This window comes from Gymnodraco acuticeps, unplaced genomic scaffold, assembly GCF_902827175.1.
Source record: "Gymnodraco acuticeps unplaced genomic scaffold, fGymAcu1.1, whole genome shotgun sequence".
Lineage (NCBI taxonomy): Eukaryota > Metazoa > Chordata > Actinopteri > Perciformes > Bathydraconidae > Gymnodraco > Gymnodraco acuticeps.
The window spans coordinates 22501-124860 of NW_022992354.1; the positions used below are offsets into that span (position 1 = coordinate 22501).

A 102360-nucleotide genomic window follows, 5' to 3' on the forward strand; every position below is an offset into this window, starting at 1 on the left:
GTTACTTATGTCCGACCGTCCCACTTCAGTACCGGCCAGTCCGCCACTGTCATTAAGTGATCGGGGGCGTCACTCCCCAGCTTAACCAATCACTTCGCTCTATTCTCACAAGCCTATCACAGCGCTCCGCTAACCCTTTTAAATCTGCTCTCCCCTCTGACAGCTGTCATTTCAGGTGACTTGACGCAACCCTCCTCCCCCCTTTTCACCTCCTGTCCCTCTGAATCCAGGGTCAAGCTAAGCCATTCCCCTTCAGACCGACATCAACTATCCATTCACCACCACCAGGGTCAAGCTAAGCCACTCCCCTTCAGACCGACCCCAACTATCCGTTCATCACCACCAGGGTCAAGCTAAGCCCCTCCCCTTCAGACCGACCCCAACTATCCATTCACCACCACCAGGGTCAAGCTAAGCCACTCCCCTTCAGACCGACCCCAACTATCCGTTCATCACCACCAGGGTCAAGCTAAGCCCCTCCCCTTCAGACTGAACCCAACTATCCATTCACCACCACTAGGGTCTAGACCCCGGGGGGTTTCATCGGATCGGTTCTCCCCTCCCGAATGATACTCCTGCACAACGGGGCCTAATCGCCAAAACTCCATTACATTAATTTGTGTATTCCTGGCAATATATATGTATTCTTATCAAAACCGTCTCTCCTGATTGAAATAGTTTACACACAGTGCAGTTTATTTTAAAATGAAAGACCATTTATACCTTTAACATTGATTTATTGTAGGTACAATTATTATTTTATTTCACTATATCATCCAATGTTCATTGATAGGCAGGGTTGAGGCATTTAAAGAAAATGTTTTGTATATTAGTTTTAAAAAAGATCAAACTCAACATCTGCGTTGGGTCATTTAAGAAGACTGGTTGGAGAAAATGACACACAAATAAGTGTGAACTATTTCAAAAATAGTTATATTTATAGGGGAATATAGTGAAACAAGAAGCTAAACATGTGTCTAGTGTTATTTGACATTCTGATGTTTGAACATGTTAATATGTGAAACCAGAAATCTATTTTAAACACAACAATTGTGGGGAAAAAATTAAGTAAATTAATTTGTATAATATTTTAGGGAAACATCAAATTGAAGCCAAGTCTCTCTTACATCATAACTTGTATCTTTAATTTAAATTATGGAGGCGTGTGGCGCAGTGGGTTGTGCGTTGGTGTTCAGATCAGGGGGTCACAGGTTCAAACCCCACTGCAGTCAGCATGTCGTTGTGTCCCTGAAGACACTTCAACCGCTTTGGATAAAAGCGTCTAACAAGTGACATGTAATGTAATGTAAATTCAACAAATAAATGCTTACCGATATTCATTGCTATCGGGATGTTAGGAGCATTCCATGGAATATAACAAGTGTTTCTGAAGTGAATTACCTACCATACCTTTAAATGTCAGCTAAAAGAGCAGTGAAATGTAAAGATATTAACAGTACTTAATGTCAGCTGAGTAAACAAAAAAACATTAGCTAACAGACTAATTTCCACCACTCGTGGATTTTCTTGTGAAAAACTGGGTGACATACTGTCGCCCTTTAGTCCCTCTCTCTTGTCTTTCTCTCCTTTCTCTTCTCTTATGGCGCGTTTCCACTGCAGCGGGTAGCCCCGTTTAAGCGTCCTTAACCGTCCTCAAGCGGCCAGGCCGGTTTTTGGTGGCGTTTCCATATAGCCTAGTACCGGCTAGCGGGTACTTTTTCCCTCTTTTTCCGGCCTCATAAAATCGTGGTTCTATCATACCAGGGCCAGGGCTGAACTAGTGACGTCAACACTCTCGACTGCTGATTGGTCAGAGAGAATCGTCACAAGATTGCGCGCGAGTTCATCCCTAGCGTTGCATATATATCTAGAAGCAAGCTTGCAGCATTTTTATACACAGCATTTTGTAAACGGAGGAGCTACAAAAATGGCTACTTCTAAGAAAAGCACACCGTGGTCGACCGAGGAGGTGACGACGTTCCTACATCTCATTGGGGATGATCAAATCCAGCGGGAGCTCGACGGAACAACTCGAAATGTGAACAAAAACAAAGCCGATCGCCCCGCCTACACTGCGTTGCTACCCCAGGTCCTAAACTGTAATGGAAATGCTCCACGGCCTGGGCCGGCCAGCGAGGCAGCCCGAGGCCTGAGCGAGGACGCTTAGGGACGCTTAAACGGGGCTACCCCGCTGCAGTGGAAACGCGCCATTAGAGTCTGACTTTGTTGGTCGTTGAAACATGGTACAACACACGTATGTAGGCTAAGTACTAGCATCCCTCCTCACATGCTTTCACTCTCTGCAAGTGCCGGTGCTGCACCGCGTTTGGAGGCAGGACCAAACCATTACATGTAAATAGAAGGGGGTGTACAGAGGCTTTGGGTAATTAACTTTTGGAAGAAAATAAGTTAAATGAATCGTAAGTTTAGTGAGTAATTTATCAATATAACGTTCTATTAATGTTAATTATTGAGGATTGATGAAAGGTTACTTACATTTTTTTTCTTAATGTTCTAAACATTTTGGGGCCCCTGTCAGTCATGGGCCCTTAGAATCGTCCTAACTTTTCACCCCCTTACGGCGCCCCTGCACACACACACACACACACACACACACACGCACACACACACACTAGAAAGATGTAAAATATTATTTGAACAACAATGTGGAATGTAATGCAGCAATAACCATAACATATTCATTCAAATACCACAAACATGATATTAACCAGTATACAGATTATGCACGGCAGCAAATAACCAAAAATGATTAATAATGAATGTTTTATTTAAAGACCCCAAATGTGGACTTCCGTTCAGGGGTGTTGTCGATTAATCTTTTCATCAGTGGCTTTAATTTGTGGTTGCTTTACGCCAGTTACAAAAGCCTCCTACTGTAAATGAACTTGTCTTTCTGTCATTATGTCTTAAGCCCTTCTCTATAGGCGCGTTCACACACAAGTACTTTTCGCACAAAGGTTCCTGAGAACTCTTGAGTTCTCATGAACTAAGTACAGATCGCGTTCACACCGGAAATTAGTTCCTGGGGGTGGATTCGTGGATTAGGCAAATGAAGCCGCTGACGTCACTTCTTCTTCTTCTGCTTTGGGGTTACTGGCAGGCCGCAAACAACTTCACGGCGTATACTGACACCCGGAGTCCCCGGCCGGAAGTCCCCGGAGTTGGGGAAGGCTTCAGTAGAAGCTGCTGGGCCTTCCGAGTAAACGGCCAGAACGCCGACACCTCCTCATCTCCACCGCTCCCATGTTTTATTTTGTGTTGTCATAAGTTAGTCTCTCTGCGTTTCTGCGCTGGGCTAATGCTAATGCTAATAATGCAATGCGAGGATAATAAAATGGCGGCTTCACAAACGTTTTTGGGAGTTTGACGGGGCGTGGTTTGCATTCCGCCCAGCCAATCAGACACAGGAACCTTTTTCTCCCACGAAAGTCCCTGCTCTCTAGCAGGGACTGAAAAGGGGGTAAAAAAGGTTCTCTAGAACTAATTTAGTTCCTGGGACTTTTTGGTGTGAACGCAACTAAATCGTAGTTCTCAGGAACCTTTGTGGGAAAAGTACTTGGTGTGAACGCGCCTTATGGCTCTGCAGCAGGTGAAGCAAAGAACGGTGTCTTTCTCCGTGACATAATGCACCCATTTCCACCGGGTAAACCAGCTTTTCTGAAATGACCGCTCGAAGGTCTCTGTCCCAATTTTCCTGGCAGGAAAACGTATGTCTGGTCGACACGGCTCATCAAACCCCAAAATGTTAGGTGTCGGGTCGAGCTTGTCAACTGCACCACCTGGTGTGTGGCCATGGCTAGCGTTAGCCACAGCTGAACTGCCAGCTCCAGTTTCATCGGTGCTGCTGCTAGGAGGCTGGTGCTCGTTGGTGGTTGTAGACAAATGTCCTGCCCCTGCATCTTCTAATTCAATATTTTTAGCAGATTTAGCGTTTTTAGAGAGAAACAAAATCCGATATCCGTTTTTGCGCCATGTTAGTTACTTGTGTTGTTGTGTGTCACGTTAAAAGTAGCCGACTAAAAACTATCAACACACTTTTTTTCCACATCTTTTTTATTTTTCTTCCCTGAAGCAAAATAATGTATTATATACTTATAAATTATCATTTGAATTATAATATATAATATAATCTCAGGCACAATGAAATGAGATATATATATAATACAAATAAAATACATTTGCAGGCAGGGGTGCTCCGCTCCCCCTCCCTGCCGCTAGGGGGTGCTGCAGCGCCCTCAGCACCCCCCTTCCCGCGCCCCTGGATATGAGGAGCTGTGAGCTCTGAGTGCTAACAGCTAACGGCTGATGTTGGTTTTGTGTTTCACATTGAAGATGACGTCACGGCTCCGCCTACACTGCGTTACTATAGCTACTAGTAGTAGTAATGATACCGCTTTCGTCTCATTAGTATGCATAAAAAGCCCCCAATTATGCAAATGAGCTAAGTCCCGCCTCCCATTGTTCGCGATCCTTTGATGTGAGGGTGAGGGGTCATCACCCCCTAGGGGTGAAATGCCCCACTGTGTAGCGCCTTTGTTCGAGATCCTTTTGATGTGTGTTATGTGAAAAGCCTTTGTTGTCTAATTCTTTGATGTGTTGATTAAGTCTCTTTGAAGTTCTATTGTATGGCCCCCCTCAGAGCCCTTTTGTTGTCTAATCTAATTATGACGTCTAATCTAATTATGATGGCTAATCTAATTAGCCTTTGGTGTTTGCCCTTTGATGTGAGGTGTTATAACAGGCCGGCGTGACTTCACACTGGTGTGCTATAAACCTTTGATGTTAATCTAGGTGTCTCTTTGAAGTTATGTGTGAGACTGTCTACCCAGCCCCCCTCCCAGCCTCTCCCCCTGTTCTACCCCTTCCGGGGCTATGACGCAACAAATAGTGGGGGGTGGAATTAGGTAGAAATACGCTCAAACGAAATAACAAGACAGCAATTCCATTTACCCAGTCACCTTTTCAAAAAAGAAAAATGGCAAGAGACGCCTCGAATGGGGTTTAATCAGCCTGTGACAACTTACAGCCATCCGTCCGTAGCGTCAGTCAAGAAACGAATGCAGCAGCAGTGCGGGGGTCAGACGCCTACAGTCTGTGCAATGGATCTCGTGCCCTCTTTTGGTCATGCGCGCGTTCATGTGTGTTGGAGGAGGGGCTCTGTGAGGAAGTGGCAGATTTCCCCCCGGTTTGACTGCAAAAGACTCTCATTTTCTCCAAATGATCTAACCCTTACCTTTAAGAATAATTCACACACACACACACACACACACACACACACCCACACACACACACACACACACACACACACACACACACACACACACACACACACACACACACACACACACACACACACACACACACGCACGCACACGTTGGAGCCCCCCCTTGATGTGGGGGTTGAGATAAGCCTGGGGTGTAAATGCCTATGTTAATTAAGACACTCTCTGTGAGATGAGAAGAGAGGGATGAAGTTAGTTTTCAAAAAAGAAATAAGTTCAAATTAAATAAAAACAGCCATTAATTTTCACTCACCAAGACATCTAAAAACGTTATTGTCCTCTCTAGATTTGATTCAGGGTTTGTTTTAAATGATGTGTGCTGGCTAAGGATGTTTCTTTTCAAGTTTTTGTGAAACTGTTAACTACAAGAAGTATCTGTTTGCAAAGAGGTTATTTTCAAAAGATCTTATTTAGGTTTTAATAGTGATACCTAAGGATATTCTCTTTTAGTATATGGATTTGTGAACTAATGTGTAATTACTTTTATTAACTATAAGAAAAGTCTCGGAAAAAGACGGAAATAATAAAACAATTTAAAAACATGATCTTGTCTTTTTTTAATCATTATTTTACAGCACTGTAAGGAAACCCAATATGAGGTGGTAATATTAGAATGCTGCTGTATCCATAAAAGAGAAGTTTTCTTAAAAATGTGTTTCCTATTCCATTTCACTTCATGACGGCTCCAGGGTGCTGATCAGGACAAAAGAAAAGCTGTAAGAAGACGCGTAGCTAATTACCTGGATAAAAGGACTCATTGATTGGTCAGTTTTTTTGAGGGGTTGATAAGGCACTGTTATTTGGTATTTTATAAGGCGACAAGATCTCTACAGTTTGAAGAAACTAGAGGATGTATTATCCTACCATTCCAGCTCTGCGCTTTATTGACCTGGACGCCATCACAAAACAATGTGGTAAGTACTTATCTTATAATATCATGTAATTATTAAATGTTGTTTATATATATATATATATATATATATATATATATATTTATATATATATATGTGGATAGTATATTATTAGATACTTAACAAATATTATGTTTTTCTGTTTGCAGTAGAGATCCTGTGTGCTGAAAACCCTAATGTGTGGGGTCATAGGATTATTGAAATACTAGGTGAGTTTCTTTTTTACTTCTTTTTAACATGTTTTTAATTAGAAAAGTATAGCGTAATATGGTGTAGATTATAATCAAATCTTTCTGTGTGTCTCAGCTCAGGATACTCCGAGTCAGATAAGGCCACTATTAGTGGAAAGAATCTGCTTTGTACTTGGAGCCTACCTTAATTCACCCCCTGTGGAAAGTGAGTATATTTAAACTAATTGTATTTTATTTTGAAATCAAATGTGTTTTTTATGTGCAAAGTATCCCCGAATAACGTTTTTTTTATTACTCTTTTGTTAAAAAAGGTGGCGAAGTCTACAACACTGACAGAGGCTCTGTGTATCAAAACTTTCCCCCTGTGGAGTTCACACACAATCTACCCTTTGAGGTAATACAGACCCCCTGAGTACAGCCGTCGCCCTCCCCCGGGACACAGATAACCAGGCATACACCCCCCTTTTCAACGCCCCCCTGCAACCGCTGGAGTCTGAAACCTTCCTGCAAATTCCACCAGAACTGCAGGCCGATTTTGACACTTGCAGTGCCTATCTGGATGACTTTGAGTTACAACCAGACATGCTCATATCGAGTCAGACAGACTCAGCCCCTAGTCCTCAGGTCGAGGGTGAACCATCAGCACAGACTCTGCGTGAGATTCAGGCCGATATATCACTCCTCACAGATCCCCTCCTGACGAGATATCACCCGGTAAATGAGTTGTATGGTTATTTTTAGGGCTGTCAAACGATTAAACATGTTTAATCAGATTAATCACAGCTTAAAAATTAATTAATCATGATTAATCACCATTCGAACTATGTCCAAAATATGCCATTTATTTATGTATATTGTTGTGGGAATGGAAAGATAAATGAAAGAAGGCGGATATATCCATTTAACATACAGTATCTATGTTTATTATAACATTTTTCTGCGTGTCAAAATGAAAGACAACCCACACATCTATCAATCATCAAACCGTGGGGTCTTAATTCATTACGTGTTGATTTATATCAACGGGCAGGCCCGGACTGGCCATCGGGAGGACCGGGAGGTTTCCCGATGGCCTGGCCTGTTAAGTGGCCTGAGGATTTTTTTTTTTAAATGTATGTATTGTGAACGCAACGCTGCGCAAATGTGGGTCTGACTCTGCCTCACAGAGGGTGACTGGCTGTATACATGATGTGGCCTGCCGACATGGCCACTTTCATACAGATCATACTAATGCCCTCGATTGGTTTGTGTGTCATTCAAGCTCGGGAGGGTGTGTGTTAGTGTGGCGCGATAAAGCGTGCGCACCGGTTACGTGTATTGTTGTTAGCATCTGGTGCTAGCTAGCTGCGATAATGGATATAAGGAGCTTTTTCAACAACAAGGTGGAGGAGAGTCCTCTCCTGTCAGACTGAGAGACTGATAACTACAGCTCAGGTGAGGTAAAGGACTCTCTGAGTGTTTAGATAGTTAACTTAGTCTAAGTTATCTCTGTGGGTCTCGAAGGGTTTGGTCACCATTTATGTAAACACATATTTCCATTTGAGGGGGTAGTGATTGGTAAAATATGCATGAATAATACAAAAAAATTTTTAACTAGGTGAAAAAAGGTAAGATAAACTTGTTGAGAGCTAAAACTAGTATTTGCTGCTGCCTCAAAGAGGAGCAAGGGGAGAGACAGGTGAGGCTGGTTCAGGAGCACAGACACACTCACAACTATAAATGAACCAAAAACAAATAAATAAACAAGTTTCAATGTTTTTTCATATTGGATATGGTATGTTATTGGTTATGGCCATGATTTTATGATTATTTAAATGTATACAGTTCTGTTTCATATGGGTGTAGTCTCTTTATTTCCCCCTCAAAATGCACCAGATTGATGCATTTAAGTCCAACATTTAAAACAAATCTTACCGGGGGAGCATGCCCCCGGACCCCCCCTATAGGATTTGAGGTCCACCTCCACTTAAAATATGTTCACATAGGTTCCTAAATAGATTTGCACATTTTTAAAAATAGTAACCCATGTCCATATGTTTATTTTTGGGTAGTAGATTTAGAGGGCTATCACTATGGGCAGCAACGCTGTAAAAATTGACAAATAAAACTGGTAGTGGCCTGGCTGGGTGTATAATTCCCGGCCTGACTTATTGTCCCAGTCCGGCCCTGTCAACGGGGAAGTACTTCAGGAAAGTCGACAGAGGGGGGGGGCGGCGGCGGCTAGTGGAGTACTTCGTGACCACAGAGTGTGAACGTTGTGATCAGCTGTTTTAGCGCAGTTCTCCAGTGAAGGGGGGGAGTCTCCCTCCGCAGCCGGTTGGCGTAGTTTTGGCACAATTCCGTTGTACAGACCGACGTTAACAGCAGCCCTGTCTGTGCACACGGAGACCGACTCTGTCGTCCGGTGATCTAACCGCCTTCTGGAAAAGCTTCACAAGTACGTCGGTACGCAAATGCGATTTGTGACACAAGTGACGGTACGCATTTCAGAGAGATTACGCACATAACCTGCGTACCAGTTATGTGCACCCCTGTACTACAGCAAAAGTATTCTCCGTCGGGACTTCCTGCAACAACACCACGCCGTTATCAAAGATGTTCTATTGAGAAGACGATCACTACGTGACAAAAGTTTTCAAAACCGTGGCTGCTGAAATGAATCTTACTAACTGCTGTCTGTGCAATTTACTCCGCGCGAGTTGGCAGACTTTATTTTGCTTACTTTAACATCATTTTTCATGGTGGGGCTAAGCCATTTCTGGTGTAGCCTACCCCAGCCATACCCTGGCGCTGCCACTGGTGGCACGTACTGTATGGGGCGGGCCATTCTGCACATGCGTTAAATGCGTTAAATATTTTAACGCAATTAATTCAAAAAATTAATTACCGCCGTTAACGCGATAAGTTTGACAGCACTAGTTATTTTACAAGATGTTTGATAAATGAATAGTCGTTAAATGTATAACCATGTGTTTTTCAAATACTTATCCTTCTTTTTCTTTGTCTTTTTTCTGTATAGATCAGTCAAGCTATTACCAGGTGGACCCCCACTGCTGTTATTGCCAACTTTATGGACACACCCACTGAATAAGCTGGAGGGTCTCATGTAAATTGATGCCGATGTAACCGACCGGTATGTTTCTTCAGCTGTGACAAATGTATTTCTGATTTGGTTTCATAAACGGTCAAACATGGATGATTTAGCAGATGGAGAATTTTCTTTTCTTCAGTCTATAAACGACATAAATGAACTAAGCAGTGATGAGGAATTCGTGTATGGAGATATGTCATTTCCTCAGTGTTCGGGCAATATCATTGAGTTAAACGACGAAGAACCTCCCATCTCATCACAAACAAACTCAAGCCATCCCACAACCTTAGATAGCGCTTTGGAATGGGTATTAGAATGCTATCAAGACTCTGACACTTACCCTGGTCTAGGGCTTTTAAATCAGCTCGCAGACTGACTAACGTTCCGTCTACACTACAGGCGTCAAAAAATGCTTTCAACGCTTCGCCCATTCATTTGAATGGGGTGACGTAGGATATTTTCAAACTTCGCCGAACTGCATTGTGGGTAGCATGGCAAGGCGTTGCAAGCATCGCGAGCGTCTATCGGCGTCAAAAGTTGAACATTGTTCAACTTTTGAGGCTCGATGCTTGCTCGAAGCTGGCGTCAGCCAATCAAATCCCGTTTTTGCAATTCCCGCCAGTACAAGCGCTAGCCAATCAAACCGCGTGCAAGCTGGGAGAGCCAGACCGCAGTTCATTTCCTCATATTCCAAACGAGAAATTACGGTAGCAAATCACCCGGTTCTTTCCGACCAGAACTATTTACCGGGATACAAACCGGAGGAACCAGGCATGGAGGGAGGAGGCAGAGACAGTGGGTGAAACTGGTAGGTTTTCGCCTGTTTGGGGATTTTATATCCAGTTTACTTCGTTTTAACATTGCTATTGCTTTGTATGTCGGGGGCGGGAGATTCATGTGATTGGTTGTTGGTCGCGTTGCTCGCAAAAAATCGCCAAGCTTCAGACATGCCCAGCTTCAAGATTTGTCGATGCCTGTAGTGTAGACAGGCCGTAAGCCATCTGAATGGAGTAAATAGCATAGCTTCAACCATTGCGGAATCACCAGTTTCCATCGTGCAGAATGGTGGACACGTTAGTGACTCAGAATCACCAGTTTGCTCCATGCAAAGTGGTGGACATGTTGATCAGAATGACACCCCGAATGCTTCAGAATCCCTAACCAAAAAGTTTTCAAAACCAAAAAACGAGTGGGACGTTTTGTCGTGGATGGTTTTGCCGAAGTAGCCGGGGGCAAGATTGTCTGGGAATTTCTTGGTTGCTTCTATCATGGGTGTCCATCTTTCTACAAGGGCCATGAGAAAAACCCCTTGACAGGTGGCACATTTGAGCAGCTCCATGCTGCTAGTGAGGAAAAGCTGCATGAGCTACAGTCTGTTCACGGGGCCAAAGTGATCGTTATGCGTGAGCATACATGGGTTGAGATGAAAAAATCCAACCAAGATTTACAGGCTTTCCTCAGGGAATACAAAGCGCCAGAACCATTGACCCCCCGCGATGCTCTATACGGAGGGAGGACATGTGCTGTAAAGCTGAGGCACACGACAGCGGCAGATGAATTGGTTCATTATTGCGATTTCACTTCACTCTACCCTTTTGTAAACTGTACAGGCCTATATCCCCTTGGACACCCCCAGCTCATATTCCGAGATTTCAAAGACCCTCGCAGTTATTTTGGGTTAATCAGAGCCACAGTAGACCCTCCCAAGGGTCTTTACTTTCCTGTCCTGCCCTACCGAACTGCGGGGGGTAAGCTAGTGTTCACCCTATGCCGTACATGCGCTGAGCTTAACAACCAACAGGGGCCCTGCATGCACAGCAAAGAGGAAAGAGCATTAACAGGAGTTTGGGTGACCACAGAATTCACCAAAGCCCTGGACATGAGATACAAGATGACTCAGATCACAGAGGTGTGGCATTTTGAGAAGAAAAGTGACAGCATTTTTGTAGACTATATACACACATTTTTGAAGGGCAAACAAGAAGCATCAGGTTACCCTTCAGAGGCCACAGATCATGAGAGCAGACAAAAGTATGTGGCAGACTATCATGCTAAGCAGGGTATCTTGCTGGATGCATATAAAATCAAATCAAATCCAGCCAAAAGACAAGTGGCAAAACTATGTCTCAACAGTTTCTGGGGTAAATTTGCCCAGAGAAACAACCTGACTCAGACTAAGATTGTGACCAAAACAGAAGAATTTCTTAACCTCTTGTTTTCAGCTAAACATAAGGTTAAGTATTTCTCATTCCTCAACGACAGAACGGCTCTTGTTCAGTGGTGCTACGGTGAAAAATGCTATTCTCCTCCCAACAAGGTAGATAACATATTCGTTGCAGCATTTACCACTGCGTATGCCAGGCTGAAACTGTACAGTGAATTGGAGAAATTACAGCACAGAGTCTTCTACTACGACACAGACAGTATCATCTATGTGACGAGACCGGGTGAGACTGCCCATGGGGGTTTATCTGGGGGATCTGACAGACGAACTGGGGGGCGACACAATTGCAGAGTTTGTTTCAGCAGGCCCTAAAAGTTATGCCTATCAGACCAAAAATAAAAAAAAAGGTTGTGATGCGTGTGAAAGGCATTACACAAACGCACGAATGTTGTGAACGAGTGAACTTTGACAGTCTGACAGATCTGGTGGAAGGCTACGTTCAAAACACTGAGAGGGGGAGGTGTCTTCAGGCCCAGCAACACAACATTGTACGGAATAAAGAGGGTTTCGTTTTGAGAAATGTGTCATTCACCAAAAAGTTCCGAGTTGTGTTTGATAAGAGACGTCTGCTAGACGGAGGAAATACTTTGCCTTTTGGGTATTGAGACAAAATGTTTTCACCCCGTCAAATTGATTTTGAGCCCCGACTACGAGTTCCTTTTTCTTGTTTAGTCGTGGGCCCCAGCGGGTGCGGAAAAACTTTTTTTGTCAAGAATGTATTGCAAAATTGTATTCATGTAATGGATGTACAGCTTCAAAATATTGTGTGGATTTATACTTCTTTCCAGCCCATGTATGCTGAACTGCAGGAAAATAATAAAAATATAAAGTTCATCAAAGATTTGCCTGAATCATTTCAAGATGAATCTCTATTTCCTCCTGATCAAAGTCATTTGATTATATTGGACGATGTTATATTTCAGGCCTTGGAGCATCCTGAAGTAGTCAGACTTTTCACCCAATACCGTCATCACAGAAATATGAGTGTTATCATGCTTACCCAAAATGTTTTTCATCAGGGGAAAAACAGTCGTACCATTAGTTTGAATACTAATTACATGGTCTTGTTTAAAAACCCCAGAGACAGATTACAGATGAACATACTTGCTCAACAGATACACCCGGGTAATAAATCATTTTTCCTACAAAGTTTTGAAGACGCTACAACGGAACCTCAAGGTTATTTAATCGTAGACATGACCCCCAGCTGTCCAGACATCTACAGACTTAGATCGGGAGCACTACCTAATCAGTGGCCAGTTGTTTATGTACCAAAAACGAAAACTTGAAACAGTATGTCGGCCCGTTTAAAAAGAAACATGCCTCTGCTGAAGGCTTTGTGTAACGCAAAGGCATCGAGGCGCAAGGATATTCTCAAGAACTGCTCCACGGATTTTCTTCAATCACTCTGTGAGCTGTCTCTAAATCTTTTAAAGGGTAACATTCCACTATCAGGCGCTCAGTATAAGAAGCTCAAGAAACAAAAGAAAATGTTCAAACCCTTGGCCGATAAAAAGACCAACTTAAAAACTAAATTCACGGCCTTAAGAAAACAATCTGGAGGTTTTCTTTTGCCGCTGCTTGATGCTGTGATCCCCATTTTAGGACAACTTTTAGGAGGGCTCACTCGATCATGAGTCAAAAGATGTTTTTGTTATCACCTCACCAGTTTAATCAGCTCAATCAGACTGGTGTAACTAATCCCCATAGTAAGGAAACAATGAGACGCACTGCCGAAGATGTTCTGGATGAAAAAATGAGAGCAGTGTTAAACGAAACAGGATTAACCCCTTGTGAAAAAAATAAGAAAATACAATACCTTGCTACAGAGATATCTCACCTTACTCAAACAAGACGGGAATGAGGAACGACATATTACTTTAACTCTACCCGAAGACACAGGGTTAGTAAAAGGAGAAGAAAAGGATGGCACGTCCGATGATAAAATAAAGAACGAGGTACTTCATAACATTCCTACGCGCAGCCGTAAGAATGCTGAGTACATTATGAGTAAATTAATCACGAGTACAGCTGGATGGACACCAGCGGGGGAATTTGTAGAAAAGGGGACAGCTGTAAAAGGTTCACACATGTTAGATTTATTTAAACATTTATCCTGTTCGTATAAAACAAATGCCCGGGAACCTAAAGGCTGGCGGGGTTTTTTTAAATAGTCTGAATGAGCTCAACATTCCTTTATCAGCTTTTCAAAACCTGCACGCTCGTGAACAATATCGTATAATCAAAGAGGGCGAGCCAAATGGAGAAAATATACCCAAAAAAAGAAGAAGGAAGAGTAAATCATCTCCTACGACCCCCCGGTGGGGGGTGGCAGGGACCCCAGACACCGCAGAGAAGGGAGAACCTCAGAGTGCCCTGCTTAAGAAGAAAAGGATAAGGAAGGACAGAATATTAAGTCCTAGCTGGTTACATTTTACCCCTTAAAGTTGTATTATATATTTTATTTTCCTAATAAAGACAGAGTCACCTGAATTAATTTTGTCTTCAGACATTTTTTATTTCTACATTTTATAACAATCTTTAAACATTTGTAGAGAACAAACACTGTGGTTAAAATGAGTGTCTTTATGACGTCTCTCACACCATTGGTATTTTTTCACAAAATTCGTTAGAGCAGCATCATTTTTTACCACATCATCTTGATACAGAGATAACACATTTTCATAAGACAACCCCAACGCTCTTTTGCATAAATAAAAAACACACTGTTGACCACAGGCTGTAGACATAACATTCTGAAGTTGCCGGTTATGGTATAAAATAGTTTTACATTGTTTTTCTAGATAATGTAGGATGCTTTTCGGGTAATGACTAAAATCGGGGGGAAATCTAAAAGAATCAAAAAAAGTTCCAACCCCTTCCTCTTCCTCTAAAGTCACTGCTAGCCAGTGTTCTCCGGGCATGTGGGAGGGGTGGGTGTTTAAAATCATGTATACAGGGCATCTAAATAATTGTTTTACTCGGGGTAGCTGATCTGAGGCCCACACCCCACCGAAAGAGTCCCCCACCATGTGACGCAGGAGACTGGCCAATTGGTGGTTATTCATGTTTGTAGTCTTCTTAGCAATAATCTACCAACACTTGACGTTTTGAATTAATCTCCAGAATCGAATCAAAACAAGAATACACAATTAACGTGGTCGTTTGGGGTAATGGTACTCTGAACCTCATTTCCAGTCTTAAACTACCGCTTGTAATGGGAGACAGTGCGTCTGCATCTTCAGCAGCAGTTAGATTAAACACAAATAGTGAGTATCCTTGTTCGAAATCATCTCTGTCAATACTCAGAGGTAAGTCTTTCATGTGTCTCCCTGTAGCAGTGAACATGTTGTAAAACTCTCTGATTGACAACCCTCGGTTAAATTGAGGTTGGAATGCTTTGGCCGGTACTTGTCTGCCGTCCTGACATAGAGCCAGATATTCCATATCATTATGAAGGAAATTAAAAGGTGAAAGCTCTCTCCTTCCGGTGAAGGCTTCGTGATTTACCATACCCAATACTATGTATTTAGGCATATTACCCAGAAAGAGATTTTCTTGGTTGCATATTCTGGAATTCACAGGGATACTATAGGTTTTGATGTTTACCCGAGATAAAGGGTAGAGGGCATTACCTCTCATCAGAGCCGCAGCATGACCTAAACGCACGGCAGGTGAGATGGTGGCCTTCTTGATAAAAAGTGAAGCCCCCAGTATTTGTATACGGTATGTAGAGTCATTTGCACACATGAGCGTAAAGGCATCGTTAGATCTGGTGAGTTTGATTCTCACATCTACAGCGTTCAGGAGAAGCCTCTCGCTGAAAAATATATCTGTGTGTAGGGCCCCCATCAGATGAAGCTCTCTAGATTCTGCCGTGAATATAGCTCTCTTTACTAGACCCTTGTTTGGTCCATTGGCGATCACTACAGAGTCCATAGCACCCGCAGTGTCTTTATAAAATAAGCCGGCAGTGAACTGAGTTTTTAAAGTAGAATCAGAGTAATTCAATAGCGTTTCAATCATAGCTCTGTAAGGATGAGTCGAACTGGATTGAGAAATTAGCCTGTCCCCTAGAATAACGTCGCATTGACTAAAAATGGTATTCAGAGGATAATTAACCAGGGCCACAGGGGCATCAGCTACCAGATTAGTCCCATCGGCGTTGGTTATTTTGATCCTGAGATGCATCAAGGTGTCATTCATATCTAGGTATTTATCCCCGTCCCCGGGAATAACAAATTCAATGGGTCCGTCCTCCGTAATGGCAGACAATGGAAGGACCTCTGTGTAGTGTTTTTCATCGATAGATAGCTGCGTCATGGGGGCAGAAAATAAATCCAGCTCTGCCATGCTGCATTCAGCAGATTTGTGATGTAAAAGAGCCATATTTAACACTCTAAAATATATCTCTCCCCAATACGTTCCTTCTCCGAGGGTGTTTTTTCCCTAATGATTTTCTTTTGACTGAGTGCTTTCCTTTTTTAACACCTACCGGAACCCGTTTGCCTGGAGGTCTCTTCCTGGCCCTTCTTGCCAGAACCATCAGACCACCTGCTCATTCTTGAGATCCGGGGTCTGACTGGGGGCCAAATTTACGGACAGCCTTACTGATAACATCTGATGCAATATTTTTGGCAGCCGATTTCAGATGAGGTTTAGCTATGGCGAACCCTTTTCTCACCAGGGGTGCGACAAAACGAAATAATCTGGAAAATATAGAGCCAATGCCTCGCCCGTACATCACTGGGGCACCATAAAAACCCGGCAGGGATCCTCCCGCTTGATTTTCATAGTAACTCACAAAACGTTGGGGGTCGTGATGAATCATCGTTTTGTAAAAGATTGCCCTGCTTTTGAAGGTCTGAAATGAAGTTTCACTACACTCTTCCCGTAGGTGAACTTTACTGGTTTGTTCTGATCGTTATTTATCTCTATCTGTATATTCTCGATGTGTGTTTTTGTTACCGGTAAGTAATACGCAGGATTAAAATACTGAGTTACGGTATCGCCGAATGTTCCTCTTATATCTACAGTTCTCAAGAGAGGAGCAAAAGCGTCACCTACCCGCTGGTGACTGACCACATTACTATAGCAGTACAGATGAGTTGAGCCTGCATATATATATCCGCTGGGTAGACTGCTGATTTATCGTCAAATTTGAGCCACTGGTCTGGTTTTATTCCAACTATATAAGCGATGGGTTTTGGAAAGCGGAAACGATATTGGCCCCCTCCTAGAAATTAAATTTTCCTGTGAATTGGACTATAGTACAAAGTGACATCAGAGTCAATTTTTCTGAAGCAGGACTCTAGTTCCTCCATGAGCTGAGTTATGCTATGCTGTAACCAGCTCTAAACATATGAAGTTTTAACTTATTAGATATGTCGGGGAGTTTTGGTTCCTTTATCCATTCAAAGTAGGCTACTTCAAAAGGTATATTGTACCAGGTGTGCGGGTATGACATTTCTGTCATGGCGACTTGCCACGAACCATCCAAGTGTAAAGGCTGGGCCAGGTTCACCTGATAACTAGAGCTTGTATTGTTTTGAAATACATCAAGGCTGGCATTGGACGGCAGCGTAATGTAGAACCCTTCATTTATCTCCATGGCTGTAATGAAGGACTGAGCGTTGATTCTGTTTGCTTTTATACATCTTTGATTTCGCCTGCATCAACCTGCAGCTGTTGAATTTTTCGGGCCAATTATGCCAAGATACAAACATTTGTTTTTTCCCTCTCATCACCCGCCTTTTTAGAATTTTCTCGACTTGAAAAGCCTTGTCCTTGGATATCTTTACTTTTTGTAACTCTTTCTCATAAAAAGTCCCCTTGATCTCTTCTCCATCATAATCTTTGAGTTTGTAAACAGGTGGCTGTCGAGGTATGCCTTCAGACACCGTAAATAACTCGTCCGTATAACTCTGCTCATATTTTTTATCAAATACCCCTCTCAATTTGGATATCCTTACAAGCTCCCCCTCCTTAAAGTTCATTTTGGCAACAGCTTTTTTACAAAGGCTGGAAGGGTTATACAGGTTCCGGAACACTTGAGCCGCATTTTCACTTGCAATGTCACTTGCAATGGTGTCATCTTAATACTTCGGTGATAACTATTATTGTAACTTTCAATTAGTTCAGGTAAGACGTCTATATATCTGAGTGTTTTTAGCTGTAAAATACCTCCACATTTTAGTTTTCAGCGTACGGTTAAATCTCTCTACCACACATGCCTTCATATCACTGGCGGTTGCATAATGTGCTATACCTCATTTCTTCAATAAGTTTTGAAAAACTTTGTTAAAGAATTCTTTCCCCGCGTCTGTTTGTATCTTTCTAGGAATCTCACTGTGTGTTAAAATTGTATCAAAGGCTTGGGTAACCTCAATACCCGTCTTCTTCTTTAATGCTTGAGCATAGGCTTTTTTCGAAAATACATCTACGACTGTTAACAAATAATTAAAACCATCATTATATTCGGACAGCGACTGTATATCGCAGAGATCTGCTTGAAATTGCTGCAGCGGTCTGAGTACGAAAACTCTGTTTCTTACAAAATGCACCCGAGCCGGCTTATGTAAAGTATATGCATCCTGCTCAGATAAATATTCTCTGACTTTCTCTACATTTACTTGTTTACCCATTTCATTCTGTACAGCTCTATGGAGTTTATCCACACCTCCTAAACTCCCTGGATTAGAAGGAATGTAATACACCTTTTGCATGACACGTTTCTCAGACATATTCCCTGTTACAGCCCGATGAGGTAATGAGTACAACAGTTTTTCTTACAACGCATTTTATTGATATGTCACACATGTATAAAAAATAAACATTTTCTCTAAGCAGAGAATAATAAACATGATTTTTAGGAAGGACACACTAGATCAAGTAGCCTAAAATAAAAACAGATAAAATAAAAAAAATAAAAACTCTTCCTATTGCTGCCAAAAGGCCCAAGCTGCTCTTATAGTCTTCAGATGGGTCTCGTCGTTCTCCATAAGCTGTTCGTAAAGCTTCTTCATTTTAGCCTCAAAGAGTCCGGTGTTTCTGAGATTGTGCAGAATCGCCTCGGTAGCTCCAAAGACTCTCCTGTCCGACACATGAAGGTGGCCCTGGTGTAGAGCGACCCGAATGGCTGGAATGAAACGATCGGTCCACAGTCTCTTTACCACTTCATCATAGTTTCGATCCAGATAGTATTCTTCGGTCGGAAATAAACACTTGTGCCGCCTCTGACTTGGGTGATCGATTTGACATCCGTAACATTTTTCCTTTCTGTAAAGGTACACGACCCTGTCCAACAGATGAACTACAACTGCTTTTACCGTATTCAGGAATGACGATGTCCGAGCACGTTCTTTAGCATCAACCTCGGGAGCACAAGGAAAACATGGCGCATCAATGCCTACTGCTGTTGATCCCCCTGGAGACTTGGATGGAGTAGATGGAGGTTGATGCATATCCAGCCACCCCGTAATATCAATATCTGCCATATAGCTGTCGAGATCTGGTGTCCAGATTGTTGGAGAGGATGGAGGTCCTACAGGCGTTTTCTCCAGGCTGCAGCTCGCGGTGAGAGAGTTGTTTTCTCCCAGATCCATGGTTGCTGCTCACAAAAATGTCCTTGAGGTGTTCTCATTTTTAAATGATCTGGTGAGGAAAGGCAGGGCTTGTTATGTTGAGTGGTAGGCGGAGCCCTCTGTAAAAAGTGAGAGTCTTTTGCAGTCAAACCGGGGGGAAATCTGCCACTTCCTCACAGAGCCCCTCCTCCAACACACATGAACGCGCGCATTGCCAAAAGAGGGCACGAGACTGTAGGCGTCTGACCCCCGCACTGCTGCTGCATTCGTTTCTTGACTGATGCTACGGACGGATGGCTGTAAATTGTCACAGGCTGATTAAACCCCATTCGAGGCGTCTCTTGCCATTTTTCTTTTTTGAAAAGGTGACTGGGTAAATGGAATTGCTGTCTTGTTATTTCATTTGAGCGTATTTCTACCTAATTCCACCCCTCACTATTTGTTAGCGTCATAGCCCCGGAAGGGGTAGAAAAGGGAGGCTGGGAGGGGGGCTGGGTAGACAGTCTCACGCATAAAGAGACACCAAAAGAGACACCTAGATTAACATCAAAGGTTTATAGCACACCAGTGTGAAGTCACACCGGCCTGTTATAACACCTCACATCAAAGGGCAAACACCAAAGGCTAATTAGATTAGACATCATAATTAGATTAGACGTCATAATTAGATTAGACAACAAAAGGGCTCTGAGGGGGGCCATACAATAGAACTTCAAAGAGACTCAATCAACACATCAAAGAATTAGACAACAAAGGCGCTAGCCCGGGGGCTTTTCACATAACACACATCAAAAGGATTTCGAACAAAAGCGCTACACAGGGGGGCATTTCACCCCTAGGGGGTGATGACCCCTCACCCCCACATCAAAGGATGTCGATCAATGGGAGGCGGGACTTAGCTCATTTGCATAATTGGGGGCGTGTCCATCTGTCACTTTGTATGCATACTAATGAGACGAAAGCGGTATCATTACTACTACTTGTAGGTGTGTGTGTGTTGTACAGTGTGTAGGTGTGTGTGGTACAGTGCGTAGATGCGGTGGACAGACGGGTCTCAGTTGGTTTGGTGTCCTCTGCTTACTTTTAATAGGCCTACTTGTAACTGTTGGGCCGTAATTTCAATTCCCCATTTCAGCCACCAGAGAGAGAGGTGGGGGGGTATTTCAGTCTCTGATTGTGTTACGTTATTATGAGAGTGCTCTCATACTTGTTTGATTCTGAAATTGTATATATTTATACACATAAATGTGTGTGTATATGTCCGCATCTGTAGCCTGTTATTGTCTCATTATACCGCACTGTCAATGAATTAAAAGTAAATATATAAGTGGTCATGAACACATCTGTCCATCAGACAGAGGGCTGCTGTGCCTCCTGTCATCATTGATGGACGTCTCTTTAAAATGACCGCTCAGAGGAGAAGAGTTCTCATTTCTCTAACCGCCTGCTGCTTCCCCTCCTCTCTCCTCGGTTCCCCTCCTCAGACCTCCGCTCGCATCTCCTGTGGGCGGGACTAAGTATCGAGGATAGGAGTCGAGGAAAGGAGTCGAGGAGGGGAAATTAGAGTATTGAGAAACCTCTCCTGCCTTTAACAGCCGCCGACATAAATGGATGCGGTGCTTCCCTGAGCGTCAAATACCGCAGCCGATGGGAATACATTGCAATCAGTTGAAAGCTCTTTGCATCCGTTTATGAAGCTGAAGGAGCCTCGGTGCGTCACAACTGGACGCCATGGACCCTGACCAAGCGTCGCTCCTGGACGTTTAGGGAATGAGAGTGTGTTGGAGTGACAGCCCTCCCTCTGTCATGTTGCCTTCATGGATTTTAGGTAGCGCAAGAAATATAACTTTCTATACACAATACTCCCGTGATTGGTGGGAAACCAAACTGATACCAGCGTCAAAGTTCTGTTTAGCGAGCTGTTGAGCATCGTAGTTCAGAATCAGATCAGAATCAGAAAACCTTAATCAGTCCCACAGAGGGGGCATTTACGTTGTTACAGCAGAAAAGAGCCACATACAGCTTAATGTTACCTATGCTACTGTACATGCAAAAAAAAAGTATTAAAGTTAAAAAAAAAAGTAGTATGATAAAAAATATAATAAAATAAAAAGTTATACAATTTACAAAATACACATTCTGTAACAGTTCTAAGGATTTAGCAGCCAGGTATATATTGCAGAGTTTTTAACGGCATATATATATATATATATATATATATATATATACAGGGTTGGGTGAAGTGTTTTGCCCAAAATACCAAAATGCCTCATCAGCCATTTTCCCCCTAAAAATGAATTGTAATCAATACTTTTAGATGTAAATGATTTATTGTATGATTACTATGGGTCTCTAAAACAATCAGACTGTTACCACACTGTTAGCAGACTGTTAGCAGACTTTTAGCACTCTTTTCCCCACTGAAACAACTTCAAACCATCAGTGTCACTATTGTGGGGATGTAGGGATGTACCTGTGCCTGGTGTGGAGCCTCCCTGCACTTTAAATCAATTGATTTGCCTTTATTGATCGTATTTTCTGCTGTTAATGCACTGTGCTCATGTTGGGTGATGCGCTCCCTGGAGCCCTCCTGTGGGGAATCTTGGAACTGCACTTAAATCACTTTGTGCTTTTTAAGCCATTTCAATTAGTTTTTCTCACTTTTATGCTGCATGAACACGTATTTGAGCATCTATGCACACTTTCCTCCTATTTAAAACACTTTTCAGTGAGGTGCTGCAGCCTGCTTCTCTCCTGTTTCTCTGCCCCTATTTAAAACACTTTTCAGTGAGGTGCTGCAGCCTGCTTCTCTCCTGTTTCTCTGCCCCTATTTAAAACACTTTTCAGTGAGGTGCTGCAGCCTGCTTCTCTCCTGTTTCTCTGCCCCTATTTAAAACACTTTTCAGTGAGGTGCTGCAGCCTGCTTCTCTCCTGTTTCTCTGCCCCTATTTAAAACACTTTTCAGTGAGGTGCTGCAGCCTGCTTCTCTCCTGTTTCTCTGCCCCTATTTAAAACACTTTTCAGTGAGGTGCTGCAGCCTGCTTCTCTCCTGTTTCTCTGCCCCTATTTAAAACACTTTTCAGTGAGGTGCTGCAGCATGCTTCTCTCCTGTTTCTCTGCCCCTATTTAAAACACTTTTCAGTGAGGTGCTGCAGCCTGCTTCTCTCCTGTTTCTCTGCCCCTATTTAAAACACTTTTCCTCCTTCCACCTTGCTGGAGGTGAAATCTCTATTTCAGCCCTGATTTTGGCACATCTTGTAAATTAGTTAAATGTAGCTTTGTGTTTTTTATTTAAGTCGCTGTTCATTGTTTTTTATATAAAGCAGATTTAATGATATCCTATGGAGGCTGATGTGTGGATGTTGTGTCCTTTTGATGACTTTGTTGAGCTTGTTTTTAGCTGCATGTCTTTTTCTATCTCACTGAACAAAGTGATGTATGTGAACTGGTTCAGCTGGTGAGGCTGGTTATGAATCAAAGGGAGGAGCTGCAGACAGGTGAGGGAAGGTGAAAGTATGAAGTCAGACTGCCAGACGCCATTTTACAGCTCGACAGCAGGAGGAGAACAACAGGGTGAGTGTTAACACCAGGATCTGCTTTCCAACACATTTATTATTTACTGGATGTCAGAAAATAACTTGGTTAAAAATCTGCGTCCTAGAGTCCAATGAGACTTCTGCAAGTGTTGTGAACTTTTATTATTTCCTGTTTTCTGATTCATCAGAGTTACATAACATGTGACAGCCCAGCGCAGTCAACATGGAGAGCGGCCTGAAGTCTGACTGATTTCATTTAGTTTAACCGTGTGTGTGTGTGTGTGTGTGTGTGTGTGTGTGTGTGTGTGTGTGTGTGGTGTGTGTGTGTGTGTGTGTGTGAGTGAGTGTGTGTGCGTGTGAGAGTGAGTGTGTGTGTGTGTGTGTGTGTGTGTATGTGATCTCTCAGACTGGAGAAGATGAGTGGTTTCAAAGATGAGGAAGAGGACAAATCTTCAGTCTCTACCAGCTGTGCTCTGTGCATGCCCGGCGCCGTGGGAGGGCCAGGGAGGGCCAGGCCCTCCCATTTGACATTCCTGCCCTCCCTGAATAAACACGTTTTTTTATTATTTATACAAATTAAAAAATATATTTATTTTATTTTTTTAATTATAAATAAACTGTGAACTTTTATGCTACGATGTATGTGATGTCAGAACTAAAACAAAATCGCAGGCGCCAGGCTACGTCAAATAAATGCATGTGTCTGTTGTGATTTGTGATTCGTCCCCATTTAGACCAATCACAGCGTCACACTCTGCCGCCTATTCTGGATTTGTTTATTGTGCATTCTGTAGACTCCCATTTCTGTTTGAATTACAAAATGGAAATAGCGATGAAAGAACTGCAGCCGATGGTGCTGCTGGCGACCCTGCACCTGCCGTTGCAGCAGCACGCCTTAATGTCACAAGCTTGACCTCGGCAAACCCCGGGCTGAGTTAGCGATGATCTGGGGGTTAATAAACCCAAGCAGGTGAAGCTGGATCGTTATCCAGGGAGATTGTTTTCAGGAAAGAACCGCACTTTTGCCAGTCTGTTGAAGATTCGTTAAAAGCAGACGCAGCCTTGTGTCTTCATCTGATGCGGCTTTTACTGTCAAAGGTTTTTGCGACTGGAAACACGCATTACAGACTGATAAAGGACTGCTAAGGCATGCCGCATCAAAAGAACACATTTAATGTGAGAGTGTGTGGAGAGAGAGACAGATACGCGAGGAAACAAATAAGGAAATTAGAACTTTGGTGCAGATCAGCTGCACGGAGCCGTTATTACGTGTCAGCTGTCGTTGATATTATAGCTTTTTTAGCTGTCAACCAACTCCCTCTCAGAGGTGACTCGATTCACTCCACAGCATGTCCGAGTGCAGTGCATCGGAACATAAACCATGCCCAAGGCGGGCTAAACAGCTCATCGACTCCGTCTCTACTATTTCTCTCCGAGTGCAGCGATGAGGAAGCTGCCATCCTTAACCAGTGTGCCTTGCTCGTGATTTACCAGTGTCTGTGCTGCCACGCACACAATGTTTCAAAGTGGTTTCTACGTTGCCCTTTATATTTGTGTATGTTTGCGATAAGTGTGCGTCTTTGCGCAATGCCGTTGGCCTTGCTGTTTGATATATATTGTGCCGCAGGCACGTGACGGTTTTGTGGGCCCTCCCATGAAAATCATAGGCCCTCCCTTTAGATTTGTTCTGGCGCCGGGTCTGGCTCTGTGTCAGGACGTCCTGAAGGATCCAGTCTCTACCAGCTGTGCTCTGTGTCAGGACGTCCTGAAGGATCCAGTCTCTACCAGCTGTGCTCTGTGTCAGGACGTCCTGAAGGATCCAGTCTCTACCAGCTGTGCTCTGTGTCAGGTCGTCCTGAAGGATCCCGTCTCTACCAGCTGTGCTCTGTGTCAGGACGTCCTGAAGGATCCAGTCTCTACCAGCTGTGCTCTGTGTCAGGACGTCCTGAAGGATCCAGTCTCTACCAGCTGTGCTCTGTGTCAGGACGTCCTGAAGGATCCAGTCTCTACCAGCTGTGCTCTGTGTCAGGACGTCCTGAGGGATCCAGTCTCTACCAGCTGTGCTCTGTGTCAGGATGTCCTGAAGGATCCAGTCTCTACCAGCTGTGCTCTGTGTCAGGACGTCCTGAGGGATCCAGTCTCTACCAGCTGTGGACACTGGTTCTGCAGACAGTGCATCACCTGTAGCACCGAGATCATCATCATTCTGTCTTGTATTACTTAAAGTGGACCGATCATGCTATATTTGAACAATATATTGTAGGGCCATACCTATATAAATATAGTTTTTTTTTCAAAATACCAAAAAGATCCTGCATTTTAGCCATGCCTCATTTCGCTCTATTTGCTCTTTCCAGCGCTGTTTTTGCAGGGGCTGATTCTGTGAGCTGCAGCTGACCACGCCCCCCTGCAGGAGAGGGGAGCGTGCTCTGAGATCAGCTGCTGGGCTGCAGCGGGGAAAAGAGGGGGAGGAAAAGAGATCTCCGTCCTCCGTGTTTTATTCTTATAGAAGTAAGAAGAGAAGTAACGGGGCAGAAACCCTCCTTTTTACGCAGCGACACATATTCAGTTGCCAGTTACTTTGGCATTAGGGCATAGATATCTAGATATTTTCCAAGGTTTGACATCATGAAGTGTGCTACTTTTAAAGCAAGCAACGATGTTTTCAAATCTGTAATCAAAAAGCTCCTCAAAAACGCTATCGAAGAAGTTCCTACGTTAGTTCAAACAGTAACAACGGACTATTTTTCTTAGCGGATGCATGTCAATTTAAATCAATACATACAACTATTTTTTAAATCAATAAAATGATTTTCTAAATCCATAAAAGCATTTCACTTAATATTGGGAGTCATGTCGTTACTTTGTTGAGAATGTGGCCATGTGTAATAAGCGGGATAATGTGCACATTGCATAATGTGCCTTCATGCCGATCTAGATCCCTCCGCAAAAAAAAACAAAAAAAAAACGGCTCCCGTCGTTCACTTAAAAGAGCCGGCGGTCACGCGGTTACGTTAGAATGCTAACTTTTGGTGAATTTAGGAGAAATCTACAGACGCAAATAGACAAACTATAGTAAAATAAACACTTAAATGTGTATTTTGTACGTTTTCCTTCCAAAAGCCTGAAAGAAAACATGTTATAGAATCAAAATAGCACAAAATCTCAAAATTGACCAGTACTTGAAAAACTATGTTTTTGCCTTCCGTGTCTCGCCTTAAACTCTAAAGGTGAAAAATGTTTCATTTGGATTATAAACTATGGCAAAGGTGTGAGTCCGGGGGATGTTTGACAGTCCAGGCTAAATATTTACTCAATGCCTTTTCCTTTAATAGGGAACGAGCACTCACACATCATCCACTATATAAATTCCCTCATCCACAGAGATTCTGCACCTTAAACTATGACGGAGGAAGAGTTATACACGGTGTACAAGGGGGTCTACGTGGTCTCATCTATGCACACGCCAGAGAGTCTGAAATACTTTGAAGAGTTTGCTTTTCGCCCAGATGATATCATCATCATGACGTATCCCAAATCTGGTGAGTTGTAAGTGTTAGGTGTTGAATGTGTGCACCACTACTCAAGATACGTTTTTATTATTTGATTTGTAAAATAATTGTAAAATGAAAAGGAAGACATTTCCTGCTGCTTTGTATTTCTGTGAGAAGGCAGATGAGACAAGAGCAAGTGAAAATAATTCACAAGCACTGATATGTTTTGCCATTCGCACGATATGAGTCCTGGTGCAGCAGTTCACCAAAGAGAGTTTCACAGGCAGTTAGGGAAAAGGTTCTATAACAATCTAACAATTCCAAATGTTGTTGATCACTGCTAAAACATAGCTATTTTCCATCGTTCCTGTGACGTAGTGTCCAAAAGTATAGTTTAAATAGAATGCCTATAAAACCCTGCCTGCCGTCATTGTTTTGTTTTTGAACACCTTTGTTAAACACTAGACCCCATGTCTTTCAAAATATACTTCATTGATAATTGCAGTGTAGATATATGTAGCCTACTGGGTTTTCTGTTACTGTAAAAGATGGGCTTTAGCTATAGCTAGCTAATTTTTCAGATGGGTTGTCGTTAGGCAGTGTTCAAAGACATCCGGGGTCCTACAGCAGTACCATGATCTCTCTGTCCATGCTCGGAGGTCCGGTTGAGGACAATGACCCTACTACTGTATGCCAATGATCCAAGTATCAACAAGTTAGTTCCTCTGATTTGGACTTACTTAATGTTTTAAAGGTCACCTATCATGCTATTTTTAGGCAATAGCATAGGTCTCAGATATATACAAATATATAAAAAACATGTCTATGAAGTGTTTTGCTCAAAATACCAAACAGATCACCCATTCTAGCCATGCCTCACATCCCTCTATTTCACTTCCTGTTTGAAAAGTGCTGATTTTGGGGTATAAAGCTGGGCTCATGCGGGAGGATTATCTCTGAAACAGTATGGAGCTCAAAGGCTTTCTCTCTTGCCGGTTATACCACAAGGTGAGTTCCTTTTGATATCCAGCTTCTTCACACACATGCTCTCCAGTACAGGTTAGCTCTGAGTGTTAGCGATGCTAATGTAAACACCGACCATATTACGTCCAAAACAGTCGGCCATTGTTTCTGATAGCGACGTTTCTGATTGGGCCGTGGGTCCACATTTCAGATATTACGTCATATCGGACTCAAATCTGGATCAGCTCCGTTGTTCCCCGTTTTTAGAGATTTGGGTACGGAGGAAAAGAGAGAGGGTTTTATTTTCTGACGCTGCGTGAGTTCCCTGACACACCGGGGACACATGGTTATGTAGAAAAGACATCAACAAGTGCATTTTGCATGATAGGTCCCCTTTAAGTTGTTTCTAATGGTGTGTCCCTTCATGTATTAAATCTGCACAAACAATTAACAGATAGCTACAAAGCAATGTTTTTACTGGTGATTCAACATAATATCCAAACGACATAGTAACATTTCTTGTAAAATCATATGAAATAAGAAGTTAACTTGAGACAGAGTGGAGATTGACATTTGGCCAGAGATTTCAATAATAGTTGAACCATCTTTTGGATGGTGTGTTTGTGTATGAAGTATTACATTTGGCAAGCACACAAGATAAGAAAGAACCCTCCCTCCTGGTTGGCTATTGCCTGTGACTTTGGGAATGTTTTCATGGTATTAACAATTCACGAGTAATTAATTAGTGGTTATCTTATTCTGAAGGCCGCATTTAAGCACAAGCAAACGAGTATAGGGTGGGGTGAAAATGGGTATAATTTCACCTCACCCCAAGTTTTACAAGGGCTAATAAATACATATTTAAGAAAATATTTTTTTGTTTAGGTACACACTGGATGCAGGAGATTGTCCCTCTGATCATGAGTGGAGGAGATCCAGCACCTGTTGACACGATTGTTAACTGGAAACGTGTTCCCTGGCTTGAATTGCAGCAGACCGCCTCCCTCGAACTTGAACAGAGGCCCTCTCCACGACTGTTGACTACACACTTCCAGTACAACATGATGCCACCATCTTTCTTTGAAGTAAAGCCAAAGGTAAACCTATCAATTAAGGCGGATCAGATTCAATGTGATAAACGCATCACAGACAGTATGTGTGAAGGAAAGGGTCTGACGTCATGTCATCACGTCATGTTATCCCACGTGCTCCACTGAGATCCACGTGCTCCACTGAGATCCAACATCTAGTTTCAGGTGGCCTGTGGAACTGCCAGTCAGCTGTTCCTAAGGCTGACTTCATCTCTGGCTACGCCTCCCTGCAGTCTCTGGATTTCCTTGCTCTCACTGAGACCTGGATTACTCCATCCAACACATCCACCCCAGCAGCTCTCTCCACTGCATATTCCTTCTCCCATACACCCAGACCCACTGGCAGAGGGGGTGGCACTGGTCTCCTGCTCTCTCCCAAATGGAGCTTTTCCCTCTTCAAGCTACCTAACTTCACTCCTTCCACCTTTGAATTCCATGCCGTCACAGTAACCCATCCTATACAGTTAACCATTGTTGTTATCTACCGTCCACCAGGCGCCTTGGGGGACTTCTTGGAGGAATTAGATAATCTCCTCTCACTCATCCCTGAAACTGGCCCTCCCGCTGTACTTCTCGGAGACTTCAACCTCCAGACGGGGAAGATAGACGAACTAACATCTCTGTTAACCGCCTTTGCTTTCTCACTGTCTCCGTCCCCACCGACTCATAAAGCTGGCAATGTCCTTGATCTCATATTCTCAAGGAACTGCGCTACTTCTAACCTCTCTGTAAACCCGCTCCACACATCCGATCACTTCTTCATTTCATTCTCTCTATCCCTTTCCAAACATAACAAACTAATCTCTTCTCATCCTGCACTTGTCCGCCGTAACCTTCGCTCCCTCTCCCCCTCTAGCTTTGCCTCGTCGGTGCTCTCAGCCCTCCCTTCCTCTGACTCGTTCCAACTCCTGCCTTCAAACTCTGCTGCAGAAACTCTCCTCTCTACTCTCTCATCCACTCTGGACTCGCTCTGTCCTCTCACATCTCGGCAGGCTCGTCAGTCCCCTCCTGCTCCCTCGCTGAATGATGCACTGCGTGCTAATAGAACCGTCCTTAGGGCAGCAGAGCGGAAATGGTGGAAATCCAAACACCGTGACGACCTCCTAACCTATCAGGCTCTCCTCTCCTCTTTCTCTGCTTCGATCTCTCAGGCAAAAAGCACTTTCTTTCAAGATAAGATCCAATCTTCCTATTCCAATCCTAAAAAACTATTTGCCATCTTCTCCACCCTCTTGGACCCCCCCCCCAAAGCCCCTCCCCCCTCCTCCCTTCTGTCAAGCGACTTTGTTACCCACTTTGAAAAAAAGGTTGATGATATTCGCTCTTCTTTTTCTGACTCACCTTTACTCACCGCTGGGTCACCAGACCCTCCTTCCACCCACACACTTACCTCCTTTTCCCCTCTCTCTCCAAGTGAGGTTCTTACCCTCATTACTTCTGCCCGCCCTACCACCTGTCCTCTGGACCCTATCCCTTCAAATCTCCTTCAGACTATTGCTCCTGATATTCTACCGTTTCTCACCCATTTCATCAACACTTCTCTAACTTCTGGTCACTTTCCAAACAGTCTCAAGGAGGCAAGAGTAAACCCTCTCCTAAAGAAACCCACTCTCAACCCGTCTGATGTTATAAACTACAGGCCTGTCTCTCTCCTCCCGTTCCTGTCTAAATCACTTGAACGCGCTGTCTTTAAACAACTCTCCTGTTATCTCAATCAGAACAACCTTCTGGATCCGCACCAGTCTGGTTTCAAGGCAGGTCACTCCACAGAAACTGCTCTCATTGCTGTCACGGAGGAACTGCACACTGCCAAAACTGCATCCCTCTCCTCTGTCATCATCCTATTGGACCTGTCTTCTGCATTCAACACGGTGAATCATCAGATCCTCCTTCGCACTCTCCAAAAACTTGGAGTTTCAGGCTCTGCACTGTCCCTCCTCACCTCATACCTGAAAGACCGTACCTACAGGGTGACTTGGAGAGGGTCTGAGTCCGACCCTTGTTAATTAACTACGGGGGTCCCTCAGGGCTCTGTTCTTGGTCCCCTCCTCTTCTCCCTGTACACAAACTCGCTCGGATCAGTCATTAGCCCGCATGGTTCTTCTTACCACTGCTACGCTGATGATACCCAATTAATTCTGTCCTTTCCCCGCTCAGAGACCCAGGTCGTCGCACGCATCTCTGCTTGTCTAGCTGACATCTCTCAGTGGATTTCTGCTCATCACCTCAAGCTCAACCTTGACAAGACTGAGCTGCTCTTCCTCCCGGGAAAAGATTGTCCCACTCTTGACCTAACAATCAACATCGGCACCTCAGTTGTTTCCCCGACTCAGACTGCAAGGAATCTGGGTGTGACCTTAGATAACAACCTGTCCTTCACTGCAAACATCGCTGCTACAACCCGTTGCTGCAGATACACGCTTTACAACATCAGGAAGATACGTCCCCAGCTGACTCAGAAAGCGACTCAGGTTCTGGTTCAGGCTCTCGTCATCTCACGCCTAGACTACTGCAACTCCCTCCTGGCTGGTCTACCTGCATGTGCCATCCGACCTCTGCAGCTCATCCAGAATGCAGCGGCTCGTCTGGTCTTCAACCTTCCTAAATGTTCCCACACCACTCCGCTCCTCCGCTCCCTTCACTGGCTTCCGGTAACTGCTAGAATCCACTTCAAGACACTGGTACTTGCTTACCATGCTGCGAATGGATCTGGCCCTTCGTACATCCAGGACATGGTTAAACTGTACACCCCAGCGCGTGCACTACGCTCTGCATCAGCCAAACGACTCGTTGCGCCCTCGCTGCGAGGGGGACCCAAGTTCCCATCGGCGAAAACACGTGGGTTTGCTGTCCTGGCTCCAAGATGGTGGAATGAGCTCCCCATTGACATCAGGACGGCAGATAGCTTGCACATCTTCCGGCGCAAACTGAAAACTCATCTCTTTCGACTCCACTTCGAGCGTTAGAACTATTAACAAAGCACTTATATACTAATAAAGGACTGGCTTATCTAAAGCCAGTTGAGTAGCACTTGAAATGTTTGGCTCTATGAAACCTGATGTACTTATATGATTCTGTTTTCTTCAAGGTTGTGTCTTCCTGATCGAATGTACTTATTGTAAGTCGCTTTGGATAAAAGCGTCAGCTAAATGCAATGTAATGTAATGTAATGTAATCACTGCAGGTCATCTATGTGACGAGGAACCCCAAAGATGTGTTCACATCGTCTTTTCATCATCATGAGGCGGCTTCCTTCCTGGTGGACCCAGGCCCACAGACCCAGTTCCTCCACAAGTTCCTTGATGGAAAAGGTTTTTCTGATTGTTACAGCTATGTAATGTTTAGAATGCGTTCATAACACCATACATATCAGTGAGTGGGACGAAAACTCTTAAAAACCTTTTACCTGGTAACTTGATTTAAAGGGGACTTATCATGCACATTCTCAATTGTGTTTTGGGATTTTACTAGCCCATGATTACGAACTTTAATGTTCAAAAAACACATTCTTGTTCTTATAAATTCTCTGAAAATGCTTATTTGAAGCACCTGTCTTTTTAAAGCAACCCAAAATACCAGCAAGAGTCAAATAGAGAAGACGGTCCATTCTTATACATTGTGGGTCGCTAGCACACCATGGATACATGTGTATCTTGCAAAGCCACTTAGTGCTTTTTGCATTATGTTTAGCCTTTAACAAGGGAGATCTTGAAAGGTTCAGTAAACAAACTAAGTTATGATAACCTCTTATGAAAGGAATACTTGTGTCTCCTGTTCCTTCCAGTTCTGTTTGGCTCGTGGTTTGATCATATGAAGAGCTGGCTGAATGCTGCAGATGAAGAGCACATCATGCACATCTCCTATGAACAGATGATAATGGTGAGACTCAGGAACAATCCTCAAATCTGCCTCAAATCAATTTTCCAAATATTTCCCCAATAGTTCTGACCATGATTTAGCAATCATCTTCAAACTCCTCCTACTAAGATAGTGTATACTGGGAGAGCCGCTGCAGGACTATGAGCGTATCTTTGTTTCTCTTTAGGACCTGAAGGACTCTGTGGGCAACATGGCTCAGTTCCTGCAGAAACCTCTGGACCATGAAGCGATAGAGAAGATAGCCGACCGATGTTTGTTCAAGAACATGAAGAAGAACAACATGTCAAACCTCTCTACTGTTCCTCGTGAATTAATAGACCAGACAAAGTCTGAGTTTCTCAGGAAAGGTGAGTGTCATTAAATAATACATAGAATACAAAAGGTTTATTTGAATCTGGAGGAGCTATAACCGAGGACACACTGATGTATTTCCGTTGCGCAATACATCCTGAAATAATCTGTTCATGAAATACATAATGATGTTTATGGAGAGTTTGCTGGGCTTTATTTTCTCACTAATATTGTACTATCTAGTCATAGCATGTCTTTGGGGGTAGGGCATTCATTGGTGCTGAGTCATGTTTGGTGGATGGTATCAGGACCATCAGGGAATCCTCAGAAACTGACATACTGTTTTTCTAAATAGCAAGAACATATTTGTCTATTCAAAATAAGATAGAAAGGTATATTTCTCCAACTTAATAAGGATTTCCTTTTCTTCCCATGTTGTGTTTCAGGAATTGTTGGAGACTGGAAAAACCAGCTAACCCCGGCAGATGCAGCGTACTTTGACGCTGTTTACAAAGACAAGATGAAAGATGTCAAACATACATTTGCATGGGATTAAATGGGAACACTTTAACATTGCCTCCTGCAGCATACCATGGTTCTCAGAAATGAATAAGCCATTTCTTAATCACAACAAATTGTTTGGTTAATGAGGTTTGTGGCAGCAGAATTGGAGAAACACAAACAAACGTTCTTTAACTCCTCTTGATAGATTAAACTGTGTTATCGTTTTCATAGACAGACCATCAGAATCAAAGATGAGGTGTTTGAAGAACTAACTTCTTGATTTGTTCATATAACACGGCCTTAACAGAGTTGTTGTTGTGTGACCTGAGGTGTTCACCTTGGCTGGTTTGTGTTATGGCCAAAGCGATTATTGATGTACCATAAGTCATGTATTATTTCACTTTATGCATCACCAGGCTGCATGTTTGATATGAAACATTCAGCCTTCAGTTGAACTAGTAACAAATAAACCCAATGAGCCTCAGGTGACCTTACTTGCATATGTTACAGTACATGTTGACATTACATGTCATTTGTTAGACGCTTTTATCCAAAGCAACTCACTTATTACTGTGGACGAGCAACTTGGGACGAAGTGTCCCAGGGACACAACGACATGCTGACTGCAGTGGGACTCGAACTTGCTATCCTCTGATTTGAAGTTCAGCACACTACCCACTGAGCCATGTTAATACGTAACAATGCAAATGTGATATCAGACACAATCATACTAAAACCTTAAAGCAACATGAACCTGCTTGCCTTATTGTGAACGGATGAAGATCACAGTGATTAATAAAACATTTCCTTTCCAATAAAAAATGTCTGCATCAAATGTTGTAACAAAATCACAGAATGTTTTGCTCCTCCTTCATTTTACAATATTTGTATTTGTATTTTTCGAGTTTCATTTAATCTATTCATCTGCCCTGCTTTTACAAATCCTCTTCTTTGCCTTTACGTTTATTTTATATAAAGATGGTGAATAAGTCATATATTTGTGTTATTACATACAGTATTAATTAAGTAATTATTTACCTAATCTTGGGCTTCTGCATTGCATACATTTGTTTTTCTTGAGAGTGGAAAGTGTGAAAAACGTAAAGAACATGACACAATGACTGCGACTCAAATGCAGCGACTCAACAATAAAAGTACAAAAACAAAAGTGTTTACAAAATGTAGGAAAGAATGTGCAAAGGCAAATTGCAAATAATACAAGATTTAATTAACGTGGCTCTTGGTAGATGGTAAATAAAGTTCTTAGCTTGAAACACGCTGGCTTTCTTGACATGGCATGGAATGAGGCGAACTGGCACATGACAAAGGAGGAAGAGGGTCAGTTAAGCTTAGGAAGGTTCCTAACGGAGTGAAAGGACCCGGCAGAACCCATCAGGTTTCATAGAGCCAAAACATTTCAAGTGCTACTCAACTGGCTTTAGGTAAGCCAGTCCTTTATTAGTATATAAGTGCTCTGTTAGCAGTTCTTTGTTAGTAATTCTATCGCTCGAAGTGGAGTCGAAAGAGATGAGTTTTCAGTCTGCGCCAGTGATAAGATATCTAAATGATAAATCTGTTGTCTAACATTTTCCAAAGTTAAAATCTTACATGTGTCACTTGTGGTCACACATTGTCTTTCTAAGGGTAAGCCATTGTTCATTTGGATTAGACACTAGGACATTATGTAAACTGGACCTTTTTGGTGCACTTGGTTGCAAATTAATTTACCACACTTGAAACCTTTGTAAGTAGGATGTTGTTACAGTCCTCCAAATGCAAACCTAATTTATTTAAACTAAGTATGTGAAATGTTAGATAAAGTGTGTGATCGTCACAGAGAGATTTATTTTCTAGGAGATTTAAACATAGACAGGAATATCCTGCACTGTGCCTGTAGTGGCTATTTGTCAACAACAATAACACTTCAAAAGGCCACTGAGGCACCAGGTATAGTGGATCTTACGCAGATCATGAGTTGGTAATGAGTCCATTGTCCAGACAAGGCATCAACGTTTTTGTGGTATTTATTAGCTTCACCTTGGCAAGAACAATACAGCAAAAGGTGTTGAAATGTTTGCTGAACTCAGCCCTGATACTGGTAAAAAACCATAGACCTTCCCGGTGCCCACTGACTGCTGCTGTGCCCTGATTGACTTAAATAAACCCAGCTGTGTTCCCAAATTGACCCATCACCTTCAAAATAAAAGCATTTTAGCTGGAACACAACTTAACTTAAATAATATGGCTGTAAATCAATTAATTCTACAAAACAAAAAATAACAAATAAATACATTAAATAAATGTGAAAAATACTGAATAGCTTCCACAGCCGGTATGAAAGGGTCTGTGCCGGAAATATCAAACATTTAATAAAAGTGTATATACTTAAATAATATGGCTGTAAATTGATTAATTCTAGGGCCGGGACTTTAACGCGTTAATTAAGATTAATTAATTACACAAAAATGAAGGCGTTAAAAAAATTAACGCATTTTAATCGCACTTATTTTTGCACCGCGGAACGTTTCTCACTGGATGAGTTTCAGGCGTACCGATTATACTGGAGCACCAACTAACGTTCATGACTTCAGACAACAACAAACCACAGTGAACAACAGTGGGAAATGTTGTTTTAAAAAACGGACGGATGGAAGCGTCGATAAGAGCACGGTTGTGTGCAAATTATGCAAAAAGGAATTTGCATATCACCGCAGCACATCAAGCCTCAAGTATCACCTCAATGCAAAACATATAGCAGCTAGCGTGGAAGCTAGCGTGGACGTTAGCCTCTTTTATCGCGTTCACACCAAAAAGAGCCGGTACTAAAATTAGTTAATGAGAACCTTTTTACCCCCACGAAAGTCCCTGCTAGAGAGCAGAGAGCTGCTAGAGAGCAGGGACTTTCGTACGGCTCTCTTGTGAGAAAAGAGCTATATTTCTGATTGGCTGGGCGGATTGCAAACCACGCCCCGTAAAACTCCCAAAAAGATTTGTGAAGCCGCCATTTTATTATCCTCGCATTAGCATTATTAGCATTAGCCCAGCGCAGAAACGCAGAGAGACTAACTTATGGCAACACAAAATAAAACATGGGAGCGGTGGAGATGAGGAGGTGTCGGCGTTCTGGCGATTTACTCGGAAGGCTGCTGGGACTCCCAGCAGCTTCTACTGAAGCCAGTCCCCAACTCCGGGGACTTCCGGCCGGGGACTTTGGGCGGCAGTATACGCCGTGAAGTGATTTGCGGCCTGCCAGTAAACCCAAAGCAGAAGAAGAAGAAGTGACGTCAGCGGCTTCATTTGCCTAATCCTCCCCCAGGTTCAAAGAGTTCTCATGAACTAAGTTCTCATGAACCTTTGTGGGAAAAGTACTGCGGTGTGAATGCGCCTAATGGTATACTAAAATCCATGTGAAAAAAAAATTGCTTCTCACTGTTCTTAGGTCAAATATGTATATGCGATTAAAAATGCGATTAATTTCGATTAATTAATTACAAAGCCTTTAATTAGATTAATTTTTTTAATCGAGTCCCGGCCCTAATTAATTCTACAAAACAAAGAATAACAAATAAATACATTAAATACATGTGAAAAATACTGAATAGCTTCCACAGCCGGTATGAAAGGGTATGTGCCGGAAATATCAAACATTTAATAAAAGTGAACAAGACAATGAACAAGACTTAACGTATTAATAATGATTAATTATATGTATTCCATTTGGATGCACGATTTTTGACTTTGTTTAGAGCAGTGATCTTCTCTTCCTCTCTGCAGCAGAGAGCGAAACGATGTCAGACCGGACCTAACCCTAACATTCCTCCAGTCAGAAAAAAGTCTGAGTGAACTTTTTGGAGAAACATAAAAAATGGGTAAAAGTGAGGAAATGTATCCGAAAATAGTGCCTCATAATGCAGTTAGAGTCTCCTCAAACTCCCCTTACATTCCTCCAGAGACCAGTTCAAAAACTTAAAGTTTGGTAAGAACCAGGCTGGGGGGTCTCCAGGCAACAAATCTATCCGAGCCAGAGTGCACATGGAGCGGATGAATTTCTCCAGGACATCAGACAGCCGTTTTTTTTCTGAGTCTTCTCAAAAACCGGGTGTCCGATTTCGTGCAGACAGTAGTCTGAAATGGATGAATGCATTTTTTTGACGGAGAAGGGGAAGCTTGGTTTCCCCACTCCGTTGTAAGTTGCAACGGAGAAGTGGAAAAGTGTCCGGGGCTTAGGCCCGAAGCGCCAATAGGTTGAGCTTTTTAGAGCCCCTTCTTCGTTTTCTTCGACAATTTTTTAAAACTTCATTTTTGATTATTTTAAGATATAATTGACCGTTTTCTTTACTTTTTTCTTCTTTCCACAGGTGGGGGCCCATGGCAGGCCGCCTATGAGCTCCCAAATTCAGCAATGGAACCTCCAGGATTTGTGGGCTAAGCTCCATAAACTGACAAAATCACCCAGAAATGTCACTTTTATAGCACAAAAATATATAATACAAATACATTTAAATAGTAAAAGGTACAATTGTGCTCCGATTTACCCGGAATTTGATTTATATAGCCCCATGATTGTGAATACAAATAATTTTCATGGAAAAATGTTAAAACGCCTGATTAAAGCATATGCAGGACCCCAGTGAGCTCCAGACTATGTGCATTGTGTTGGAGAACCATATTAATGATAACATAAATCATTTAAATGCAAAAATAATGATTATAAATCGTTTTTAGTGGGACAAATGAAGCTTAGCGCAAGTTCAAGCAGGAAGACCAAGCTCTTCATTCATATTACACGTCACTTCTTCAACCTCTCCTCCCTCATTAAGTGATCGGGGGCGTCACTCCCCAGCTAACCAATCACTCCTCACTCCATTCTCACAAGCCTATCGTTGCACCCGCTAATCCCTTTATATCTGCTCTTCCCTCTTGTCAGATGTCATTCCAGGTGACAATACGCAAATGGTAGTACACTAATACTCCTCTTCCGTTAAACACTCAGGAATATATAACCTCAAGATGTCTAATTCAGACTTTTCCGACAACTAACCTTTTTCGAAGGATCTCGATCCTGGCTCCGACGTTCCTCCAGAAGTAGCTTCCAACTCCTCAAGCCACCGGCGCATGAGCGCCCGTCTGGCTTCCCGTGGAGGCTCACGTACGGCAGAGGCAGACTTCCTCTTCTCTCATCTACTGCAGCAGGGCATTTCTGCAGCCCCAGATCTCCCTCTCTCCCAGCTTCGGGAGCTCTCGGACCAAGTCTCTGGCGCGGTCCCCCAGCCCAAGCCAGCAGCTCCAGCCAGCTCTCCCGAGAGATCAGGCTCCTTGCTGCTAATCGAAGCTCGCCTCCAGTCCATGGAAAAGGGCCCTGCTGGAGCTTCAACCTCTTCCGCGAACAGGGCCGGGTCTTCTGCTTCGGTACCGCCAGGGTTTATGCCGGGTCAGGGTCTTTTACATCCACAAGCGGTAGCTCCCTCTCACTCCCTGGCTTCCGCCCTCCCACCTCCTCCTTCAGGCAGGATTTACATTCCCCAAGCCGCTAACATTTCCTCACGGCTTAGAGCGAAAATTCTCGAAGGGAAAGACATTAATCTCGTCAGCCTTATTTTGCCTTCCCCGGAGTGCGTCAAGTCCATTGCCACGGGAGGAAGCATCACTGCCGTCTTCAAGTCTTCAGACCCCCGGCTCCTCAAAGACCTCAGCATAGGGCAAAGAAGGATCGAATTAGATGCTTATCTTATGACCCAGCTAAAGTCCTTTACTGTAAGCACCAGCTGTGCTTCGCCAAATGTCTTGGCAGTCTTGTGATCCTGCACATGGATGATGTAGCCCTCAGCAGTGCCCCTTCTGTCCGCCTCTAATGGCGCATTTCCACTGCAGCGGGTAGCCCCGTTTAAGCGTCCTTAACCGTCCTCAAGCGGCCAGGCCAGTTTTTGGTGGCCTTTCCATATAGCCTAGTACCGGCTAGCGGGTACTTTTTCCCTCTTTCTCCGGCCCCATAAAATCGTGGTTCTATCAGACCAGGGCCAGGGCTGAACTAGTGACGTCAACACTCTCGACTGCTGATTGGTCAGAGAGAATCGTCACAAGATCGCGCGCAAGTTCATCCCTAGCGTCGCATATATATTTAGAAGAAAGCTTGCAGCATTTTTATAAACCGCATTTTGTAAACGGAGGAGCTACAAAAATGGCTACGTCTAATAAGAAAAGCACACCGTGGTCGACCGAGGAGGTGACGACGTTCCTACATCTCATTGGGGATGATAAAATCCAGCGGGAGCTTGACGGAACAACTCGAAATGGGAAGCCGATCGCCCCGCCTACACTGCGTTGCTACCCCAGGTCCTAAACTGTAATGGAAATGCGCCACGGCCTCGGACGGCCAGCGAGGCAGCCCGAGGCCTGAGCGAGGACGCTTAGGGACGCTTAAACGGGGCTACCCCGTTGCAGTGGAAATTCGCCATAAGACCTCAGTGTTGGTCATGTTTGCGTACACACCCGGACGGTGGCCATACAGGAAGCTCCAATGGAGGGTTAGATAGCCATATAGCAGGTACTGGGTGATTGAGATCGGATTGCAAGCCATCAGGTCAAGGAGATCAGGGATGCACTTCTCAGCGGCCACCATGGCGGCGAGAAGCTCTGCCTGGCTCGGCAGACGATCCAGCTTGTTCCTCTTCATCTTGAACTGGTGGACAGTGACAGACTTTTTCAAGTCGTTCATGTTGGCTTTCACCTCTCTGATGATGTGGGTCATATCAGACTGGGTGAGCCTGCACCCCCGGAGCTTTGACTCAGACAAGTACCTCAGGAAATGGTTCACATTCTTCAGGAACAACAGCGCTGTTGTGACTGCCCGGCCCGACATTACAATATACTCGCTCCAGCCACGGACCCTCTCCGTGTCTTTTAGGAACAGCCAATCTGACAGCCGGTTAACACCATGGGCCATGAATACGAGGAAGTTCTTTATCCGGCTGACATTGGACAGACAATTTTCTTTCCGTTTTACTGTCGGTGCGACACCCTCACAATGATGCCTGTATGTCTGAATGTACACCTCCATGCTTTGAGGCAATGTGATTTCACGCATGGTATTCCCCCGTCCCTTCCCAGTGGACCAGTGAGGAGAGGGCCAGTCCTTAGCCAGATTAGCTTTCAGCTTATTGTAGACGGACGTACGGGTCTTCTGGTATACAGGGGTATAACTACCAGAGGCTACTGGGGAGCGCATGAGAGTCTTGACCGGGGTTTTCAGAGGGGTCTCATTACAGGAGGCTGCTGGGGAGCGCATGAGAGTATTGACCGGGGTTTTCAGAGGGGTCTCATTACAGGAGGCTGCTGGGGAGCGCATGAGAGTCTTGACCGGGGTTTTCAGAGGGGTCTCATTACAGGAGGCTGCTGGGGAGCGCATGAGAGTCTTGACTGGGGTTTTCAGAGGGGTCTCATTACAGGAGGCTGCTGGGGACCGCATGAGAGTCTTGACCGGGGTCTTGAGAGGGGTCTCACTACCGGAGGCTACTGTGTTTATGCCGGAGGTACTTGAGATTGCCAGGCCCTTAAATCGTATACATTCTTCCTCTTCCTCAAGCACCCCAGCAGTGACACTCTGCTGCCTGGGTATTAGCCCCTTTTTCAGCCTGGAGCGCAGGGTCTTCACCTCATCAATGAGGGCATCCTTCTGAGCCCTCAATGCCACATTTTCCAGCATCACCTGCCTGCAGGCCTCTTCGTCACACTCAATATGTGGGGAGAAGGGTGGAGGGTGCACCGGGTATTCCTCCTCATTGTCTATATCCAATGATGTAGCCATTCCAATGATGGGATTAGTCTGTCTGAGGTCATGGAGCAATTGCAGGGCCACACTATGCTTCAGCCTTGCCAGGACCTGATGTGCTTCATCTCGGGATAACTCAGGGTGGCCATGAGTCACATGACGGTCCAGTTTCTTCCCAGCATACGAACACCCTGTGATGGGACAGGGTTTGTTCCGAACATTTATTCTGCCACTGGCCATTTTAAGAATGATGCCTCTTTCCTCCAAGTTCCGCACTGCATGTTTGTGCTTAAAGTGCTTGTTCAAAGCCAGATAGAAGAGTCTGCACACCGGGCATTCGGACAACATCCTTACTGAAACAGAGAATTGTATTTCAATTATTTTGTGTTTCTCCGTTTATATGCGTTAGCGTAACCGGTGATTGCAACAATGGGTTCGATGCTTCAATGCCTGGTACACGGACCAAAGGAGGACTTGGGTTACCACCTGGCTAACTGGTCCCACCTCCGCACCAACGCGGGCTGGTGATGGCAACATTGGGTCCGATGCATCAATTCATGGTGCCCCGACCATGAGAGGGTTTGGGGTGCCCCGGAACCAGGCAGTACCCCAGCAGGAAACACGTTTTATGGTCAAAGGAGGAAAGAGTGATAGAACAGGGGTAAAGCAAAGAAAGTGTCCGACAATAGTGACTTGTGAGGCGGCCATAAAGTATGTCATCTATCGGTCTTATCCTCGAGACAACATGGTAACGTGGGGACAACGGTACCTCCGGGCGCTCCATCCCGCTCCGGCATTCGCTGCAGTGGGGGGAGGAGGCATTGAACCCCTCACACCTGCCCCCGGAGGAGGCAGGGGAGTCAGGTACCCGGAGGGCGCACGGTGGACGGCCAGGGCGATGCCGCCACATCGCGCTGGAGTCAGAGTGCCCCGAAGTACCAGGCCGACACTCATATCCGAGGCTTCAATTAATGTTTCTCACCCAGCAAATGAGTCACAAACTGACCCGTAACCTGGCGTCAGTAGGGAGAACCGGGGGGCTGGGAAAGAAGATTGAGTTGAGGAGAGTTGATCCATACCGGGGGTAAAGCAAAGAAAGAGTCCGAAAATAGTGACTTGTAACCCGGGTAGAGAGTATGTCATCTCTCGGTCCTATCCTCCAGACAACATGGTAACGTGGGGACAACAGTACCTCCGGGCGCTCCATCCCGCTCCGGCATTCGCCGCAGCGGGGGGAGGAGGCATTGAACTCCTCACACCTGCTCCCGGAGGAAGCAGGGGAGTCAGGTACCCGGAGGGCGCACGGTGGACGGCCAGGGCGAGGCCGCCACACCGCGCTGGAGTCAGAGTTCCGAGTGTTCGAGCCGGGTCCCGATGAAACGCAGGACGGAGCACCCGGCAGGAGCCTCCAGCAGACCCCCCCGCGCGGTTCCCTCGTCCCTTGGTAGAGGCGGAGAGGTGGGTGTTTTTCATCTAATGGCGGACTGCCGGGGAGAACGCGCTGCTCGGGAGCCAGGCTCAGAGTGAGTGGCAGTGGGTGCCCGCGCACCTGCCTTTTACAGCGGGAGCACGAGCTGGTCTCGGGGAGGGAGAGAAGAGAGGAGCGGAGGCTGCCGAAACAGCCAGGGCCCTCCCCTCAAACACACCCCTCAATTTTGACAAGACAAACAGAAAGAAGAGTCCCCTTTCGACTCCCCTTGCATTTCTCCAGAGACCAGTTTGGACTTAAAGTTAAGAACCAGGCTGGGGGGGTCTCCAGGCATCAGATATATCCGAGACATAGTGCACTTAGAGAGGGTACTTTCCTCCAGGGTATCAGACAGCCGTTTTTGTTTATTGTGTGGTGGACTGGCTGTCAGCACATCATAAAGTATTATTAGAAGCAGTGTCAGCTAGAAAATGGTCTGTCAATCCTTTCCGTGTCCGGGCTGGGTGAGGTTGCCCGTATTGAGTCAAATTAAGCCGCAGGCTCCACTCCTGGTGGTGCGCTTCCGTCAATTCCCCCACGCAGCACACCCTCCCGGCCATCAGAGTCGAACCCGCAGTTCGGAGGAACCGACTGCCAGAGCACCGGCACGAGGCCGGCGGAGGCCCTCCGATGGTGGGTCGCGTTTTTCATTCGATCAGTGAGAAATCAAGAAAAAATATTTATTTTGGGAGAACCAGAGAAAAGGGGTGAAAATGGAGAAATGGTATCCCAAAATAGTGTCTCTTAAGGCGGGTAGAGTCCCCTGACAACTCTCCTTACATTCCTCCAGTGTCAGAAAAACTCTAAGTTATCTTTTGGGAGAACCAGAGGAAAGGGGTGAAAATGGAGAAATTGTATCCCAAAATAGTGTCTCATAATTCCCTGACAACTCCCCTTGAATTCCTCCAGAGACCAGTTCAAAAACATAAAGTTTGGTAAGAACCATGATTGGGGGTCCTCCAGGCAACAATTGTTTCCGAGCCAAAGCACTTATGTAGCGGACACATTCCTCCATGATGTGAAACAGCCGTTTTTGCTCTCAAAAACCGGGTTTCCGATTTCGTGCAGATGGTAGCTTGGAAAAGATGAATTCATTTTTTGGACGGAGGAAGGGAGGTCTCGATTCCCCTCTCCATTGTAAAGTGCAACGGGGGAGTGAAAAAGTGTCTGGGGCTTCCGCCCGAAGCGCCGAAGACTTGCGCTTTTTTGAGCCGTTGGCACTTAGCCGTTTTCTCGAGAATTTCGAAAATCATGAAATAGACCTATTTGTAGCCCCTCACATAGCCCCAAATGACGGACTAAGCAGCTCCAGCATCTCTCCCTGACATGTGCAAACAGGCTATGTCAGACTTCCATGAAATAGACCGGGAAAATCACCCATTTGTAACCCCTCACAGAGCCCCAAACGACGGACTAAGCAGCTCCAGCATATCTCCCTAACATGCGCACTTCCATAAAATCGCACACCGTGAGACCCCGGGCCCCCGGACTTAAGCACTCCCCCACGGACTAAACCCAGATGTTCACACCCTACAGAACCTCATGCCCCTGGTTATCTTAAAGGGGGGGGTGGATTGTGCGGTGCTTTACCATCCGCCCATCGGCATCCATATTCGGCCTTATTCACAGCACCACCCACCCTCCTGTGAAGGATGTTCTCATGGCCCTGGTAACACTTAAAGGTGATGGATTTGGTGGTGCTTTACCGTCCGCCCATAGGCATCCATATTCGGCCTTATTCACAGCACCACCCACCCTCCTGTGGAGGATGTTCTCATGGCCCTGGTAACACTTAAAGGGGATGGATTTTGTGGTGCTTTACTGTCCGCCCACCAGCATCCATATTCTGCCTTATTCACAGCACCACCCACCCTCCTGTGGAGAATGTTCTCATGGCCCTGGTAACACTTCAAGGTGATGGCTTTTGTGGTGCTTTACTGTCCGCCCACCAGCATCAATATTCGGCCTTATTCACAGCACCACCCATCTCTCCCTGACATGTGCAAACAGGCTATGTCAGACTTCCATGAAATACACTGGGAAAAGCACCCATTTGTAGCCCCTCACAGAGCCCCAAACGACGGACTGTAAGCAGGGTCTCACACTCAAAGGCACCTAGGCAGAGATCCAGGGTGATGCACATGGCTTTCTTACCCAGGAATAAGTGTGTGAAAGCTGGGTAAAAGTTATGTGAATACAGGGAGAGAGCAGCAGCAGGCTGTGACCCAGAGAGCTCCATCCAGCACCTCGCTCTCCCACACAGAGGACAGGCTGCTTCACAGCACTTTGCAAGCCAGGAAAAGTGATTGAATCCTGGGTATATATGTTTTAAATAGTCTGATACCTCCAGGGCGCATCACCACATTTTACAAGCCAGGGAAGGTGCCTGAATCCTGGGTAAACATTGTTTAATTGTTTACGTGTTTTTAAATGTGTGAAAACAGTGTTTTGTCACTTTCAAAACTCTCCCGTCATTGACCAGATAAATTGGGTCGATGTTGTATTCAATCTGACCGTTAATATTCCAGTGAGACGAAGTACGTACAATGACCGGAGTGATCCCATGTTAATTTTTCCCCAATACTGGAGCATTCCCTAACCCGGCATAAACCCTGGCGGTACCGAAGCAGAAGACCCGGCCCTGTTCGCGGAAGAGGTTGAAGCTCCAGCAGGGCCCTTTTCCATGGACTGGAGGCGAGCGTCGATTAGCAGCAAGGAGCTTGCCAGAGATTGCAGGGTGTTTGCTAAGCTAACGTCCGTGAGGGGCTGGTTTCCGGTGCTCCCGGGCTGGTCGGCGCTGGGGTGACCCTGGGAAGCGGTGGATTTTTTCGACGAGCGAGCTCGTGGAGGACTCGCCTTCCTTGTCCTTTTTCTCCCGCGCCCTCGCCCTGATCTCTCGGGAGAGCTGGCTGGAGCTGCTGGCTTGGGCTGGGGGACCGCGCCGGAGACTTGGTCCGAGAGCTCCCGAAGCTGGGAGAGAGAGAGACCTGGGGCTGCAGAAATGCCCTGCTGCAGTAGATGGGAGAAGAGGAAGTCTGCCTCTGCCGTACGTGAGCCTCCACGGGAAGCCAGACGGGCGCTCATGCGCCGGTGGCTTGAGGAGTTGGAAGCTACTTCTGGAGGTACATCGGAGCCAGGATAGAGATCCTTCGAAAAAGGTTCGAAAAAGTCTGAATTAGACATCTTGAGGTTATATATTCCTGAGTGTTTAACTGAAGAGGAGTATTAGTGTACTACCATTTGCGTATTGTCACCTGGAATGACAGCTGACAAGAGGGAAGAGCAGATATAAAGGGATTAGCGGGTGCAACGATAGCCTTGTGAGAATGGAGAGAGGAGTGATTGGTTAGCTGGGGAGTGACGCCCCGATCACTTAATGAGGGAGGAGAGGGTAAAGAAGTGACGTGTAATATGAATGAAGAGCTTGGTCTTCCTGCTTGAACTTGCGCTAAGCTTCATTTGTCCCCCTAAACATGATTTATAATCATTATTTTTGCATTTATATGATTTATGTTATCATTAATATGGTTCTCTAACACAATGCACATAGTCTGGAGCTCACTGGGGTCCTGCATGTGCTTTAATCAGGCGTTTTAACATGTTTTCCATGAAAATGATTTGTATTCACAATCATGGGGCCATATAAATCAAATTCCGGGTAAATCGGAGCACAATTGTACCTTTTACTATTTAAATGTATTTGTATTATATATTTTTGTGCTATAAAAGTGACATTTCTGGGTGACTTTGTCAGCTAATGGAGCTTAGCCCACAAATCCTGGAGGTTCCATTGCTGAATTTGGGAGCTCATAGGCGGCCTGCCATGGGCCCCCACCTGTGGAAAGAAGAAAAAAGTAAAGAAAACGGTCAATTATATCTTAAAATAATCAAAAATGAAGTTTTAAAAAATTGTCGAAGAAAACGAAGAAGGGGCTCTAAAAAGCTCAACCTATTGGCGCTTCGGGCCTAAGCCCCGGACACTTTTCCACTTCTCCGTTGCAACTTACAACGGAGTGGGGAAACCAAGCTTCCCCTTCTCCGTCAAAAAAATGCATTCATCCATTTCAGACTACTGTCTGCACGAAATCGGAAACCCGGTTTTTGAGAAGACTCAGAAAAAAAAACGGCTGTCTGATGTCCTGGAGAAATTCATCCGCTCCATGTGCACTCTGGCTCGGATAGATTTGTTGCCTGGAGACCCCCCAGCCTGGTTCTTACCAAACTTTAAGTTTTTGAACTGGTCTCTGGAGGAATGTAAGGGGAGTTTGAGGGGACTCTAACTGCATTATGAGGCACTATTTTCGGATACATTTCCTCACTTTTACCCATTTTTTATGGTTCTCCAAAAAGTTCACTCAGACTTTTTTCTGACTGGAGGAATGTTAGGGTTAGGTCCGGTCTGACATCGTTTAGCTCTCTGCTGCAGAGAGGAAGAGAAGATCACTGCACAAAGTCAAAAATCGTGCATCCAAATGGAATAAATATAATTAATCATTATTAATACGTTAAGTCTTGTTCATTGTCTTGTTCACTTTTATTAAATGTTTGATATTTCCGGCACAGACCCTTTCATACCGGCTGTGGAAGCTATTCAGTATTTTTCACATTTATTTAATGTATTTATTTGTTATTTTTTGTTTTGTAGAATTAATTGATTTACAGCCATATTATTTAAGTTAAGTTGAGTTCCAGCTAAAATGCTTTTATTTTGAAGGTGATGGGTCAATTTGGGCACACAGCTGGGTTTATTTAAGTCAATCAGGGCACAGCAGCAGTCAGTGGGCACCGGGAAGGTCTATGGTTTTTTACCAGTATCAGGGCTGAGTTCAGCAAACATTTCAACACCTTTTGCTGTATTGTTCTTGCCAAGGTGAAGCTAATAAATACCACAAAAACGTTGATGCCTTGTCTGGACAATGGACTCATTACCAACTCATGATCTGCGTAAGATCCACTATACCTGGTGCCTCAGTGGCCTTTTGAAGTGTTATTGTTGTTGACAAATAGCCACTACAGGCACAGTGCAGGATATTCCTGTCTATGTTTAAATCTCCTAGAAAATAAATCTCTCTGTGACGATCACACACTTTATCTAACATTTCACATACTTAGTTTAAATAAATTAGGTTTGCATTTGGAGGACTGTAACAACATCCTACTTACAAAGGTTTCAAGTGTGGTAAATTAATTTGCAACCAAGTGCACCAAAAAGGTCCAGTTTACATAATGTCCTAGTGTCTAATCCAAATGAACAATGGCTTATCCTTAGAAAGACAATGTGTGACCACAAGTGACACATGTAAGATTTTAACTTTGGAAAATGTTAGACAACAGATTTATCATTTAGATATCTTATCACCGGCGCAGACTGAAAACTCATCTCTTTCGACTCCACTTCGAGCGATAGAATTACTAACAAAGAACTGCTAACAGAGCACTTATATACTAATAAAGGACTGGCTTATCTAAAGCCAGTTGAGTAGCACTTGAAATGTTTTGGCTCTATGAAACCTGATGTACTTATATGATTCTGTTTTCTTCAAGGTTGTGTCTTCCTGGTCGAATGCACTTATTGTAAGTCGCTTTGGATAAAAGCGTCAGCTAAATGTAATGTAATGTAATTATCAGGCTGACACTTGGGTTCTGCCGGGTCCTTTCACTCCGTTAGGAACCTTCCTAAGCTTAACTGACCCTCTTCCTCCTTTGTCATGTGCCAGTTCGCCTCATTCCATGCCATGTCAAGAAAGCCAGCGTGTTTCAAGCTAAGAACTTTATTTACCATCTACCAAGAGCCACGTTAATTAAGTCTTGTATTATTTGCAATTTGCCTTTGCACATTCTTTCCTACATTTTGTAAACACTTTTGTTTTTGTACTTTTATTGTTGAGTCGCTGCATTTGAGTCGCAGTCATTGTGTCACGTTCTTTACGTTTTTCACACTTTCCACTCTCAAGAAAAACAAATGTATGCAATTCAGAAGCCCAAGATTAGGTAAATAATTATTTAATTAATACTGTATGTAATAACACAAATATATGACTTATTCACCATCTTTATATAAAATAAACGTAAAGGCAAAGAAGAGGATTTGTAAAAGCAGGGCAGATGAATAGATTAAATGAAACTCGAAAAATACAAATACAAATATTGTAAAATGAAGGAGGAGCAAAACATTCTGTGATTTTGTTACAACATTTGATGCAGACATTTTTTATTGGAAAGGAAATGTTTTATTAATCACTGTGATCTTCATCCGTTCACAATAAGGCAAGCAGGTTCATGTTGCTTTAAGGTTTTAGTATGATTGTGTCTGATATCACATTTGCATTGTTACGTATTAACATGGCTCAGTGGGTAGTGTGCTGAACTTCAAATCAGGGGATAGCAAGTTCGAGTCCCACTGCAGTCAGCATGTCTGTAACTTATGCAAGTAAGTTCACCTGAGGCTCATTGGGTTTATTTGTTACTAGTTCAACTGAAGGCTGAATGTTTCATATCAAACATGCAGCCTGGTGATGCATAAAGTGAAATAATACATGACTTATGGTACATCAATAATCGGTTTGGCCATAACACAAACCAGCCAAGGTGAACACCTCAGGTCACACAACAACAACTCTGTTAAGGCAGTGTTATATGAACAAATCAAGAAGCTAGTTCTTCAAACACATCATCTTTGATTCTGATGGTCTGTCTATGAAAACGATAACACAGTTTAATCTATCAAGAGGAGTTAAAGAACGTTTGTTTGTGTTTCTCCAATTCTGCTGCCACAAACCTCATTAACCAAACCATTTGTTGTGATTAAGAAATGGCTTATTCATTTCTGAGAACCATGGTATGCTGCAGGAGGCAATGTTAAAGTGTTCCCATTTAATCCCATGCAAATGTATGTTTGACATCTTTCATCTTGTCTTTGTAAACAGCGTCAAAGTACGCTGCATCTGCCGGGGTTAGCTGGTTTTTCCAGTCTCCAACAATTCCTGAAACACAACATGGGAAGAAAAGGAAATCCTTATTAAGTTGGAGAAATATACCTTTCTATCTTATTTTGAATAGACAAATATGTTCTTGCTATTTAGAAATATAGTATGTCAGTTTCTGAGGATTCCCTGATGGTCCTGATACCATCCACCAAACATGACTCAGCACCAATGAATGCCCTACCCCCAAAGACATGCTATGACTAGATAGTACAATATTAGTGAGAAAATAAAGCCCAGCAAACTCTCCATAAACATCATTATGTATTTCATGAACAGATTATTTCAGGATGTATTGCGCAACGGAAATACATCAGTGTGTCCTCGGTTATAGCTCCTCCAGATTCAAATAAACCTTTTGTATTCTATGTATTATTTAATGACACTCACCTTTCCTGAGAAACTCAGACTTTGTCTGGTCCATTAATTCACGAGGAACAGTAGAGAGGTTTGACATGTTGTTCTTCTTCATGTTCTTGAACAAACATCGGTCGGCTATCTTCTCTATCGCTTCATGGTCCAGAGGTTTCTGCAGGAACTGAGCCATGTTGCCCACAGAGTCCTTCAGGTCCTGCAGACAAACACAGATACGCTCATAGTCCTGCAGCGGCTCTCCCAGTATACACTATCTTAGTAGGAGGAGTTTGAAGATGATTGCTAAATCATGGTCAGAACTATTGGGGAAATATTTGGAAAATTGATTTGAGGCAGATTTGAGGATTGTTCCTGAGTCTCACCATTATCATCTGTTCATAGGAGATGTGCATGATGTGCTCTTCATCTGCAGCATTCAGCCAGCTCTTCACATGATCAAACCACGAGCCAAACAGAACTGGAAGGAACAGGAGACACAAGTATTCCTTTCATAAGAGGTTATCATAACTTAGTTTGTTTACTGAACCTTTCAAGATCTCCCTTGTTAAAGGCTACACATAATGCAAAAAGCACTAAATGGCTTTGCAAGATACACATGTATCCATGGTGTGCTAGCGACCCACAATGTATAAGAATGGACCGTCTTCTCTATTTGACTCTTGCTGGTATTTTGGGTTGCTTTAAAAAGACAGGTGCTTCAAATGAGCATTTTCAGAGAATTTATAAGAACAAGAATGTGTTTTTTGAACATTAAAGTTCGTAATCATGGGCTAGTAAAATCCCAAAACACAATTGAGAATGTGCATGATAAGTCCCCTTTAAATCATGTTACCAGGTAAAAGGTTTTTAAGAGTTTTCGTCCCACTCACTGATATGTATGGTGTTATGAACGCATTCTAAACATTACATAGCTGTAACAATCAGAAAAACCTTTTCCATCAAGGAACTTGTGGAGGAACTGGGTCTGTGGGCCTGGGTCCACCAGGAAGGAAGCCGCCTCATGATGATGAAAAGACGATGTGAACACATCTTTGGGGTTCCTCGTCACATAGATGACCTGCAGTGATGACATGACGTCAGACCCTTTCCTTCACACATACTGTCTGTGATGCGTTTATCACATTGAATCTGATCCGCCTTAGTTGATAGGTTTACCTTTGGCTTTACTTCAAAGAAAGATGGTGGCATCATGTTGTACTGGAAGTGTGTAGTCAACAGTCGTGGAGAGGGCCTCTGTTCAAGTTCGAGGGAGGCAGTCTGCTGCAATTCAAGCCAGGGAACACGTTTCCAGTTAACAATCGTGTCAACAGGTGCTGGATCTCCTCCACTCATGATCAGAGGGACAATCTCCTGCATCCAGTGTGTACCTAAACAAAAAGAAAACAATATTTTCTTAAATATGTATTTATTAGCCCTTGTAAAACTTGGGGTGAGGTGAAATTATACCCATTTTCACCCCACCCCATACTCGTTTGCTTGTGCTTAAATGCGGCCTTCAGAATAAGATAACCACTAATTAATTACTCGTGAATTGTTAATACCATGAAAACATTCCCAAAGTCACAGGCAATAGCCAACCAGGAGGGAGGGTTCTTTCTTATCTTGTGTGCTTGCCAAATGTAATACTTCATACACAAACACACCATCCAAAAGATGGTTCAACTATTATTGAAATCTCTGGCCAAATGTCAATCTCCACTCTGTCTCAAGTTAACTTCTTATTTCATATGATTTTACAAGAAATGTTACTATGTCGTTTGGATATTATGTTGAATCACCAGTAAAAACATTGCTTTGTAGCTATCTGTTAATTGTTTGTGCAGATTCAATACATGAAGGGACACACCATTAGAAACAACTTAAAGGGGACCTATCATGCAAAATGCACTTGTTGATGTCTTTTCTACATAACCATGTGTCCCCGGTGTGTCGGGGAACTCACGCAGCGTCAGAACATAAAACCCTCTCTCTTTTCCTCCGTGCCCAAATCTCTAAAAACGGGGGAACAACGGAGCTGATCCAGATTTGCGTCCGATATGACGTAATATCTGAAATGTGGACCCACGGCCCAATCAGAAACGTTGCTATCAGAAACAATGACCGACTGTTTTGGACGTAATATGGTCGGTGTTTACATTAGCATCGCTAACACTCAGAGCTAACCTGTACTGGAGAGCATGTGTGTGAAGAAGCTGGATATCAAAAGGAACTCACCTTGTGGTATAACCGGCAAGAGTGAAAGCCTTTGAGCTCCATACAGTTTCAGAGATAATCCTCCCGCATGAGCCCAGCTTTATACGCCAAAATCAGCACTTTTGAAACAGGAAGTGAAATAGAGGGATGTGAGGCATGGCTAGAATGGGTGATCTGTTTGGTATTTTGAGCAAAACACTTCATAGACATGTTTTTTATATATTTGTATATATCTGAGACCTATGCTATTGCCTAAAAATAGCATGATAGGTGACCTTTAAAACATTAAGTAAGTCCAAATCAGAGGAACTAACTTGTTGATACTTGGATCATTGGCATACAGTAGTAGGGTCATTGTCCTCAACCGGACCTCCGAGCATGGACAGAGAGATCATGGTACTGCTGTAGGACCCCGGATGTCTTTGAACACTGCCTAACGACAACCCAACGGACCCATCTGAAAAATTAGCTAGCTATAGCTAAAGCCCATCTTTTACAGTAACAGAAAACCCAGTAGGCTACATATATCTACACTGCAATTATCAATGAAGTATATTTTGAAAGACATGGGGTCTAGTGTTTAACAAAGGTGTTCAAAAACAAAACAATGACGGCAGGCAGGGTTTTATAGGCATTCTATTTAAACTATACTTTTGGACACTACGTCACAGGAACGATGGAAAATAGCTATGTTTTAGCAGTGATCAACAACATTTGGAATTGTTAGATTGTTATAGAACCTTTTCCCTAACTGCCTGTGAAACTCTCTTTGGTGAACTGCTGCACCAGGATTCATATCGTGCGAATGGCAAAACATATCAGTGCTTGTGAATTATTTTCACTTGCTCTTGTCTCATCTGGCTTCTCACAGAAATACAAAGCAGCAGGAAATGTCTTCCTTTTCATTTTACAATTATTTTACAAATCAAATAATAAAAACGTATCTTGAGTAGTGGTGCACACATTCAACACCTAACACTTACAACTCACCAGATTTGGGATACGTCACGATGATGATATCATCTGGGCGAAAAGCAAACTCTTCAAAGTATTTCAGACTCTCTGGCGTGTGCATAGATGAGACCACGTAGACCCCCTTGTACACCGTGTATAACTCTTCCTCCATCATAGTTTAAGGTGCAGAATCTCTGTGGATGAGGGAATGTATATAGTGGATGATGTGTGAGTGCTCGTCCCTATTAAAGGAAAAGGCATTGAGTAAATATTTAGCCTGTCAAACATCCCTGGGACTCACACCGTTGCCATAGTTTATAATCCAAATGAAAAAAATGTCACCTTTAGAGTTTAAGGCGAGACACGGCAGGCAAAAACATAGTTTTTCAAATACTGGTCAATTTTGAGATTTTGTGCTATTTTGATTCTATAACATGTTTTCTTTCAGGCTTTTGGAAGGAAAACGTACAAAATACAAATTTAAGTGTTTATTTTACTATAGTTTGTCTATTTGCGTCTGTAGATTTCTCCTAAATTCACCAAAAGTTAGCATTCTAACGTAACCGCGACCGCTGTGTGCACCATGTCGTAGTGATGTGTCGGTCGCAAACTTTTAAGTGAACGACGGGAGCCGGCTCGCGCCCGCGAACGAGCCGTTTTTTTTTTGTTTTTGCGGAGGGATCTAGATCGGCATGAAGGCACATTATGCAATGTGCACATTATCCCGCTTATTACACATGGCCACATTCTCAACAAAGTAACAACATGACTCCCAATATTAAGTGAAATGCTTTTATGGATTTAGAAAATGATTTTATTGATTTAAAAAATAGTTGTATTGATTTAAATTGACATGCATCCGCTAAGAAAAGTAGTCCGTTGTTACTGTTTGAACTAACGTAGCAACGGCAGGAACTGCTTCGATAGTGTTTTTGAGGAGCTTTTTGATTACAGATTTGAAAACATCGTTGCTTGCTTTAAAAGTAGCACAATTCATGATGTCAAACCTTGGAAAGTATCCAGATATCCCTGCCCTAATGCCAAAGGAACTGAATATGTGTCGCCGTTTCATGTCTATGTCTGGACCGCTGCGTAAAAAGGAGAGTTTCTGCCCCATTACTTCTCTTCTTACTTCTATAAGAATAAAACACGGAGGACGGAGATCTCTTTTCCTCCCCCTCTTTTCCCCGCTGCAGCCCAGCAGCTGATCTCAGTGCACGCTCCCCTCTCCTGCAGGGGGGCGTGGTCAGCTGCAGCTCACAGAATCAGCCCCCTGCAAAATCAGCGCTGGAAAGAGCAAATAGAGCGAAATGAGGCATGGCTAAAATGCAGGATCTTTTTGGTATTTTGAAAAAAAAACTATATCTATATAGGTATGGCCCTACAATGTATTGTTCAAATATAGCATGATAAGTCCACTTTAAGTAATACAAGACAGAATGATGATGATCTCGGTGCTACAGCTGCTCCGTGCATGCATGCAGTGACATGTAATATCCATGGATTAGAGACGGTTGGATGCTGCTGTTTTGAGCATTGCAATATATTTATGTTCACTATGTTATTTATTTATGATTATCCTTAGGCTCAGCAAAGATTTGATGTCAGCTGTTGCTGTCTTTTTTTCTATACTGTAGTTAATAGTTACTGAAATAGAGCCCTGCTGTTTTGTCAGGGCCTTTTCTTTAAATATAATTTTAAAATGTCGATACAGTAGCCCCTTTTTTTAAATGTCTATGCTTAAGTTGTTATAGGTGTTGCTATCTGCTTTGTGTAGTGTGGTTCTACAAGCAAGTCAGTGCATTAATTGGGTGGTATCAGAGAGTTACAAGGGTCTCTAAATGCAATGAAAACATTTGGCCACAATCATTTTTACTTTTGAATACTTCAGTACAAAGGATGTATTGAATATTTTAAGTGATATATGTGTACATATAAATCATTAGTCAAAACAGGGCTACATTTAATTAAAAGGTATAATATGTGGTAAACTGAAGAGCCGTTTGGGAGCCGAAAGAGCCGGCTCTTCTTGGTGAGCCGAGCCAAATGATCCGGCTCACCAAGAAGAGCCAGAATTCCCATCACAGAGATATCGTTGGAAAGCTGTGTGCACCAAGTCATCAGAGATATCGCTGGAAAGCTGTGTCTCTCCTGCACAATCTCATTGGATCCAAATATGGTCATTTCCTTTGTATCAGCAACCAATCGTGAAAGCACAAAGGTCTTAAACCAAGAAACGAAATCTCATTGGCTGGTGTCAATTTCTGACAACGTGATTCGTTCAGATGCGTCACGTGGTGTGCTAAAACACTTCCTGGTTAGCTTACAGCTGGAAATTGAAATCTCAAAATGGCAAAAGAAAGGCGAAAAAAAAGTTCACAGAGAAGACGACAACAATTGTCACTTGCACGAAGCAAGGTTAGACAAAAAACAAATGACCCCGAACATGAAATACCTTCACGGAGTGCGTCGATGCGCAAGCTGTCATCCAAAGAACAGGAGGGTTAAGCTAGCGCCTCACTGCAATCTTTAAAGGTCCTTTTCTCAAAATGAGTTTTTTCTCCTACTCTGAGTTCGAAATGTCAACTTCAGTAGCACGTAGATGCACCAAACCTTCCAGTTATATTCCTATCAATATTATGAAGGCTTTTACAGAAGGGTTTGTTCATATATCATTCATAGCCTGAATTATACAACATTGTATACCTAAAAACATGGCGAAAATTGATATTTTAGGGCTGTTGACAGTATTTTCTGAATTATGGAGTGATACAAAGAGATATCCAATATCGCTTCTGTGAAAACCTTAGATACTAATATGACTACAAAATTAAACAAGAATTTTGAACCTGGCTTTATCCAAAGTTCAGATTTCGATTCCTGAAATGTGTTAAAATATGCGCAAATTTAATGAGATAATGGATAATTTTTATATTTAAACATGCTATTTCAGAAAACTTGTAATACAAAAAACAATTGCCTTATTGCAAGTAATTAACCGGAGAAATTTCTAGCTGATACCTTTAAGTTAAAAAAATGTACCCTATTCACCTTAACATGAATATCCTACAGATTGTGAGAAGGTATCACACATCATTTATCAAATGTAAAAAATGTAAATGTCCTTAACATCAAATGCAACCTTACTCACTGCATCCCAATACCTTTGGAAACTTCTAGACCCCTCACTAGAATTTTAAATGTTATCAATAATATGTGTTCCCATTGTCCCAGTTATTTAGGGAAATATAAACCAGGCCATGCCCTTTGCAGCGTCTGCTGGGATACATTATTCTACCAAGGGCTGGACCTAAAGCAGAGACACTGGCAGGCTGCTGAAGAGCCTATCAGGGACAGGGATGACGGGCCATTTGGTGCTCAGTGTGATTCATTCAGCGCCATCAGAGACATCATCGGTGGCTACTGTATATCCCCGAAACACCAGCCCACAAAACAAACATGTAAAATAATTATGAAACATTAGAAGTTATGAATTTGATGAACAATAGTCTACTTTAGGGGGAAGAATTCAGCATTTTCTCGACCATTTATGACATTAGCTTGCATCGTAGTGCCCTTATATGGTCACACTGACATTGCCTCCTTTCCTGTTTGTGTGCAAGAATGTGCGGATAAAAAAGTATGTTGTTTGTTTAGAGATTATAAAATAACAATCACATAAACTGTTGTTCCTTCTCTACAAGGTGGCTGTAAGAGATCCAGCTACAATATACTGATGTTAAAACGTTGAATCTTGAATCCAGTGTGTGTGTGTGTGTGTTCACATATTCTGGTCGTTATATCTGATTTCTCCTGTGTTCCCTCAGACTGTGTCGGCGTTCGCTCCAATCTGTAACCCGGCTCAGAGTCCCTGGGGTCAGAAGGCTTTCTCTGGATACCTGGGTTCGGACAGAGACACCTGGCAGGTGAGAGGAAACACACCTGAGTGTCATCAGATTTATATTGATTCTACATATCTTTGTCGCAAGAATAGGTGTGAACAAAATATATGACTATTATCAGATGTTTTTCATCACCCTTAAAACATATTAATTTTTGTTGTGGTTGGATAAAAGTACCAGAACAAACAAATTAGATGAAAACGAAGATGGATTAAAGCTGCATTTTTGGTTAGACGAAAATATTTGATGTGAAGTTTGGAAATAATTATAATGATCTTATTTGGTCATCTATTTTAAAGAGCATTTTAAAAGCTAACTGGAGGTTTATAGTGTAGAAAAAGCACCTACTTTTCTGTTTCTTTAATATTTATTCTAATTATTTAAGTATTTATTGGAGCCTCCAGAGCTTTATGACGTTTGTATATTGACTATTGTAATATTTTAATAAATGTTCCTGTGTGTGTGTGTGTGTGTTCCATGTGTGTGTTCCTCTGTGTGTTTTTCTCTGTGTGTGTGTGTGTTCCTGTGTGTGTTCCTGTGTGTGACTGTGACTCTCTGTGTGTGTGTGTGTGTTCCATGTGTGTGTTCCTCTGTGTGTTTTTCTCTGTGTGTGTGTGTGTTCCTGTGTGTGTGACTGTGTGTGACTGTGACTCTCTGTGTGTGTGTGTGTGTGTGTGTTCCTGTGTGTTCCTGTGTGTGTGACTGTGACTCTCTGTGTGTGTGTGTGTGTGTGTGTGTGTGTGTGTGTGTATGACCGTGTGTGTGAGACTGTATGTGTGTGTGTGAGTGTTCCTGTGTGTGTGTGTGTGTGTGTGTGTGACTCTGTGTGTGTATGCCCGTGTGTGTGTGTGTTCCTGTGTGTGTGTGTGTGTTCCCGTGTGTTCCTGTGTGTGTGACTGTGACTCTCTGTGTGTGTGTGTGTGTGTGTGTGTGTGTGTGTGTGTGTGTGTGTGACCGTGTGTGTGAGACTGTATGTGTGTGTGTGAGTGTTCCTGTGTGTGTGTGTGTGTGTGTGTGTGTGACTCTGTGTGTGTATGCCCGTGTGTGTGTGTTCCTGTGTGTGTGTGTGTGTGTGTGTGTGTGTGTGTGTGTGTGTGTGTGTGTGTGTGTGTGTGTGTGTGTGTGTGTGTGTTAATTAAGAGGACTTTAGCCAGACATTTTTTAATAACAGGACAGGGTGTCCTGTTACAAATTCTAAAAGCGTAGTGCAGGTGGCCCTGCCTAAGTGTGAGTGTGGCAGATGTGCAATCTTACCTTAAAGCAGGAGAGGAGAGTGCAGATTTCTTTAAGTTACCCCAATCCAAAAAGGTAGAAGGATTTTATTTGAAGAAAATGGTACACACTTATATAGGGTTTTTACCTTCTCTCGTTACAATATGACAATCATACAAAAATATATCATGCTGTGGTAAATTACTAATATAAAACCTCAATTCACAGTTTTACATTTCTTACACTAAATTCTAACTTCAACTGCCCTCTTCAGTTGTGACATGAAAAGTCTAATCCGACAGAATCCAGAGGAATCTCTTCATAAATCGCCGGTGCTAAAAACACATTCAAGCCTAGAGTCCGACCACATTTAGAGGGATCTCCTGTTGTGTTCAAAATTCCAGAAAAGACAAACAACTTCTAAGTTTAACTATTTATTATAAGAGAGCAAAATATATGTTACTTGGCCAAGGACTCTGTCAGGTCACAGAAATCACAGGCAGCAAAGCTGTAACCACTATTTCCGGACCGAGCCTCGAACCTCGTGCGTCGATGCATTTTGTTACACAGGGCGTTGCCCGTACATTTATGATAGGTTGAGACTAGTTGGGGAGGGCCGTGGTTTAGACTTTGGCTCTCTCTCGTTGGTGCACAGACTTAGACAAAGTCTCTTGACAACACAACCTCCAATCAGCATTCGGCCGGCCTGTGAAAAGTCCCTCCCTACTCTATCCGCTCTGTCATTTGTTTTTGCGAAAGCTGCTTTGCAGACAGATCGTGGAATCCTCCATTTACTCTGATTCCCAGTAATGCTGGGGAGTTGAGCACACACACACGGCCAAGGCCAGAGCCTCAATAACTCATTGTCTCTACAGTGTGCACCTGGCTTTTGCAACATTTCTAATGCAGGCTAAAACTTTCTTCTGTGACTTTTCCCTTCGTTTCCTATCCAACCCATCAGAACCTGGGATTGGTGATTGTTTCTATTTATTCCAAAGTCATAGCAACATTTCATGAGCACAATAAGCAAATAATGTAATAATAAGAATCAGTCTTGTAATGTTATATAAAAATAGACTCCACATTTTCAAACTTTCATTCAACAATTCACCGATCAGTTTGAGAGATCTTACCAAGTTGAGAGAACCTACCAAGGAGAAACCCCGCCCTGGAGCTTTTCTCCCTCTTAGCCAGTGCTTTTATGCTGCACAAAGGAACAAAAGAAAGACATCTCCTTATACCCATATATGTGGGCAAAGGTCATGACCTCTGGTGTGTGGGACTGGACATGTCCTGACATATTCTCCTATGGTATGGCCTAAACACGTTTTGGGGCTTCAGTACTTTTCCATTGAGTCAGGCCAAAAAAAGTATAGGTAACACTTTATTTTGATAGTCCATAGTTAACACTCTACAAGTCATCAGTTGACATTCAACAACACTGTTTCAACAGACAAGTAACATGCATTTAACTAACTGCCAGTAGAATATAAGGTACATCTCAAGTGTTGATCTATAGATTTTACAACAACTGTCTGTTGACTGTCAACATGTTTTTTGCAACAGCTTATTAACCGATATTCAACCTTACTATCTGTAGATTGTGAGTTCTTGTGAAAAACCTTCTCAAGTGAATGCATTAGGCTTCTGTATTTATCTTATATATTAGTCAAATAAAACAGGAACAGGTGTTTCTAACTCAAACATTACATACATAATGAATAAATAAAGTTTGTGATCAGTTGTGCAAAACATTTCGCTTTATTCCCATGTCTGTTGCATATCATTAGTGGATGAATGTATGTGTTCTGTTGATAGGTTATAGACTTTCTACTGTTCTCAACTGTGTTTCACTTTGATTGGATAGTCCTAACACATGCCTACAAACGCTTAGTGGAGAACCTACTAAAAGTATACTAATAGTCATCTCTAGATGAGTTGACGATCAACAGATAGTCAACTAAACTCTAAAGTTTCTTATCTGTTGATCATCAACTCATGCTTAATGTAATCTTTAGTTGACATCTTGACTCTCAACAGATTATCAACAGATAGTCGACATGACCCTGTTGACTTTCAACTGACAGATTGATTTTGAGTAGTTTGTCAATTTTGAAGATGTTGACACAATATACAGATGGTAAGGTTGAATATTGGTTAATTGCTGTTGACATGCTACTAAATGTCAACTGATGACTTATAGAGTGTTAAATATGGACAATCAAAATAAAGTGTTACCAAAGTATATTATGCCCCTTGTAGCACTTTGAGATTACTTTTAGCAATGAAAGGTGCTTTACAAATAAAATGCATTATTCTTATTCTTATCATTAGGTTGGACACTCCAAGGGCCCCACCTATTCAGGAGCCATCGGATGCCCCCCAGAGTCTCTTCAAACCAACTGGAACCCCCGATGCCGAACTCAGTCGTCAGGTGGAAGAACTATGGCAGATAGGTGTCCTCCCCTTTCAGGAAGAGCAAGGCATCACCAGATCCAAGCGCCCCTCCAGTCCAGTGGACCCCCTTCCAGCAGCTCATTGACCGGGTCCTGCGTCCCACTCTCAGTATGCAGATATCCGGATGACTACATCGTTCAAAGTGAGATGGGGGGCAGAGTTGGGGCAGGTAAAGGCGGGGCTCGGAGCTAACCTGAAGAAGAGTGAGTTGGGGTATCTGGGGTCGATGGAGTCTCCTCTCTGGTGCCGGGATGGGTGGGAGGTGGTGGTAGGTAGCAGCAGGAGTATGTGCAACACATCTTTCTTCTCAAGAAAAGCTTTAAGTTCAATTGATTGTTTTTGTTCATTTCATATTGAGGAGAGCTAACAGGAAGTCTCTCATCAGCTGCAGCCTTCTTCTTTATTTTCCAAAATGCCTCCACGCTCCTCTTCACGTCTCAAACTCGCCCCGTGATGAAGAAACTGAGAACAAATAAAACCTGAGCTTGCAGATTTGTCTGGAACACCAGAAGCACGTGTTGAAACCTCAATAAATAAACTTCACACGGTACGACCTCTCACCTTTCTGTGTGTCTTCACTTCCTGTCACCTGAGAGGAGAGAGAGAGAGAATAATGATGATGATGAAACAAAGAGAAACAGCTCAAATGATGAAGAGAGAAAGAAGAGTGTTGTTTTCCTCTGAGGTCACGCTCCATTAAAGAGTTTCATATCTGGATGAATGGAGGATATGGTTTCAGTACTCACAGGTCTTCTGGATCGTGGCTCTGAACGGCTCATCATTGATCCTGTAGAGACGAACACAATCCAACAGTTTGAGATCCAGTTTAAAATAAGTGTTTGTTCTTTGAGTCAGCTTCAGAGTCCTGACCTCATGCTTTACATCCCATCATATCTCCTCTGCAAACACTACGACTGCCACAGCTCTCAGCTGCATGACAGGAAGTAACCAGTCATTGGTCTAGAACAGGGGGGTCCACACTTTTTCACCGAGGGCCACATACAGAGAAATATATAAAGCTCTGGGCCGCTCTCTAGAGGTATGCTGCCTCATAAGTTCAGTTATAAGTCAGAAAATCAAATGAAGGTAAAGGATGCTCGTTACTTGAAGATGCTTTAAGAAACAAAGAGCTCTCAGCTCTCCAGAGGGTTTACTTTAGTCTGTCAGCAGCTCATTCCTTAAAGCAGGAGCTTCAGATTGATTATAATTACAGGAAGTATGAAGGTTTATTTCACGCTTGTTATAAAAATAAGTTGTTGGGCTTTTTTCTTATCAAGTTAGATTTGTTAGGAAATGTTTTCAGCTTTAATTGACTGCATTTATTTTACAGGTGGGCTCATTAACACATGAATACTACTGTGTAATATATGTGTACATATATATTTAAGAAGTACAATAGATCCGGAAAAGAAAAAAAGTATCCGAAAATAGTGCCTCATAATGCGGGTAGTCCCCTGTCGAATCCCCTTGCATTCCTCCAGAGGCACATTTGTGAGAACCAGGTTGGGGGGGTCTTGAGGCACAAAATAAGGCCATGCATGGTGAGCGGACACTTCACCTCCGTGTTTGCAGACAGCCGTTTGTTTTCTGTGTGCACCCAAAAACCGGGTTTCTGATGAATATTTTTTGACGGAGAATGGGAAATGAAGCCCCGGACACTTTTCCCCTCCTCCATTGCAACTTACAACGGAGATGGGGAAAAAAGGGCCCGAAGAGCCAAAGGGTTGAGCTTTTTCGGGCCCCTTCTCCGTTTGCACCTAGTCATTTTTTAAAACTTCTTTTTTGATATAATTAACCGTTTTCTTCACCTTTTTCTTCTTTCCACGGGTGGGGGCGCATGGCAGGTCGCCTATGAGCACCCACATTTGGCCTGGAACCTCCAGGATTTGTGGGCTAAGCTCCATAAACTGACAAAATCACCCAGAAATGTCACTTTCCTAGCCCAAAAATATATAATACAAATACATTTAAACATTAAAAGGTACAATTGTGCTCCGAATGACCCGTAATTGGATTTATATAGCCCCATGATAGTGATTAAAAATATTTTTCATGGAAAAAAGTGTTAAAACGCCTGATTAAAACATATACCGGACCCCAGTGAGCTCCAGAGTATGTGCATTTTTCAGGGAACCATATTAATGATAAAATAAATGCATTTAAATGCAGAAATTATGATTTAAAATCATTTTAGGGGAAATGTGTTGAGAGAACATCACTTTCCAAGGCAGAAATAGTGATTAAAATGTGGGGAAAGTGTCTTAAAGAGCCTGTGACAGCATCCCAACAACTGTTGTGCAATGAAATATTGGGCTACTAGTAATCTCGAACCGTCAGTTTAAAAAAGAAAAAGCGATACCGTTCCGTTAAATATCAATAATTTCGAACATCGCGGGGAAATTCCTTCGACTCATTTTGAGGTTTTGGGGGAAGCCGGAAGTGACGTCAATGCGGGAACGCTTCACTGTGCGGCGAGAGAGCCAAACACGGACAAAGTGTGTTGTCGTGCGTAGAAATGGTGAATTACTGAGTTTAGGCAGGTTAATAACGTTTTAATGAAGTTGACTACAGTATATTCATATTTGTCAGTGCTTTCATGTCAATTCGGCGAACATAAACATAAATGATCGTGGTGAAGATGATGATTACATTAGGATTACAAATCGGTAGTGAGAGCTGCTGAATTTCCTCCCGTAGGATGTGATATAAAAACAAATCGATTATTTTTGTAGTTGTAAACTCAAGTGGATGAAACTACATGTATTAGTGCTTTCATGTCAATTCGGCGAACATATGATACATTAAATGATCGTGAGGATGATGATTAATAATCGTTTGAGCCGGTCTGCATTTCCTGATGAGAAAACAAACCGATGCTTTTTGTAGTTGTAGTACACCAACATGGATTAAACGTGTGTTTTTTTCACCACAATGTTGGGGAAATTAATGGATAAAATGCACGGATTATTATTATTATTATTCCCAATCCGATCGGGACACTAGATCCACCGTTTCCCCGCAGCGAGGCTCCGCCCGTTGACAGTTTACGTGGGCTGGGTGCAGTGGCGGACTGGCCATCGGGACGAATCCCGATGGGCCGGTACCGAAGTGGGCCGGTCGGATAAGTCACGAACGTGAGGCTCAGGTTTGGGAAGGCTAAATAACTGTTTTTACCTGACGCTGCCCGCCTCCGGCGTCTATAGAAAAGAGATCAACTCAGTGTGCGGAGTTTAAATCTCTCAAGTCATATTACAGGATAAAGGAAATACAGTTTAAACTGCCGTATGCAGAGAAGACGCCGACGTGTCGCACTTATCATTCATATTACATCATCAATCAGATCATCGATCATATAATATCATAATATATCATATATTTCCTTATCTGCCGTGTCTGGCCGTGCAACACTTACAGTGTCACATACTGTATGCAGAAGTATTATTTTAAGCAACACATTATGTTGACGAAACACTCGAGTCAAATGTAATTAAAGTCAGATCCACTCGTGTCTTAGACGTGAACGCGCTCTCAGCTGGAGAGAGAAACCCTGGCTTGATTTACCGAGTTGATAACCAGCGTCGTAGGACTGCTTAGCGAGATCTCGTTTGTTAGTTTGTTGTTGTTAGTTTGTTACTCAAACATATCCAGGGTATGTTGAACTGGCTTCGTAGTACAGGGCACAGGTGGCTAGCAGCGCTAATGTCAAAGACACAGATATTGCATTATATTTGTATTTTACCAGGATGCAGTGACACAAATATTTACATATTTACATTTACTATCTACAGCACCCGCCGCCCCTGACATCCCCCACTCCCCCCGTTGACAATTTACTAGCGGTACCGAAGTGGGCCGGTCGAGAGTCCCGGGATGATTTTTAGTCCCAGTCCACCACTGGCTACATGACCGTATGATCGCCCATATTGACGCACCTAATTCCTAAACTTCTAACAGATACAACATAAAGCGATCCTTCAGCCTCATATGAGCTCTCAGACACGTTCAACATTAAACTGTCATCGCTGTCTGAGCTTGCTGCTGTGTGCGCCATCGTGTTTACATGCAGATGATGGGATCCTGAACGGTGCAGCTGGAGCGCTGTGCCCGCAATGACGTCACACATCATTTGGCGGGACTTGAAGAATCCCCGAGAAGATCCAGAAAATGGTCAACATTGAAGGGCAGATTAATGGTTATCAAAGTACAAATATCCAAAATCAGTTCAGTAACGGTTTTCAAGGGGACAATATTTACTCAAATTGATGGGTTTGGATGATGGGGGAAACTCGTGTCACAGGCTCTTTAAATGTGGACATAGAGTACACAGAGAGCAGGATGCAGCACCTGACTGTTTTGAAATGCGGGGGAAAGTGTTTTTAAACGTCTGAAAGTGTGTTTTAGCCTTTCCTTTTGGAGGAGTTTTTTTTAACATTGAACCTCTCCTGGAAATGTACAGATTCTGTACTCCAGGAGAGGTTTAATATAAAAAAAAACTTCTACAAATGGACACGAGTCAGAATGCAGAACCGGACCTTCTGAGCCAGGAAAAGTGTTCAAAATTCCTGGGAAAGTGTCTGAAATAGAAGCGAAGTACCGGTTGCTGCAGACAGCATCAGCTAATTTCACAAGACTGTACCCAGAGAACAGGCTGTATCACAGCACTTTGCAAGCCAGGAAAAGTGATTGAATCCTGGGTATACATTGTTTAAATAGTCTAATACCTCCAGGGTGCATCACAGCACTTGACAAGGAATAAATAGTGTTTCACATGTCGGAATAGGTGTATTAAATAGTATAATACTTCCAGGGCACATCACATACTTTTCAACCCAGGAATAAGTGTTTGAAACGTCGGGAAAAGTTGTTTAAAAAGAGACAGAGTTTACCCAGAGAGCAGGATGCAGGACCTGACTTTTTAAGGCAGGAATACGTGTTGGAAACGTCGGGAAAAGTGGTGTAAATAGAGACAAAGTGTACCCAGAGAGCAGGATGCAGCACCAGCCTTTTCAACCCAGGAAAAGGGTTTGAAAGGCGGGGAAAAGTTGTTTAAAATAGTCTGATACTACCAGGGCTCATCACAGCACTTTGCAAGGCAGAAATAATGTTTAAAAGGTCGGGAAAAGTGTTTTTCAAACGTCTGGATGGAGATTGATTAACATTGAACCTCTCCTGGAAATGTACAGATTTTGTACATTTCCAAGAGAGGTTCAATGTTAAATTATATCCTCCAAAGGGACAGGCTCATATTGCTCATATTTTCACAATGCATTGACATTTGGAGCTGATATTTGAACGTTGATAGGCCACCATATGATGTATTGGTTTGAAAATTGAGACATTCGGACAATGTCAAATATTTATAAACATTGCATGGATTAAAAGCTTGGTATAGTGACAGATGGTACCAGCTGTAGCACACCCACAACGTTTGGGGTCATAAATACTTGTTTACCCGTTTTAAGCGCGTTTCATCATAAATACACTTATTTTTGTTTTTCCCAAGTACAGCAAAGTTATTACACGGTCTTAGAGCTCCCCCTGCTGGAAAATGTGAATATCGCATTTTTTGTCACTTTCAAAACTCTCCTGTCATTGGCCGGAGAAATGGGGTCAATTTTGTATTCAATCTGACCGTTAATATTCCAGTGAGAAGAAGTACGTCCAATGGCAGGAGGAATCCCATGTTAATTTAGTCCAAAAAGCGGAGCTTTTTCATTAGGGGCTCCGTGCGGCCAAATGGACAGGATGTCCATATGCACTGCAACGGCCGCATGTGAAATGGACAGAAATAAATCCAGCCTAACCGCTTTTGCCAGGGCACACTACAAATAAGCCGTTGTGTTACACGTGTAGACAACGGCTGCAGGGTAAAAACTGGCCAAAAATTGGGGTCCTTAGCAGTAGCGTGGGGTGGGGAAAAATGTAGGGGAAGCCAATGTTTTTGGGTCGGGGGGGGGGGGGGGGGGGTGGTCAATAACGTAACCAGATGAGTGATTACAGCGCCCGGTAACATTTTACACACATTTGTATCATACAGATGCAGGACTTGTACACGCCTGTTATCTAAGCGACAGGTCCGCACGCACTCTCCAGCTGAAACTCTCTCGTCTTATTAATTTAAGCATTTTCTTATTAATTTAAGCATTTTCTTATTAATTTAAGCATTTTCTTATTAATTTAAGCATTTTCTTATTAATGTATGCCAACCTCCCCCCACCAATGCAATACCAGCCGCTCAATGCGCAGTGCAGATTCGGTAATTAATAAATAAGAAGCATTCATTCACAAACTAAATCAGGAGACCTTTAAAGTTTTACGTTCACATCAAAGTATCAGTATGCGTTGTGTTGATAATGGACGAGACCCGCCGAGTCAGCGCAAAGTTGAGACGATCTCTGTTTAATGTCTGAATCTGATAACAGATAAAATGATCAGTTTTACATACATTTCCCTCAGTGACTCCTCTCATTGCTTGGAACGTTTACAAAAAGGGAAGAGGAAACGTGAGGGACACAATATATACAAAAAGTAAAATCACAAAGAAAGGAAATTAAAGTCCTCACAACAATAAACTCCTGAGCACAGCTCTCCGACCTTGCCAGGTATTTAACATTCAATAAAATGAAGAACACAGAATACAATAATATAAAACACAGAATGTGTGTGATTATACAAAATTAAATTAAATAAACCCCACTGCATATTTACATCTGTTACACTAACACACACTGCAAGTGCAGCAACAGTCCTCGTCTCTGTAATTAGTTCAGTCCGTAGTCCAAAAGTAACACAAAAATATAAACAATCTCATCTATTCAGGTGATCGGGCCCTATATGGCATGCTATCTGCGGTGCTGATTTTCGGATAGCAGCACCCTGTGCTAATTAAACAACTGCAATAAAACAACTACTTCAGACTGAACACCTGCAGCTAAATCCAGGCAAGCAATGCACAATAACCAACAGAACCACATCAGAAATTGCACACATAGCTACACGGGCAGTTCAGGCAACAGGTATGCACAGAGAGAAAGGGGTGTGCATTTCACTCACCCTATTTGAAGAGGAAGGCCATTCTCCTGTCTTTCATGGTAGCGAAGTGGTCAATAACAATGTCATAGAACTTCCCAGCGGCCTTTAGGTCCTCCACAACAACAGAGTCAATGGATATTGTGGCTAGGTTGACAAGTCTGTCCTGTCCACACGTGTTCCTCAGATACGTTTTGATCCTTTTTAGACAGGAAAAGGAGCGCTCTGCTGATGTGCTGGTGGCTGGTATCGTGAGCATGAGCTGGAGCAGCTTGTAGACCTCGGAGAGTGTGCCCTGTAGGTCATCCTCAATAAGAAGCTGTATCAGCTCTCCTGGTGGCTTGTGAAACAACCTGTTGTTGTACAGCGTGTGCAGCTCATTCCTTAACTTCTGCTCATCAAAGAATGGATAGTGTTGATCAGCTGAGCCAGCTCACTGCTGGGAAATGCATCAGGGTTGCAGAACGATGTGAATGATGTGTGTTCCAGTATCCGAAAAAAGTGCAGGTGCTCCATATCTGCAAATCTTTGGGTCATGTGCAACACTATGCCGTCAACAATCTGGAAGTAAAGACGCCGGAAAGACACAACCGTTTCCTCGTCTCCTTCTTGGTGCTGGTTAAACCCTTGCTCCAGGTCGTCCCAGCCGCGGCGACGTCGTTTACGTCGGGGCACAGGATCGCCGACTGCTTTGACCGTGTCATCGTAAATGCGACTGAATGTCTCATCTGTTCTTGTGGCTTTGAGAGCGCTGAGAGTGCTCATGATCCGATCCTGGCATTTTTTTATGTCCGCCGTCTTGCTTTGCAGAACCTGGAAGAGTGGTTCTGTGAGGCCGAAAATGGACTGAAAGACCCCGAGCAGGAAGGTGAAGTCAAAATCCTCAAGTTTTTGCTTCAAGGAAGCACTCTGTGCAATGGTCTCTTTGTCCCATCCCGGCTCTGTCATTATCCTGTCAAAAGCGATACAGAGCGACCCGCGTCCTTCATGGATGGCGTGTACTGCGCGGCTTTTAAAATTCCACCTCACAGCAGAACCCCCTGGTACACGCACAGCTCGATCAACTTCAGACAGTAGTGCTGATCTCTTACATGAACGTGAGAAAAAATTGTGGAAGGCATCGAGATTGGCAAAAAACAGTTTGGCTGCTTGGATGTTGTTTGTGCCTTGTGCTAAAACCAAATTTAATTTGTGAGCATAGCAGTGGATGAATAGCGCATTGGGGCAGTGTGCTTTCACTAAAGCCTGAACGCCACCGTGCTGTCCACTCATGCAGCTTGCTCCGTCATAAGTCTGACAAATCAGTTTGTTTGTTGGGCTGTAGTTCCCGATGGCTCTCATGACAACTGATGTTACAGCTTTTGCATCTCTTTCTAAGCTGACATCAAAAAAGCCGAGGAAACGTTCACACACACTGCCTTTTTCATTCACATATCTGATTATGATAGTGAGTTGGCACTTATTGGAGATGTCTGATGTGTCATCCACTTGTACAGCAATGAAAGGAGAAATGTGTATTTCTTTATCAGTCTCATCCTGGATACAACGAGCTATGCTCTCAATTATGTCATTTTGTATGGTGTTTGACATACCACTGAAGACTGTTGACGATCCCAAGTGCTCCGCGAGTGCAGTGTCAAACTCTGCAAATGCACGTACCAGCTCTACAAAATTGCCCCTGTTAGAGCTGCCAGCGGCCTCATTGTGTCCCCTGAATGCTTGCTCTTGACGTGCAGGGCAGCAATGATGAGTTTCCTCAGAATATCCCGGTTCTTTTTTACTTGTTCGTTGTGCTTCTTTGTGCTAATGGTTCTTGCTACATCCAGAGCCTCGTCAATCCTGACGCGTCTAAAAAGCTTTAATTTCACAGCACAATCTATATGATTTTTAGATTTACCGTGCCTCTCAATTGCCCGTGACAGGTTGGCAAGGTCGATGAATCCTGAAGTTGCCCAAGGATTGTTCAGGGAGCACGAACCCTTGTCAAAAAGAAGACATGGCCAGCAAAATAGACGCTGAAGTTTAGCGCTTCCAGTTAGCCACTCCGTGCGGACATAAATGTCCTCATTGAACGTCCGATTAGATCCCTTATTCCTCTGTGTACACAGCTCGAGTGTGGGCGTTGTCCTGCCATCTGCTTTAATTTTTAGTTGCTGCTGTAGCGGAAGTTTAGTGAAGTTATGCTTAATTAAGTACGCCAAATCTCCTCCCTCCATAATGCTTCATTTGCTTGATCATTTCTAACGGCGGTGATGACAGTTACAGTATTCAAATTGATGTTGATGTGATTGGATGGCAGTGTCCAATCAAATCGCCAGCCGCCAGCCGCCCCTGAAGGGAAGCTAGAGGCGGCTGGCTTCCCCTGGCATGGCCCTGACCAATCACAGGTTGGCAGGGGCATCACGTGGGCCTCATCTGATTGGTTAATCCCTCAATTTTTTTTCACCAAGGGAAGCTAGATTCTGCTGGCCTCCTCTCGCAACAGTGAATGCAATCTACTGTTTCACCATGACATCTAGAGGGGCGCTGTTTCACTCTTTGTAAAATACTCAATGAGAATGGGGGAGAGACGGAGAGACGGTCCGGCAGGAACACACAGGAAAGTAGAATTACAGAAACAAAACAAAGTGTTTTTATTTATTTATTTAAGTTATAACTACAATCCGAAAAAACAGGGGAAGCCTGGCTTCCCTTGGCCTCCGGGAGAAAACGCCACTGGTCCTTAGACCATTCCCTCACAGAGAAAAAAAACATTACATTTTTGGGATTGTAGCGTAATTCACAAAAATTCCTCAAGATTATCATAAATCAAGATCATAGTAAATTAAATAAAAAATGACTTTATAACGCAGGAAAAGTGTTCAAAACATGGGTATTGTTACTGTTTAAAGTCGGCAAAACTGTTTTAATTCAGTACAAATACAACCAGGGCAGACACACACGATTTGTACCCGCAGAAAGTGTTATACACATGGGTAATGTTACCGTTTAAAGTCGGGGGAGATGTTTTAATAAAAGAAAAGCCTGAAAATGCCTCTGCATGACCCCCCCGAGAGCACACAGACACATCCATGGTGATAAGATAAGATGTATACCCGAAAATAGCATGCTAAACGTGGGTATATTAGTTTCAAAGGTCGGGGGGGACTGTTTTAATTCAGTTTTCAATTAAAATGGGTCATTCAGAATGTGCTATTTCAGAATTAAATAGCACAATCTAAACGGTAATAATGATTAGAAATCATTTCCAGGGCAGAAAGCGATTTTTAAAAGTGAAAAAACTATTTTAAACCGTTTAAAAAGCACTAAGTGATTTGAGTGCAGTTCCTATGTGTCCCCACAGGAGGGCGCATCATTCAAGGGAGCACAGTGCATTAACAGTGAAAACATACTGTGAAATATTTACAGTAAATTACTGTGAAATCCATGCAACTAGTAGCCAGTAATTTACTGTAATTTTACAGCCAAACATTTTACAGTGTAACTAATGTCCTGCAGGTCACCCTTGAAAAAGAGATCTTTTGATCTCAAGGGGCTTTCACCTGGTTAAATAAAGGCTACAAACAAACAAACAAACAAACATGTCAAACAGAGATTCCTATTAAAAGTTATTAATTAATAGCAAGATTTGACAATGGCTGACAGATTATTTAAGCCCATCAAGCACACACACCCCCATGGTGAGAAGATAACATTTATACCCGAAAATAGCATGCTAAACGTGGGTATATTAGTTTCAAAGGTCGGGGGGGATTGTTTTAATTCAGTTTTCAATTAAAATGGGTCATTCAGAAGTGGCGAACCGCCAACCAGAGGCCAAGGAGTTCCCTGTCGAAAGCACTGTACTTGTGCTCCCTGGGGGTCAACTGGCGACTGAAAAAGGCGAGCGGTTGCCAGGCACCGTCAACCCATTGTTCATGCACTACGCCTACAGCGTAGTCAGACGTGTCGGTGGTGATAGCGATGGGGGCCTTGTGTGAAGGTTGAGCCAACATGGCGGCTTCACTCAGGGCGGTTTTGGTTGCATCGAAGGCGGTCTCCCTTTCGGTCGTCCAGTCTATGGCCCAGCTGGGGGACTTGTCTTTGAGGGCCTCGTACAGCGGCAGGCACATGGTGTGGGCAGCCTGGCGGATGAACCGGTGATAAAACGTCACCATCCCGAGGAACTCTCGGAGCGCCCGAGCTGTGGGCGGTCGGGGAAAGGCGGACACGGCCTCCACTTTCGACGGGAGGGGGCGGCTCCATCTTTGCTGATGAGATGTCCGAGGAAGTGGATGGAGGACAACCCGAACTGACACTTCGCTGGGTTGATAATCAGGCCTTGTTGGTTGAGCCTCGCAAAAAGGTCTCGGAGATGTGCCTGGTGCTCTTCTTCAGAGGAGCTGGCGACGAGGATGTCGTCTAAATAGACGAAGATGAATGGCATGTCTCTGAGCACCGAATCCATCAGCCGCTGAAAGGACTGAGCTGCATTCTTAAGTCCAAACGGCATACGCAGAAACTCGAACAACCCGAACGGCGTAATCACCGCAGTTTTGGGGACGTCTGAGGGGTGCACCAGAACCTGGTGGTAGCCCCGCACCAGATCCACTTTGGAGAAGACCAGCTTGCCCGCCAGGTGTATAGAGAAGTCCTAGATGTGAGGGACCGGGTAGCGGTCTGGCGTAGTGGCGTCGTTAAGGCGGCGGTAGTCACCAGCCGTCGCCTGGTTTAGGGACCATGTGGATTACAGATTGATGTCTTGCCCAGGGACACAACGACATGCTGCTGCAGTGGGGTTTGAACCTGTGACCCCCTGATCCGAACACCAACGCACAACCCACTGCACCACACGCCTCCCGTGGAGCTGTGAGGCCCTGAGCGGCGGATGATGCACAGACGCTCCATGTTGTCGAACTCTGACTTGGCGACCGCCAGCATGTCAGGGTTGAGCCGTCGGCCCCTAGCGTAGAATAGGGGTGTCGTTAGCGGACGTTAAAGGTGGACCATGGCCCCAACCAGTGGCGTCTTCCACCGTAGCTTGAAATAACAATCTTCATTTTAGGTGCCTCTTCTTCTTTTAAATTAAACTTTCAGATGTGAGATATTAAAAACAGAATATTATTGTTTATTTTTTTTAAAATGAGCCACTCCTTACAGTTAACTTCATATTTATTATTGTCTAAACTAAAGCATTTACTACACACATGTTCCCCTCTCTCACAGTGTGGATCAATTGAGACAGTGTGGTGCCCAAGAGGCGCTCTTGTGTGTGTGTGTGTGTGTGTGTGTGTGTGTGTGTGTGTGTGTGTGTGTGTGTGTGTGTGGCCTAGCATTACTATACTTGTGGGGACCTAAATCTGTTTACACAGTCACATGTGGGGACTCGCCTCCCTTATGGGGACAAATTGGAGGTCCCCATGAGGGGAATCATTAATTTTAGTGTGAAGACTTGGTTAGGTTTAGGGTTAGGGTAAGGTTAAGGGTTAGGCATGTGTTGGTTATGGTTAAGGTTAGGATAAATCTCCAGGAAATGCATGCAAGTCAATCTAATGTCCCCTGAAGTGATGTATACATGGTATGTGTGTGTGTGTGTGTGTGTGTGTGTGTGTGTGTGTGTGTGTGTGTGTGTTTGTGTGTGTGGTCATCACAGGATAATAGTCCCTGGGTCACCTTCTTAGAGATTAAGAATTTGCTTTAACCCCGCTGATAAAAATAGATTATTATAAAAACATCTAAATTGAAATAATTGATAGATACTAAAAATATATATATTTTTTTTAAAACATGCTTTTTTCAAAAGATGAAGCTAGATATTGCTACCGTTGTAGGAAAGTAATCCTACACACCATTACTTGTGCATTATTTACATGAGATTTGTTTTAAAAATCACATAAAATACCTTAACTATGTGATTTAGACTCAAACATTTAGACTCTAAAGGCAGCTAGCTGATCGACCAGTTGTATTTATGTAACCGGCATCATTTACTTTATAACTAAATAAGTGGGTTTTATTTCTTTTTTTTTAAAAGAAAAATATTATTTTATTAATCGATCTTTGACAAAACAGCTCCCAACTCATCTATGCTTTCTCTCTGTGCCATTTTATAACCATACAAATGTGTAATGTGCCAAACAAGCGAGCACATCACACAAGGAATATTATTTTTTAAATAATTAACAAACCCTGCGGCACCTTGCACCCTCACCTGTAATACTTCATATACATGCCCAGTTAAATACTGTCAAAACTAAAAAACACCAGACATTCTCTCAGAATTGTCTTTTACGTTTGTGTGCAAGACTTTCTTCTGTCTTACACTTCTGTCTTTTGTCCACCAGGTGGCGTCCTTACACCTGGGAATGACTGACTGCTGATTGTGCAAAGGTGTTTCACGCTGTTAGAAATGTATAATAATGCAAGTGTTTCTATCTGCTGTGAAAACATGTTTCCCCCTGCTGACAGTTTGCACATAAACATTTTAACAATTCAGAAAATCTGAAACAACAAAACTCCAAACTGCTCGGCAAGGCAGGTTTATTTATACAGCAGCTTTCAACACAAGGCACAGTGCTTTTAAACACATTCAAAAACAGTCCTTACAAAGCAAGATGAATGCAATAAGCACATGAATAACACAGGCATAATATTCATGAATACAGTGCAGTGAGAGATATGAACAGGTAAACATTGTTTACTTGTTTTCATCCAATACATAATTATAAATCACATTTCCACAAAGGCTTAGAGGCACGAATCTGATGATTTAGCAGAATCCTTTCCCCTGAACAAAACTGCAGAGAGGAGGAAGAGATGATGTTTGAGTTATCAGACAAATGATTGTGTCCATACAATACGAGCCTGATATACAAACAGTCGTCATGCTGTGTGAACCATACGACTGCAACCTGTTGAAAACAACCTTCTTTCAATTTAAAGAAAGAAAGAGAGCAAATCGTACATAATTAGGTACATTTGAAAATATAACGTTGCCTGAGAGCCTTAAGGCTTACACATCATCCAGTTATCATGAATAAAAACCACCCTACGTGTTTGGATTGAAAGAGTCCGAACAGAACATCCTCTTCAGGTGTTTAGAGATTTCTTTCATGTTGAGTCCGTATATGATGGGATTAAAGAGAGGATGATACAACAGCATTTGTAAAGTCATTATTAAACGTACAGTTTTTGGAAAGTCATCTTCCAGTTTATCCGTGACGACATCATAAATAATCAAACAGGAGAAGTTGATCAGAACCAGCAGGTGGGGGAAACAGGTCTGAGCTGCTTTCCTCCTGACCTCTCCACAGCTACGGTAGGCTATTATAAATATCTGAGTGTACGTATAGAGTATGAAAAGCACCGGGAGAAAGGACATGTTAATCAGAACAACCACACCGAACACAGCCATGGCCTTCGACCTCACACAGTGCAGTTTGTTAATCAGGTTGTTTATTAAACAACGTAGAATGTAGTTGCAAAAGACTCCTTTGGATGTAGATAGAACCACAGAGAGCGGTGTTAGCACTGAATGCTACCGGCACTGCTAAATGACAAGCAGGAAGAGCCCAGGATAAAACCAGACAGACAGTAACAGTTATTTTTCTCATGATATTTGGATATTGCAGAGGTTTACATGTAGACACATATCTGTCATAGGACATGGCTGCCAACAGTAAAAACTCTGAGCTAGATAAAGAGTAATACAGAAACATCTGAACGTGACAGGATGAATGAGATATCATCTGTTTCTCTGATAAAAAGTCAATCAGAAGCTTTGGGTAGACGTTAGTGCTGAAAATAACAGAGTTAATCAACAAAGCTGCAATGAACATGTACATAGGCTCATGGAGGTTTCTGTGTAAAACAATGATGCACACAATAGTGGAATTACTGCAGATGATCAGAACATAAACTGTTAACATGATCACAAAATACAGATATCTATACCTCTGCACTTCCACATGACCGTCAAGAGTTATATATGTCACATTATATTCACCAGCCATTAATAGTTGGATATAGGATATGGTGTTGGCAGGAAACCCGGCGGAGCACGTGTCGGCGGGACCCCCAACAGGACAGGATCAGGTGTTGGCAGGAAATCCGGTGGAACCCCCAACGAAACAGGACATGGAGTTGGCAGGACCCTCAGCGGAACCCCCAACGACACAGGACATGGAGTTGACAGGACCCCCGACAAAACAGGTGTCGGCTGGACCTCCAACAGCACAGGACATAGGGTTGGCAGGACCCCCGGCAGAAGAGTAGTTGGCGGGGCCTCCAACGGCACAGGACATAGGGTTGGCAGGACCCCCGGCAGAAGAGTAGTCGGCGGGACCCCCAACGGGACAGGACATGGAGTTGGCAGGACCCCCGACGAAACAGGTGTCGGCTGGACCTCCAACGAAACAGGACATAGGGTTGGCAGGACCCCCGGCAGAAGAGTAGTCGGCGGGACCTCCAACGGTACAGGACATAGGGTTGGCAGGACCCCCGTCAGAAGAGTAGTCGGAGGGACCCCCAACGGGACAAGACATGGGGTTGGCAGGACCCCAGACGAAACAGGTGTCGGCTGGACCTCCAACGAAACAGGACATGGAGTTGGCAGGACCCCCAGCGGAACCTCCAACGGACCAGGACATTGGGTTGGTAGGATCTCCGACGAAACAGGTGTCGGCTGGACCACCAACACTAGAGGACAAAGGGTAGGGACTTGAGTAGGGACTTGAGTAGGGACTTGAGTAGGGACTTGAGTAGGAACTCAAGAGGGAACTGGAGAGGGGACTTGAGAGGGGGCTTGAGAGGGAACTCGAGAGGAAACTCGAGAGGAAACTTGAGAGGGGACTCGAGAAGAGACTCGAGAGGGGACTTGAGAAGTGACTTGAAAGGGAACTCGAGAGGGGACTTGAGAGGGAACTCGAGAGGTGACTTGAGAGGGAACTCGAGAGGTGACTTGAGAGGGAACTCGAGAAGGGACTTGAGAGAGGACTGGAGAAGGAACTTGAGAGGGGACTCGAGAGGAGACTCGAGAAGAGACTCGAGAGGGGACTTGAGAAGTGACTCGAGAGGGGACTTGAGAGGGGACTCGAGAAGAGACTCGAGAAGAGACTTGAGAAGGCACTCGAGAGGGGACTCGAGAAGGGACTCGAGAAGGGACTTGAGAGGGGACTCGAGAAGGGACTCGAGAAGGGACTTGAGAGGGGACTCGAGAAGGGACTTGAGAGGGGACTCGAGAAGGGACTCGAGAAGGGACTTGAGAGAGGACTCGAGAAAAGACTCGAGAAGGGACTTGAGAGGGGACTCGAGAAGGGACTCGAGAAGGGACTTGAGAGGGGACTCGAGAAGGGACTTGAGAGGGGACTCGAGAAGGGACTCGAGAAGGGACTTGAGAGATGACTCGAGAAAAGACTCGAGAAGGGACTTGAGAGGGGACTCGAGAAGGGACTCGAGAGAGGACTGGAGAAGGAACTTGAGAGGAGATTCGAGAGGAGACTTGAGAGGGAACTGGAGAGGTGACTTGAGAGGGGACTTGAGTCGGTCGGTACGCCGACAGGACACAGGAAGCTGGCGTCGGCCGGAGATTCAACAGGAGACGAGGTGCTGGAGTCGGCCGGTACGCCGCCAGGACACGGGGATCCATCCAGATAATGGAGCACGGAAACATGGCTGTGTGGGCCAGTACTGGATTACGAGCTGGCTTCCTGACCTTGCGTTTCTTTGAGGTCTTTTGGAGGCTCCGTGGACCTCCAAACGCCAGACGGGATCCCAAAAAAGGGTCAGAAAATGGAGACTGGCTCTCAGGGCTGCGTGAAAAAACTCTGAGCCATTTAGGCAACGAGCTCCTCAACCATGGCATGTTAGACACCTCCATTTGTGCTTTTTTTGTCCCTTCTTGACGAGGTTCCACTCCACTCGGCATAATAACATTGAAGGGAAAAATCTAGATCGAACAGATCTAACTCAAAATCTTCAAGAGACAAGACTACAGGGAGGGGTAATCACGAGACGAGAAACAGCCGGGCAGGGGAGGCAGAAACACAAGGGCAACAGGTGAACACAATCAGACAATCAGACACACCAGGGAAACTAACGACAGGGAGGAAAACACAGGGAGAAGGACCAGACAAGAAACAAGGAGGAAAACATGAAACAGGGAGAAAAGAACAGCAAAATAAAACCCATTACCAGACACACAAAACTAAAACCGTGACATAACACCAAGATCGTGACACTGTGTGGGGTTTGTTCAACTTTTAAAAGATGTTTGAATGGTGATATACACAGTGATGGATGTTAAAGACTAACGTTTATAATAAATACATCTGTATTGATTTTAAGATCTTTTCATACAATCATACGTATTGGGATCATTTGTATTAATGTGGACCGGAGGGAGAGGGGGACGAGCAGAAGTTTCACTTTCCTTTTTTATTTCAATTCCAGCTTTGGTCCTGAAGAATATGTTTCTCTGTTGTCCACGTTCATAAAGCATAAAGCAACAGCATCAGAGCACAGAGTCTCTGGATGAGTTTACACGAGTCCCTCGTTCTTATTGAACATCCATGTTGTAGTCCGCTGTATAGAAAACTGTAGTTTCCATAGTTTCCCCACAGCAGCAGACGCACATTTATGACGTCTCCTATCCACTATCCCTTAACCCCGTGACGTTTCACTCAGAGGTCAAGGAATAGACGAAAGGGTTAGACGCTAGGAGCTGATTTTTGGATTATCCGACCGCAACCTTAGTCTTAGCTAACTTTGCCATGCTGATCACGGGACAGCACGAAGCGCTCCCTCACCTTGCATAATAGAGAGCCGAAGGGGAGAGTTAGTCTGGGGGCTGCCGCTGTGGTGTGTGTGGATGATGAGGTCTAGGTGTGGGTGTGTGAGATGGGGAAGGAGTAGCAGGTGCTGCCTCCGACTCGCCACTCAACACAGCACACAACTCACATTTCCCTGACGCACGTGAACGCACCCCCTATCCCCTGCTAGCTTAGCAAACCCCGGCCAATTCGTCCCCAAGATCAGTAAGGCGAGTACTAACTCCAGCCCTGACTCTATGCTTTTTGCCCCTAAAAGAAATTTCCAGCGCCACCTCCGGGTACTGGAAATGCACACACCTCACCTTTACCCACGATTCTTCTACCAATGCCCCAGGCCGAACCAAGCGCTGATGGATCATCGTCTGATTACAGCCTGTGTTCATCAGAGCCTGGTGTGTACCCCCCTGCATACATACTGGTATACGATACATCCCCTCGGGATCGGGCTGTCCACACCACCAGCAACCCTGCCCTGGCGTCTGAGGAGCTCCCTGTGGTGCCGGACGACCAGACGCATAGACTGGACCCTGAGAAGAGACAGAAAGAAGGGGAGAGTTAGTCGGGGGCTGCTGCTGTGGTGTGTGTGCATGACGAGGAGTGGGTGTGTGAGATGGGGAAGGAGTAGCAGGTGCTGCAGGGAATCTCCTCCTCGGGGCTGGGGTAGGTCGGCCCGCTGGAACGGCAGGTGTCGGGACTCTCCCTTCACACTCCGCCGGGGAAGCGAGAGGTGATCCTACGATGGCTGCCTCAAGTTGGCCGGGCGGTGGCACTGGAACCAATACGCCGTTGACGATGGCAGGCCGGCGCCAAACTTCTCCATCGCCACCTGCTCCACGACGTCCTCAGCGGAGAGCATCCCCGGCTGAAGCCAGCATCTAGCCGCATCCAGGAGCTGCTGCGCATAGGAGAAGGGGCGGCCAGCGTCCTCGAAGGGGAGGGCTCTGAACCGGCGGCGATGTCCCTCTGGTGTACTGCCCAGCCGGTCAAGGATGGCCCCCCTCAGCTGACGGTATTATGCCGAGAAGACGCTGGCAGGCTGTGTGCGGCTAACTGTGCTCCCCCGGATAGCAGGGGCAGCAGCCGCACTGCCCACTCCTCCTCCGGCCACCCGCACGCCGCCGCTGAGCCCCCGAAAATTTCCCGATACGCCTCTGGATCGTCCCCGGCTGTCATCTTTTGTAGGGCAATCAGCGGCGGCCGGAATGGGCTGGTCACTGGATCGACCTCCCGGTTGGCCGGCCGCTGCAGCAGCTCCTGCAGGAGAGCACCGTCCTCGCGCTGGACCGAGGCGAAAGTACTCATTACTCAAAGTGGACATTTTTAGAAAAATATATATTATATCACTGGAGTATAATTAATGATGCATTCATTTTAATTTTGCAGCTGTTAAACGGTGAGAAACATGAATAACTTTTAATACCAGCAGAAAACTCCATCAATAATAGTTTATTAATAATAGGTACCTCCAAAATAAATGAGTAACTAATGTTTTCAAATAAATGTAGTGAGTAAAAAGTACAATATGTGTTGCCAAAATGTAGAGGTATTAAGGAGCATACAATGAAAATACTCAAGTATAGTACATGTACTTAGTTACTTTACACCACTGGTAGCTCGCATGAACTATGTTAAATTGTTGTTTTTGTTTTTTTCTCCGTTGTGTATGGCATGTATCGCAGAGATACACTCGTAACAATGGACGCATGGATACTGAATTATGGAGAGGGAACATTGAGACGTTCTCCGGCCACATTATCTTACAACCATACACCGGACCAGCTGTACCAAAGGCAACTGAGGGTTGTAAAGCAAAGCTAACCCAGCTAGAACTCAAAACTGTTCCACCAACCAGCATGCTCTTGTCCACTCATGGAAAAATAACACAATTGGAAGTAAGACTCAGGCTAACCCAGAACATGTAGATTGGAGATTGTTGTGCCCACATCTTCACAGAGACATGACTCCATTGTGTTCAACTGATCAAATTCTGCACTTGGCGTGTAAAACGCTGAATAATCCCTGAGCTCATTTGGGAAGAGAACTTCAATTTGAATGACCCTTAAACCCTTGAATCAAGTAGCTGAATGATTCTTGGTATTACCCTTGATCCTACCCTTGAGTTACAAAACTTTCAGGATTTATAAACAATTGCCTCTTTTGCCTCAACACATGTCTATAATCTGGTATTTTCAGTCCTTATCAAATGCAGATATCCTTTATTACAAGTGTATTTCAACAAGACTATTGTTGTTATGTTTAGTTTAAAATGTCTCTCCGATGCTCATTTGCTTTCTCAAACGGTGTGTATTCTTGTGAGTAAAAAACCTAACGTATCCACCCATTGCAAACTAATAATTTCCACTTGAGCAGCAACAGAAGAGGATGAACGTTAAACGACATTTTAAGATATCTTTATTTTCTGGCTCCTCGTTTTCATATTATCTACGCACTGACAGCTTTGAGTTTTCCCTGTAGGAGCCCCGTGTCTCTTTTCCTTTCCACCACAGATCATTGTGTATCACGTTTAGTGGCCTGACTGTATTCAGGTTTCATTAATGCTTCCTTTAGGTATCTTTTTTGTTGGACACTATTTGGAAGAACAACATTAAACTTCCATCAGGAGCCTGAAATGATGATACATATGATATGATAATTCAGGTTGTTCTTGCTACCCCAATCATCAGTTCATTCGGTATGCCTTTGTACTCGGGGCTTATTCCTCACTAGACTCTTTTTCATGGACAAGACCATCTGTGGGTTTGACAAACCAAAGAACACTTCAGATCACATCATTCAAAAAACATGATTTTTATTAATTGAAGCATATTAAGTATTCATAACATTGTTCAAACTGAACCTACTGCGTACATGACATGTAGTAAAGAGGTTATACATGAAATACCTCCCACAGATCAGAACATCACATATGTGCATATTATTACAGAGGAAATGCACATTAGCATCACTTACATCACAAGTACTGCAACATATGTCAGTTCAACTTTGCTCGACAGAACAACTTCTTCAGGTGCTTAAAGATTTCTTTCACTTTCAGTCCATATATAACTGGATTAAAGAGGGGGTAATACAAGAATGCCTGTAAAGTCATGATGGAATGTAAATCAGATCCAAGTTGGCCTATTACAACATCATATGAACACAAACAGGAGAAGCAGAATAAAACCACGAGGTGGGGTAAACAGGTCTGTGCAGCTTTTCTCCGGACATTTCTACCGCTCCGATAGGAGATGATCAGTATTCTGGTGTATGTGAAAAGTATGAAGAGCAAAGGCAAAAGGGCCATGCTGAAGAGAACATACAGATCGTATAAAGTTATTACTTTTGAACTAATACAAAAGAGATTGTAAATTGAATGGTTGCATATAAATGATTTTAAAGTAAAATGACAGAATTTGGTATTAACAATCAGAATGACTGAGACTGCAATCTCACACGCAGGCACAAGCCAAGCCAAACAGAGAATGACACTCACTGTAGTTGTTGTCATTATAGCATGATATTGCAGAGGCTTACATATAGACACATATCTGTCATAGGCCATGGCTGACAACAGGAAGAAATCTGAAGCACACAAGAAGTAATACAAGAAGAATTGAATGAGACAGGCTGAATATGATATGACCGGTTTCTCAGACACAAAGTTACCTAACAACTTTGGGTACATAGCAGTGTTGTAAACAATGGAGTTCAGCAGCAACGCTGCGATAAAAAAGTACATAGGCTCATGGAGGTTCTTGTGCTTCCATATAAGGCACATAATGGATGAACTAAAGAACATTGTTAGGATATATACAGCAAACATAAGAGAAAAATACAAAAACCTGAATGTGCCCATTCCGACATACCCACTAAGAGCAATGTATGTTACATTTAAGTCATCATCCATGAAGAATCCAAAGGTAAACATTCATACATGAGACAGGCAGGTTTTATAACAGGCACACATTATTAAAATAGAAAGAGATGTCTTACCATGAAGTCTTAATAACATATTGCATGTTTGATTCATTCACAGATACCAGACCTTAAACTGCACCTCATGTGTGTTCATGCAGAGATGAGAACTGTTTCCCTCAGACTAAGTATTTTATCACATTTCCTCACCCTCCATGGATCTCATTAACTCTTCAAAGTTAGCATGTGAACAACTTCATCAAACTCTGGAGGCCTGAGCCCAAAGGTGCCACACTTTGTTTACATGGGTGTGAGTTCACTTCTTTGCATTGAGAACGATTGCAGGGTTGGTGCGAGGCCCTAATCATTGACCTCATGTGCACTTACTAAATAATACACTCTATGTCAAGTTTTGCTTCGGGTTAAACTTTACAATTTCATTAAAATGCAGTTTGGAGTCCTAAAGGCAACGATAAACAACACAACGTTTTGTTGTTGATGATACAGCGAACTCTGGAGGCCTGAACCCAAAGATAATGTTCCCTTTACTTACAAAAATACAATATTTAATGTATCCTCAGTCATTCCAAGAGTCTAGTTACAGTGGTTCAATAAATGCTCAGCTCGGGGTTTTCCGGGGGTGTAGTGCCATTTTTACAAGTACCGGAGCGCACCTATGACGCATGCATGCACGCGCACGGTTGTCGCATGATCACCAAAACAGAAAGATATGGACTTAGGTTCCTATGCAAAAGTATGCAAAAGTTTTTTCTATCCAATCCATGTGAACATCTTTTTAGGGGGGGACGACGACTTCATATATTCTAGGGGGGTCTGTGGGGGGCGGAGTTTATATATTGAAGTTAAATGGTTCGATCTGGTGCACTTTGAGGGCTAAATTAAGACACTATATCTATTGGTACGTCTCTCTACACACATATGAAACAGAACTGTAAAGAGATTTTCTTTTTCTTAATGGATATTTTACAAATCACTACCTTTTTAAACGGTATACTTGGTTTACTGTCCTATAGTATTTTATCCCTGTTTTTAATTGATTCTCTTATTTTTGTATAACTATAGTGATCATATAAAGGTGTAAATACTTGTTTACATAAATGATAACCAAACAGTTTGAGACTGAGATAAGTTAGACTAAAGTTAACTATCTAAACACTCAGAGAGTCCTTTACCTCACTGAGCTGAGGTTATCTGACAGGAGAGCGCTCTTCTTTATATCCGTTAGCATAGCTAGCTAACCAGATGCTAACAACAACAATCCCCAGTACCGGTGCGCTCTCTCTCTCTCGCTCGCTCGTGCACACACACAGAGCTTGAATGACACGAAGAGACCCATAAGCAGGGGTTAAGTTGGGATTTGATATGTGGGGGGGGCTCTGTGGGAGATGTGACATTATCTGTATCAAATGCACACATTGATGCCACCGAATGACACTATAAAAAAAGAAAGTACTACAAATAAACTGGAATTAATTTACATCTCAAATTATTAATATATACACAATATATCATCACCAACTTCTGTGTTATTATGACCGATCATAACTCAGTTTTATGCAGACATATACATTTTGCATGGTTTAAGAAACGGCTCCGTGTTACAAGGTGGGTCGGGGGTTTGGCGGCACCGCTGCAGACTCTCTGCACGCACGCACGCACGCACGCACGCACGCACGCACGCACGCACGCACGCACGCACGCACGCACGCACGCACGCACGCACGCACGCACGCACGCACGCCGCACGCACGCACGCACGCACACACACACACCACACACACACACACACCACACACACACCACACACACGCACACCTCCTGATCGGAGCTCGTTCTGGAATAGCCTCCCAACTGAGATACGGGATTGTCCCACTCTCAATAGTTTTAAAGGTCAACTCAAAGAATGGTTGAGAAACAAACAGGTGTGCAATCACCGCTAAATGCACTTTAACACAGGGGCATCTCCTCTTGCACTTTATATGTCGTAGCTGCTACATTGTGCTGCCATGTGGTAAATGCTTGTATGCTGCTCTTGCTCTTTCTGCATATCATGTATTTATTTTTGCTATGTTTATAAATGTCATGTTCTTAAATGTTGTATGTGACGGACTACGGATGGAAATGAGCTCAAAGCTAAAATCCGGCATATTTACATTTGAAGCATTATTTGTTTAAAGTGTTCATCAATGTGCATTGTCCCTGTTCAAATAAACAATTAAATGAAAATGAAATGGAGCAGACACATGCTCACTAAGCCAAAAATATTTCTCTTGTCACAGAGATCTGCTATTTTAAAGTAAAGTCAACACATATCGACCTTAAATATAGTCTATATTAAGAACGAGAAAAGTTTTAACATATCTCTTTTTGTAAGCATAGAACAAATGAGCGAGGGTGATGACGTCAGAGCATCGTCCTCCGGCACAATTTAACCCCTGCCCATAAGTACTTGTACTTCACTGTATCATATTATTTTCGATGCCTTAATTGTATGGTCATATGACAGATGATCAGATCGCCACTGGGCTTCAACTAAAGACACAGCCATGCAAAAACTGCGGCATGTGTACAGCTCCTTATGGAAAGCGTAATTTTAAAGTGCCGGAGTGGCGTTCCGGCGCGCTCCGGCAGCACTACACACCTGGTGTTTGCACAGATAGAATATGTTCCTGTTGATTTATTTTTCCCCCAAGCCTTTGACAAGAACCAACATGAACCTACAGGAACCAACAGGAGCCTACATGAGCCTACAGGAACCAACAGGAGCCTACAGGAACCTACAGGAACCATCAGGAACCAACAGGAGCCTAAAATAACCAACAGGAGCCTACAGGAACCTACAGGAACCATCAGGAACCTACAGGAACCATCAGGAACCAACAGGAGCCTAAAATAACCAACAGGAGCCTACAGGAACCTACAGGAACCATCAGGAACCTACAGGGACCATCAGGAACCAACAGGAGCCTAAAAGAACAAACAGGAGCCTACAGGAACCAACAGGAACCAACAGGAACCGACAAGAGCCTACGTGGAACCAACAGGAACCTACAGGAACCAACAGGAGCCTACAGGAACCAACAGGAACCTACAGGAACCAACAGGAACCTACATGAACCAACAGGAGCCTACAGGAACCAACAGGAACCATCATGAACCTACAGGAACCATCAGGAACCAACAGGAACCTACAGGAACCAACAGGAACCATCAGGAACCCACAGGAACCAACAGGAACCTACAGGAACCCACAGGAGCCTACAGGAACCAACAGGAACCAACAGGAGCCTACAGGAACCAACAGGAACCACCAGGAACCTACAGGAACCAACAGGAACCTACAGGAACCCACAGGAGCCTACAGGAACCAGCAGGAACCAACAGGAACCATCAGGAACCAACAGGAACCATCAGGAACCAACAGGAACCATCAGGAACGAACAGGAGCCTACAGGAACCAACAGGAGCCTACATGAACCTACAGGAACCTACAGGAACCATCAGGAACCAACAGGAACCAACAGGAGCCTACAGGAACCAACAGGAACCAACAGGAGCCTACAGGAACCAACAGGAGCCTACAGAAACCAACAGGAGCCTACAGGAACCTACAGGAACCATCAGGAACCAACAGGAGCCTACAGGAACCTACAGGAACCAACAGGAGCCTACATGAGCCTACAGGAACCAACAGGAGCCTACAGGAACCTACAGGAACCATCAGGAACCTACAGGGACCATCAGGAACAAACAGGAGCCTAAAAGAACCAACGGGAGCCTACAGGAACCAACAGGAACCTATAGGTACCAACAGGAACCGACAACAGCCTCCGTGGAACCAACAGGAACCTACAGGAACCAACAGGAGCCTACAGGAACCAACATGAACCCACAGGAACCAACAGGAACCTACAGGAGCCTACAGGAACCAACAGGAGCCTACAAGAACCAACAGGAATCATCAGGAACCTACAGGAACCAACAGGAACCTACAGGAGCCTACAGGAACCAACAGGAACCTACAGAAACCCACATGAGTCTACAGGAACTAACAGGAACCATCAGGAACCGACAGGAACCTACAGGAAACATCAGGAACCAACAGGAACCATCAGGAACCAACAGGAGCCATCAGGAACCATCAGGAACCAACAGGAGCCTACAGGAACCAACAGGAACCAACAGGAGCCTATAGGTGCCTACAGGAGCCTACTAGTGATGTGACGTTCTCAAACAATCCGATTATTTTGAACGGCTCTTTGGTACGAACGAAGGGAACCGAGTCGTACTTGGTGAGAGCCTTTTTATCGTTGGTTCACTGCCTGCTATAAATCCACTCGCCTTTAAAGGAACTTGCTTTCCTGAATGCCAATTTGCCATATAGATGATGGCATAACGCATTATGCTGGAGTATAGTTTGGCTGCCTGAGAGATGTAGCAAGTTACTACTACGCCGGTGGCGGAAGCAAAATACGGCAAGAACGGAAGTGGGTTGGTCTGGGCACCAACGAACAAGAGGCCGCTAGCTAGAAGCATCTGCCCCTTTATAGGGTGCCCCCTGGCGGTGATAGGCTTAGAAGAATATGCCTTACAACAGCATTTACTACTCATCCTGCTACAATCTACCCCCCCCATCGTCACCCCAACAATGTACAAATCAAGCCCAAGGTTAGCTAACCTAGGCCCAAGGTCTAAAGATGACAGACACTGAGTTAGACACCGGACCAGGAGAGTTTTCAGCCACAGGCGCCAATTCTCCCAAAGCTCTCGGGTGATGATGGACATTAGGATGCTGCCCAGCGGTTGACCGTGCTGTCCGTCGCAATGTCACTGCGCTAGAATCAGGGCAAATTGCTAGAGGGATAGCCAAGCAGGAGGAAGGCAATTCTGGCATGGCAGCGAGAGCTATCGAAGGACCGGCCTCAATGGAGGCTTCGTCAGATGGTGGAAGCAGCAACCAAGGGGTTTCTTGGGTCACCACAGCTGATCTGGTAGAAGGAGGATTCGGAGCTTCATTTCTTGAAACCCACAGGTCACCATCAAAGGAAAGCTCATCATGACTGTGGTGAGTCAGGAGGAATTGAGAGAGGGACAGGGACATCATCTGGAGAGTGTGTGCCAACCATAGCTTTCAACAGAGTGTGGTGGACCTGTTTGGTTTTGGTCAGGTCGTTTGCAGATGCAATCGTGTACACCGAACCCCCTTTTGGTGCTTTCACCACTATGTATCTGAAATAACTCAAAATATCCCTGATCTTATGGCGTCCTCTTCCACCACAATTTCGCAACCAAACTAACTGGCCCTCGTTCAATGGGACATCTTTGACATACTGGTCATGGCACCTCTTTCTGCGCTCTGCTGCAGTTTTTAACCTCTCTTGAGCTCCTTCAAAGGCAATTTGAAAATGTGTCTGATGCTCCTGAATCCACTCATGGACAGGACCACCGACTGGATCAGGGACTCTTCCCAACAGAAAATCAACTGGGAGCCTTGGCTCTTGTCCAAACATCAACAAGAATGGAGATTCACCAGTTGACTGATGGGGAGTAGTGTTGTAAGAATACAGTAGTTGTGGCAAGCAGGAGTTCCAATCCCGTTTCCGAGACACAGGCAGAGTACGCAGCAAGTTGTGAAGGGTTCGGTTGAACCATTCACATTGACCATTGCCCGCCGGACGGTAGGGAGTAGTGCGAGATTTTTCGATGTTATAGAGGCTGCAAAGTTGTTGGATAAGAATGCTCTCAAAGTTTCGGCCTTGGTCTGAATGTATGCGGGCTGGGACACCACACTTTGAAAATCATTCTGTGACCAGAACTTGAGCCACAGTGGAGGCTCGTTGGTCACGGGTGGCAAAGGCCAAAGTGTACTTGCTAAAAATGTCTGTAATTACAAGGACATTTTCCAACCTACTATAGGTGGGTTCCAAGACAGTGAAGTCAATGGCTAGAATTTCATTGGGTCTAGAAGCCAGCAACTAACCGGTCCCATTGGCGGAACAGTGCCAATACTTGCCGGGAAAACTGCTTCCTCTCATCATTGCTAGGACGCTGCCTCCTTCTCCAGAACAACAAGAGTTCCTGAAGGACAGGGTCGGCTTGCTGAAGTGCCTCCATATCAGACTGTGTATGATGAGGCAAGGCTATGACAGCTGCTTGGGTTGGCAAGGGGAGCGACGTGCTAGGGAGCATGGCTTCAAGATCTTGCACTCCTGGTGGGTGCTGACGGGACAGGGCATCAGCATTTAAATTACTTCTACCAGAGCGGTACTTAATCTCAAAGTCGAAAGACGCAAGTTGGGCTGCCCAACGTTGTTCAGTGGCTCCAAGCTTTGCCGTGGACAGGTGGCTAAGGGGATTGTTGTCAGTGAAGACAACACATTTATGACCAAGCAGATATTCCCTGAATTGCTCAGTCATGGCTAGGGTTGGGTATCGTTTGAATTTCCACGATTCTGATTCCGATTCCGATTCTACTTTTCGATTCCGGTTCTTAACGGGTCTCAATTCCGATTATTTGAGGTGCAGGGTAAACAAATGATACATGCTTCTTCCACCAAAAAAATTACATTTATTCGAGAAACTTTTACACAGGTTAGTTTACAGTAATATTCACATTCATCAGTCTGTTTATATTCACTGCTATGTTACTGTAACCTGAGAACCACTGAAGCTACAACAGTCCAACTTTTAAAGGAACCCCCCCCCCCCCCCCCCCATTTAAAAACAGTTCTTGTTGAGAAAAACAAGCATCTGCCTCTCAGGCATACCGGGAAGAAATGTTTGAACATTTTAAAGTAAAATGCATCAATCTGGTGCACTTTAAGCAGAATGACTAGAGACTAGATCTAGGGGGTACAACTCTAAACATCCATATGAAAAAGATCGGTTTACATTTTAATAATTAAATAAGTATGTGAACATAACCAATAACCTACCATAGCCAATAACAAATACATGTAACGTGTTTTATTTTTGTTGTTCATTCATATCTTATTTTACTATTTTATTTATGCATATTTTTTTTATCTCTCCAGTTTAAAATGATATGTCTGGTTTACTGTCCTATAGTATACATTGGAATGATTTCAAACCTGTTTCATCCCAATAATTATAAAGGAGTGCTTTGGAAATATGTGTTTACATAAATTGTGATCAAAACGTTTGAGACCCACTGAGATAACTTAGACTAAAGTGAACTATCTAAACACTCAGAGTCCTTTACCTCACTGAGCTGTAGTTATCAGCCTCTCAGTCTGACTGGAGAGGACTCTCCCTCCACATCATTGCAGAAACATCTTCTTCTTCCGTTAGAGCAGCTAGCACCAGATGCTAATAACAACAGCGCTGGTACCGGTGCACCCTCCCTTTCTCCCTCGCTCGCTCCCACGCTCACTCGCACTTTGGCTGTGAGCTGCGGGTGCCAGATAAGCCAACATCCCCCAATTTTCATCACTTACAGCGCCCATCGTACAGGGCAAATGAAAAGTGTAACCGGGATGAAAAGGGTGTTACCTTTACTTAATTATGAATGTTGTTACATCAAGGCCGAAAATTAGGATGAGCACCAACGGTCAAAACATTTTGTTTTCCTCCCAGAGCTGTCAGCGCAGCACCTCCATAGATCTGGCGCCCTAGGCGAACATCTATAACGCCAGTGCGACGGGCCGGCCCTGGTCCCAGGTTACGCTGTAGGAAGTGTAGGTACAACGCTACATTTCCCCCCCCCCCCGCCGCAGTCATACAGTAGGCTACGGAGAGCGGCGAGAAACATTTCCTCAGGCATCGAAAAGCGGAACCGAAATCCACATTTCTAAATGATGCCGTTGGAATCGAAATGTTGGAACCGGTTCTGAACCGGAACCGGTTCTCGGTACCCAACCCTAGTCATCATGGCCCACTTGAGCCCCAAGAACTCCAGCCTCATGGAGCTGTAGTTGGCAGAGTTGCGTTCAGTGGTCCTCAGACCTCTGCTGGCATAAGCTATGGGCCTGACCTTACCACCTGAGACAACACAGCTCAGAGGCCACCAAAGCTTGCGTCGACCTCCAGAATGAATGGGAGGGAGAAGTTAGCATAGGCAAGCACAGGTGACGTGGTGAGCTTTGTCTTAAGTGCCTCAAAGCTCCTATGACACTCTTCAGTCCAGTTCCCAGTGATCTCACGCTCTGACCTCTTTCTAGACTTGGTGCCTCCCAACTCAGCCACAAGCTTGTGTAGAGGGGCTGCCAATTTGGCAAAGCCCTCCACAAACCTACAATAGTAACTGGTAAAACCAAGGAACGACCGCAGTCCAGGGATGGTAGTGAGGGGCTGCCAGCTAGCTACCACCTCCTGTTTACTGGGATCAGTGGAGACACCTTGGTCAGAGATCACATGGCCTAGGTAGCACTCTTCTCTCTGGAAAAAAGCACACTTGGATAGCTTAGCCTTTAAGCCTTCCTGCTGCAGCTTCCTCAGCACGACCTCCAACCTCTCAAGATGTTGATCCACGGTGGAAGAGAATACCACGATGTCATCAAGGTAAAAAAGCAAAGATTGGCATTGTTGGTCCCCGAAGATCCGCTGCATCAATCTTTGGAAGGTGCCAGGAGCATTGCCGAGTCCAAAGGGCATCCGATTCCACTCAAAGAGGCCAAACGGGGTGCAAAACGCAGTTTTTGGCCGGTCTGTTTCTGCAACTGGTACCTGGTTATACCCACTGGCTAAATCCATGGTGGAAAACCAGCGGGCACCGGTCAGCACATCAAGGGACTCCTCGATGCGAGGGAGAGGAAAAGCATCCTTCCGGGTTTTACTGTTCAGCTGCCGATAGTCTACGCACATGCGCAGGCTACCATCTTTCTTTTTTACGAGCACAATGGGAGACGCATAGGGGCTGCTACTCTCCCTGATGATCTGTGACTCAAGAAGTTGGTTGATGTGCTCCTTCACTACCTCGTACTCGGACAGGGGAATACGCCTATAGCGTTGCTTCACCGGAACATCATCAAGAAGAGGGATGTCATGAGAGATCAAGGTGGTGCAAACCAAGTCCCCCTCGTGAGCAGAAAAGACAGAGGTGTGCTTCATCAAAAGAGACCGTACCTTAACCTGTTCTTCAGCAGGCAAGGAAGATAGGTCTAGAGCAGTGCTTCTCAAACTTTTTTCAGTAATGTACCCCCTTTGAAACATTTTCTCAGCCAAGTACCCCCTGACCGATCCCGAACATTTTTGATCGAAAAAGCCTATATAAATAATTACGATATAGTGATGTACCCTCAGTGTGTGATGTATTAACTCCTTCTTGGTATGCATTACAACAAACTAAGGATATTTTCATTTTATGCATGAAAAATATAACATAACACTTTTATAAAACAGATTTTTCCAAGGAGTTTTTCAATTTAAGTAATATGTTATTGTGAAAAACTATAAAATACAATAGACACATTTGACATGTTTATATGAGGACCCCCTTGGTGGTTTTAGGAATGTTTTATATAAAATTGTGTTTTCTATTTAACTTATTTAACTTAGATTATTTTTTTAATTAACCTTTTTTTTTAATCTCACGTACCCCCTGCAGTACCCCAACGTACCCCCAGGGGTCCACGTACCCCCATTTGAGAGTCACTGGTCTAGAGCATCCAGCTGGTCAGGCACAGAGGGAAAAGCAGCCTGGGATGCAACTCTGGCCACACTGGATGGTACTTCGGTGACACCAACAGGCAAGCTGACCAGCCTAACTTCATCGAGTGTGCCTACCAGTGTGTGGGGATAGAGCAACACGTATGTGGAGCCTACGTTCACAATAGTGATGTAGGCGGTGCCCCTTTCCACCTGAACCAGAGCTGGAGAGGCAAGCAATCCAGCCGGACGACCCAAATCCAAGTGCACAAATAACACAGTGCCACTTCAGTAGCCTATACTGCTCCGAGCATGTGGCTGCAACAATCTTCATCATGCCACCAGGGATACGACAAGCCTTCCTTCCACGCACTTTTACGCCTCCTGAGACGCCAGGGGGGGCCTGCACACTGGACTGATGGAATTTTTGCAAAGCTCCACTTCCAGCTCCAAGTAGCCGATGTAAGGGATGGCTAACCCATTGGCTGCCCTGAGCTGCAGCCAGTGAGAAGATTGAAGCTTCTCTTGGCCCCAGGGCTCAAAGTGCTGAAGGAAAAAGCTCTCTGTGACGATAGACACCCAGTATCTACCAAGCAAGGAACCATAACTCCCCCCATGCTGACATCTAAATGTGGACAAGACGACATGAGCTTAGAAGCTTCTCCTGAGCCTGTGACTCCACCCCCCGAACTGTGGCTCTGTAATTCGGCGGGCGCTAGTGTTCCGATGGCTGAGTGAAATGTATGGGCTCAGAACAGTCTCATAATACACACATGCACACAGAAGGATTCACACTTGTATTTCATGATCCACAAAATGATTCACACTTGTATTTCCGGATCCACACTTGTGTTTTTCAATGCACACACAAATGTGTTCCGTTTCATATACATGTAAATAAAATCCAAATACAGGAAAAAGTTTTACATGTGTATTTTTGATCCACACATATTTGTTTTCCGTTTAAAACCGCTGCACCTGCAAACACAAACCGCTTTCTGTGCACGGATCGCTGTGCATTCGTGTGTGGGTTTTTTGAGACTCCCCTGACGGTCATCCGATTCGTACTTGTAATTGTTTCTATCTATAGCCAATCAGATGTCTCCTCAATTCTAAGCCAATCACATGAGCGCGCCCCCACGAGGGTAGATTTATTGCGTTCATGACGTAGCGCTTCATGTACACATTTTGCGCAGTCCGGAGCTGACAGGTCCATGGAGCCTGCTTGCAGGCGCTAATCTCAGGACACCTCCACTCTCAGTACATTGCCACTTTCCGAACCATTGATGAATGCTTGTGTACACAAAAACGGCAGGCAAAACCGTTTTAAATGTGTGTTTCCTGTATGGCGAATACAGCTGCTTTATTTACATCACATACATCGTAGCATAAAAGTTCACTGTTTATTTATAATTAAAAAAATAAAATAAATATATTTTTTAATTTTTATAAATAATAAAAAAACGTGTTTATTGGGGGAGGGCAGGAATGTCAAATGGGAGGGCCTGGCCCTCCCACGGCGCCGGGCATTCCCCCCCCCCCGTTGACAGTTCACTGTCTAGCACTGGCTTCGTAGTGCAGTGCACTGATCGATTAGGCTAAGCTAACCTGTAGCTGCTCCCTCCACACTCACAACAACTTCATACAGACATAAATAAAGCAGCTGTATTCGCCACACAGGAAACACACATTTAAAACGGTTTTGCCTGCCGTTTTTGTGTACACAAGCATTCATCAATGGTTCGGAAAGTGGCACTGTACCTTAATAATATAAAGGCTTGTATTTGCGTGCATTTCCTGTTCGGAAAGTGGCAATGTACTGAGAGTGGAGGTGTCCTGAGATTAGCGCCTGCAGGCAAGCTCCATGGAGCTGTCAGCTCCGGACTGCGCAAAATGTGTACATGAAGCGCTACGTCATGAACGCAAGAAATCTACCCTCGTGGGGGCGCGCTCATGTGATTGGCTTAGAATTGAGGAGACATCTGATTGGCTATAGAAAATAGCCAGAAAGCGGGTTGTGTTTGCAGGTGCAGCGGTTTTAAACGGAAAACAAATATGTGTGGATCAAAAATACACATGTAAAACTTTTTTCTGTATTTGGATTTTATTTACATGTATATGAAACGGAACACATTTGTGTGTGCATTGAAAAACACAAGTGTGGATCCGGAAATACAAGTGTGAATCCTTCTGTGTGCACGTGTGTATTATGAGACTGTTCTGAGCCCATAGTTCTGAGCCCATAGAAACGGCGCTGCCCGCTAGACTGTTGAGCAGGTGAGGACGGCCGAGCACGAGGAGCAGCACGTACCCCATCGCACTCTCTGGCAAAATGACCGGGTAGCTGGCAACGTCGATAAATTATGGGGCCACTATAGGGGGGGCGACGCGCAGCTGAGGGTCCTGGAAACGAGAAATGCTTTGAGTAAGTGCTGCTCTTGCTGGAGTTTTAGCATCTCTCTCATCTCACTCAGTTCAGACACCTGTGAGCCAGTCACCACCTGAGGACCACCCTAAACTCCATACTGTAGACCAAGAACTGAAGGGACAGAGTGACTTTGGCCCCTATTAGGACCAGGCAAACCCTCACGTTCCCACCTGATTGCTTCCGCCCTGGCCTCGAGTAAGGTTGCAGTAGACATAAGACCAGCTGTTAAATAAAGCTCTTCTGATCTTAGCTGTCATGTGGGTATATATTAATGCTGCCTATTATGGGCACAAGCAATTTTCACCCATTTATTAATTATATGTTTGAAATTTGAGTGTTCCTATCCCCTAAACCTCCAGGGATGTAGACAGTTTAATACTGGCAACTTCTTATTATGGGAAATAGGAAAATGTCTTTTAAAACTACAATTCCCAGTAGAGACGTGCCATAGAGAACATGTTGCGAAACACACAATAGCCAGAATGTGTAGTTCTGGGGACGGGGTGGGGGAGGGGGGGACGGGGTGAACCCGTTCAAATCCAGTTTTGGACAGTCTGCCGTGGTTCCATCCCATTTCAAGTGCGTTCGACGCTTGGCGTAACCATCAGAGCACACTCAAACATCCAATCACAGAGCTTGAGGACTATCACGGGGTTTGTCAAGCGAAGCGGAGAGAATACTTACTTCCGGGTGTAATAATCTCTAAAGCAAATGAGCTGCTCCGACCCTCGGTCCTGACGGACTCCAACTTGTGTTTATTAATCAAACAAATAAATAAACACAAGGATAATTATGTGTTATTGTTGAGTAAATGGATAATTGCACAGGGGAAAATAACGTAGATCTATGCCACAATTTTAGATGCGTATTTTGTTAAACTAATATGTTTGCGCTGTGGACCTACACTATACATTGACGGGGAAGGGGGTAGCAATAAAGATAACACCATTAAACAGTTACACAACATAACATAAATAATATTGATAGCAGCGTCCCTAGCAACCACCTTGGTAACAATGAAAATGTTGAATGGACACAATTTCCTGAAGTAATCTTCGTAATAACTAGCAAACTAAAGATCATGTACATCCACTGCACACATAATCTGAAATAACAACTCATATTTCTCGCATCAAATGACATCAAAACGCATTTTAATGGCCAAACTAAGCTTAAAATAGGCATTTTCCACAGAGAATAAAACGAAGGTCGGCCATGTTTTTTTTCTGCAGGGAGAAATTTGAAGATCACGTGACATATACGCCAGCCATTGGAATGAATGGTGAAAAAAAACGTAGGGATCTTACAATTTCAGAGGCGGACCAACGTAGTTATTACACGTTTTTTTGTGGGACTGGGTTGTTATATCTCTCACAGGCTCCGCCCTCTACTGGACTCTATGGGTACTCCCGTGTATCCTATCCGTGCACGCATTCCTTCACTGAGACTTCCATAGACGTAGCCGGCCCCTGTGCGGGCCTACCTGAATGTGAGCGCACCTCACTGCATAAGAGGCGGCCTCGCCCCCTCACTGCTATCCCTTTCTCTTCAGCGAAGCAGCATTAAGTAACCGAGTGAAGAGAGACGGACAAAGAAAATATTTTTCAAGAAACCTACGGACAATGTACTCACCTGTTGAGCGCCGCTGTCCTTCGTGTCCGGGCTCCATCGAAGGTGACGACCCCCATGCCCGGTGTATCGAGTGTCTGGGGTCCGACCACGCAGCGGCTAACCTGGCTCCGACCGCAGTCTGCAGCGCCTGTCGATTGACTCCTCGCTCCAGCCGCCATCAGAGGTTGGCGCTGTTCGAGGGGTGCTACGTCTCGCCGGTGGAGGACCCAGAGCTCGAGGTGGTGGAGATGGAGGACCTCGAGCAGGGAGTGCTCTGCTTCTTCGCCATCCCAGCGCCGCCGCAACGAAGGGGTACCGGGTGGGGAGCACCATCCTCCAGGATTGGACTGACGGTGGGAGGAAGCGTTCAAGGACCTCAGTGGAGAGTCGGCCCTTTTCTGTGTCGACCCCCCATGGGCAGAACTTTCCTTCACGGGGAGTTTTGCGGCGGGACGGGTCGCCAGAGAGCACCACAGCTTTATTGCTGGGGCCCCACAGCTGATTGCACATCCCCTAACACAGTGTTATGGGAATGGAAACGCAGCTGCGTGTTAACCGAGTGGATGGACAGGACGCTGAGACTGAGTTATTCACTCCAGTTTTGGATCCTCCGTTCACAGGCATAAGAGGGGGGGGGGGGGGGGGGCATTATTCCCTGTACTTCCTGGTGCCCAAAAACACACGCAGAAAATTCCAGATGCTAACTATAAAACAGTTACTGGGACTGGTGCAGCCAGGCGATTGGTTTATCACCATCGACCTGAGACCTAACTTTCATGTCGAGATTGCTCCGAAACACAGAAAGTATTTGCGTTTTGCCTGGGGAAAGGGTTAGGTGGGCGCTGGTCTCCAACAGAGACACGGCACAGCGAACTCCTAGAGCTGCGGAAAGTCGTATTAGTCCTCCAGCATTTCAAACGCTTAATTCAGGGGAAACATGTAATGGTCAGGAGCGACAACAGCACCACAGTGGCATATATCAACAGACAGGGCGGAGTCCGCTCCGCCACTTTGTTGACCACAGCGGAGAAATTGTGGTTATGGGCTGCAGAGGTGGTATTATCTCTGAGAGCACTCCACATTCCGGGTCTGGAGAACAGGGGGGCCGACCTCATGTCAAGGGGCGGACCCCTGCCAGGCGAGTGGGCGCTTCACCCGGAGGTGGTGAAGCGGATCTGTTCGCCAGCTTGCGCAACACCCACTGCGCACTGTGTTGCTCCATGGCCCTGAGCGACGACCCGCCTTTGGGGGTAGACGCGTTGCACACGAGCCATGGCCAAAGAAGCTGCTTGACGCCTTTCCACCGTTGTGTCTCATTCTCCCTCTCCTGGGGAGAGTGAGGCGAGACAATCATCCTGGTAGCGCCGGATCGCGTGAGGGTGCCGTGGTACTCAGAGATGACACAGATGAAGGTGGGCCAGCCCAGGGCGCTCTGGCCCCTCCAAGTTGGCGGCCGATCTCTCAGGAAGCAGGTGCAATTGGGGCGTTACCCACTCTGGGCCAACCTCTCCAGGCTTGGCTCCTGAGAGGGACAGACTGAGACAGGGTGGATTGTCTGGCAGTGTTATTCAGTCTATCCAGGCAGCTAGAGCAGGATCCACCACAGCCTGTTACAGGCCGAAGTGGCTAGGATTCCTGCGAAGGTGTGAGCAGCGGAAAATAGAACCCCTATCTTGTGAATTGGGATCCATTTTGTAGTACTTACAGTTATTGGTGGACAGAGGGCTTGCTCATTCCACAGTGAAAGTGTATGCAGCAGCCATCTCGTCCTGTCATGAGGGATTTGGCGACAGGTCAGTTTTTGCTCAGCCGCTAATGTTGCGGTTTTTGCGGGGGGTCAGTAGGCTGCGCCCAGTAGTGCACGCCTCCGCCCCGCAGTGGGTTCTGCCGCTGGGGCTCGAGGCTCTGGTCACAGAACCATTTGAGCCTCTGGAGCTCTCCTCCCTGAAAGCACTGTCATGGAAGACAGCGTTGCTACTTGCCTTAACGTCAGCCAAAAGAGTGTCCGAGTTAACCGCTTTATCGGTGCACCCGAGTTGTTTAATAATGCGGGGCGACACTCAGACCGAACCCCTCCTTTGTGCCCAAGAGCCTAAGGAGTGCGTTCAGGTCGAGGGCTATTCAGTTGGGGGGTTTTAGTCTCTCCCATACAGTGGCGGTTCTAGAACATTTTACATGGGGGGGCAAAGGGGAGGCAAGAGGTCATGCCAGGGTGGCATAGGAGGGCAGACAGTACGTGGTATGTTATACTGTATATAACCTATTTATTGTTAATTCATGCCCTAACACAAGTGTTCTTAATGCACAAGAGAAACAAGGTGTTCAGACAAACAATCGGGTGCCCTTTGAGTCCCCCAAGCTTACCTCAACCATTTTAAATGAAAGGAAACTACAAAATGTATTTTAAAGCAATGAATTAATGGAACAGGTTGTTTTGCATTACAATGTAAAATTAAATATATATTTTGTTTTAAAAAAAATTGGTTGTCTTAGACCAGGGGTTCTCAAAGTGCGGCCCGCGGGCCAATGGCGGCCCTCGGAAATATTTCTGGCGGCCCGCGATAGTTAATGTGACACGCTGAAATGCATGCGTTATATTTTAATCCTCCATGGTTGTATCTAGTAAGAATTAGAATGAGTAGCTTTCCAGCGGTATCTCCTATGAGACTGTAACCAGGGTACAGCAGCCAATATGGCCGCTCAAAGCAGCTTGACTTTACACTGTGTGGGATTGGTGGATTTGTGTGTCCGTCAAGGAAATCTCGGCCGGCAGCCATCATGGTCTGAAATGACCAATGGACATCGATAAATCACTAAGGGCCTACCCACCAAGTAAACAAAACATAAACCACGTGTCTCCCATCTGTGAGGAGAAAGAGAGAGACAGAAAATGGCTTAAAAAACTTTACAGTCGCCGACTTCGCTAGAGATTTATTTCACTAGCAGCAGTGAAGATAGAGCCTCAGAACCTGAAGTCTTTGACTCTTCTGAAGAAGAAGAATACAAAGACAACAACAAGGATCCATTTGGACATGGGTAAGTGTAAATATTACAATAATAGTGTACTGGCAATGTGTGGGGAATACCGCGAAAATGAACAATAGGTTTATTGATATATATTTTTTATCGATAGTCATGAACTTTTTATTGGGACAAAATAGACTCTCCATTAGCAAACGTTTACTCTGTGTTCACGTTATTTTGGTGTGTAAAAGTGAGATTACATGTGTAGATGATTAAATTAATCATTTATTCGTCCCACAACGGAGACATTTACAGTGACATGTTTTTGCCATCGATTATTTTATCATACTGTTCTGTACAGATGAGACTTTGTCATAGATTTATGTATATGTGTGCCTGTTATTATTTTACTGTCCTGTACAGATGAGACTTTGTAATCAGATGTAGCCTATGTATATGTGTGTCTGTGATTGTATACTGAATGTAAAGTAACTGGAAATGTGTGTGTGTGTGTGTGTGTGTGTGTGTGTGTGTGTGTGTGTGTGAGATCGAGAGAGACTCCTTCTGCAACCTCCCAAACTTTATTTTTATGTGTGCATTTTACTTGAACTTTATTTCAATGAAATTAGTTGTAATTATTGTCCTACACAGGCGGCGTTTATCCAGCAGCCACAACATCCATCTGTGCCGGCCCCCAGGTCAAGATACACCTCAGCACAAAGGCTCCACCACAGCCATCACCTTCAACCCAGCCAGCAAGGAGGTCTCGTGGAGGTCTCGTATAGCACTTGTACACCCCACCTACACAGCAGCCCACCATCACCCCCACCTACACAGCAGCCAGACCCACTGTCTTGGAAGACAGACAAAGACCGTGACACTGTCTTGACATTTATAATGAATAGTTGGTTGAAAGTTCTGATGTTCAATATTGTAAATAGTGAGATTTTCCAGTTTCTTATATTTCTATAAATAGTTGGTTGAAAAAAACATATTTAGAATAAATTGTTGGTTGAAAAAAAAAGGTTGAATGCTCAATTTGTATTTGTACACATCACATGAACCTTGGTATGTAATATGAAGTCATTATTCAGTCCTGATGTATCTCAGTCCCTGCTGTGGTGAAAGTAGAGTGATAAACACCTATTTTCTCAAAATTTGAATTGAATGTTTTTCATTTTAGACATGAATAACACATTTATATACAGTGTAATTCAAATATGTCACTGCTTTTGTGATCCTAGGACTTTGGTAACCAAATCTAAAACACCAAAACAATTCGATCACATGAGTACATGTGTGTTTTCACAAGAGTTTTGAAGATTTTCCAAAAATCGGATTTCACATTTTAAGCTTTTGAGCTACTTATCTCATCAAACAGTGCTCTAAGGTGAGCAATATGCATATATAGCAAGACTAGAGATTGTCTTGAACATTTTGATATTTAACACATGGGGTGCCATGTTAGAAGAAATACATTTAAAAGGTGATTTAAGAAAACATCTAAAAATCGAGAAAATACCCTTAGACTCCAGAGGGTTAAGAATGGTAAAACTGCGCCCCCTGGGTTGTCATTCCTAAATTATGAATGACAGTTTGTGGAAACTTTGCTGACTACTGGTTGCATGGCAACTAGGCATCCGCGAGTTGCGGTAATTGGTTAGTACAATAAAGAAAGGATTTGTTTTGGAATTATTTTGTGTTCCGTTTTTTCTTGGGCGGCCCTCAATCCAATATTGGGTACCTAAATTGGCCCTCACTCATCAAAACTTTGAGAACCCCTGTCTTAGACAGACATATTTGCATGTCCTCACTAAGCATTATTACATATTAATTTAATATTAAACAAATCAAAATGGCCAATTATCCCAAAATGTTGCTGCTAATATAATCACATGCTTGTCAACTTTAACTGATCAAAATCTATTCTGAAAAAATACTTGAATTAACTATGAAATTGCAATATTGTCCCCAGTTTGTTTCAAACCCCGTCACGCCATACCATTTACCCTCCTATTAAATAATGGATCAGTCCATGTGTGGATCAGTCCATGTGTGGATCAGTCCATGTGTGGATCAGTCCATGTGTGATCTGCATTGAGAGAATTACATCAGTTTCTTCTCTTACCTATATTTCAGTTTTGTATTTTCAGATTAAGATTGACAAGCTCAACATTTCAACTCTGTATATGAAAATTAGTAAATAATTGTTTATTACAAAATTAAACAATAGTTTTGCGAAATATTACAATGTTGTAATGTCCTTGACTTCCATGTGGTGCCATATCTTAGCTAAACAAGGTCTCATGCCTACTTTTTGTCAAAAATTCAACCCTGTTACATTTTTTCAGGAAATTCCTAGTAATTATTATATTTTGTGCCTGAGGTGGAAAATGTAACTAGTCCACTACCAGATTAGGACCAAACATTTTGGTTTCATTTTTCAAAGATATAAAGCCCAAAAGGCACCCGATTCAGAGAATACTCAGAATTCTGCATACTGTAAGTACTTAATTATAATTAAGTACACAAATGACATCACCCATCTCTTCAGAGAGCTACAGGTGACCTGTGCAGCAACACATTTCAATACATATTTGTCAATACTAAGAGCTGCTAGATTGTGCTGCTGTAATGGAATATGTAAGGAGAATAAGAACATACCATGTGGTCCAGCTGGAGTCTCATCTGCCTCCTGATCCCTGCCTCTGGCCCTCTCTCTGATACTTCATCTTTATTCCTCACATATATTTCTTCTTCTTCACTAATGTCTTCCTCTTCCTCCTGCTCTGACCCTCCTGGTCTCTTCATCTCTCTTTTCTTTTTTCCTCTTTCTGTTCGTCCTGTTCACTTCAGTTCTCATATGTCTTTGTGTTATTGTTGAATCACTCCTATACTCTGGCCTGCAAGAGTCTACTTGTGAAAAGCACTGGTACAAATGCTTACAACTTTACACGTTAGGGCCATGTAGCCTAGCTAATATGTAGCATATCATAAATATAACATCAGAAAGCATTGATCAAGCGCACACAGGCAGCTGTGTTTGGATCCAGTTTGTACGGTAAAGGATGTATCCTGGTTTCATTGATCTGGCCTCATGGCTGTGATGTGTAGTTTACGTGGATTTAATAGTAGGCTACCGCGTAGTTTAGCAAAAGTGATCGATCTCCCAGCTAACGCTGTCTGCGTAGTATTTTGTAACGTAACGCCCCAAACAGCGCCCGTCTGTTAAACGCTATCGATTCAAACTAAAGCGTTTGATTAATATTTAGTTTCAAGCTCTCGTCCTTAGTAAAAACAAAACTAGTGGAAAGGGAAATGCTCCCAGGGGAAGCTGACCCATAGGTGCTGGGACAGCTCGCTCCCTCTCTGCAGCGGTGTCAGCCGCGGTCTGTGTGAACGCCGCTCCGCAGTTTAATGCAGGGCCGTAGCTGCGTTTTTAACGGGCCTAAAATAATATTTAAAATGATTCAAATTTTAACTAATGTAATGCTTGTTTGTTGCTTGAGAAGCTTGTGGAAATAGTGTAGGTTTTGTTTAGTACAGTTTTAGGGAAACAAAAGTTAGGGGGGCAGCTGGGGGGCAAGGCTCTACAGTGGGGGGGG

General features: G+C 44.0%; 3 protein-coding genes, 2 long non-coding RNA genes and 1 pseudogene across 6 annotated transcripts; 2 read left to right on the top strand and 4 right to left on the bottom strand.

Moving 5' to 3' along the window:
* Positions 1-6125: 6125 nt before the first annotated feature.
* LOC117542152 lies at positions 6126-6597 on the top strand. Its single transcript, XR_004568386.1, has 3 exons — positions 6126-6217; positions 6364-6423; positions 6521-6597. It is a non-coding gene; the product is annotated as an uncharacterized LOC117542152 (long non-coding RNA).
* A 15373-nt stretch (positions 6598-21970) lies between these two features.
* Positions 21971-33837, top strand: LOC117542154 (sulfotransferase 2B1-like). The gene is made up of 8 exons (XM_034209623.1): positions 21971-22036; positions 22450-22876; positions 26224-26381; positions 28182-28393; positions 31572-31698; positions 32172-32266; positions 32433-32613; positions 33004-33837. Exons 3-8 carry the CDS (start codon positions 26243-26245, stop codon positions 33111-33113), a joined length of 864 nt encoding a protein of 287 aa, XP_034065514.1. The 5' UTR covers positions 21971-22036; positions 22450-22876; positions 26224-26242; the 3' UTR covers positions 33114-33837.
* Positions 33838-48554: 14717 nt separating this feature from the next.
* Positions 48555-58434, bottom strand: LOC117542155 (sulfotransferase 2B1-like). 2 transcript variants are annotated; one of them, XM_034209625.1, is made up of 6 exons: positions 57959-58434; positions 50811-51022; positions 50586-50712; positions 50018-50112; positions 49671-49851; positions 48555-49280 (listed from the first exon to the last, which is right to left on the bottom strand). In XM_034209625.1, the coding sequence occupies exons 2-6, from the start codon at positions 51009-51011 to the stop codon at positions 49171-49173; spliced, it is 714 nt and encodes a 237-aa protein (XP_034065516.1). In that variant the 5' UTR covers positions 51012-51022; positions 57959-58434; the 3' UTR covers positions 48555-49170. The 2 variants fall into 2 exon arrangements, with proteins under 2 accessions (XP_034065516.1, XP_034065515.1); XM_034209624.1 differs by lacking the exon at positions 57959-58434 and adding an exon at positions 52839-52977.
* A 1887-nt stretch (positions 58435-60321) lies between these two features.
* Positions 60322-61323, bottom strand: LOC117542156. The gene is made up of 3 exons (XR_004568387.1): positions 61120-61323; positions 60935-60962; positions 60322-60835 (listed from the first exon to the last, which is right to left on the bottom strand). It is a non-coding gene; the product is annotated as an uncharacterized LOC117542156 (long non-coding RNA).
* A 12297-nt stretch (positions 61324-73620) lies between these two features.
* LOC117542153 lies at positions 73621-75490 on the bottom strand (annotated as a pseudogene).
* A 4337-nt stretch (positions 75491-79827) lies between these two features.
* Positions 79828-82890, bottom strand: LOC117542150 (olfactory receptor 11A1-like). Its single transcript, XM_034209621.1, has one exon. The coding sequence runs from the start codon at positions 82136-82138 to the stop codon at positions 81203-81205; it is 936 nt and encodes a 311-aa protein (XP_034065512.1). The 5' UTR covers positions 82139-82890; the 3' UTR covers positions 79828-81202.
* Between the last annotated feature and the right edge of the window lie 19470 nt (positions 82891-102360).

What these genes read in the sequence shown, in the direction of transcription:
- LOC117542154 (XM_034209623.1), top strand. Translation starts at nt 26,243, where the DNA reads ATGACGGAGGAAGAGTTATACACGGTGTACAAGGGGGTCTACGTGGTC. An exon ending in CAAGTTCCTTGATGGAAAAG is followed by an intron (nt 31,699 to 32,171) that starts GTTTTTCTGATT and finishes TGTTCCTTCCAG; the next exon opens with TTCTGTTTGGCTCGTGGTTT. An exon ending in CCTATGAACAGATGATAATG is followed by an intron (nt 32,267 to 32,432) that starts GTGAGACTCAGG and finishes GTTTCTCTTTAG; the next exon opens with GACCTGAAGGACTCTGTGGG.
- LOC117542150 (XM_034209621.1), bottom strand. Translation starts at nt 82,138, where the DNA reads ATGTTTACCTTTGGATTCTTCATGGATGATGACTTAAATGTAACATAC.
- LOC117542155 (XM_034209624.1), bottom strand. Translation starts at nt 52,977, where the DNA reads ATGATGGAGGAAGAGTTATACACGGTGTACAAGGGGGTCTACGTGGTC. An exon ending in TCTTTGAAGTAAAGCCAAAG is followed by an intron (nt 50,713 to 50,810) that starts GTAAACCTATCA and finishes TCATCACTGCAG; the next exon opens with GTCATCTATGTGACGAGGAA. An exon ending in GTCTGAGTTTCTCAGGAAAG is followed by an intron (nt 49,281 to 49,670) that starts GTGAGTGTCATT and finishes GTTGTGTTTCAG; the next exon opens with GAATTGTTGGAGACTGGAAA.